We start from the raw sequence: 144,179 nt of genomic DNA on the forward strand, positions 1-144,179 counted from the left end.
AATATGAGTTCAATGTTTCATATGGATACCTTGACCAGTGTTTAAAAGGTGTCTTCAATCCTCATATGTTGAATTTCCCATTTTTGAGGCATTTACGCACTCAAATTTCCCAATTTGCAGAATTTCACGCGTTTAAATTTCCCAAAATGAAAAGGCTAGGCCTCTTCACAATTTTTGGTGAAAAAGCCCTGTATACTAACAGATTTTAAGTTTATTTCTACAATATTTATAGAAAATAAATATTTGGTCTGGTCTTTGGTTTCTTATTTTTAGCTTGTCTTGTTTTTGTTTCCAAATTGTAAACCTTGACCATAACTCAAAAAACTGTTCAAGATATTTAACTGAAACTTGATACACATGTTGCCAAGTACATGTACATTTAACGCATGTACTGCTAGGCCATACCTCTGGCTACCTCTGAGTTATACCAATTTTTGAATGATCACTCCATGGCACTTTTGTTATACATTATGCTACCTTTAAAATTGTTTAAACTATTTTTTCTTTCTTGTATGACTAGTGAACACTATAGCAGTGGCTAAGCCAGAGAAGGCCAAGATGATTGAAGGCATGTTGATACAGATGGCTCGGAGCGGACAGATACAGGGAAAGGTTAGTTGGCTCGACGTCTTACAAATGGCCGGGGATTATGTGCTATATTTAAATTTAGATGTACACTTTTATATACTCTTCAAGGAAATAAAAGATCTATCTATGTCATGATTGGCTTCAAAACATGTACATACATGCAAATGGACAAGTGGAACTAAAGTGTGAGAATGGAGTAACCAATCTACCAAGGTTTTATATATATTGTTCTTTACTGGTATTGCCCTCCAACAGTAGGACTGGCGACAAGTTGTTCTTTACTGGTATTGCCCTCCAACAGTAGGACTGGCGACAAGTTGTTCTTTACTGGTATTGCCCTCCAACAGTAGGACTGGCGACAAGTTGTTCTTTACTGGTATTGCCCTCCAACAGTAGGACTGGCGACAAGTTGTTCTTTACTGGTATTGCCCTCCAACAGTAGGACTGGCGACAAGTTGTTCTTTACTGGTATTGCCCTCCAACAGTAGGACTGGCGACAAGTTGTTCTTTACTGGTATCGCCCTCCAACAGTAGGACTGGCGACAAGTTGTTCTTTACTGGTATCGCCCTCCAACAGTAGGACTGGCGACAAGTTGTTCTTTACTGGTATCGCCCTCCAACAGTAGGACTGGCGTCAAGTTGTTCTTTACTGGTATCGCCCTCCAACAGTAGGACTGGCAACAAGTTGTTCTTTACTGGTATCGCCCTCCAACAGTAGGACTGGCGACAAGTTGTTCTTTACTGGTATCGCTCTCCAACAGTAGGACTGGCGACAAGTTGTTCTTTACTGGTATTGCCCTCCAACAGTAGGACTGGCGACAAGTTGTTCTTTACTGGTATCGCCCTCCAACAGTAGGACTGGCGACAAGTTGTTCTTTACTGGTATCGCCCTCCAACAGTAGGACTGGCGACAAGTTGTTCTTTACTGGTATTGCCCTCCAACAGTAGGACTAGCGACAAGTTGTTCTTTACTGGTATCGCCCTCCAACAGTAGGACTGGCGACAAGTTGTTCTTTACTGGTATTGCCCTCCAACAGTAGGACTAGCGACAAGTTGTTCTTTACTGGTATCGCCCTCCAACAGTAGGACTGGCGACAAGTTGTTCTTTACTGGTATCGCCCTCCAACAGTAGGACTGGCGACAAGTTGTTCTTTACTGGTATCGCTCTCCAACAGTAGGACTGGCGACAAGTTGTTCTTTACTGGTATCGCCCTCCAACAGTAGGACTGGCGACAAGTTGTTCTTTACTGGTATCGCCCTCCAACAGTAGGACTGGCGACAAGTTGTTCTTTACTGGTATCGCCCTCCAACAGTAGGACTGGCGACAAGTTGTTCTTTACTGGTATCGCCCTCCAACAGTAGGACTGGCGACAAGTTGTTCTTTACTGGTATCGCCCTCCAACAGTAGGACTGGCGACAAGTTGTTCTTTACTTGTATCGCCCTCCAACAGTAGGACTGGCGACAAGTTGTTCTTTACTGGTATCGCCCTCCAACAGTAGGACTGGCGACAAGTTGTTCTTTACTGGTATTGCCCTCCAACAGTAGGACTGGCGACAAGTTGTTCTTTACTGGTATCGCCCTCCAACAGTAGGACTGGCGACAAGTTGTTCTTTACTGGTATCGCCCTCCAACAGTAGGACTGGCGACAAGTTGTTCTTTACTTGTATCGCCCTCCAACAGTAGGACTGGCGACAAGTTGTTCTTTACTGGTATCGCTCTCCAACAGTAGGACTGGCGACAAGTTGTTCTTTACTGGTATCGCCCTCCAACAGTAGGACTGGCGACAAGTTGTTCTTTACTGGTATCGCCCTCCAACAGTAGGACTGGCGACAAGTTGTTCTTTACTGGTATCGCCCTCCAACAGTAGGACTGGCGACAAGTTGTTCTTTACTGGTATCGCCCTCCAACAGTAGGACTGGCGACAAGTTGTTCTTTACTGGTATCGCCCTCCAACAGTAGGACTGGCGACAAGTTGTTCTTTACTGGTATCGCCCTCCAACAGTAGGACTGGCGACAAGTTGTTCTTTACTGGTATCGCCCTCCAACAGTAGGACTGGCGACAAGTTGTTCTTTACTGGTATCGCCCTCCAACAGTAGGACTGGCGACAAGTTGTTCTTTACTGGTATTGCCCTCCAACAGTAGGACTGGCGACAAGTTGTTCTTTACTTGTATCGCCCTCCAACAGTAGGACTGGCGACAAGTTGTTCTTTACTGGTATTGCCCTCCAACAGTAGGACTGGCGACAAGTTGTTCTTTACTGGTATCGCCCTCCAACAGTAGGACTGGCGACAAGTTGTTCTTTACTGGTATTGCCCTCCAACAGTAGGACTGGCGACAAGTTGTTCTTTACTGGTATCGCCCTCCAACAGTAGGACTGGCGACAAGTTGTTCTTTACTGGTATTGCCCTCCAACAGTAGGACTGGCGACAAGTTGTTCTTTACTGGTATCGCCCTCCAACAGTAGGACTGGCGACAAGTTGTTCTTTACTGGTATTGCCCTCCAACAGTAGGACTGGCGACAAGTTGTTCTTTACTGGTATCGCCCTCCAACAGTAGGACTGGCGACAAGTTGTTCTTTACTGGTATTGCCCTCCAACAGTAGGACTGGCGACAAGTTGTTCTTTACTGGTATTGCCCTCCAACAGTAGGACTGGCGACAAGTTGTTCTTTACTGGTATCGCCCTCCAACAGTAGGACTGGCGACAAGTTGTTCTTTACTGGTATCGCCCTCCAACAGTAGGACTGGCGACAAATTTACTTTCTCTAATATATGCATGTTTTAATGAACATTTTTAATATGACAAGGAAATTATTGATTTAAAAGCTCTAATTATGTTATATTCATTTAGACAATTATTGCTTAACTGCTCAAAATACATAAGGCTGTGGATTTTTGTGATGTACTGGGTATGTAAGCGAGGTTTGTAAAAGTTTGTATCGTTATTTTTTACAGATAGATGAAACTCAACTCAAGGGACTTTTAGCACAAGTGAATGAAAGAACAAAAAAGACTACGACTGTGAAGGTGAGAAAACATGGTTATATTGGTATTAAATGTAACCTTTATTAAGAATGAAGTTATTTGAGACACACAAACCTGGGAACTCAAGCCCAACTTATATGTGTACGACCATATCAATAAAGATCTTAATATAAAGTCAATCTTAGTCATAAATTGAAATTTATTTTAGTGTCATATTATAGTTATTTTGCTGCATATTTATGAATTTAAACTACCGGAAGTATTTAAAGTACTAAATGATAACACAAAGTTGAGGAAATAAAGAGACACAAAGTTGAAGAAAACAAAAAGATTTTGTTACAACTTGTGACATTTATACAGGTAAAAGATTATGTAAATTGAAGATATGCAAATAATTTAATGGCACTGACCCCAGGCGACTACTTTGAATTACTCTTGAACATTTGTGATATTTAACAGAAGTATAACAGATTGTTGCACCTTAAGCATCCAAGTATGAGTATGTATGAGTATGTCCAAGTAAGTCTGAGTATGTCGTAGTATGTCTGAGAATGTCCATGTTTGTCCGAGTATGTCCAAGTATGTCTGAATATGTCTGATCACGTCCGAGTATGTCTGAGTATGTCCCAGAATGTCTGATCACGTCCGAGTATGTCCGAGTATGTCCAAGTATCAGTGGTTGAAATAAGCATAAGCCCACAAGCCCTGCACTGGTAAAATACTTTCTGGACATGCTCAATTTCTTCATTTTACATAGCTGGGCCTTTTCAAAAATTTGATGCCAAGTAATAATATAAGAATTTGAGCTTGTTCATATAAAAGTCTAATTTTGATGACTGAAATATGTCCAAGTATGTCTAAGTATATCGAGTATTTCTTCAATTTTCTGTTTTAAAACATCCATATTGTCTTTGTTCTCATTATCACGTGTTCAAAGATTAGGAATAACTTAAAATAAAATGCTTCACATAACATTCTTCATGTTTTTCACCCTACGTCAAATTTCAAAAATCATTCCTTTTATCTAAAACTTGTTAATGAAACGAATGTTTTGGATTTGTTTTATTTTTACAGTTTGACAGAAGAAGAGCGGCATTAGATAGTGATTCCGACTGACACGGCTCACCTCATAGATTTTTACATGGTCACGCTTCTGTATAGGAACATTCTTTTTATTGTGATATATGAGAGTGTAAACTGTAGAATGTTATGTTAGGATATTGGTGTAGGAGAGCCGTATAACAACAATGACGGAGATGAAGAAACATCAACCAAAGAAAGTCCAATAAATATTTTAAGCATCCATTGAATGTGGAGGATATGTTTTAGAAAAAAAACACTGTGAAGTGATGAGAGCAAAGAATATCAGGATTAAGTGTGGGTTTTTATTTGTTTAGAGAATGTTTAGATTAATAATTAGGGTATATATTGCTTACCGTCTTCCAGTTGTCAATCAAACAATCACTTGAACAGTTATAGGATTAAATTTTGTTAATAAGTAATAGCACATGGTTAATCTTAAACTTAGTCTGTCTTTATAACTTGTTCTGCAATCTGTCACTTAGGCTCATCTTTTAAAATGACTTTTGTTGAGGTTATGTTAAAGCATTTGTATCGTATTATTGTCATTGTTCTGCAAAAACGTCAATGTTGACAACAACCTGAAAGCCTGTACAAAAATTCATAGGAGAATGTATATGCATGTTTCTAATGTGTAGCAAGTATCACTCTGGTTTATTTATATACAAGTACATCATAGTTGTTCAGTTATCTCCCTTTATAAGTGAGGAAAATGGACAAACATTTGCAGCCGCTTGAGATTCCCTTAAATCTATTTTTGCCATGCAAAAGTGCTTATAGAAATATTTTATTGAGTAGTACAAGTTATATTTCTGACCACAATGGAATGATTTGGCTTAACACCCAATCGAACATATGTCATTTATTGAAATCCTCCATGGAATGACCTTGGCACTATTGTTTTACGCCACTGCTTTTGAGTGTTCATATCGGTTGTCAAACCTTTTTTTGTATTTCCTATGTTTGCATATATAAAGTTCTAAAATTTCTAAAACATGATTGTGTTGTTGTTTTTTATAAATGTTTCCAAAGAAATGCATATAGTCAAGCTGACTTTAAAGTCAGCATTGCAGCATTGAAAGATGTGTTGTTTATAACATTTGTGTTCCAAGTCCAAAGGTTAAGGTCACACGTAGAGGTCAATGCCAGCCACTACGGATTTCAATGGAATTGTTTGGTGTCAAACACAAATTGTTACCATAAAACTAAAAATAATTGACTGTATATCTTTCAAATTTGATAGAATTAAGTGTGTGTTGTATTTACAGCCAAAATTCGACCCCATTCTCAATGCTTAAACATACCTTTTTCCCTATTTTGACATTTCTATTTTGAACAGAAAGTACTTCTCCTTGAAAATGGACCACCAGATCTGTTTTTTGATGGAAGAGCTGGTGTAACTTAGAGAAAGTCAAGATGTCTTTTAATATAATTCATATTTATTTCTAGACAAAATTGTCCCAATTTCAGTCAAAAGGGCACATTTCCCCCCAATTTAAAAAGCCTTATCCCCTTCCCAGAACTATCGAATAGAGATGTAAACACCAGTGTTGTTAGCTCAAAGGTTATTGCAACACTTTAAGGTCAATACGATTGTATAGTGCCCAGATAGTTAAATTCTGATTAAACACCTTCATAAAACCATTGTTCACTGATTAATGTTCCGCATCTCCGCGTAAACACTTAAAAAAATGTTTTGCCTGTATTGAATTACTTATACGTAATTCCCAGCGAGATCAATATTCACGTAGTTGATTAAAGCTGTTTTGAAGATCGTCTTGGGGCCCCACAAGAAGAGCCATATCATCGGCATATAATAGCAGTATAAGGAAAATTGCGTTTAACGATAATACACTTTCGAATCTAGATTAAAGGTAAAATTCTAGGTCTCAGTCACGTACAGTGAATAAAATATCTAAGAGCATACTTCTCCGTGAGGGAGGCCGGCTTTTAAGTCTATAAAAAATCCACAATACTTCACCTGTCCCCGTACCGACATGGCTTTAGCAATGTTCAGAAACTTTCCATCAATGTCTAATGTTTTCAGTTTGTGCCACAGGGCGTCTCTTTGGATACTGCCAAAGGCCTTCCGCATATCTATGAATGAGCAATATAGTCTCTTACCGTTCTGTAGGTAAGCCCATTTTAACAAAATATGGCATCTACCGACATGTTTTTTTCTGAACACAAATTGTGCATCGGTGATAATATTCTACTTCTCAAAGTAAACAGACAAGCGATGGTGAATAACAGATGTGAAAATCTTGGCGAAGCAACTTATCAAAGTAATACCTCTAATAAATATTGACGTCATTTCGGTCCCACTTTTTTAAATATTGGTACTATAAATTATAATACCTATCATCCATTAATTAGGGAATTACCCCTCTATGTGATATATGATTAAACAAATCCACTATATGACCTATTAAAAGATCGACCGCTTCAATAAAATACTCATTAATAAGTAAATCAGGACCACCAGCTTTCCCACGTTTTAATGTTTTCATTGCACGTCTTACATCGTTCAATGTGACGTCGACGTCTAACGCATCGTGCGAAGATACATATATGTACATTAATAACAATACGATAACTGTTTGATTTATATACATGTTTACCTTTTAACCATAAAAAGACAAAGTCTGAACCCCCAACTCCCGACTGGTTGGTAGTTGAATAATCGACTGGTAATGGTCGAATTACGGACTGGCGAATGTACGAATAATAGTGAATTAAAACAGTGTTTGTCACAAAGATACATATGTGAACATGCATAATATTTACATTTGGCGTGTGATTTTTCCCATTTGTACCCTTCAACCATTCAAAATCTGTATTCCAAGCTCCCGAATATTTGCGAATAACCAATTAAACATGTTCAATTATCCATTTGGTGAATGTAGAAAACAAACATAAATAAATCAGTGTTTCTCACGAAGATACCTCTGTGTACAGCATAAAAATATCTGGCGTGTGATTTCTTAACATGTGTACATTTATCCAAAAACAAGAGAACAACTGAAGCCCAATCTCTCGACTGGCTGGTAATTAGATATTCGCGAATAACCAACTGGAAATAGTCGAATAGCTTAATATCAACATCAAACTCTGATTAATCGAACCCCATCTGACAACTAGCCGGTAGTTGAATATTCGAATCCCCAACTGACAACTAGCCGGTAGTTGAATATTCGAATCCCCAACTGACAACTAGCCGGTAGTTGAATATTCGAATCCCCATCTGACAACTAGCCGGTGGATGAATATTCTATTCCCCATCTGACAACTAGCCGGTAGTTGAATATTCTATTCACCAACTGACAACTAGCCGGTAGATGAATATTCTATTCTGAGTATTCCCCATCTGACAACTAGCCGGTAGTTGAATATTCTGTTCCCTAACTGACAAGTAGCAGGTAGTTGAATATTCTATTCCCTAACTGACAAGTAGCAGGTAGTTGAATATTCGAATACCCAACTGGCAATTAGGTGGTAGTTTAATATTGGAATCCCCAACTGGCAACTGACAGATAGTTGAATATTGGAATCCCCAACTGGCAACTAGCAGGTTTGGAATCACCAATTGATAACTAACAGATAGTTGAATATTGGAATCACCAACTGACAACTAGCAGGTTTGGAATCACCAATTGACAACTAACAGATAGTTGAATATTGGAATCACCAACTGACAACTAGCTGGTAGTTGAATATTAGAATCACCAACTGACAACTAGCAGGTAGTTGAATATTAGAATCACCAACTGACAACTAGCAGGTAGTTGAATATTAGAATCACCAATTGATAACTAACAGATAGTTGAATATTAGAATCACCAACTGACAACTAGCAGGTAGTTGAATATTAGAATCACCAACTGACAAGTAGCAGGTAGTTGAATATTCTATTCCCTAACTGACAAGTAGCAGGTAGTTGAATATTCGAATACCCAACTGGCAATTAGGTGGTAGTTTAATATTGGAATCCCCAACTGGCAACTGACAGATAGTTGAATATTGGAATCCCCAACTGGCAACTAGCAGGTTTGGAATCACCAATTGATAACTAACAGATAGTTGAATATTGGAATCACCAACTGACAACTAGCAGGTTTGGAATCACCAATTGACAACTAACAGATAGTTGAATATTGGAATCACCAACTGACAACTAGCTGGTAGTTGAATATTAGAATCACCAACTGACAACTAGCAGGTAGTTGAATATTAGAATCACCAACTGACAACTAGCAAGTAGTTGAATAATAGAATAACCAATTGATAACTAACAGATAGTTGAATATTAGAATCATCAACTGACAACTAGCAGGTAGTTGAATATTAGAATCACCAACTGAAAACTAATAGATAGTTGAATATTGGAATCACCAATTGATAACTAGTAGATAGTTGAATATTGGAATCCCCAACTGGCAACTAGCAGGTTTGGAATCACCAATTGATAACTAACAGATAGTTGAATATTGGAATCACCAACTGACAACTAGCAGGTTTGGAATCACCAATTGACAACTAACAGATAGTTGAATATTGGAATCACCAACTGACAACTAGCTGGTAGTTGAATATTAGAATCACCAACTGACAACTAGCAGGTAGTTGAATATTAGAATCACCAACGGACAACAAGCAGGTAGTTGAATATTGGAATCACCAATTGATAACAAGCAGGTAGTTGAATATTAGAATCACCAACTGATAACAAGCAGGTAGTTGAATATTGGAATCACCAATTTATAACAAGCAGGTAGTTGAATATTAGAATCACCAACTGACAACAAGCAGGTAGTTGAATATTGGAATCACCAACTGATAACAAGCAGGTAGTTGAATATTGGAATCACCAATTTATAACAAGCAGGTAGTTGAATATTAGAATCACCAACTGACAACAAGCAGGTAGTTGAATATTGGAATCACCAATTGACAACAAGTAGGTAGTTGTATATTAGAATCCCAAACAGGCAACAAGCAGGTAGTTGAATATTAGAATCACCAACTGACAACAAGCAGGTAGTTGAATATTAGAATCACCAACTGATAACTAGCAGGTAGTTGAATATTGGAATCACCAATTGATAACTAGCAGGTAGTTGAATGTTGGAATCACAAACTGACATCTAGTTGGTAGTTGAATATCGGAATCACCAACTGACAACTAGCAGGTTGTTGATTATCCGAATCTCTAACTACTTACTTCCAACTACCTTCCAACTTTACCGTCGTTTGGTGATAATATAAATTAAGCTATTCTCTTAAATATGCTGCACAAATAGACTAAATTGTATTGACGGAGACGGAGCACAGTGCACCATCTTTTGCTGTATGTAAATGATTTAATGATTAAACACATATTCATGCGTATAATGTTGTCAAACTTTGTGGCTGAATGCACTAATGTATTATTGGTAAGATATTAAATAAATAAGCAAAGCTGAACCAAACTTATTGAAATTCAAGCTCGTATTACTGAACTGAGTGATTGAAATTGATGACGTCGGAATGTGTTCGGCACAGAAATTTTAATGTGACACTCGTATTTAAAATCAATACATACATGTACACATGTATAACAAACATTATTTTTGAAAGATAAACCTTTAACTATTTACTAAATAATGCATTTATGAAAAATATTAACTACTGATAGCAAGAATGTAACCGTGCATATAATGGCTGAAACGCACAAATATTAACTGACTGGCGAGGGCCAAAATAGTAACAGTTATCAACTATCGTCTCATAAGGTAGAACTGATGAAATTAAGCACGGTATCTTTCATAAGTACCATTGTTTTCGATATTTAATAATCCTTTTAGGTAAATTACAACAATTGTATTACTAGTTAGTGTGGTACCTATTGTGTGGTACCTATTTTCATATTTTTTTTTCATTTCTGTAAGGTTATCTGGTTAGAAGTCCTCTTAAGTAAATGTTGGGTCCAGCGATACCAGTTAAATATTCGTTTCATGTTAAAGTTTGAGGTTATCATATTCTTTCCTGCTTCTTTGGACGTAAAAAATCAATGTTGTCTCAGCGTGCTGTCCGTTATGTGCAAACATTCTACTTTTCAAGTTATAAAAACGGGCTACATGTTAAAGGTAACTGATGATATTGCAATGGTTGTCTACAGGAGCGTTAAGACATTTATTTGTATGTAGTCAAAATCTTTCTTAAAATAAAGAAAATAACTATATTAATTTCGAAGCTGAATAATGGTATTTTGCACATATTTTTGAATGGTCCGCGTATATGCAGCATGGTTGTTTTATTGAATTAAGGGTTCAAAGTTAGCATTGCATCTATCAGAAGACTATACTCGGACACGAACGCTCACCTCAGTCGAAACAGTGGAGGGGCAGTGGGATGGGGGGGGGGCGGTGGAGACAACTAAATACTTTTAAAGTTGACGATGTTGCTGCTTTGCGTACCAGACTCGCCTTGTGGCTTGGTGGTCAAGGTGACACGTTCAAAATATGCAATTCTTTCTTAATTCCCATTCTGTTTCCGAGTTGAAAGTGTCTGTGCCATGCGGGCCTGTGGCTGGGAAGGGTGTGGTGAGTAAACTAGCACGGCACAACCCATACCTGGTAAGTCAAATCTATATCATAACTGAACAGACCGCCCGCTCCTAGTGAACTAACTACTTAATTGACAACTCAAACAGCGTCACGCTTCCAGCCGGATCGTAACACAGGGAAATGCTTGCGCTTCCTCCCCGACTCAAAAACCTACCTCTTTTACCTTTTTGGGACCGGGCCGGAATTCCCTAAACTGGATGTACTGACCTGTGCAGATTCCCTTACCGTCATTTACCACCCGTTACCACCCCATTACATTCAGGCGGAACGGAATTACCTCTGACACCATTATTGTGAAAGAAAGAGCGTATGCCCGAACGGGTGGGGGGGGGGGGGGGAGAGGGTGTGTGAACCCCGAACCCTCCTTCAACCTGGAGCAATCGAAAAGCTAGCTCAACAGCAAGGCTGTGTAAAGTGCCCTAAACGGCTGACATTACACTCGGGGTTCAATGAAAGCATAACAGGTTTATAAAAATATAATTAAAAGAGCTATAAATAATAAAAAAATAAGAAGAAAATAAAATTGTCGAGTTTGAATGTGGAAGTGTTTACTAGTATATATTGTTTAAGATTAACAAAGTAACGCAAGGAAAGACTACACCGGGCTCCCCGTCACAAATTAGTAGCTTAACAAGAAATAATAAAATAAATATATACATTTATGTAAAAATTAGATATGTAACAATTTCAGATCTTTTGAACAAAATCAGTTGATGACGAAACAACAGTAAGTTTTGTTGTTTAAAACAGGACATGCGACGTCCGTTAGTACTCGTCAGACGACACCTATAGCATTTTGAAGGTATTCCTTCCGTATTAGCACTCTTTCTCCGCCAAAACACCATCTAGCAGCGGGCATTTCTATCTGTCCGACCATTTTTCCAGTTTTGGGGTCCACTATCATAATTTCGCGGAGGATGGTGTTGTCTGGAGTTTTCCCGCCAATCAGCAGCAGATTGCCACCATGTTGGATTGCCTCGAAGTGATGTTGGTTGAAGCCTGCGATACGCCCCTCAAGTTTTCCAAGGGCGTTCTCCTTTTCAGTCATTTGCGAGGGAAGTACAAACGATTTTGGTGACGAAGGGGAGGGCAGAAGCGGTGACACGCGCAGAGATGCAAGCGGTACGTCCGATTTGGATTGCTCGGAGTCGGATGTTTCAAATGAAAATGAACTCTCGGCGAGCTTTTGAATGTTTTTCCGTGACGTAACATTATTATCTAATATGACGATTCTGCCGTCTGGTAAAAGTATGTAGACCGTGTGGTCCACGGTAACACTGCGCGTCAGACGACAAGCAAACGGAAGATCACCAATGATTGTCGAAGTGTATAAACGAGTATCAAAGCATTGCACCTTGTCCGAGTCTTTGTCATTTTCCGTTATGCCGCCAAACAAGAACACATACTCCCCAGACACGGTAGCCGACATTGAGCGAATGCCGAGTAGAAGTTCGCCGGCGATCTTCCACTTCTTGGACCTCAGATCAAACTCCTCAATGTTAGTGAGAGCCGGCGCGGTCCCGTCCCGCCCGCCAAACACGTACATTTTGTTTGTCGTGGCGACCATCGAATGACCGCACCGACCATTGGCCATTGTTTCGCAAACCTTCCATTTATTTTTCTCCGCCTTATACACGACCATACCCTGTAGCTTCAACCAACCGCCGGAAACGTACACGTTGGTTCCATGGGTGAATACGGCGAATTCGTACCCTGGGTCGTACGGCATTGAGGGAAGATAATACCACTGCTCCTTCTGAAAACTGTAGCAGACGACTTCTTTTGTCGTCTGGAATCGCGGGACAGTTTTTAACAGGCCGCCGACAATCACAATGCAGTCATTTCTTTCACTTCTTTTTCTCTGTTGAAATCTATCAGCAGAAAATTGATTTTGTTTTGCTGGACATAAATGGAATTTGAACGCTTCCTGTATGTACTCATTAGCTTTAGAATCTAGCTCTATGTCCTCTTGCAGAAGACCGAATAAATAGTCCGGCGTCACTAAGGGTAACCGTAGAACTTTCAAAATGTCCGCGATACAAGATTGTCGAGAAGGATCGAACTTGAGCCAAGAAACCACGGCGTCACAGACGCTTTCTTCGTTATCAACTGAGAGAGAATCGCTACTAATAAGCGCGGTCATTTCGTCTGCCTCAAGCGTTTGAAAGTCGTCTGATTGGCAAATTTCTAGAAAGTTTTCCACGATGCTGATGTTCGCTATTTCCGCCAGATTCTTGCAATTGTGTGCTCGGGCAATCTTCCAGATGCCGATACAATTGTCACGTGATACCTGCGTCAACAGGAAGTCCTCGCAGCGCTCCTGGAGACACGGAATCTGCAGCATCGACGACGCCTTGAAGATCTGCTCAGCGTTACTCTCGTCGACGATATCAACACCTGAAATACAAGGGAGAGTACTATGAAGCTTTGTAAATGTAACTCAATAAGGGCGTTCGCATCTAGCTATTTTATTATATGTGTTTATACTTTGAAGCGCTGCCTTGAAAGCTACGCATTGATTTTTGAAATGTTTGTATTTGTAATCAGATTTAAAATATCACGCTTTCTTTTTAATTAGTTAATGTTTGTTTAAAAGCATTCTGTATGAGCGCAGGGTAAGCCTTCAACGTTTAGATAATTTTAAACATAATGAGAAACGATCGAATATTTGAAGTTTTAATTCGGCTAGCTTGTTCATTGGACACAACGTTTCTAAATCTTAAACTGATATAGCATATAAATTAGTTTGTGTTTCAATCTGAATCATCGCATTAGCAAAACATGTAGACCCATCTGCAACACTGCAACACAGCGTTTTGCTGTAGGGTACGGTTTAATGGCTATAAAATATCAGCTCAATTGCACTTAATACGATGAACTCCTGTGGGGTAAATACATATATAATGACCAATGATTTTGTGATATTTCGTTGTTTAGTTATCACTCGTCTGCAAATCCATTCTCGCATACCCCATTTACCTCTTTTAAACTTGATTAGTTTCAGGAAGCAACTTTCTTAAAATCGTTATCAATATTGATCGAGATTAGGAGCGGACACTCTGACCTTCGATCTATAATCACTTATGAAAACGATTAGATTTAAAGTCGTGTTGTACATGCACATAAGCGTGGAGGTCAAGTCAATAAGTCAAAGGTGCACCAAAACTTATGAATACAGTATCTGCATGAAGCTAGACCCATACTCGTACAATAACATCATAACCATTACAATAGAGCACAACCCCGCTTCGATGAAAGATTTTAGTTTGTTCATCCTAGCAAAACCATGGACCTATGGTTTATAAGTACGTGGCAAAAGATCAAAAATACTAAAGAGAATCATTTCAATTTATAACTGCAATGCGTATTGGAACTGATTCAGCGGATACACACACTCAAGAATATGCATCTAACCCCATGCATATCTATTTGAAATTCACACATATCTCATAAGACCAGTGGATTTACGCACCTGTGTACATGAAGCGAAGTAGACAGTCGAAGATGTCTGGCTCTATGTCATAAAGGGTGACGATGCCTCCCCGGGTCTCGATCATATCGTGGCTGAACATCGCCTCGAAATACGGGGACATCGCGCTCAACACCACCTGCGAGGAAAGAAATGTCCTTGAGCTTATTAGTATTTAATAATTATTACTCTATTTCGAGTCCGTTTCCCGTGTAGAATTCAGTCCCGATATCATGTTTTTGACCACAAAAGACTGGCTGCTGGTTGGGCTCGAACCAACGATATCACCGTTGACCACACGTTCACCCTTGCCTAGTATAATATAGTATACGAATAATAATTTGAAGCCGTATCGTAAGTTAAAATCATACGACCATAATAGATAAGTGTGTTTTTTCTTCTTCTTAAGACTAATTCTATTCCAGGCATTATCTTTTGACACTTTTTTGTGAACAGCTGTATGAGCCAAAACGATCTGAATAACAGTTTTCTGTGGTTATCTATTCAGCCCCCATTTTGTTAAAATAGTATTTAACGGCACTGCGACCGTCGGACCGGAAATGAGGGGGCACGTGTATGAATATCTGGGCTGTCCAGGTGCGAACAGAAAATACAAAGCGGGCTAAACTAGAACGACTGTTTATAATATTTCAGCTTCGTTCAGTCTTGAATTTCATCGATCACTTATACATCCATTAACACTGTTTATATTGTGAATAATTTCAGAATAATATTTCTGTTATCATATTTATATTGCCATTTTACGACGCCAGTGTACTGTTTCAACTGCAAGTTGTAATATATGTAGTTACCTCTTTAAAGAATGTTTCTGTATATGTTGAATGCCTCACCTTATGACAGGGGAAGACCCTGCCGTCCACGACAATGGTGGTGTCGGCGTGGCTGCCCGACTTCAACATGTCGCTTAGTCCCTCAGTCAGCGTCTCCAGGAAGCGCAGCCGCCCGTCCATCGGCCGAAAACTTCCGGGGAAACAGCGCGGGAGTTAGGCTTGGTCAGGCATCATCCTTCGCACGGATTAAAATAACCTCTGGAACAAATGCAATTCGGTTTGAATACACCATGGTATGAGTTAACAGAGTGCAAACAACATTGACCGTCGTATCGCATAGATCTACAGGCATAGCGTGCCAAAGACACATGATAATACTTTCATTGAAAACCCAGCTCTATTCAGTCCAAAATGAATAGCCTTCAACTGGGTGACATATAAAGGTGGTCTACTACTCTAGTTTGTATAATTACTTGTAATCAATGTCATTTTACCAAATACTTTGAAGTTTACTTTCATTGTATATATCTGAAGTAGAAATCATAATGCATTTACATTTATGCAGGCAAATAAAAGTAAAAAATATGAACTGTATATTGATATATAAAAATATACATATAATCTACAGTATAATACCGACAGCCGTATTAAGAAACTAAAATTACAATATACTATATTCATACTGCTTCTAGGAGTTTAATGGAAGTTCGCATATTAACGTTATTAAGTAACATGTCTTTAATACAAATAAATCATCTTACCTGCTGTGGTAGGAGTCAGCTGGGACAGCTAGTATACATGGCTGTTTACATGGCAGTCATAATAAATTTCCCCTCGAACGATTTCGCAAATCCGCAGAAACCATGTAACAATCCAGTTCTTATCCTTGCATGACTTCCTGTAGTTACTCTATGAAGCTTAAACTACTGTAACAATGTGTTGAAATAAGTACAAGCAGTAGTGTTTACTTAAATGTGCTCTATAAAGATCAAATACAATTTCTGACAGGTGAGGCATGACTTGAAGAGCTGAAATGGGCGATAATTCGTACGAGCATTATCATTTATAACTCCGCTATTTATAACTCCATAATACAATATTTAACTTGTAAGAAATTGATCTTTGATCGAAAATTTTTAGAGGGATGAAACTCAATACTAGTATATACATATTACTCAATAGTATACATATTAAATAAATATGTCGTAAAAACGGCGTCGTAAATGATTAAATAAGACTGATGTTTTATAGTAAAGGGGAAACGACTCGATAATGTAAAAAGATCAATACAATCGATATTCTCTCCCTTGCATTACACACTTCACCTTCCCTATCGACCTTCACCTTATCGCTATACAAACGTTGTAACCTTGTGGGTTTGCTTTAAGAGCAATTTGCAACCTAAAATGCTTTGAAATACACATTTCACTGACAGGAACTTTTCAATAGGGAGCTTTCTACAAGTAAGTGTTTCTTTGTGGTCTCTTAGAACCGTACTGTGTTGTGATTGATTAATGTAAACCGGCATTGTTGTAAAAAGCATGTCACATCTTCAGAACTCGGAGTACATTTTAATTAATAATCATTAAACGTGTTTTCATTTGCTGCAGTAATTGCGATACTTCATGTATTTGACATTTTCTTCCTTTTCGCTTATCAATAACTAAGTGTTGTTGTTTTTTCCAAGCGGTTGATCACCGCGGTTGCATGCAATGTTGGTATGATAATCGAGTGATGCATGATCATGCATAGCCGTTTGTTGTGTATTATTGATATTACTTTTTTGGTTGCTGATTCATTATTCTTGCGCAATGAATATATAAACAAACTACAGATACGTGTTGGTACTTATTCCGATCCGTTTTTATTCGTAACTGTATGTATACAAATGCACTTTTTGGAGGAAATATTATGAGATCAGATCATTCGAGTGGTAAATTAATGCCACCAGGTACCAGGCGATGTTGAATTATATGGAAGGCTAATTGTACCTTCAGACTTTAAATCAAGTATACTGTACATTTCCCTTTGAATTAAGTATATTTATTAATAAATTGATAATTTATTTAAATATATAAGACGTGAAAATGAGTCATAAGTGTTTGTGTGTGTGTGTTTGGTGTTAAAGATTAAGGAAGTTTCATTTTATCTTCAATGATACATTTAACGCGGTAGTTTACTTCATATTTGAAAGCAATATATATCCATTAAAGTTGGCTATCCATGCAGGCACAAAACAGTATAAAAATTATCAACACTTGCGGCAATAAGCAGCCTTTAATCCGCTGGCGCCGAGTGGGCACGGGACTCCCTTGGATGACGACTTAACTTTGAACCAGCGGGGTGGCTGTAAAGATGGCACCCATACATTCTTAATAAAATAATTGCACTCGGGGTCATTGCTGATTTCATTAATCGCGGCTCTCACTCAGAGAGAAAAAACTCTTTCAAATACACCGCCCATCAATTGGTGGGGGTAAATGTTCCTATTTGGCATCGGAATGGTTAGCTGGGGACTAGCGGGGACAAGCCATAATGTCAATGCTGCCATATGGGAATACGTGCAGGCAGTGATTGACTGTAAAGAAAGAGAAAATCACTGATCAGTAGCGGATCCAAGAATCGGGGAGGGGAAGGCTGAAGACGCTAAAATACCCAACCGGTTTCCCCTTTCTCACGTCAAATCCAGTCGCCGATTGTCTTTTATAGATTTTAATCTTCATGCTGATCATAACAGTCACAAGAAGTACGAGGTAACTGCAAAAGAAAGTATGAAAACTAATAAATGTAGCGTATATCATACGGCATTATATACAATATGCATGTATATGTAATGTTACAAACGTCAGTAACGGGAGTAATGACGTTAATCCGAAGTGCAATTGTCATTCTAGTAATCGTAGATATTCATTTTGATCACGTTTTTAAGCATACATTGTACTTTTATTTTTTGTTCACTCCATGGATGTTGTCTTACTTTCCTTCAGATGTCATGATATTTTGAAATGTCACTAATTATTGCATCATGCACAGCTGTGTACGCCTGGATGTGTGAAACTGCATGTCCCCTTAGATATGTTCAATGTTAAACGTGTTGCCTTTGTCAATAACAAGGGCTCGGCTTTCATCGAACAAAACAGTAGCTATAGATGTTTTATTCGCCAATTTGCGACGCGATGCAAGTTTGAACGTTCTTTCTATGATAAATACCAGCTGTCAATCCTTAATCACCACACTAATTCGCTACCTTACCCCTCAGGCGGATCATCCACCATGTTGACCATCGTCCTAGCAACCACTCTCCTTGTGCTCTTCCTGTTCCATCTGTACAAAACCACGTATCGACACAGACTAAAGTATGCAGATATACCAGCCGTCGGTTGGCGATGGCCGGTCGTCGGCAACCTGTTCGACATGTCACGGACGCACTTGGTGCTCACGGACTGGTATGAGAAGTACGGGTCGGTGTTCCGGTTCAGCCTGTACGGGGAGGAGATCGTGGTGCTATCTAGTTACGAGAGCATTTTTGAGGCGCTGGTGACTCGCGGGAGCGACTTTGCGGGGCGGCCACACATGACGCGCACCGATTACCAGGACCGGAACCGGAACTCCATCGTCTGGCAGACGTACACGCCAAAACTCCAGGTAGGATTAGTGAGATGAATCATTTTCAGTAAAAAGTTGATCTAATACTGAAGCGTGTCAACCTTGTTATAATTGGTCAAATTATCTCCCTTGGACCATGACCATCTAGGCAACAAATCTCTAAAATCAAAATGACACAAAATGGTATTTACGGCTGTGTCCGACATGGGCAAAATTAATTATACATGGCTACGACATTAATGTTTCCGTTACCAAGGTAATCAGTTTGAAAAGTACAAAGTTATCTAACATATTTTGTGTTTTTGTCGAAAACTTTTCTGACATGGTCTTAAACATGCACCGACAAGGCGGGTTTTACGTGAAAACTTGATGATGCATCAGAGATGGCCGCGTTTACAATACTGTTCAGGTAGTGTGTCAAATACACCGCCCAACTTTCGAGTGTTCGAATTGTGTCCACCAATTTTTGAGAGTTTATTTCCTTGTGTTAAACAAGTTTAAATGGATTATGCTTTGTCATCTGTGTATGTTATACCTTAATTTTGTGAAAGTCAACTCTTGTCTTGTTTCGAGACGGAACGCGTTTATTTCCTGTTTTATATTTGACCACCCGACCAACTGTTGACATATTATGTGAGAACATTCAACAGATTTTTTAAAAATGGCACCATCTTTAAATCTCTCTATTCAACTGGCGCTAGCATGAAGCATATGGCGCTTACATTAAATACATACAAATGGCACTAACATGAAGTCTATAATAGTATATGAGCGAGTTCCTTAAAATTCACTCATTTATTTATTTTCCAGTTTCTGCGGAAGCAGATCCACGCGTCACTGCGCATGTACGGAAACGGACTGGACCGGCTTGAGGCTCGGTGCGGTACCGAGATCGAGGTGTTGGTTGCCCGGATCGAGGCTGCACCCAACCTGACCTTTGACCCCTGGAGTCTCCTCTATGACTCCGCGTGTAACATCATGCTGGACCTGGTATGTCATTTTTTTCTTGATTCCGTTTTGGCGCGAGTTTGTCGATATACGGAAACCCAAAGTGGTACCATTGAGTCCTTCATTCTTCATTTCTTTAGAAAAAGCCGACGTGCGTTTTTTGTCAAGCCCGCTGTGTAGTAGTCGACATGATGGCTCGGTGTTTGTGTATGTGTATGTCTTCCATCCGCCAAATGATGGCTTGTCCGGGCTATAACTTGGTCATGTATAAGGGGATTTTAGATTAAATACGTTCACCATAATTAGACGGCGTTTCGCTTGCAAGACCGTGTATATTAAATGTCAAGGTCACAATTAGGGGTCATTGGTAAAGATCCCTGTATTTTGGCTTGTCGGGACAGTAACTTCGCAGCGCATCGGAGGATTTTAAAATCTATTAGCACAAATGACAAGACGGCTTATTTGTTAAAGACCCTGTACGTCAACGCTCAAAATCACACTCAATATAGAATGGGACTTCGTTCAAGATAACACTGTGATTAACGACATCGTTGGGAACTTATAAATGTGAAACATTTCATGATGTGCTCACATATTTGAATATTAACAAGTACAAATGAAACAGAGGTCTCAAATCTTGTGTGCAGATCACAAGTGTATCCATTACTTCTAGAGCAGTCACGATTTGAAAGTTAGCAACTAATACGTAAACAAGAGTGTAAACTTTAAATCTGAACAATCGTTTATGAACTTCAAATAATTGGGCACAATTTTTAACGACTTAAAAGCACTGCATATATGGGTCAAATGTCAAGGCCATTCGCGAGGGTAATTGGTTATATTTTAATTGTTTTGACATTACTGGAATCGTTACGTTCAAGGCTTAAGAACAATTTCGATAAAACAACCGTTCTCAAAAATGTTTCACGATCGATATACAGTGGTGGGATAGCCGGCGTCGGTATTTCGGCGACAAAGTTTAAGTATTAACGTGCATGTATTTGGAATGACCTTCTCGTCTGCATTTCATTACGGTTTTTGAAGCTTCTTCTAACGTTTTTCTAACGTTTAAATTCACACGAAAGACGGCACACATTCCGTAAACAATTATAGTGCCGGCCTGTCTGACGTTGACATACAGGGGACCGCAAAACACCAATGACAGACACTATACGACCAAGGATAAAGGGTTAAAGCGTTAAAACTTACCATTAAAGTTAAAATTAAAAATGACACTGTTACTCCAGGCTCTCGGACTACGCCTCCCACACGAAGGCCCGGGGCTGAACAGACTTAAGGAGATTAACGGACTGTTTAACCACTCGTTTGGGCCCGGCTCCAGCAGGATTCTAGACCAGTTCCCGGCGCTCAACTTTCTCAGGGACGAGTTCCGAGCCCTGAAAACCGCGGTCGACCTTAGAAACCAGTTCTGGGCGGATCATCAACACAACTGTGATAGTGCGCATGTAGGTGTTATTGTTTGTATTGTGTTGAACAGAAACAAAAACGTTACAAATAGTTTAAAGACTGTTTAGAATCTTGAAGAATTCCGACATCGAGGTGGCAAAGTATGGAAGGGTGCATGCAAGACTCTGTTATCTATATAAGCAGAAATATATGTCGCGATCTTTGATGAGGGCTTCAGGGATTTTGACAAATTACCATGCCCTAGGGGTGGGGTAACCAAAGTAGCTTGCATTCGATGATCCGCACGCCCCACCTCCTCCAATGGGATTAAAACCGCAGATCTAAATATCTATGTATGTGTTGTTTCAGGAGAGTGCCAAAACCGACAACTGTGTTGTACGCGACCTACAGAGACTGGCACGAGATCCGAACAACTCCGAGTTTGACATCTCCGAGGATACCCTGAAAGAAACATTTACAAACCTTATACTTGCCGGTAATTGCTAATGCTAAAGTATACCATAAATATGGGTTACAATTCTCTTTACTATATACTACTCAAATTTAAGAGACGCGTATCATATTGGAACGAAACATACAGCAATAACTTAGTTAAAAGACGGCAGATATTTCTTTATATGTTTATTATTTTGGAATTTAAATCACGGCCTACTTTTTAGGCACAGACACCACTACCACTGCTGTGACATGTCTACTTCTGGTGCTACTACATAAACCGGAAATCCAACATCGTCTACACGAGGAATTAGATCACGTGGTGGGTGGGGCACGTGCGCCGTCGCTTGGCGACCGTGAACACATGCCGTACACAGAGGCGTGTTTATACGAGACTTTACGGTACATTTCTCACGTGCCATTAGCCGTGCCCCACGCCACCATCTGTGATACGTCTATATGTGGGAAACGAATACCAAAGAATACAACGGTAAGGTTTCGGTGAAGCTGTCCCCAATCGGAACACCAGGGCAGTTTTCAACAATCGGAACAATTCGGCCATTTTCCATCGAAAACATATTCGGGTTTATGCCGGTGCATCAGTAAAAGTAGTTCGTAAAATATATAAAAAAGATAATATAATTATTGTAGTGTTTTAACGTGTTAAATTCAAATTGATTTCCATTGAATTTTTATTGCTTAACTAATTAAGATTCCTGAGAAATAAGTCTTTAGACTAAACTGCTAAATTGTGATTACTACGCGATCTTCTTGCAGCGTAGTTTAATGTAAATACTTTTGACATTGTAAACCGTCTATATACATCCGAGGTAGTATTCGATGGAAAATGGCCTAGGTGTTCCGATTGTTCTGACCCGAGTTCGGCTGATTTTAGCTAATGCTGCTGGGTTTTGTGTACGACTGTTGCATTGCAGCGCATACACTGCCTGCCGTAACCAAACTGCAAAATCGTTAGCCGCATTATTATTAGCTGTACTCGGTATTGGTTCATTTGTTTTAATTGTTTTTTTTTTCCGTTAAGGCACGATGTAGATTGTGCGATAGTGTGTAGTAATGACTTAAGATAAACATCTCAATCACCTACGTTAATTCAATTACCAGTGCCTCTTTGTTTCTAAATTAGTGTAACTTAGCTCTAGTTTATATAACCATTTCAATCCCTGGTCATCACTGGTGAATGAACCCAGGGGGATTTTATTGAAAATTTGCTTTAATATTTGTATTTGATAAAGGCTTGCTGAGATCTGAACGTTAACTATTCAACACTTGTTGTTTGTTCAATATAGTCTGCCCCAGGTGATCTTTAAACAATTTAACATTATGAAGTCCTTGGGTTTTCTGAATTCCCCTGCGCGTTTGAAATGAGCTGTGTTCTCAAAAATTGAAAGTGATGTGAGTTTATGTTAGCGAAGGACAGAGGGCAGATCATTGAATGAATGGCGACATTCCTAGCCTATGACAAGTAAAGAACATACTCCGTGGTGTATCTAAAACACACTTAAGGCTGAACAAAAATGTTGGTGGAATGCCATTTTTATTTCATATGATAAAGTATTTCATGTCCGCTCTTAAGCTCGTATCAAAGCTTTACCAAGAGATACTAAAACTCAAAAATGGCATCCCCACCACCCGTCTGATCATGTGTTTATTGTAATACACATACATATGTTCCATTTTATTTCATGCTCGTGCTTTAACAGTTAATGGTCATACATTTTGACTTGAACAATGACACGACATCGGGAATTATTGAAATGCAATTTTGCTATTTTAAGCAGAGTGGGAAAAATGTGGTAAGCCGCTCCACTTGTTAACCAAACAACCACTTCAAATGCCCTAGCATTAGCTTAGGTCAGGAGGAAGTAATATGCGGTTACCGCCCTTCCCGCTGACAGGCCTTACATTGTACATCATTGTAGTAACAAACCAACAAGGCTGCAATGTACTGTTAGCCGTGTTGGCTTACGATTGAGGGTTTTTTAAATGAGTAATATCTGCCATGCCTTTAGGTCACATTGAAATTAAAGCTCCTATTCACGCAGTACAAAAAGTAAAAGTAATAAAAAGTGTCATTAAAGTCCGTGTTAAGAGAGATGTTATTGAAACATGCTAGAACATGGCATAGTTGAGACTCTTGTTTATTCTTAAAGTTATAAAATTTAAGGAAACCCCCCCCCCCATTTTCTTCACCGTTTGTAAGAAGGGTAATAGGTTTGCAAATTTTGGTTGGAGTTCCAAGACTTGTCCGTACAGTATAACGGTTTGAACCCAGACTATTGTACTTTAGTGGTTTCTTGCCCTTGATTAGTCGATGACCTCTATTTTTCGGAGGTCAATAGGTCAATGTCACGATTAACAGTGTAATGACAGTTTTTTCCGCACTATTACCTGAGAATGATTTGACTCAGGACAATGAAACGTAAGTGGTAGGTTGCCCTTGACCAGTAGATAACCACTTTGTGTTGGTCCATAGGTCAAAGGTCAAGATCCATATTGTCATAAAGATTTTATTTGTACAACTTGGTTTAAACAGTATTTATTTTGTAATATATATATAGTTATACAACAGAACATAAACAATTGAAGGATTGAGTATGAAGCCAAAGGCTTTTATAGAACACCTTTCCCTGTAGAACACCTTTCCCTGTACTTATTGAGAATGGTTGGAACTACGGCCATGAAACTTCTCTGTTTTCCCTTAATAAGAACATGGTGCTTGTCCTAGGGTCAAATATCAAGGTCAGGGTTAACAGTGCTTTAATTGCACAAGTATTTGAGAGGGGTTTGACATTATACCATGGCAGTTCGCTGGTTAATTGTATTTGTAAATATATGACCGCGTTATTTTGTTGTCGGTTGGTCAAAGGGCAAGGTCACAGCCAACGTTATAATAAAGTGTATATGATACATTACGAATGGTTTGACGCTTAAGCACGGTCTGACAAAAGACCATGAAACTTCATGAGTAAGTTGTGATTGACTAGTAGATGACCCTTGTTTGTATGAACGATTGGCGTATTTGGACCTTACTCCAGATATTCTGAAAAATCGGTAAAAACAGAACATATACCCGGGATCATGATTTCTGTATTGCCACCTCCGTTTCTAAGCCCACACCGCACGCTTGCTCCTAACAATATTTAGTTTGTTTTATCTATACAAATAGTTGCTACTCATACATGTATAAATAAGCGTGCATGACCCCCGTTGTCTGCAGGTATACATGAACCTGTGGAGCTTGCACCACGACAAGACAGTGTGGGGGGACCCATGGAACTTCCGACCGGAGCGGTTCTTGACGGACTCTGGTCGCCTTGTGCCCGCACACCATTACTGCCGGAAGAGGTAATTTAAAATGGTTATATTTCTAATACAATTTTTGTATAATAAGTCTCATACTGTGTATCTTTGTATGGCTGTGATGTTGATGTAACATTAATAATGCTTATAAAACTTTTATCTTTATTATGTTATGAAATGTTATTCGGGAAATACTGAATTTAATGTAATGGATATTGACCAGAGGTGCTGAAATTCAAGAAAGCGATTAGGGGAAATTATTTGCAATAAAGACGTATGGCGTGAATGTATGTTTGGTATCCAGTCTGATTTTTTTTACTTCACACTTTACAGACTTTTGGCATTCGGCGCGGGAAGACGGGTTTGTCTGGGAGAGACGCTTGCCAAGAATCGTCTCTACCTGTTCACCACAGCGCTTCTGCAGAGGTACCACTTCCGGTCGGAGGGATCCCCACCGCCGCTAGACCCTAAGTCTTTCACACTAGGAATAGTGCTACACCCGGGGCAGTTTAGAATTCAGGCCATTCCTAGAACCACCGGGGATCACATCACTGAGAATACAAATGACCATATAGACACTGGTGCCAGCATGTCTTTAAATAGATGATAGTGGACTATAATTAGCTTAAAATTTGGTGCATTTAATGAATATAGATGTGATTGTGATGTCTAACAAGAGCTTGAAGCAGCGTGTGATTTTAAACGAGAGCTAGTATCGTAGTACCTAACGTTGTGGTGTTCAGAATTGGGTCTTCAGTGATTCAGCTTGCTGCGCGTTCCAAGTCCTGTACTCCTATTATATTTCCAGGGAACCCATTGAGACCATCTCATCTTGAGTGGGTCGTACAATCGTCTTTTGGAATCCTTTAATTAGCGCGATATATTTTGAAACAAATTGGTTGGCTAGAAAGCTTGCAGTATGTTTTAGTTTGCAATTAATACATGATTTTGATTTCTGAATCTCGCCTTAGTATCCAAATGAATTGCTCGATCTCTCGATATTTCATCTTACGTCCATAGATAAGATGGCTCCACTATACGGATACATGTACATCCACCGCATGCACTGTTTTCTAATTCATCTGTGCACAACTCTACGCCAGGGACTCTCATTGACTTGCTCAGAATCCATAGTTTTAAATGTGGGAGTCCGAAAGATGCATTCACGCAAAAAAAATCACTTCAGATAAATTACTGCATCCTACCATATTTTCTCTAAATTACTGTTGTAAATGTAAGGACCTGTTATGTCTACAGATTTTGTCGACATATTTTCTTTCTGTTTAAAAAGGTATATTCTCGTTTGATGTTAAAGATGTTTCTGGTTTAAATGTCAACATGTATATGACAATGTCAAGTGCTTGTATGTGATGACAGGTCTTAACTTTGTATAAACCGATCTGAGTCAATTAGGAGATAAAATACAATCACGTAAACACTGTAACGATGATCAAGAGTATTGGTTTCGCGTAACTAAAATATTCCAAATTTTCAAAACATTAGGGGGTAGTTTCAAGGAGATCATAGTCGATTTTAATCGTCAATTTAAGTAGTGTCATAGTTTCATAATTTTGCTAAATATAGTTGTGAACACACTGCTGGAGAAATAAAAGTGACGATTACACAGATTAAAGATACTTGATATTAGGACTAAAATCCTTGAATGAAACGACCCCTCCCCCTCAAATCTAATGCTACATGCAAGCTCACTAATTTTGTTTTAATATGTTTTGTGTAATATTTACACTCTTAAGAAGTTTTTAGACATTTTCTCGTGATAATCAGAATTATCTGGAAATAATTTCAGTAAAAAGAAGATTAAGTCAGACATTTGGGTTCATGACATAAGCTACTTAAGCCTGTTACCCTTAAGAACTTCAGGGAAAATGGGGCCTACTGGTGGTCTGCCTCTCCAAGGATTGACACGCGTTGTTTTATTAAAATAGCTTAACTATAATAGCTTGAGATAAATGCCAGACTTTTTCAAGCGACTTTAAGTACAGTCGAACCCCGTTGACTGGAACTCCAGGGACCGGCGAAAATATCTGGAGCCAAGCGGGTATTCTTTCCTTCAGTATAAAGAAATCAGCCCTTAACATCCGGTTCGAGCCAACGAGGAATTCGAACCAAACGAGTTCGAGCAAACGGGGTTCGATTGTCAGCAGATTCTGGTACTTTATGGCATTAACCCAACAAGTGGTCCAGTGCCATTCAACCGTCTTCTGGTTCCATAGGAAGGAACATACTTTTCTTTTTGTATCGTTCACGGACAGTGTAGACAACATCTTACTTTGTATTAAGACATCGTCTGTTTGTGTTTTATAATGTTCCTCTTACTATGAGAAGCATATTTATTGATGTGAATCTCGCAGTGATGTGAAGTCAACATTGTTCATTATCACTATGACATGTACACTTGTTATCGTTGTAAGTATTGATAATAAAGATTACTGTTCAAAATCAATGACAAATCAATGTATCTCGCTTTATTGTCCGTTTCTCTCAGTAGCGAAGCCAAGTTGATATTTAATTTAGAAGATAAGGTTACTTCCCCATAAGGCAAACCATACATATCCTGTGTTCCATGCAGTGTTTTACAGCGTTGATGGTGGACGTGTCTACCAGGAAATGCTTTTTACGTCCGGTTACTGATACAGGACATCATCTAGTTCAGCTTTGTAGAAAAACCCATATCCTTATAGAGTACTTGGAAATGTTTCATCATCAAATATAGCGAGATAACCACAATATCGCCGTCGTTTGGCGCCGCTTGTCACCGTGGTTTTATTAGGGACGCGGTGTATTAATTTATTAGCTGGTCTATTTTATAAAGAAAATAAATCGAGTTATTGCGATAACCTGGTAACTTTTGTGACTTAAACCTTGTGCAAAGACTTGACCTTAAGCCCAAAACTGTTGAAAATATTCACATAAAACTTGGTACTTATTGCCAGAGACAAGATGTAGCAGGGCCCATAACTTCGGCGTTAATAGTGTTCGAGTTATGCCCCTTATTGGCTTACTGAATGACAATAACAACAGCAACGCTTTATGAATAAAAGGAAAGAAGCCGTGGCATCATCACCATTTCTAGTGAGTGTCCCATTCCCCAAGCAAGAAACATCGCACTCAATGTGTAGACACATCGTCGCGACTTTTAAACCAGTTAGTGATGATTCACATTAAACGTTCATACCGGTCATTGATGGCACAAGTGAGGATTTACGATGACATACTCTAGAGTCAAGTCTAAGCGACTATCATCTACACTTGAAATGATGGCAGATATGTGATAGTACATTTACTGAATGTCAAAACATTTGGTCAATAGCTAATTTCAGTCTTTTAAATTCAATGGTATTAACAGAGCAGTGTCCAATCCTTTGCACGTCAAAAAGAGTGCACGGGACACACGTAGTCCACCTAAATGGCCGTCAACGATTCTTATGACGAATTTATAACCTTCCAGTCTCAGGGATGCACAAGAAATGTCAAAGTAATGAAAAAGTATCTCTGAACGCCAATTCTTGTAACTAAGGACACACAGGAAAATCGAAATACTAAAATACATAGTAAAAGTGTATTATCTGCATGTCACGGAGCTGTGACCGAGACAGATGACTGTGTGGTAGCGCACCTCTTTCTTTTAAAAATGACGGCACTGAAGAACCATCCAATGTCATTCATCGCGAAACGCCAATAGTATAGACTTAGTCCGTCACTGAATAAAAACAGTTCTGTAAAAGGTTTTTATATTCGACATCAAAGTGTGTTAACGAATATTCAACTCGTATTGGCTTTTTGAGACGTGAACATCTGTGTCAAGCTTTAATGCATGGCTAATCAACAAGCCGGACTAGTCAAGATACGCGTATTGTTTAACCTATAACCCTTTTTATGTAAGTTACTGACTTATTGGTATTGGTCTATATGTGGCATGCCTCTTCTCAGAGTGGACATTTGTGCCAAGTTATTTCGAAATTACCCAAACACAAGGCCCGGACGAGCTAAAATGCAAGGAATTCTGACCAATGACCTAAGTGTGACCTTGACCTTTGAACAACTGACATGGGTGGTGCATGAGACAAACCAGTTTCCCATGTTCTTCTAAGTTCTTTAAAAATACAATGAATGGCCACGTTTCAGTCTGGCTCAGCAAAAGTGCAAGGGTTTCTTACCTTGATATTTGGCCTTCTTGAATGGGTATCATAGACATAATAGATACACCAGATTTGTACGGTGAAACATTGTATCAGGTTAATTTTAAACACCTAAATGGCCGTCAACGGCAAAGTTAGAGCACAGACACGCCAAACCACTTTAAGATATTGTATGAGATAAACATATTCTTATTTCTGTATGTTGTATTTTACTTAATATCGTTTATATCATATTTCAGTGTGTTAAATTAACTATGAATCGACAATTATTATCAACTGTATAGAATAATTGAACAGTAAATTATTGAAAACAGCTTCTTTTTGTGCACACTTGGACATGGTACGAACCATGACCGGTTGGTTGTAAACTTTTATCCCATAATATATCAACTATTAAATGACCTTCATAAAGGTCGGGGGGCAGACATACTGTTTCAACATTTCTTTCAAAGGATGGCCGGGTTTTACTGACGTCAAGATTGGTATCACATTAACATTTCCATAAATGGGATAGACTGAGTTCCTAGCAAAACGAGATTTCGTATTTCAATCAATTTAAATACTGTGTAAAAATATTCCATATAAATGTATCGTCACTCTTGTAGGCGTAGCGAGTATAAATTTAAGGACAGGACAGAATGACTTGCATTTTCAATATGTCATCGCGCCTATAAATAAATCAAAGTTTTTTTGTATTTCTGCTAAGCGATTTATATAAATACTAAACTACGATACGAATATGAAACTTCTTAAATATTAAACAACCACCGTGACTGTGTTCAATGTTCTCAAGTTCCAAAATCTTTCTAAATAAAGACCGTGGCAACAATGTCTCTATAATAAATGACACCGGAATATCAGAATAGTATTAAAAACGTTAAATTCTGTTAAGGTCCATAATTCATTAGTGAAATATTATTATTCAATTTAGAAATGATGAAATATCCATCTATGTGAAGGATATATTGCTCACACATTGTGTGCTTGTAATTTCTGCACTAATGCCATAAGTTAAGATTGCCCGAGTTAAACATGAATAGCGGGTAGATACACGTATGGTTATAGTGAAGCTAAAGGGATCATTTTACCTTAGCTAAATATGTTACAGAAGACACCTTTAAAAGTGTGCTATGTCAATCTATAAGCTTATGCCTATATAAGGCAACACGAAATTTGATGCAAGACATCGAAGACGCGAATGAATAGGTTTTATACGTGTGTATATTTATATATTTCTATCATAATTCAAATGAGAGTGAAATTCAAAAGTTAAACATCTTATAGTGATTGAAATAAGAATGGATAACCTGAATTGATATATAATATTTTAAACCAAGAAAGCGCTATATATATATATATATCTTGCCAGAAACATGTTATTAAAATTGAAAATATATCAAGTAATCCCCATCACATAAATGGCAACCAATAAGTCATTTTACAGTAAATGTCTGCGGGACAGATTTAGGAGATGTGTGGGAAATATTCCATACACGTTAAAATGATGTGTGGGTGCGTAATCGCCTTCTTTGAGTTTATCCAAAAGGATCATTCTCGCCCTTTAGTGGCCGCATTGTGGCTTAAGGTGCGTAATCGCCTCGAACGAATCGGCTGGTTCAGTGATCTTATAACATTGCGGTAAACCAGACATGTACCGTTAAAATGTCTACAGTAAGGCGCGTGCATATACAGCAGATTTTAAGCGCAGTGCTTTCCCTTGACAAAGGGAAATAAGCATTGCATCCGACCAGCGACCATTTAAGATAAAAAAAAGGCAGCGAATAAATTTGTAGATGATCGTTTAAGCAGTCTGGCTAATATTTCTTTATGAAAAAATGCTAAATATCGGATTTTAACTATTCGCGGACAACAAAACGGTTCTTTTAGAACATAGATTATTGAAAGCTGGAAGAAATGGGTTTTTGAAAAGCATTCAGTTACTTACATTTATCCATAGACCATTTGTAGACTGAAATTTGTAAACATGTATCCCTAATAATTGTTCATTTAAACGGAAATGTCAGTGAAAATGTCAAAAGACTTAAATTAGTAAAAACGTTCCGACCATGCGGATTGTTAAAGTGCATTTTAGTAAGATAAACCCCAGTAGCAGTTGAAAAAAAAAAACGTTTTGTAAACATTGTAAATTTCTTTGCCACTTGAGAGTATAGGTATTAAAATATGAGACGGGTTTATATAAATCAGTGCTTATCAGATACCCGTTCGAGGTGTTCTAGTTAAGTTAGGCACAAATCAAGGAAGTTAGATTTCAATCTCTCACATATACGTGTTTGTATACAATGCAGTATATATTCATTCAATACTAAGTCAGTTGTTTCAATTACACCTAATAGTTTCCTTATAAATGACTTCGTACTTGTATATCTTGTATGAATGTCGTATTGTTCTATGATTGTATGATTTCGTCATACAAATCACTGTATTTGAAAAAAAAATGGAAAACAAATGCAAAGAAATTGTATGAAAATATTAAATGGACATTTTCGGAAATTATTTTAAATCGAAGCAGAATATTTCATTAATTGCCATTTTATCTACTTCCTCGAAATCATGAGGCCGATGTTTCTCTTTTGATTTGGCGTATTTTCATATTTTCTAAAAAAATCACCTTCTAAGGTCGAGAAAAGAAAACAAGTACATGTTCTTTAATTATAAAATCAATCATGAATATTTAACATATTTTTCCCGGGCATTGTTCACTTACTAGTGGGCTATCCACTTTTCGATCGATCAATTGGTGCATTTTAACACTATCGGAATAAAACTCCCTCAAAAACAGTACTTGAAAAAAAATCACAATTGCAATCGACCACCGTTGCTTAGATAAACGTATGGTAATTGGCGCATTGTTCACTTATCTCAAACGGATGTTTGCCGGAACGCACGGAGTTACCCGATAGACCAATAAAATCGAAATCCGGACGAATATCTAGTTTCTTGATGATAATGGTCCTGACCAATAACTTGTGACTCTCGATATTTAACTGGCTTTAATTTAAAAACAACAAGGATATACACAGAATCCGGCTTCATGTAATTGTTATCTTGATGCGATTATCAACAAGGATCAGTCGTTCGCTCCTCGAATTATGTATAGATACCCCGGTACCCGTTTATTTACGTGTAACCAGCTTCACTAGCGGGTACAGGGGGGGGGGGGGGGGGCACTATCGTCACGCACCACCTCTTAAATCCTTCAAGTCCTTTTTATTCCATTAAAGGAGAAAAAGTAATAAAACACGCTTAAAATGCACCCTTTTGAATTAGAAATTGTTAAAATGTTCTTTGGGAAGCACCCTAAACACCCCCACCCCTCTGACAACATTTTAAACCGAATGGAAATCGGATCTGAAGGAAGGGCACATGTCAACAGTTATGCCCCCTAAATTACGCCCCCCTCTTATGTCAACTGCTGGATCCGCCCCTGAGCTTTGCAGGCAGAGGCGCACCTAAAGCACTTTGAACTGTACGTCCGTACACATGGGCTTGGTTTCAACATAACTATGAAGGTCTTTCTTCCTTATGGTCTGGGAATGCGTAATGGGTTGGGAGTGTGAGGTCACCAGGGACCCGTGTCGTACGATTCTTTTAAGAATACAGCTATAAAAGAACCATTTTCAAGCACTCTGAAGGCTAACACGCATTCACGTTACGAAAAACGTTCACCAGTGAAAAGTTATGTCTATACAGTATACACCCCTTAGCTTCCTGATGTCGAGTTTAAAGTATTTGTCATTTCGAGGGAACCTAAATTCATTTGTACAACCGGGCTTGCTGGAGTGTGCCTAGATACATGTACGCCGCCGACAGTGTTATATAGAGAGGGCCATCCTTATGACCCTCTGCACGAGGTCTGTGTTTTTCCTTGTAACCAAAGCCGCCCAAAGTTTTCCTTATTCGCGCAATACAATCTCAATGTATTTTCAAAGTGAGTATTTTGAAGAAAATGCTTGTTTTACGACAAAACCAAGTCGTTACCTTGCTTTCTGATCAGTAAAGAATAAGGATACCCATCAGCATGTTTTCCCTCCTTTATTTCAAATACTGTATACAGCTATACACGTTAACATTATTTATATTAGCGTTATTCATCACGTAAGCTTCCTACGTATATACAAACAAACTCGACGTAATACCAATCTTAAATATTATAAACCTTGTACACGTATTAAAATAGCCAATTAATTGCACTAAATTGAGACGATATTAAGAGAATTGAAAATTGGATAAGCTGAAATATCAGCAGCATTATTTACGTTTTTAATACACATTGTATCTCTATATTATTCTTGACCTCGCCAAGGGCTTTCTTCTGTAAAACGGGTTGAGGCAAGTTCACCTTGATTAATATGCTTATTAATTATAAAAGTCACGGCCGGTTGACAACAAACTACGCACATAAACTACGTCACTTTGCTCGGCCTATATCACAACAGTAAATATGTGGTTAGTCATTAATCACAAATATCTACATCTCGCTCTCAAATGAAAACAGCGTACTTACAAAAACGAAGACATAATGCAATGTATAATAATTACACAAGATACACATTGACATACTCACTGAGTATAAATTTAAACTATACCCATCAAAAAAGTAAATGATTTCACCACTTTTTATTTTAATCAGGTATATATCATCCTTTGGATGAAATGATTGCATCAAAAAGAGTTGTATATACCATATTTCATATGAATTCAAAATCAACGACCCTCCTAAAGTCACACTTGTTTTGTAACTCGGATTGAAAACAAATTGTTTTTTACCTGAAACTGTTTTTTGACTGAAAAACTTCATGTAAAAACCATGCTTTATCTACTAGAAATCTGGCCCCAATTTCTCGAAACTTGTCTAGTTTAAGCCTTGTATAAGTGACTCCCCCCCCCCCCCCAAAAAAAAAACGTTTCAAGTATTTGTCATTTCGAGGGAACCTAAATTCATTTGTACAGATGGGCTTGCTGGAGTGTGCCTAGATACATCAATTAGCAGGAGATGCACAGCAGGGGATTATCATGCCAAACGTTCCTTACACTAGGCCTTTAAGTCCCTTTTAACAGGATTAAGCTAATCTCATTATTTTTGGTTTACAGTAAATTGCGCAATATTAACTTCTTTAATAGTTTTTACACTTTAGATAGAAATAATCTTTATGATAATCACAATACACTATTTTTCATTTATCAAATTCAATTTAAGTATGTATTTTGGCTAACTGAAATAAGCAACTTAAGCCTGTTAAGCTTAAGAAGTTTCGAAAAATTGGGGCCTGTTTTTGGTCAATGCACCGTTATGTAGTAGCAATCACAAATTCAGCATTTATAACCTCTATTCTCTTATATGTATACACTTTTTTAATGCAAGGAATACATGCAAATCTGACAATAACTCTGAATCCCACTACATGTACATTTTAAGGTTCCGATTACACAAATATATGTGAGTTTTGGATTCCCAGTGATGTGACATGGAGTCAATCCGCATCTAAATTGGACTGCATTAAAATTTCATGTTATTGGAGCTATCAGAAAACATGATTATGTTTTGATGGGTTTTCTTAAAAGTTCATTATTGAATCACTATCCTGATGCTGATCCCCGATCATAGAAAAGCAGACAGAAATATCTATTGTAATCAAAGTTGTATTTTTTATTTGAATATTCTAAATAACTTCAATTAAAACAAAGTTAATAAATAAATATTGTTTACAAACAAGGCACACATAACCACAAACAACTGTGAAGGATAAATGAAACAAAATACTGAAATATAACTAACTCATTTTTAGCTCATGTATAATATATAAATTAAAGTTAGAGCAAGAGCGAAACTAGCATTTATAAAAACAATATGAATAAATCCAGAACATAATGGCTATGATATGACCCTAAACCACTGTCTGTGAACCTTTTAGTTCGTTTCCACATGCATGACACTTCATAGCATTAAGCCCATTTTCCAGGGTACACTGCCCACAGACTCTTGAACTCTGACCCACTTCGGGCGGAGAATCTGTGTCCACTATATCACGACTTTTAGAACACATTGCACACACTCTTTCAGACCAATCGTTTATATATGTACATGCTGTACATGACCAAGTGTTTTTGCTCATTTGAGAGGGGTATGTGTTGATCAATTTTGCATTTTGTTGTTTAACTAATTGTCCGGCTGCCGCCCGCCCATACACTGGTTCTGTAACACTTCTTTTTAATAATGGCTGAGGTGACAGGACATTCTGGTTACCGGAGACCAAGGGATAGACAGCGGTTTCTCTCTGAGAAGGGGAAGTTAGTCTGGCTTGGGTTAAAGAATTGTTTGGTGCCGTCTTTGACAACATTTGGATGTTAGATGGCTGCTTTGATCCAGACGATTGTGACAGGTTGTTACTACTTGGAGGCAAGACCGGTGAATGTCCAATATAGTTTGGCTGGTTAACCATCACAGGCGGAGTCATGATCGGTGTTGAGTGGGGTGAGGGCAACTGGTTTGTGTAGTAATTCAGAGGAGCAGAGCTCCTTTTAGCTATGGGTTCAGTGTGGCTCTGTCGTGGTACTTGGCTTATGTGTCCTTGTCGGAGGTGAATTTCTGACTGGGGCTGTACCTGGGGCCGATCTTTTCCCAGAAACGCTTGCATTTCTCGCGGAGTTGGGGCTTGAGTCAAGTATGCGCTAGGGGACTGAGACTGTTGTGTCAAGTCACTTATGTAGTCAGAGTCTCTTGACTGGATAACAGGGGAGGAAAGGTCGCCCAATTGTTGGACTCGGTTATGTATTGCAGCTGGACTGTTGGCATATAAGTGCGGATTCTCAACAGCTTGCAATTTAACATAAGGACTTTTCATTTGACTTGGGTCTTGTTTGTTTGTCAGGATATCTTTTCTTGGACCTTCAAAATACTTATCACCATACCGTCTATGTAAAGAATCAGTCACAAAAGCCCATTCTCTGGAACCTTTAAGCTCTTGATTACTTGTATCTGTCCGTTCTATGGGAGATATTTCTTTGTCCTCCAAACATTGAAGACTAGCTAAAACATGTTCATCTATGTCAACTGGTTTTTCATCATATTCTTTGGTTTCCTCATCCATAAAGGGTATTTTTTCCACATCACATGGATCAGTTACACCGAGAACTTCCATATGCTTCTGAAGTTTATTTCGAAAATCGTCCGTAGTTTTTTTACCAGATGAAGATTTAAAAACACCTCTGTCTGTAACCGAGGCACCTCCCCTTTTGGTGAGACTATTATGTGTTGTTCTATAGCTACTTTGAGAAGTAGCACTGTCTGGACAATTAACGGCAGTTAAATTCTTTTGCGACTTAAATTTTGCTTCAATACTTGTCGCTATGCTATCAACACTTCCTGAATTCTGAAAACGTATTTCCACAACTTCTGAATATTTAATTCCTGTATTTTTCACACGCTTCCATATTTCTTCAATAACACTGCATTCAACAGCGGCCATTAAACATTCAAACGCTATATACTGCAGAATTTCTAGAGGAGGGACAATCTCTAGTTTAAGTAAACCCTCCGAGACTTCACGAAATCCAATGAGCTGAAAAAGTGTCTCAGCATTCTTAAGATGGGACGCTATTTTTGTTCTGAAGAACCCACCATATTTCTGAAAACAGATTACAAGTACAATCAGAGATCATTTCACAAATGTCTGGGCCCATGTACAAACAGTCTTAAGTCCAAGTCATGACTCAGAGAAGCACTTTTACTAAATTACAAAGAGGTATCTTTATTACAATCGTTTCAAAAAGATAAAATAACAAATTGTACAAGTACAATTTTTTTATAGTAATAAAATTCAGCAAATTCCATCATCAATACACCAGCAGAAGGAAAGTCACAATGAAATGCAGTTTGCTACGTGAGTCTTAACTACGACTTAAGACTGTAATCATGGCCCCAGCAGTAATCATGGCCCCAGAGCTCCATTATGATTCAAAAATACACGAAACCAAGGGTTACACAAGGACCTGGTTTGTTTGAGGTCGTCAAACAGATGAAGTATCTACTAAGTAAGTATAACAATTGGACAATGAATGCAAAAATTGCCTTCCTTTGATTTATAACATACATGTACATGGAGGGGACTATAAATGTACAATCTTAGTTTTGCCGTGCATCAATTTTCACAAATCAGTGATTTTTTTTTTAATTATTTTTACTGCCTGTGCCTTGCAAACTGGGGAAAAAGTCAACTTTTAAGTTTGGGAAAAATACAAAATCAAGCAAAAAAAGCTAATATTATGGCAAATATAAAATGTTATTACTTTTTTATTCCTCAAAAAATTCATTGCTTTTTTATTCATTAATGTAATCTGGCTCATGCATTTATCGAATTGGGGAAATAATTATGAACTTTGGAGAAAAAGGGACATTTTTTCGCAAGGGATAACAGCCTTTTAAAAGGCATTAAATTGCAACAAAACAAATCACAATAAGTAATCAGGTTAAAGGTTATTGATAAATGCATTTACCAAAATATATGGGCCTTGATTGTCGCAGCTTTCAAAAATAACTACAATTCCATTGAACAAAATATAATTTCAAACACTAAAATAGTAATAAATGCAGGTTTTAGACACCCAAGTTAACAATCTGTCTCCAACTTTCAATTTTTGTGTAAAACATACCTTCAATTTATGAAATTCCTGTTTCCATGGCATTAAGCACAACAAAAGAATGTAACTCTCCACGTCATAGAAGGCTTCTTGTGATTTTCCTGGAAAGTAATCCACAAATGGACTGTTTAATATGATACGCGGTATTTCCTGATAGTGAAATCTGTCTTCAACCTGACACGAACACAAGAATTGAAGAATCAACACTCGTATTTTATCCCTTCTGCCACATATTTCTGTTTCCACCTCGTAATCACTGCTTCCCAAGTTTTCCTCCTGGTAAGAAAGTAGTTTTTTGTAGGATAAGATAGCTTCCCTTTTTTCGTCACTCATTGTTATTCATAAGGCCAGTCAGAGCTTGATCCTTGAGTTAAGGGGGATCTTGGAAATGATACTTCTGAAACGACAAGATTGGACAATGTGTTAATATCTATTCCTGTAAATAAAAAATGAAAACTTAAAGTGGTCCTTTAACACACTATTATAAACCCCTTATCACACTAGTCCATTTGTGTGTTTCTAACTATTAAAGGCAATTGTTCACAGTTTCAAACAGGAAGTTAAGAAAGAAATAGACCATGATGTTTTGAAAAACAAATATAAGATTATGATAGGTTACTCATTTATTATAGAAATTTTAGAATAAACTAGGAAGTTTTTATTCCAATAAAAGGACAAACTTAACACCAATAAACATACTGATATTCCTATAGTTTAAACATATAAAATGTACCTTGTTGTCCGAGGTTCTATTTAGATCATTTCACATACATTTAATTCCAATACCCAATCATCTTAGGTAAATATTTATTAATGATTTAAACCATCCATGGAATATACAAAGTTAAGATATCCATATACACTCTTAGCCAAAGAAGAGAAGGGAATTCACCTTTTATTTTAAATCTTTATCATAAAAAAGCATTAGCAATCTCTGAGTATACTGACAAATGACATTTAGTCACACTGGTAAAGTCATACAAGAGGTATAACGAATACTATCATGTTAACTGACATGTTAATCTTAATGTAGAAATGGGTTAAAGTTTACTACATAAAGAGGTGTATCTATCAATACATTGTATGTAGGCAGCTAGCTAGTGCACCCCACCCACCCTCCTCCCACTAACAAAATAGATTTAAAAGCCATAGGTAATGAGTACAGCACCTGAGATTGCTCATCTTCACTGACTAGTGCAATCACGCCTTGAATTGTATCATTCAAAACTACATTACATAAATGACATAATAACAATAGTTTATTCTTGAACTTGGCTACCTGTATGAGTAAGTTAAAAGTACAGAATACAATCCTTACACCAACTGTGCACCGAAGGATCCCAATAAATTTCATGAACCAAAAAAAAAGATAAAGTGATTTAAATAACCGTAATTCTAGTATTTGAGAAGTTTTTATTTGTTTTGTAAAATTGTACAATGTTGAAATACCAACTTCATTGACTGATATCATTTCTTGATTTTGATATACTGTCATTTATTTATTTTAATAATATGAAATTGATAGGATTGTATAATAATGATTGGTTCATATAATAAATAAGTACAAAATCTATTTCGCTGATGTAAAATTTGGAACAAGTATGTTTGTTCAAATACATGTACAACATACCACAACTATGTGCTGCACCTTACGCATAGTATTAGTATACATGTATATATCCAAGCATTAATATTGTTGAAGAAACTCCTCCAGAAATAGAAGAAAATAAACTGTCTCATGTGAAAAAAATGCTTGTTTTAATGATAAAACATTATCCAAAGTTTAATTTAGCACTACATGTATATCCAAAAAAATTGAAATGGAACAGAAAATGCCCTCTTTTGCTGAAAAGAGTGAGGAGCAATATTGAGAACTAAATAATTTTAAGTCAAGTTTTACAAAATTCTGCTCAAACCAGTATAGATCTGTTAGTTGGTGTCTGTTTTAGCTCAACGCCCTTTAAAGACAAGTCACTTCTTTGTTTAAGTGTATGAACTTATAAAATCAAATGCATTGTACATTAATCAATCATGATAATGCACTGAAGTTGACCGATGTGTTGGTTTAATGTTGAAAGTGCAGCACTTGATTGACAATATTAATATCCTGTCATATTTTGGTTTATTAAAACGGTATTTTTAGGATGTATATTGAACCTTGTCAATCCTGAACCATTTGACACTTGTTCCACTGATATTACCATTAAGAACACAATAACTTTATCCTCATTTATTTCTCTAAACTTAAAGCACCTTTACTTGTTAAGGATAAGCTTCTTTTCTTATATATTTTTTTTATTTATTTTGTAATTAATGCAGATATGACTTCAAAGCTGATTTCTTACAGATTGGCCATTTTGACAACTTTTTTTTATAATTTTTGTTTTGGAATTCGTCAATTTTGCCTAAATGGCTGGAAATCAATGATATTTAAATGCTGACAAAAGATCAAATCTCAAAATTTTATACTTAAGTTAGAAAAGTTATGTTTTATGGCTAAAAGCATTACTAACGCTTTAAGAAAAATGTTTTTTCAGGCTATTTAAAACAGAGTTCGACACAAACCCACGTCCCACAATATTGTCTATCAAACAGCTGGTCCAGTCTAGTGAAACCCATGTCTAGCTAGCCTGACTGATCGTGTCGATAAATTTTGAGTGCTTTTTTGTAATTGTAGCTCATATATGATGATATGTGAAATGAATGGATAACTGTTTCCATAAAACCGAACACATCAATCTATTTTTTTCATTTATTCCTGTTTATTACGGAAGTTCACAGTTCTTTTATCATTCGCAGTGGATCAATCAAGTGATGTGATTGGCGCTCAGCACTTCCTACATGCATGTCCCCACTGCACAATATACATATAAATATTATAATGTGTCATAAAAAGGTTTAGTCGGATATTACGACACTCATTACTGGTTTTCTAATTGGTCACATGTCGCTTTCAAGCAGACGAAACTAACATGGACCTGCATAAATACAGGTCTTCTTCCGACAAAGAACGAGGGAGTGTAAAGTCAAAAAAAAGAAAGGGCAAAGAAGAATCAAACAAAAGCATGAAAAGCAAAGGCGTAAGAGATGTGGAGACGCTTTTCAGTGACCTGATTATAATGAAGAAAACAACTATTTATTTCACCCCAGATGTGTTTCCGGTCATGTGACCAGTCAGTGCTGGAAAATCTTGTCTTACACGCCCATGTAAAAATATCAATCATGGTCCGGATCAAAAAATCCGACCCCTGGCTTACGCGCGTGCCCTCGGGTCCGATTTTTCTATTTGTAGGAGAAACACATGATCGATACTTATAATGTTCTGCACCACATGCAGAAAATTAAAAAAGTGACTTAATATCTTACTTGGATATATATGCTTTCTGTAAAACATGCATGACATTTAATACCAAACACCTTGAGAAGATAAAAAAAAAAATTCTTTTACATAGATTGTGTTTATTGAAATATTGTTTACCTGGTGGGTGTTTCCATTATAAATCATGATGAGGTTAACAAAATAGTCAAATTTTATGGCTTAACCTTCAAAAAGTATGGTCTAGTTGACATTTGATCTGGTCTAGTAAGTTCTTAGTGGTCCATTGGTCTAGTGATTGAAAATGTAAGATCGAACCTGTTATAATTTGTCATATATATATATATATACTAGTGATGTTGATAAAATTAGTGATGTTTTAGTTCCATACTTTATCATTTGTGATCAGTACCTTATGTGTTTTTACAAGAGTTGGGCAAAATATTAAAGGCCAAATTAGCTGACAAAAGACATTGCAACATCTAAAATTTATCAGATTGAAACTATAAGTAATTCAAACTAAATCACTTTCTAGGTTGAATATTACATAACACCTTAAATAAACATGCACTGAAAAAGGAAAAAAGAATCACGTATAATCAGCCAGAATGGATCATAACTTCACAGACAGTGATAACAGTAGTTAACCGAAGGAGATAAAAATAAATTTCCAGGAATATAATGTTATGAGATAAAAAGTCTCATTTTTAGCTTGAAAAAGGATTTTTTACAAAACAGCAAACTACGGAAATAAAAACATAAAATATTTTTGGAACAATCTTTGGCAATCAAGGCTCAAGTAATATCATTTATCTTCCGAAATATATAAATGGGACCGATGGTCCAATTACTGACCAAAATTTAATTGCAAATGCACTAAATGATCATCATTTCAATTATATTCTAAACCATAAAAATTAATTTTCATTATGCAAGGTGAGGTAAGAAATCTGAATGTTTGTTCAACAATTGGAGACTTATATAGGCACAATAAAGGTAGATGCAAGAACATTTACATTAATTTTAATGCATTGTAATGTTTAACTAAATTTACTTTAATGATAAAAATAAAAAAACATGAATTAGGTATAGATTAAAAAAAAAATCAAAAAAATCAAAGGGCATCGTCTATATGCATTTATTCAATGTGATCATTAAAGTCAAATGCATTATACAAACATGATAATGCATTAAAATTAATAAAAAAAAAATGCATCAACCTATATTTGGCACCTTTAAAGCTTCAGGTGTAGATGAAATCGGCCCTAAAGTATCAAAATTATGTGGTGAAAGTAAATATGCAGGATTTTTTCCAGATATGCTTAAATAAGGATTTGTTTAACCTAGAGAGAGAAAACCTGCATAATTTAAGACCCATCGCGATCCTCCCAACAATACCTAATAAACATAATGCTTCTCAAATAAAATCTTGCGTAAGGCATTCATTCCTATCAAACTGCAATCATAAGACTAACTGAGGATAAGGTAAATGCGTTTGATCATGACAAAGCAGTTGTAGCCTTATTTCTTAAATTAAGACCAGCCTTTGTTCTAGCTGTTCAGCATATGATGGCTCCCATGATGGTTGAAGTCACTTGTGGAGGAGAGATGCAGGTAAGAGAAAGGGAGGGACTTGGGTCAAGCACCCAATATGTCGTATTATTTACAACAGATAATTTTGTTTTATATATGTGCCTAGTGATATTAAAAAAAATCTGTTCTTGACTAAGTAACAGCCCGTCAACCACCCACTTACACTCTTTGAACTCGAGGAAAAAGGGCAATCACTCGAAAAATACCATATATACGATAACGTTTCTTATGCACAGCACTTCTTCTCAACACAATTCAATATGTGTATGAAGTTTGATGTCAATACCTCAAAAACATATGGAGTTATGGAGAAAAGTTGACTTGCCTCGATGTCCAAGGAAGAAAACAGACTGACAGACAAGTTTTTTTTTTTCAAATTAGACTATTAGTCCTCCTCATCAAGTGGTGGGTGTACAAAAATATGGGTGTACAAAAATATGATATAACTAAATGCTATACATAAATGAAAACAAAATAGAAAATATATTCTATTGTTTTTCCTCTTGAAAGTGTTCTAAAGCAGAAAAAAATGAATTTATCCTCTATCTGCTTTCTACGGTCTATGGATTTTTGGCCCTCAACAGCTGAGCAGTTGATTGAAGAAACTCTGAGAAACACCGAAAAAAAACTCAATAAGAATATTGGTTAAAATTGATTTTGTGAAAACTTGAATTAATGTAAATGTTATTATGTATTGTCCACATAGATCTAATTATTGTTAATACATAATAACATTGTACAGAACACGTGTTTTATATCACAGACCTATAAACCATGGATTGGCAACTGCCCGATATCGGTGAATCGATAAGAAATAATTATTTACCCACAATCCTTAGCGAGCGCTCGGCAAATATCAGTAAATTCCAGCGAATCTCCGATTGGTGATTAACGGCGATCTTCGGTTATTTCTGCCAGCTCTGCTGACAATTATTTTTTTAACATCGACATTTCACATGGAATATGTTAGTAGTTTGTTGTTATTGTATTTTCTCTAATTATCGAAGTATAAATCAGGACCTAATATGTACCTTATTAAATTAATATTTAATTAAGATAATTGATGTACAGTACACTCCATGCGGAACTACCACTTTCCGTTTTCCTCGGCGGATTTTGGTCATCGCGGACACGACATCCAATTGATCATAATCCTCTTTCCTCGGCATTTTTACTCGTTCACCCACCGAGGCTAATCAGTGGACCATATAATTACAATCGCCGCGTTACTCGGAGGTAAAAACACGGTGAAACTCGGAGGAAAACCGATAAGAATCTCCCACTGTATCTAGTTTTGTTTAATTTATTTGATAATTTTTGCTACACCCGTAATTGTTTATAATTTTTTTTTATTTCACGTACCTAATTTTCGGACACCCAAAGGACATCAATCATAACTTTCACACTTACCAAGTTTCACAGACAAAGATTATTGATTTTCATCTATTATCCTGGCTAGATTACCTAACCGTATACGTACACCACTGTGACAAGTTAATTAGTAAATACCCATCCTAAACGATGTATTGCATGTAGAAAGAGAAAGTGTGAAATCTTTATTGGAGGATTAAATAAACAACTAGGGCAATCAAGGGATTAAGAAAACAAAGACATGACATTTTTGTAAAACAATCTGCCAATAAACTTTAAAACTTGTACCACACTTATAGACTGTAAGAAGCAATTATACATGTATGTACAGTTATACTTATTGAATCATCAATAAAAGTCAACACATTCAATGATATAGGTAACTAATTAATGTGACGAATTAAAGTTGGAAATGCAATACTTCAGTTACATTCGAAAACACCACTCAGACACATTAATCCTGCATAACAATATACATGCCTCCATGAGATCCTCGTGGGTAAAACTGTGAGTTATGTTACGTCACACAGTGTGACTGTTTGATCTGAGCCGATAGAATGTGTTATTCATTTCAATGCATGTATAAAATGGTGTTTAATGGGATTTTAATTAACTTGATAAAGGATTTGCACTTATATGCGTAATAAATAAGTTTAGAACCATTGATAAAAACGGATAAATTAATAAGTCAGGTAAAATGCAAATTAGGAAAAAAAGACCGAAAAATATTCACAAGTTTTCAACACCTTCATTACTCCAATCTAATTAAGTTCTCAACACCTTAGTATAGTAAGAGAGATGATGACAATAACAAACACAAACGCACGCTATGGTATATCTTTTAATTACATAATGTGAAAAACAACAGTTGTTAGACGATGCTGATGAAAATTGATATGGAAATTTTCGATAATTGTTTTTAAAAAGAAACTTACTGTACTTTGAAAAATTAATTATCTAATTATTCAATACTGTTTTAACAGAAGCAATGTACTGTAGTAGCTATGCACAAAACGCGGAGTTCCGCGATTAGGTCAATAAATCGATACGATCACCGGCGCTACCGGCAATAAAACCCTCCATAGAAAACGATTAACTCGGTGCAACTCGGCGAAATTTATCGAGGAAAAAGGTTGCGTACTCGGCGGAAATCCGCGATAAATTAAAAACGCCGCCGAGTCACCGAGGAAAGTGGTAGTTCCGCGTGGAGTGTACTGTATCGATCATTATTTAGAAATCAAATAGTCATCATTTTAAAGCCAGTTCGTTGTCAAACGGAGATACCTATAATCAACCTCACAGTTATGCCTTGTTTGTAATAGACTTAAGTTTTAATTAATTGCTGTGATTTTAGTCAGATTCCATTTGACTATTATCAACTCAAATGAAAGTACCGCGCATTTGAGTAAATTTTAATAATTGTTTTCCTACCGTGATGTATATATTCGGCCGATGTCAGACGTCTCGAAAATGACCACACAGAAAGATCTTGGAATGAAATTGCACATCACGCGTGAGTTTGAGCTTATCACATTAACACACAAGAGTTGCCAATCCATGGTTTATAGGTCCGTGATTATATATATGTAGTATGTCATAAGAAGTACCGTTAAAATACATTTATGATAAATGTATTTTAACGGTACTTCAACAAAAGCATAATAATGATAATAATAATAATGGAAACTCATAAAGATAAATTTTATTTTTATGAGTTTCCATTATTATTATTATCATTATTATGCTTTTGTTATTTATTATAATTTTAATTAGTATCTGTGATGATTTTAATTAGTATCTGTGATGATTAATATTATTAAGATTATAAAACAGAAACTACAAAAAAGGAAAAACCCTCAAGGTTCCTAATAAATGACAAAGCAGGTTTGGTCTGATTTTAATATCTTAACTGTATACCTGTTACTTGTGTTGACGTTAAACAAATTGTTTAACGGATAGTCTTCACGGTAACCATTTTAAGACGAAATTTTCCAAATTATGACCTAGCCCTTCTTCTTACTTGGGGATTTCCGGAATCAAAAACAAGAAGTTCAGTCATAACGGTAAAATTGAAACGATACTGTCTAGTCGGGAGCGAGATAAATCGGCCTACTACCAAATCGGCCCCTAGGACGTTTCGGGCCTGTTATTTCGTCCCCTTAATTAAATTGACTAGAGACGTTTCGGCCCCTTACAGATTTTTTACAGAGACATTTCGGCCCCTTATTTTTTATTTTGAATATAAAGAATAAACATACAAACTGTCAAATTTTATTTCAAAAGAAGTTGTACATGAGATCTGTAAATTCACAAATAGAGATATATTCATGAAATATATTGATAAGATTGTAAACAAAATCATTAAAATCTAAACCCTTATTTTTAATATTTTTTTTTTTAAAAATATAAGAAAATATTTTGAACAAAAATAAAAACTCAAAGAAAATTTATCTTTGGTCAATATATTCGTTGCCAGGCAAACTGTTGGTGTTGTAGGTGTGAAAAAGACGTGTGAGTGTGAATGAATAAGTGTCTTTCTTATTGTTTTATGTTTTGGACATTTGATAATAATTGTAATGTCTGATTCGAAGTTGTGTATTGAGGTTGATAAGGTTGTTAGGCCTCTGCAACATGCTTTCACCTGCGATGATTGTGAGTAATGGCAGCACCGAGTCTGCGATACAGGGAGGTGTTAGCAAAATTAATGTTTTGTAGACACCCCCAAAATGTATAATACATCTTTCAAGATATGGCTATTTATGTAACAGCGAGTTATCCCATAATTCAAGTTATTCAGAATAAAATGCACACGTTGCTAAATTAAATTAAAGCTGTTGTCATTGACACTGGACTGGCGTTTTTTTACCTGAGTGTAGACGAATAAACTTGTAAACTTGTTAAGTGTCACAAATCCCAACGCCTGACACCTGTGTGGAATGTGACAATTCGCCATTAGAGGAGTCTTTGAAAAATGTTGGTGTAATCTACGACGGGCGATAGGTGATTGACACTTGATACAGTTTTTTCAGTGGACTTTATGTTAAACACATATAATTATACCTCTTGTAAATATTAGCAACATACTAAAGTATATCACATTTGTAATTTGAAGATTATTTCAATATTTGTTTGAAGTATAAAATTTAATTTTTTTAACTCCATTTATTCTTATAAAAAACCTCATGAATAAATGTCTATGCATATATGCATAAAGTTATTTTCTTTTAAATCTATTTTTTATCAATACCTTTTTTATCAATATGCATATATGGCTTTATGTGAATACACATATCTTATTAAAACTTCTATAAAAATAAAACTTTATGGTTTTTCTCTTTTTAAAATAAAATAAAAATAAAAAATACGTGCCGAAACGTCTCCTTAGTCAGGGGCCGAAACGTCTACAGGGTGGGGCCGATTTGGTAAGGGGCCGAAAAGGTTACCGTTTCAACTTGGGGCCGATTTGGTAAGGGGTCGGTTTATCTGGTAGCCGTCTAATCTAGTACCATCGTTACATTTTGATTAAACAAATGGAGAAAAGAGGGTGAAGAAACCAGTCTGGATCTGCCTGTACAGGATTCGAATGTCAAAGACTGCTAAATAATATCCTATACATTCTAAAGAAAAACTATGTATCTCATAAAAAAGTGTTATTGCTTGAACGTAACCACTGTGTACTCAGTAACTGTAGATGACCGTCAAATCATGTGTACATGTTGTGAAAATTTAAACAAGACAAGAAGGTCGAGCATGTTCAGCCTGTTGTTGAAATCACAAAGCATTCAGCTTCAAACCCTATACTGTAATTATGGAAAGTAGCCAATGGTCTGAGATGATATAACAAAGGCAATGCTTTGATTCACTGTCATGTGTTCATTCAAAGAAATAAGGCATGTAACAAGGAATGCGTAGGCACTTTCGGATTAGTGTAATTTGCCCTTTATGGTAACCCATTATTTTTCGTTTGTTTTTATAAAATTCATTTTTTACATGTGTTAATTATTTCCAAGAAAAAAAAAGTTTGATTTGAAGTTCTATTGCAAAATCTGAATTTTAGAGCTCTTTGAAAACAATCCACCCCGAGTCAAATCGTATTTTTGCGAAAACACGAACGTTTATCTTTTACATAATTCAACTCGAAATCACCTTTACTTGTCTGTCTTTATAGAATAAAGCTATCCCATGAGATTAAAATGAAAAGGTATATCACCAAAACACTAGTTTACATTGAATCACAAAGAAAATACTTCAGTCCACGATGACACCCATGCCCTTCCAAAGTATGTTTATCGAACATTTTAAAATTTTCATATTTTAACGTTTGAGACGGGCTTACATGCATAAAGTTCTACTATAAGGAGGCAGAAATGTTTTTAAAAAACATATAATTTCAATCCAGTCATTATATTTGATGGCCCTTCCTTAACTGAAAATGGCAACTGCTTTTGATAGTTGACGACATTAAGTAGTCGCCAGTATGGCGTCTGACATAACTTCTTATAGAATTGCCATAGGGGTATACAACGCAAAACTCTTTATAACTTCCAGTATATGTACATTCCGTATAACTCCATTCAATGACAAGATCGCTAGCTTACGTTTTATGCTAATTTACTTTTTGAAATATGTACGTGTCTCACTGATAGTTTTAAATACCATGTTATCGAACATGGCTACATGTTTAGCTGGTTTGGCAGTTTTAAAAATATGCACAGGATTTATATTAACTGAACAGTCTGTTATTTCTGAAAATAGTTTGAATCTGGCATATTTTAATATTATTATGCCAATCTTATTGGTGTTGTCAGGAGATATAGAATCAAATCCTGGACCCGATTCAGACCAGGCTTCGTGTATTTCAATGTTACATCAAAACATTCGAAGTATTCATTCGAAAGTGGACTATATAAAAAGTCATTTCATCGACTTTGACGTTTTGTTGTATACAAACGAAGTGAACGACGATTTCTATACATTGATGGTCATGAATTTATGTTTAGAAAAGATAAGTCGTCCCAATCCGATGGCTTTTTAATGTAAGTCTCAGCGGAAATATAAAAACAAACATTTTCTTATAGGCACGATTTATCTTAATCCTCATCTAACAGTTGACTTCTGGGATAGATTGAACATTTGCCTATAAAAGGCACACGATCTGTATAATAATATAGTTATTCTTGGCGATATAAACGAAGTCCAAGTAACCAATCAAATCGTATATTTCGAGATATCATGACAATTAATAATTTGCGAAATGTTATAAACTCCCCAACTAGAATAACGCGTTCAGCGCGGACCTTGTTAGACCCAATTGCCGTTTCATAGCACATAAATGTATTAAATTATGATAATGGGTCTTCTGTTACCACTCGGTACTCACTGTCAGACATCAGCCTGATTCGATTCAAGACGTGTCGTTTTCGAGATAAAGAGAGAAAAACCACGCTTTGTTGTTGACATATTGTTAGGCGGGGGCGGTAAAAAAACAATATCAGTTTATCAGAATTTTCAGGGAATTTCGTATTACAAAGTCATACAGATTAAAAATATATTTGATAGAGAATATAACATCAAATTTATTTTCGAGCAGTTGTTTTCGTCTTTCGTAATTTGATCTTCAACATTGGACTCTAACGTATTTCTTGTGTGTTGGTGCATTCTTTAGAATATACATAAATTTAATAAACAGAGGCCAATTGTATAAAACTGGATAACTTATCTGCAGGTAATCTTTTGGTTAGTTTGCACATGCAAGCAATTTCGTTGGTCAACAGTCAATATTTGATAAATATTGACCAATCAATAAACTTTCCGACTAACTTTGAAGAAACCACAGGATTAACCCGTTTTATACAATCTGAAAAATCCTCTATTGTCATTGGCCCATACAAAAATTAAAACACCCAGTATATACTACCTTTTACTACTGACACTAGTTTAACAAAAAGGCTTGGTGGAAAAATAGATTGACTAAAATATACTCAATTAAACTATGTGTGTGCATTCGTCAGAATGGATCTACATAGAATTAAAAATCCTCGATGGTCATTAGCCCACACAAAATACAAACACCAAGTAAATACCAACTTTTACTACGGACACTAGTTTAACAAGGAAGAAAGCTTGGTGGAAAAATAAACTGACTGAAATGTACTCAATGAAACCATTGTTTGAGCATTCGTCAGAATAAATATACGTAGAACTACACACAAAAAATGGAAACACCAAAATAACATTTTGCCTACGACAATTGGTTTGACTTTCAATGTCAAGTAGATATATATGTGTATTTTTTCACTAGACAACACAGACTTCAAAATAGATGAATCAACCATTGTTATGCACATTTTAGTGTTGTTCAGATTCCACGTATTTATAATTGCCTTCAATAATTGATTATTATAGTTGTTTGTTTCGTATTGATAGTCACATTATTAATAGGATGTGTACTGAATATCTCTTATACATTATGTACTGATGTAATGCTTGTGCATTAATGTGATACTGAAAATAGTTTTGTATTTTTTTTTAGTATTCTCGAGCTATTCAAGAAAAATCTTTAATTCCGGACGAAAAGGGCTTCCATACCAGTAGAGCTATTTACTGTATAAATAACAGTCATTCTCATACGACTGAGTGATGATGACATGCGTACCACAGTTATCATTATCAAACCTCTGATGTGAATGAGATCGGTAACCGTATACACAGTCCATATTGTAAACGTTCTGAATGCGGGTGTATTCGTTGCATAGATTTTTCATAAATTTCGCCGTCTCCGTGGCCTAGTGGTTAAGCGCCCACCTACGGAGCGGAAGGTCGTGGGTTTGATCCCTGGCCGCGTCATACCAAAAGACGTTAAAAGTTGGTACAAGTAGCTCCCTTGCCAGGCGCTTGGCATTTAAAGGGTAGTGCTTGGAAAAGTGGTGTACTCAGTACTGGTTTAACACAGGAAAGTTGTACCCCGTGTATCGGTGCTTTACACCAAGAACGTAAAAAACCAAGGGGTCTCTTCGAAAAAAGGCGAGGGTATTGCACCCGGACTTCCTTGTAACCCACCTCTGTCTCTTCAGCGTGCTGTCCCTTCAGCAAAAACAAAGGTCCCCGTTGGAAATAAGTGCTTGCACTTTCCACTCATTTTCAATAAACCCGTGCATTAAAGCAGTGGCATAGACAAGAAAAATCGATTTTTTAAAATACTTTATTTAACATTCTTATCGAAAAGATAAACTCATCAACTTCAATCACGGGTTACCCTTGACCGTAAGGTCTAAAGAATACATATTATGCCAACCCAGGTCCAGTCCGTAACCCCTGCACAGAATGTTATCGTCCAATTGCCTGCAACCATCGTGCTGTAAAATGTGTTGCTTGCTATCAGCGGTGGCACATAAAGTGTCACAAAATCTCACCTTCCGAATTTGTTGAACTATCCACCAGTGAAGGTCCTTGGACATGTCACGAGTGTTCTAATCCATATAAATTTAATGATTCATTCTTTGATGATATTACCTCCAGTGACCTTATTAGTGTTACTTCTAATCAACCAAACTACAATAATACTGAACAACATTATTCTAGTCATACTTCATCTGAAGATTTTATTGATTATTCCAAATTTGATGCTTTTAAACAGAAAGGTCTACATTTTGTACATTTTAATACAAGGTCTTTACTACCAAAATTATCAGAACTGAGACATTTCGCCACTACATGCAGAGTGGGTGTTATTGCAATCACAGACAACGAGGTAGCCATTCAGGGATACAACATTTTACGCAAGGACCGTAACAGGAATGGGGGAGGAGTGTGTTTATATATTAGGGAAGATGTTGCTTTCACATTGAGAACTGACTTACAAGTTGATAATGTAGAAGCTGTATGGGCTGAACTGTTTTTATATAAAACTAAACCTATTTTAGTATCATCTTGTTATAGACCTCCAAACCAGTTAGATTTTACTGAACATTTTGAAAATATTTTATCATGTATACGTGCTGATAGCGAATGGTATATTTTAGGTGATTTTAATATAGGTATGAAAGATAAAAGATCTGCTCTCTACAGGAAATATGAACAATTATTAAATATGTTTAATTTCAAACAGTTAATAACAGTTCCTACTAGAGTGACTGCTTTATCTTCAACTTTGATTGATCATATTTTATGTAGTCACAGTGACAAGATCACTCAGTCTGGTACATTACCAATAAACTTAAGTGATCATTTGCCAATTTTTTGCACAAGAAAAACTACCATGGTTAAGCCTAACAAACACAATTCTATTAATGTAAGGTGTACCAAAAACTACAGTGTTGATGATTTCATTAGTAAATTAAAACTTTGTGATTGGTCTGAAATGTTTAAGATGGAATCTGTACAATCGTCTTGGATTTTTTTGAAAGATACATTTTTATCAGTTTTAAATAACAGTGCTCCTATTAAAGAAGTACGTTTAAAACAAAGAAGTGAGCCTTGGATTGATTCTGATATATATTGGACCTTATAAAGAATATGGATTTTTATAAGTATAAGTTTAGGAAAACAGGCAATACAGATTTTTACAAGCTCTTTTGCTCATTTAGAAATAAAGTTCAAAAGGCTGTTAAGAAAGCCAAATCTGAGTATATATGCAACAAACTAGAAGAAAATAAACACAATCCAAAAAGTCTGTGGTCTCAGTTAAAGGATCTAGGATACAGTAATAGTAGTAAATCGTCACCTAATGTAGTTCTTAACATAGGTGACAAACTGTGTTTTGACGCTAAAACAATAGCAAATCATTTTAATCATTTTTTTTACTCCAGTTATAGTGGAGAAACTGCCTGTTGCATCAAATTTGTTCAATGTTTCATCTAGTGTTTTTCAAAACTTCTATAAGCAGAGAAACCCTGAGTCAAAATCCTTTAAACTACATACTGTTTCAGAGCAATTTGTCCTGAATGAATTATCCAAACTAAATTGTTCAAAAAGCACTGGGCTTGATGATATTCCTGCTAGATTTCTAAAGGATGCAGCTCCTTTTATTAAGATACATATCACATTTTTAATAAATAGTTCTATTGTTAATGAAAGCGTGCCAAATGACTTAAAAAGTGCCAATGTCAAACCGATTTTTAAGAAAAATAGTAGGTCAGAAGTTTCAAATTATAGGCCTGTTAGCATTTTATCAATTGTGTCCAAAATTCTTGAGCGAGCTGTCTACACTCAGCTGGAATCCTTCTTAGTAAAAAATGGTTTGTTGTATGAATATCAAAGCGGGTTCCGTGGTAAGTACTCTACCGACTCCTGCCTAATACACCTTACAGATTATATACGTAGACAATCTTCTACAGATTTATTTACGGGCATGATCATGTTGGATCTGCAAAAAGCTTTCGACACAGTAGATCATGATATTTTATGCCGAAAGCTACAGGTCTTGGGTGTGGAGTCGGTGGAGTGGTTTCGCTCATACCTAACCGACAGAAAACAGTCTGTTCATGTTAACAATACAAAATCAGATTTTGATCAAGTTGTGTGTGGTCTGCCTCAAGGAAGTATATTAGGTCCTCTGCTGTTTTTATGCTACATTAATGACATGAATACAAGCATCAGTTCTAAATGCAAACTTATACTTTATGCAGATGACAGCGCTATCTTATTTTCTCATAAAGGCCCAGATATTATTAGACAAGTTCTTGGTCAAAAATTGCAAAACTGCAGCATGTGGTTAACTGATAACAAATTATCCCTTCATTTAGGAAAGACCGAATGCATTCTTTTTGGCTCCAAACGTAAACTTGGCAAAATAGGGGATTTCAGCATTCAATGTAATGGCCATGAAATCAAGTCTCAAGATTCAGTCAAATATCTTGGGTCAATTTTGGACTCTGATTTATCAGGTACATCTACTGTGAACAATATTGTTAAGAAGGTTAACTCTAGAATCAAATTTTTATATAGACAACGTGAATTTTTAAACAAATCTCTTAGGAAAACTCTTTATAATGCATTAGTTCAATGTCATCTTGACTATGCTTCATCATCTTGGTACTGTGGCCTTACCATGAAGTCTAAAAGTAGACTCCAGGTGGCACAAAATAAAATTGTTCGTTTTATTAATAATTTACATTGTAGAACCTCGCTTTCAGTGGCAAGTTTTGCTGATCTTGGTTTTTTAAATGTCGAACAAAGATGTAGACAACTTAGGCTGAATCATGTACACAAAATATTTTATGACAAGTGTCCAAGTTATATGAAGGATAATTTTGCCAAATGTAACGAAGTTCACTCATATGGCAGTAGATCCAACTTAAAATTTTATGTCCCACATAATGGTGGTTTTACAGCAGCTTCTTTTTATTATAATGGTATACGGGATTGGAACATGCTTCCAAATAACATCAAAGACACAGAATCAAAGTATGTTTTTAAGAAATTAGTCAAAACTCACCTCTTAAATGAGATGGAGAAGTTTGAAAAGCCTGTCTTTTTGTATTCATAATTTTTATGTATTAGATAAATATAAGTGCACTTTCTAAGAATACGCACAATTTTTATATAGTTGCTTTGGTAATTTTTCAATATTCCTTAACTATTTGTATAATTGTGTGGTATATTATACAATTATGTGATACTGATAGTAGTTTATTTGTGATGAATGTCATATATTAATTTAATTTATCTGAGTATATGATAGAATATTATATAATACTGTTCAAATAGATAAATATAAGTGCGCTTTCTAAGAATACGCACAATTTTTATATATAGATGCTTTGGTAATTTTTAAATATTCTTTACCTATTTGTATAATTGTGTGGTATATTATATAATTATGTGATACTGATAGTAGTTTATTTGTGATGAATGTCATATATTAGTTTAATTCATATGAGTATATGATATAATATTATATAATACTGTTCACTAAATCATTAAATGCCAACTTTAATACCTTAGACATGGGAATTACGGACACTACGGACCATGGACATTACGGACCAGATTTAGGGACATTACGGACCAGATTTAGGGACATTACGGACCATCTTCGGAATCTTACGGACCATGATTTAAACATATTATTCACTTTTTAGTTTTTAATTTGTTAATAAATACTTGAATATGAGTGCTCAGTATGACATTATATCTTCCATAAAACTGTGAAAAATCCCGTGAAGTTCGAATAGATCAATGTTTCAATATAAAATCTTGTGAAATTCCAAAAGGTGATAAAGACCTATGCATTTATAACAATTATGTGAAAAATAATGAACGAAAATTGAAAGATCGGCAGTTAAATCAGTTAAAAGCAACAGAAGAAATATTTTCCAAAACAGTTTATTTCCCAAAATAAATCGAGCGGAAATATTTTCCAAAACATTCGGATGGCGCGGTGGTTTGCATAAACACCTCTAGAACAGTGGATACAACGAGCGCAAAGCATACTTATAGATCTATTCAGTTTTGTGGCAGAGGATATTGTGAATATGTAAACCTCAACTCTTGCTTTATATTAAATAAAGGATGTGTATTTGTTGCAATTCTTGCAAAGTGATGTTTAAAACTGGCAATTTCTGTTGCCTTAATTAGTGTTTATTAGTTATAATTGTCCCGTAATTATCGGCGGTATATTACAAAAGAAACAAACATTATACTGACAACCTTTAATTGGCTATCATAAAAGTGTGAAAACCCATTGTGACATCACAATTTCACTGAACCTTTCAATTAAAACAAATGAAACGGACAACAAACAAATATGACGATCCAAAGTTTGTTTCAGAAAGCAATCGATCACATATGAAAACATTAACAATCACATTTACAATTATAAGATAAACACATATTTCGTTCATTATTATTCAAATTATTAATGTTTAACATTGGAATTTTATGGGATTTTTCGGTTACATTAAAGATAATTGTCATACTGAGCACTAATATTCAAGTATTTATTAACAAATTTAAGACCAATGAGTGAATAAATAAAAAAAAAATGTTTAAAAACATTATAAATGATGGTCCGTAAGTTTCTGAAGATGGTCCGTAATGTCCCTATTTCTGGTCCGTTGTGTCCCTAAATATGGTCCGTAATGTCTGGTCCGTAATGTCCATGGTCCGTAGTGTCCGTGGCCCAGACATGGACCCCGTTGGAAATAACTTTTGTACTTTTGTACTGCAAATCTTTACGGGTTATCCTGTGCAATGTCATTTATTATGTTAAACTTTATTTGGTAAAACTTTATTTGGTAATAAATTAGATAGCTTTATCATTAACACCAGAAGAAATACTTGTTTTAGTAGATCTAGTAAATATTATGTATTTCATGTTAAACTTTCTGTGATATAACTTATTAGGACTCTAAATATCATGCAAATACAATATGTGATATATCTTATATTGATGTAAAATGTACTGTTATTGACATGATGCACGAATAAAACTACTACTACTACTACTACTACTACTACTACTACTACTACTACTACTACTACTACTACTACTACTACTACTACTACTACTACTACTACTACTACTACTACTATATAACGACAGACGCTTCCGATTTAATCACGTACGTTTTGACTAAGTCTCCACTTCCGGTGTTGCTACGAAACAACTTCCTGTGTTTTGTTATTGTAGTCTTCATTTAATCATTTAAAATTAAGTAGTTCTTTCAAACAAATATGGTAAGTTATTGGCAACTTATTTTACGTTTTATTTTAACAACATGGACGTTACTGATTTCGGGTATATTATTCTCTGAAAAGTCTTTAGTGAAAAAAGTGGCCAATTCAGTATTAAATTAAAAATTTTGGTTGATGACCAAATGTTTTATATCATGTTTGTTACAACTTAATTACCATTACGTTTCTCAGGCTTTAAAAGTTTAAGTGCACTTATTTATAAAGTATAGAGCTTGACAGTTCGCTGCTAGTTTTTAATTGTTTTGATTGTAGTTTAAAATCAACAATTGCCATATTTCTGGAAGGCTTCCCAGATTCTACTCAGAAAACGAGTAGATTTTCCCTTCAACTATGATGATTTCCCCCTCAACTTCGGATTTTTATTGATTGTCATTTTTATTTGCACATTCTTCTTTTCAAAGACGCCATTTAAAGTATCTTTCCTTTATCTATTAGTGAAAATTCCTTCCAATTTATTGGTCCACAGAAGGACCACCGAAAAGTAAACTTCCGAAAAGGACTGTATTAAGTATATATATACTGTAAGAAAGTGTACTGTAAAAGCAATCTAGTCTACTTATTTACCACACAATTATTTTGTTTGTTTTGTTTTTAATTGTTTGTTATGTTTTAAAGTTTCAAAACAAGTCTAATACTTTGGAAAACTGTTTGGTTGGTCTTTACTCCATCTAAATTCAATGACATTGACCCAAGCATCCACTGTTCTGACAAAGAAGAAATGTTTAGAAATTACCGTTTTAAAGCTTTTTATAGATTCCAGAATAGCAGTTCTGTGATGGAACAAAATTAATATTTTTATGCAGGAATAAGTAAAATTGCAGCCTCAATTAAGTTTTGGAATTATATTATCTATCAGATATTGACAAATAGCTATCTTGGCATTTTGAACTTGGGTTATGCCTTAATCATTATTTTGGGGACTGCATAACTGGAATAGCGCCCACTGATCTTTTGACAAGATTGACAGTTGTATGGTCATTAAAAGTTTTAGCCCTGATTGAAGCTTCTGACCCTTGGGATAGTCTCTCATGTCTATAGTGAGTACGGGCAACTCCACCACCTTGTAAATGTTTAATCTAATAAAGCCATTTTTGACAAACATCTCGTGCATTTCTTACACAAAGACATATGTTGAAACAACTTATTTAACTTGCTTCAACAGCCTGCCAAAAAGAAGAAGAGTGGAAAGAAGGGCAAAAAGGGAAAGAAGTCAGGAAAGGCAAAAACCCCAACTGTCATCGATGGAATCTCAACGGAAGAAATGACAAAAGAGCAGGTCAGTGATTTTATCTTATTGAATTATAAATGAACAGAGGTGCATGTATGATATATACAGATATTGTCTGCCAATCCTTTAGCCTTAGAAATGCATATTTGTATTACATGTAAAACAGAAACAAATTATGTCAGGTTATACCAGAATAAACTTAAGCAGTGAAAATTTCCTACTAAAAGTTGATTCTGGTAAACAGACTACAGAACATATTTATAAATTTCTTTCTTTGCTTGATTTGAAATAACTTCCTATTCTTGAATTGATAGTCAAAAACAATCAGTATTAATTACCAGTATATCATAAATGATGTCATCAACCTGATTTATATCATTTTGTACGTAAAGTCTTCTATTTCCAGGTTATAGATTTACCTTTCATAAATTCAACAGTGTTTATCCAATTTTCAAAAAACTGCATCAGAATACTTCTGAGCATAATATCTAGAAACCAGCAAGATAATGGGTCATCTCAGGTCAAAAACTAGGTCACTATGTCAAGTAAAAAGAAAATATGGTTCATAAATTCAACAGCGTTTGACTGATCTTCATGAAACTCGTTTAGAATATTTATCAACATGATCTTAAGGAAAAGTGTATATTGAAAATCTTGGGTAAAAATAGGTCACTTAAATTCAAATAAAAAAAATCTGGCTTTAATGTGGTTCCTGCATGAACCCCTTGTTTATATATATATAACTTTTAATGTGACATCATAAATGAACAGTGTTAAAAATAATTATGCTTTAGAGACGACTTATGTATTTAACGCTGTTAAAAATCAAATTTGTATTCATGATATGCAAAGAATATCACAATTGTGGTCATTCACTATGACATTTATTAAAAATGTATTATTATTGATTTTAGCTGGAGGAGCACATTCTTCGGCTGCGCGAAGAGTTGGACCGCGAGCGTGAGGAGCGGAACTACTTTCAGCTGGAGCGTGACAAGGTGAACACGTTCTGGGAGATCACAAAACGCCAGCTTGAGGAGAAGAAGGCCGAGTTGCGCAACAAGGACAGAGAGATGGAGGATGCGGAAGAGAGGCACCAGATTGAGATCAAGGTAAGAGTGGTTTGTGGAGAAGCATTTAAAGGCATCCAGAGTTCACCTATAAATAAGCTTGTTATTTGTAGTATCATTATAGACATCTCTAAAGACTTACAGCCTTTACCAGACCAAAAAATCATTTCAGTACTTTTTGTTCTTTGTCTGTAGAGAATATGACAATCTTTTTAGCAGACCCACTCTAAATTTACCAGGCTTGGCTTGAGGGTCAGGTGGGTTCCATGAATGTTGTCATTTATGATTAATTATTACAACTCAGGCATTAGCCATAAAAACCTTTATTCCTGATTAACCAATAAGATAGTGGGTTGGTATGATTTCGAAGGGTTTAGTGTCGATAAAAAAAATGCTTGGCAATAATGCTCAAATGGCATATTTCATCAAAATACATTGTATGACAGATATCTACAGTATAAACCAAATGTAATGGTTAAGAATTTTAAGTGACTCATCTTTTAAAAACTATGATTCTGAAATCCCATTTTGAATATTCCAGGTTTACAAACAGAAAGTGAAGCACTTGTTATATGAGCACCAGAACAATGTCTCAGAGTTGAAAGCAGAAGGGTCGGTTTCCCTCAGACTGGCTCAAGATGAACACAGAGGCGACGAATTGGAGTTGAGAAAAGATAAACGGGCACTTAAAGTTTCCCTTAAAGAGCAGGAACTCTCACACGAAGATATCATCAAAAATCTCAAAAGGGTAAGAATTTTTAAAATGAACCGATTAATTTAACAGTTAAGGAAACTATCCAGGAAAAGAAAAAATGTTTTAGTTTAAAAAAAATTATCAATCTTTTATAACAAGTGCAAAATTCAAAATGTATTTAAGAGTTGTGATAACCAATCAAGATATTTATAACTTTATACTAAACTTAAATTTAAGATGATGTCTGATTGCCATTTGTTACTTTCAGAAAAACGATGAGGGCATCACTGAGTTACGAGCGGATTTTGAAAGGCGGGCACGTGAAATCGAGGCCAAATACGAGAAGAAGATGCGTACATTGAGAGATGAGCTGGATCTGCGGAGGAAAACAGAAATACATGAGATTGAGGAGAGAAAGAATGGACAGATCAACTCCCTCATGAAGAACCACGAAAAAGCCTTCAGTGACATTAAGAACTATTACAATGACATAACACTCAACAACTTGGCATTAATCAATACCCTTAAAGTAAGTTAAGTTTACGGGAATTATGGCCCTTTTTGACTGGTATTTTCCTGGAAAAAATTGACTGATGGTTTTGGAATTGATTTAGTATGAACAAAAATTGTTTGATGGGTGGCTTATTCCATGGACCATGTTTACAAACTGTCTTGAGCCTTAATTTTTGAAATGACAAAAATCAAAACTATTTTCATGGTGTTTTTTTTACATAATTTGTATAAATGGAATAGAAAATTTGAAATGGTAATGAATTCAAAAATTTTGATTTTCAGTGCTTTGTAAGAAAGCAAGTCACTTAATATTTTGAGTCTTGAGTCTGAATTCAAAACTTGAGCTTCCTCGTTAACATAGGGCCCATCATTATACCCTCAATCTGCGAATTAACACATACCGGTATATATCATTGCAGGTGTCTGTACCTAATTGTAGGATGTATTTATTTAAATCTTAAGTCTCATTTGATCTTTTTAATGTTAAAACAGAATCTCTCAGCTTGCTGTGAAAATGCTCCCTGGAGCAATGGAGAAGGAATCTGTAGCTAGGAGATAATTATTACATGTACATCATGTAAAGAAATATATATTAAACCATGTCTTCTGTTTTAACCAGAGTATTTAATTTATTTTTATACCTAAAACTTGTGCATGCATGCCTCTACTTACTAGTGTATATTTTGCCTCCACAGGAGCAAGTTGAGGAAATGAAGAAGAAGGATGAGCGGATGGAGAAGCAGATGGCTGAGATCTCGGCAAAGAACAAGATGCTCACCGAGCCACTACAGAAGGCACAAGAGGAGGTGGAGGAGCTCAAGAAGGAACTCTCTAACTACGAGAAGGACAAAGAGACACTCAGGGTGGGTTTGGGTCACATCCATGGTTTTATGAATACTTTGGATTGCCAGGGGAATTTTGTAGGAGGTCTTCTGTTTCATAGACAGTGATGGTCTCATAAAAAGTTTTTAATAGAATCGCATTCATTTTCACTGAAAAAAAATTGTAAAGAAGCTACATATAATGTTTTGAAAATATTGTTTTCCGTTGTAAATCAAATAGTAAAGAAATAATGATTAAAGACATTTTACTATGAAGAGTTAGGCTTCAGATTTTTCTGCACTGCACAATTACCTTTCTGTTGCAGATGACAAAGGCACGTTTGAAGATTGCAGAGGAGGATAACAGGTCACTCAAGTGGGAACATGAGGTGCTCGAACAGAGGTTTGAAAAGGTAAACAAGCAAATAAATGCTACACCTTATGTTAAAATGTGTATTAATCTACTGCATGCATTGGCTTGATAGCATTGTTATATTTTCATAAATTTAACTATGTAAATATTACAGTATTTTAGGTGTTTAATATCAGCAGTCAATTAAATAAATCTTGCATCAGTTGTGCACATGTTGTCTTAAGTCTAGTTTACACATTTGAATGATATTATCAGAAAGTAATGATAATTATTTGAAAAGTGTTGACCAATCAATAAACTTTTTTGCTAACTTTGACCAAACCATAAATTTTACCAGTTTTAAACAATTGGCTGCAAAAGTATAAATTTTATTCAAATTAAATGTATAAAAATATACCCAATGCTATGTATAAGTTTCAACACAATAACTTAAATCCCCAGATCCAGGATGAGCGTGACGAGCTCTACCGCAAGTTTGTGAAGGCCGTACATGAGGTGCAACAGAAGTCCAACTTCAAGAACCTTCTGCTGGAGAAGAAGCTCGGGGCTCTTGCGGACACGCTCGAGAAAAAGGAGGCCCAACTCAACGAGGTCTTATCCGCCTCCAACCTCGACCCCACCGCCCTCACTGTTGTCACACGAAAACTCGAGGTGAGCTTAATTTGGCATGGTGCACTTACTCCTTTTATGTTGTTAACAAAATACTGGTAATCAAAAGTTCAAAGATTAAAAGAAAGCAAAGTTTAGTTGAAACTATTTCTTATGTGTTGATTTCCAAACTTTATGGAATCTTTTTTTTTATAAATATATTCATGATGTTATAATGTGTATAATTCACATATTCTGAAATATTCAGAAACAGATCAATATTGCATACTCTGAATTTAATAATTTGAGGTATCCAGCTATTCATTAAATTATAAAATAATTGTATAAATGTGATACCAATTGTTGTGTTATGTTAATTCAGGATGTGCTGGATTCAAAGAACAGCGCCATCAAAGATCTGCAGTATGAGCTGGCTAGAGTCTGCAAGGTAAGAACGGAATAGTTTATTCTTAATCAATACATGCAATATCAGTAGCATTCCTGATGAATTCAAGATTTTATTGGCAATAATGTTTCTTATGGATCCCTTGGCTGACCACTGTGCTGTTATTATATTATCATATAAATCATAGTAGCTCAGATTGGAATACAGAAAAATCTAATAATCTATAGAAAATTGAAATGTTATATTTCTTGAATAAATCAATGCTTTGAAATCACATTTATCACATTAAAAAAGTAACTTTTATAATTCTGCAGTTTGATGGTATAGTAGAAGTATACACAAGTAATAAACTCCAGTATTAGAATGATACTCATTATTTAGTGAAAATATTTTTTCTCAATGCTTTCAATAAAATCAAAGAAGAGTTAACATCAAAATTTTGAATTTCCAGGCTCATAATGACTTACTGAGAACATACGAGGCCAAGTTGAACCAGTTTGGAATCCCTACAGAGGAGCTGGGCTTCAAGCCACTAGAGAGCACCGTCGGGGGTCAGTCGTTGGGGCAGGGGCCGGCTGGGCTCGTGTCCGCACCCTCATGATCACGCCACGTCTCTTTGTCACCTTTCAACATCTTTCTAGTGGACTGACTAATTTTCATGTTTTAAATTATTTGACATCAGTTCTAAAAAATATTTTTACCAAAAAAATGTTAAAAATTTCATATGGAGTACCTGATAAAAAAAATGTTTCGAACGTTTTTTGTTTTGTTTTTTAATATTTTTTTTGTCTAGATTAAAAGCAAATTTTCAGTGTTGTGACTTTGTTTGGAATATGAAGGAATACCATAACATTTCATTTAAATATATCAGAAACAAAACAACATTTAACCACAAAATTATGTAATGGTAATACTGTTATTGATAAAGTGTATGTTTATTTATTCTAAGAGTTTCTGTGATAAGGTTCTATACAATTTAGCTGTGCTTCTACAGTTGTTATAAATCCATGTACTATTTAAACATGCACTCGCGTGCAAATTCATACGTCTAGTTATTTGAGTATGAAAGTCTAAGAATTGATTGATAATAGAACAAGGACAATTAGTAAAAGTACCAAGTTCAAAAGCTGGTTTTAAGTGCACGTTTTGTTTGGATAAGATTTTAATAAAAGACTTTGAAAAACCAATTTAGTTGTTTTCTCTTGTAAGGTTTTGCTTGTTCGGGGATATGGTGGGTCCTGTCAGCGTATAAAGTGTCGCCTGTGTTGTGTATGAACAAAAATATGTCATTTATAAAAACATTAAAAAGCAGAGGATCAAAAATATGAATGCAGGAGAGTTGAGGCAGATCCTGGAATTAATGTCTAAGTAACAAGGGAAAAGAGTATATACTTCATGAATTTAATTCTTCAAATTAGTCACTTTTAAAGTAATCCTTTTTCTTTCTATGGAATTATAGTATGAAGCAATAATCTATATTTATTCAGTTCGTAGACTTACATTGTTTTACCCACTATTGAATTTAATAATCCGACTTCCATTAAACTAGACCATTGTACTACAGTACATTGAAATAGGTAGATAATCAGGGATAACGTTTAAGTAAAACGGGAATTATTTTCTCTTATAATGTTATAACCGCCAGGTGGAATTTATAAGCACGAATGATTCGTGCGCAAATGAATGTAAATGCATTCAGCTTCGGGGAACCGATACGTCCACACCGATTCAATTGATTGTTAAATTTTACAAAAAATGTGTATGGTTAAAGTATGCTATATTATGTAAGTTCATGATATGAATGATCAAATTTGATTTCACTGATCTAAGAAAAACATCAATATTCCAATGTAATATACATGTGTACAACTCGATATCGCACGTATACACGAATCATGAAGAAGAAGAAGAAAGTTTATTCAAGGAAATATAACACACAATATACATTTGAAATAGGCCAACATGACCCGTGATCAAATTCATGGAATACAATAGCTTACGTATACAAATTCAAATTCAAATAGCGAACAAGTAAACAAGCATAATTGTATCAAATACATAGCAGATGTACCTAGGAGAGTTTGATATACATATCATAAATACATAAATGATCTTAACTATGAAATATTATATCTATATCATAGTATTAACAACAGTGTCTACAAAATACAATAATACAACATGCATATGATATGTATTAAATTTGAAGTTTAATTATTTTACAAAATATACTACTTGACAATGTGCGTTATATTCTTAGAAGTACAAACGTGTCTAACTTAAATGAATATGTCCCATTCCCACCCCCACTAAAAGAGCGAAAACGAAATATTAGGAGGGTTTACAGGGTAAAGCTATGTCGATCTTAGTATTGTTTTGCTTACCAAAATAAAATGCATTGTGATTTCAAAGAAAATGTTATACAGCTGAGAGCACACAGTTTCTACTCATTAGAAATCTATACGTGAACATACGTTTTCCTTATTTCAAATGCATTAAATATATATACAGCTAAATTTTTTAAGATGTTTGCATTTTCAGACTTTAGCAACGAAACTGCCTTAAACATGCTCGGTCTCTCCCTATAATATTTCTTAATGTATTTACATCGTATGTCGTTGTACAAAAGACATTCAAATAACAGGTGGTACTCATCTTCTAACTTATTGCATGCTCTACATAAGCGATCATTTCTAGAAATATTTGTCCATCTTCCAGTCTCAACCGAGAGCCGGTGTGATGATAATCGTAATTTAGTTAATGCTATTTTATATTTATTAATGTTTACATTCTTCAAATATGACTGAAACTCAAAATTTGCAAACACTTTATAGAACGACGCTCTAGTTGAGTTTTCTAGTCTGCTGTACCAATTTTGGATAAAGATATCTTTTACTCGACGCTGAAAAATACTGATAAATGTTTTTGTGTTCCCCACCCCTTGGGCAATCCAGACTTCATGAAAACCATAATTGCACAACATATTTTGAACATTTACTGCCCAATTCATTTTTCTTGGGTTATTTTCAATTTCATTTAACATCGTTTTATACATAACCTTTGAATACTTTCTGTCACAGCAATCTAATATTTTGAACCAGTATTTTAAAATGTACGTCAATCGCATAGAAAACAAATCTATTCTTCCTAATTCACCATATACGAAATCATTTTGTGTCGAAGTTTTAACCCCTAATAAGTTCATACAAAACATTGTATGAATTCTTTCTATATTGTTGGCACTGGAAAATCCCCAGACCTCACAACCATAAAATAAGATGGGCTTAACTAATTTATCAAATAGATCTAACACATGTTCAGTTGATATGTTGGCAAAACTCTGAAGATACCTTTTTAGTTTAAAAATAGCCTTATTTGCCTGACCTGATAGTGTTTTATAACATTCCATAAAAGAGCCCCCAGATGTGAAAACAATACCTAAATAACAATATCTTGATACAACATCTATTTCTGAGTCACCATAATGGAATTTCAAATTTTGAGGTAGTCTACCGCCTTTCCTAAATACAACAACTTTAGTCTTATCCTTATTTACAGATAGCTTCCATCTGTTACAGTAGTCATGTAAAATGTTTAAATTACGTTGCATTTCCTCACTTGTTTTGGCAAATATTACAATATCATCTGCATACATCAATAGAAATAACTTGATTGTATCAATATCTTTTCCTTTGGCTCCATTCAAAAATAATTCATCTTCTAAGTCATTTAGGTACATAGAAAAAATAAACGGGCTTAAACATTCCCCTTGACGAACACCAAGAAAACTTTCAAACAATTCACCAGTTTCTCCAAAAAGCTTCACTTTTGTTTTGACACTACTATATATACCTTTTATAACCTTAAAAAGTTTTCCTCGAAGACCTAACTTATATAATTTATACCATATGTTAGGTCGAACAAGATAATCGAATGCTTTAGAGTAATCAACAAATAAACAATACAATTGTTCATTCGCATTAAGGACATGATTTATCAAGCTATGTAAAACAAAAATATTGTCAGTAGTTCCCATTTCTGAACGAAACCCGGCTTGTGATTCAACGTATATGTAATTTCTTTCATGTAAATTGGTGTTTTCCATACACCATCGTTTAGAAGCTTATGGGCGGTGAGGCCTGACATCTAGTGGTATAAGACAAATCCTGTAAATCAGGTTGACAAAGTATTTGAGTTATTGCCCTCTGTTTAGTTAAACAAATTTTGGTCCGAAGCATAACTCATAGATCTTTGAGGTATTGACTTCAAACTTCATATACATATAATGCATATATACACATATTTTTGATTGAGAGAAGTGAACATAAAGATGAAATATAGAATGAAAACACCTGTAATTAACCTACATGTCAATTTGGCGTACTACCCAACACATGTATATAAGCAGCGTTTTACTTCCCATATCTCAGGTGAGCGATTCAGGGCCATCATGACCCTCTTGTAACATAATTTCTCTTCGTACGAAGCCTTATATTGGGGGTATCAGTTACATTAAAGAAAGATAATATCAAATATACGATTTGAACAACTAGTTCCAGTTGTGCACCTTTGTCTATGAGCTGTTTGAGTATGGCGTTGGAGATTTTAAATAACTGTCCGCCATCTGACCGACTGTCGACCAACAGATATAAGAGAAAAGGGGAAAACTTTTTCAGCGTAAGATGGCATTAAAATAAATCTCTTGGAAATCGTGAAAGGAAATGCAGCTATTGGTATATATACTCACAGGTTGCAAAAACAAACATTTGCGTATGGTGGCTACAGCCTATTCATCTTGAATATCGCGTTTTCACGGCGAAAATGCTTAGCAGGGTTTGGGTCGGGTACGGTGCGTGTGTGTGCATGGGTGTTTGTTTGTACACTGTTCTCGTGAAATTCCAGCAAGGACTGGATATTTTTTCTGGTTATCCGGGACAAAGGTTGAAGACAATTTTGCTATGAGATAAGTTATGGGTGTCTGCCCGCACCTATATGACTGCCTTATAGTTTGACCCCGTCATTCCCGATGCCATAGAAAATATACAACAACAGGGTGCCGGCTGGTATATATACGCCAAAAAATCAGTTTTGAAGTCAATATATGTCATAGCCGCGATAAATTGACATGAATGGCCCCACAGCGCCGACATATTGTAAAAAAGGGGAAATGCTGCCTTCTTTAGCGCCACCCCGCCGGTGTTGGTCGAGGTTCCATCAACATTGCACAGATCATGTGATTTGTATAATGTCTTCGTTCAAAGATTTGCGCGCCATCTTCGCGACGTGCACGCGCCAGCCGATCTAAAAAGGTTGAAAATAGTATTTGGGGCCTTCTTATCTATATGCACTAGCGGATTCCGAGATGGGGCGTTCTCGGCGCACAGGAAAAGGGAATAAAAAAAACGCTCAAAAAGCCCGGACTACAAATTGTTATTCTGTAAAGCGACATGCTGCTGCCATTTACATTTCGAATCTGAGGTAAAGTGCGCATGTCAAAAGGTTGCACTCCTAAGTTACGCTCTTTCTCGCGTCAAACCCAGCATTAATTAATATAATAATTATATGTATACACCAAATGTCTATACTGTACATTATATATTCACCAATCGTGAAACCACGGCCATCTCCGGCAAGCTTCGAGATACTGGCCGAGCTATTCCGATACGCTTGGTGAAGTATTTTGAAATAGACTATACACTTTCACAAATAGATATTGCGTCACAGTCGTTATGATTTGTAACCTTTAATAGAATTTCCAGAGTCTATTTTTGTCCGCGCACATGGGCTGTCTCTGCGCATGTCATAATTTTATTTCCTAAAATTTCATTGGTTGATACAACCGGGTTCACGACTTCCTGAGCTGACCGAGTTTTTCATTCAACAATGAAACTTTAGCGGACAATGATCGAATTGTGAAATTTCATGTGAGGTTTTGGTTTAAAAGAAGAAATGGAGTGTTTTATATCGCTGCCGAATTCAACAGTGTTTGATATAGTGGTAAATTCCAAAGGAAAGGGCCAGCAATGCATGGATACGGTAATATTTACTGTTTTATTACACTTTACCGATCGATTGTACATGCACATGATGATGACGTCAGCTGTTGGCAACATGAATAAAACTGCAAAAGCTCCAAAAGGGATAAAGATATCAATTGCATTTTATTTGCAATTGATTATTTATGTCATTATTAAAAGCTGAACATATCAGATTTTGATAAAAATTAGCAATTAATTGACTTTTCAATTGGTGTTTCGCACCAGTAACCTTAGGCTTGGTCATCGTTATACTTTCTGACACGTCCAGTTTCAGGACATGTGCAATCTTTGTTCTCTGCTTTCATGTACACGGTCACCATCCATCAATTAAGTTCCCTGTAACTCACCACGGTCAGTGTTTCTTTTTGACTGAAAATGGGCGCCGAAGTTCATGTTTTTTAATGCATTCCTCATCTCTTAAAATACTTCAAACCGGCACCACAGTGCCTCTGCTTTGTTTTCCTTGTTCATAATTATAAGGACCCTGGCCTCATTCACAAAAAGGTGGAAAAACACTGACAGTATCCCTTCAAATTAATTTCAGGAATTCTATCATCAATCATATTGAGCACATTACAGAAAATTGCACTAGGAAATTCTTTTTATATATATGATATATATGCTATCGGGTGGACACCAAAAGTTAATATTTCACTTCTGTTAAGCAACTCATGAAATAAAGTTTGGGTGTTAACTCAGTGAAATATATGATGATCTTACACTGAAACAAACAATTATCCTCTTAATATCAATTACCACTCTTTGATGTGTTGCATCAACTCCAATGTAGATTATTAAATTTGTATGCCTTTCGATGGTTTATAGAGATCTATCAGTGATATAAAAATGACATTGCCTTTTTTCAAACATTTCTCTTTGAATTTGTTCACTGTTTTGAAATCTTAACCTGTTTTCACATCCTAAATCATACTTGGTCGTGTGAAGGGCTTGGACACAAATTCAGTGACATCAGTTCAGATATAACATTGTGTTAGCATTTATAATGGTGAGCTTTTCCTTTTTAAGTACAATTAACTGTTTGTTTCAATGTAAAGATAGCAATAATTTAAACCTTGTGAACACCAAAAGTAACACAGCAAAATATATTGCGATCTTACACTGAAACAAACAATAACCATTGGACTGAGTAAATGGTTGTTTGGGGGGCAGCAGGTTTTTATTATCTTAAAGGAATGAGAAAATTGTTGTTTGCAGGCATCAGGGTCCTATCGTTTATTATGAGTGTGAGTACTACTATATAACACTTGTGTCCTTTTTCAGATATGTAAGCACCTAGGTATTGTGGAACAGGACTACTTTGGTCTGCAGTATCGCAGCAGTAAAGGAGAGAACCTTTGGTTGAACCTAAGAAACAAGCTTGACCGTCAATTATTGGGGCCGGCACCATATCGGCTCCAGTTTCGAGTAAAATTCTACATTCAACCACACAACCTTCAGCAACCTGGCACAAAGTAAGTTATAGCAGATAAAACATGTTTGTGATAACTATATTTATTCAAAGGGTAACAAGGGGTAGTCATAAATGGGTTTTCCTCAAGGACAGAGAGTTTTACATTAGATAAATTAGATTTAGCATAAGATAAAGCAGTGATTTGGCATTGCAAAATCTCTCAGTGTATCATAATTAATTTTGAGTGATTGATTGTAACCAACATAGTATTCATCTTTGATCAACATGACATGTTATCAAACATGTTACCAAAATCGGAATATAATCAATCTTAAACAATAAGTCATTAACCAACTCAACACTAAACTCTAAATTAACTGATTTATATACATTTGTAAATGTACTTAACAGAATTAAACTTGTGTGTTTCAGGCAGCTGTTTTATGACCAAGTAAAGCTTGACTTTGAGCATCAAAAACTTGTCCCTGAGTCAGAGGACCAAGCCAAGCAGCTGGTAGCGCTGATTTCCCAGGCTGACCATGGGATGTTTGAACGACGGACACACCAATTGAACATGTACAAGTGTGTGCTGGGCCTTGTAGCGAGAGACTTTGACCCAGCCCATGATTTTATCCACAGTATACTGGACACCCACATACAGCTGGGGGACCTCAGCAAGGAATCAGCTCAGTACCAGGTGTTACAGCTCGCAGCTGGGCTGCAGAATTATGGAATGGAGTTTCACGAATCATCCTCAGATTCCGATGTTACCCAGGTTGGGATTGGGCCTGTTGGGGTGGTGCTTTTCAACAGCAATATGGATGTTGTAGAAAGGTATATATATTTTTAAATAGAGTAACTAAGTTATATGATAATCCATTTAAAGTGTATTCACTATTGGACCAGCTGAAGTTTAGTGACCACTATTATGTTTGTTTATCAACCCTTTTTTATAAAGATGCTAAATATTAACCTCATTCCCAGAAAAATCTTGTCTTTATTTTCCCAATTACAGAACAAAAAGATGTCATTTTATATACCCAATAATAAATTGTCACTTTTTTGCCCATATGTTATTTTTTTCCAATTTTATTTTTAAAAAAAAGAGAGAAAGATTGAACAATTAAAATGTTGTGTATGGGATAGTTTAATCTACTGGCCCCCATTCCTCCAAACTTCTTAAGCTTAACAGGCTTAAGTGCGTAATTTCAATTAGCCAAAATACATACTTGATTTTTTTTTATAAATGAAATATGGTTTATTGTGATTATCATAATGATAATTACTATCTAAAGTAGAACTTTTAAAGAAGTTAATATTACGCAATTTACTAAAAACCAAAAATAGTGAGCTAAGCTTAATCCTGTTATAAGGGACTTAAAAAGTTTCGAGAAATCGGGGCCAGATGTTCACTGGTATTTTACAGTTTTAACACAAACTCAATTGTCATGTTCTTTGTTGTTACATTTTTAAGATCAAAGGTAACACATGTTTGATGAAGCAGAACACTGAGTTTTGAATGATATATACATGCTCTACCTCAGCTATGTGATTCACATAGATGAAAGTTGAACATCATGCACTCTATTTCAGACAATGTATTGTTATTCTTCCTATAAAAACTGATATTATGCACACATTTCTGAAATAAAACACAACATTTTAGGAGTTATAGATACTTGTATAAATTGACTAGGCATGGAAATACTCAAATTGATCCAAAACAGATATTTTTTACTACATTTTGCAAGGGTCCTTTTAAAAAAAACTTGCATGCATGCAATGTTTGTATGTTTTAAACAGGTTCAAGTTTTTACTAACTGTATTTCACATAATACCAGAAATTCTTCACTGATTTTTAAAAATAACATTTGCTTACAAAATGCCTTTAAGCTTTTAGTTGATGACAAATTTACTTTTGCCTTAGAAGTAAAAGAAGTTAGATCATCTCATATTTTTAAACAGTTCTCAAAATGGTAGTAAATGAATATAACATACACTGTTACAGCTGATACATATATTTAGTCATAGAAAAGGACCATCTAGGCAAGATAATGAGTGGCCTAGACCGTATTTATATATCATACTTTTACCAGTTTTTAATAAGGATTTGATCAATATCTACTGGCAACACTAGTACATCAAGATCAATTATTGATTACCATTTTCAGGTTGACGTACCCTACAATCCATAAGGCTGAACACAATGGCAAGGTGAACACGCTGAAGCTGTTGAACGACAATGGGACATCACGGGACCTGGAGTTCAGACACACGTCTCAGAACACAGCTAACTCCATGTACAGATGCATCACGGAGATGCACTCATTCTTTTGGTGCGATACAGTACACACAGAGGTCTCCACCCAGTTCTGTCGTGATCTCAAAGGAACGCTGGCCTCAATATTCTATGAAAAGACTAAACTTGGTAAGTTAATGAGATACTAAGTCTAACAAGGCCTAATTAGGGAAGTTAATGTGATTATAATGTCATTTGTGTTGCTGATTGTAAAGCAAGATCTCATATTGCATAGGAGGTGTGGTGCACTTGTTTTTAATTACATTTGAGGTAGATGACTGAAACAGATACAAGTATTGAATTGAAATTTTGCTATTATTTTTTTATATCACTCAAAATATTTAATCATTCAAACAGGGACAAAAGCATGTGTTTCTGCACCCAGAATTATAAATGATTGTCTCAATCTAATTATGGTAAACCATTTATTGGATTGTAAAACTTAAAAAACACACACTGAGAAGTACTTTTACCCAGTTGTTTTATGTTGACCTCTCCTCACAGGGCTGGACTATGTGTTTGACATACAGCGAACATCTCGCGAGGCCCTGGATCACACCCGTAGGGCACTGTACCAGGCGAGCCTCACCCAGGAAGAACAGGAGGAGGCCCAGATTGAGGATGTGGACAACTCTGATTGTGATATACACACACCGGGCGCTGAAGAGAGGTGCCATGTGAGTAAACTCAGTTACACTTATGATAGGACCCTGGAGCTAGCCCAGTGATCCATCTTCAAATCTGCTTAAGTGTATACCTTAAAGACAATGTACCCAGAGGATGGCATTTATTATAGGAATAATAATTATTTGTCTTTAAAAATAAACGTAGAACACAGGATGTTTGGGAAATGATTCACTGCTAGCCTATTTTAATCAATGTCTTAATTCTACGAAAGCCTGTAATAAAAAAGTGTAGATGAATGATGATATCACTCTATTGGTGTGTCATTGAAAAAGAAATATAACTTCCTTAATTGCTCATTCAAATATTGTGCTTCTGCGCAGTATGAAAAACTCGGGTTTCCAAATTAAATGTTTACTTATATCAGGTGATTCTGATTGTTATCTATTACTCATTTAGGTTACTTAAATTACAAAGGCTCTTCTTTCACTGCCAGGTTTGTTTGCTAGAACGATCAGATTACATACTGAAAAGTGATCTTAACTTAATACAGTACCGACTTGAACTGGTTACCAAAATTTACATTGTTAAAATACGGAAAAATGATAAACTTGTCAACATCTTCCATTTGCATTTTCCACATCCTACATTCTGTAAACAGTAAGCTAACTTAGCCATTCAATTTCATTTTTTCATTTCCAGTTCAACTGCCATATTTTGTGTTCCAATCCAACTGACTGTAATCTTGTCTCCTTTCAGAATACACTTTCTTAAGTTATATTGGCTCCATTCCCAATGCTTAAACTGAGACTCTCCCCCCCCCCCCCCCCCCCCCCCAAAAAAAAAAAAAAATTAAATAATAATAATAAAAATGATAATAAATTTCCCAATTTCTTGGTTATTTATTCACCAAACCACGCCATCACCAATGGAAGATTTTGTGTATTCTTATCACATTTATTTCTCTTTTCTTTCTATTTTTCAAACATTCTTCTACCTTTAAAGCAAAATTAGAATTCCCAATTTTAGTTAAAGTGAACAGAAAGGCCCTGGCGCCATTGCAAAAATGTTGGAAATTACACTGAAGGGTGATGAGAAAACGTTAAAACATTCATATAAACATTTTTTAAACCATCTCTGGCCAGTATTGCCACCTATAATATTTGCAGTGACAACAAATAACCTAACACTACTGGTCTGGTTCTTAATGTACAAAAATTGACTTGCAAGTTCATGACTTGAAAACAGGTCAATTGAAAGAAAGCCAAGATTATGAGTAATAAAACTTGTACATATTTAAGTGTATTGAATATTCTTTGAATAGAGTAAGTAATATGCCTTGTTTCATTGTATGTAATGTCTTTATTAGAAACAATGCTTTGATCATGCATTTTAACCACAAGAAAACAAACCACTTATATGAAATATTAACCTTACAACTACTGTAATAAAGGCCTTTGCTGTTAAATACATTTTAAGTGCAAAGAAAATCAGATTTGAAACACAGCAATATTTCACATCCTTTATGTAGTTACGTCTCAAGCAGATAAAAATCTTTCCAATTGAAAAACAATTTCCAGAATCCTTTAAAGTATGTTAATGTTATATCTTTTTTTAAATCTAATCAAGCATCCAACAGTCCAGCATAAGTGTACCGGATACACATTGTACTTCAATATCTAGCTTATGAATTCTTCATCAATAAAACATTTAACCAATTAAAATGTTACAAATGCCTCAAACTCTTACAAATTATTTACATGTATACAATCTACGTCAATCATTTGGCAATGGTGTAAAAAGAAACCACAAGTTCACAGGAGTACCTAAACTAAGCATTTAGAACAGGATTTTGAGTCCAGAGAAAGTGCTTCTCATTGCCTTGAATAAACTTGATTCAGTTATATTAAAGCTGACAAGAAGTGATACTGTACAGGTGCTTATATTTGCCATAATATGTTGGTAGCCATTCTGAAAACACACCTATTCATTATAATAAGTAGCCATGTTGCCAGTTGTGGAATGACTACAAACTTAATGTTCAAGCCAATATAAGTAAAGGTTATAGTTCATTGTATTACAAATTAAATAAATTTATTCCATGGGAACGACAGCAAAGAAAAAGTTTGTTTAATTTGTAATACATGAACAATGACCACCTTATTATTATTTATCGTTGAATCTCTAGTCAGGAGATCATTTAGTATGAGTATTTATCCTTTCCATCATGTACGCCAATAACCAAAATAAGAGTGCACAAAATATATTGCTGCAACTATTCTTTCTGAAGCAATAAACTACTTGTGTAAACACTAATTTGGGTTTCATCTTGTTTAAGATATGTTTTGTCAGCTTTGTATGACTCATTGACTGTATCATGTTGTATGATGTCAGCAAGCACAAAGGTCAAGAGCAGTGTTCACAGTTTCTTAAGTACAGTTGTACTTTGTTCTCAGGTCAAGTGTTACTGAATTAATCATTTAATACTTCAGTTGTGCAGACAAATAAAAAAAATAAAAAAATGCATTTTTGTGTGTTGATCAAATTTGAAAATGTGTTATTACATTAATAGTAAGAATAATTGAACAAATATCTCTTGAAAAACAACATGCAAGCAGCCGCCTTTGTTAAGTCAGCTGTTTCCAAGCCATAAGTAGGTCAGGAAGAAATGTGTATTGATTTCCCTGCCTGGAAACAGCCAGGCAAACATCTGTTTTTAAACGTTATCTCCAGCAAGTTTAAGGCCGTTTGGTTTTGGTGTGTGCTTTAAAACCCATTTTCTCTTAAATATTATATACATGTAGGCTTCATATTAAAATTCTTTGATCAAGATTTTTAATTAATTGCCCTGCGAAGCTTAAGTGTTCAATGTGCCTTTGGTAAATAGATTCTGAAAACAGCCATTTTCTAGTGTATATTTAGATGGACATTTATTAACTGATAGAACATAGAATTTGAGGTCAATTTCCTTTTATTGTCATTTTCGTAGGTTAATGACCACAACAGAGTCCAAAGCTGCTTACAATCATTACAATGTACAATGTAGTTTAATTAGTACAAGGGGTTAAAAAAGTGTTTCAGCTTAAGAAATATCATGTTTTTTGTTTTTTCTTTGAAAAGTTTAAAATATTTTTTATGGAATTATGAATTCATAGACATAGTTTTTGTTAACATATAAATCTCAGTAAACAGTTTGCCATATATAAAAATAAATATAAGAAAAAACTACCTATCTACATGATTGTACCCATTCTAGTTTTGGAACATGAAACGTGAAACCAAACCTATTATTTTTTGTGACTAATAACGGGCTACATTTACATAGACAATCAGGGTAATTATTGTTCATTCATAACTTGGCTACATTTAAGCTGACTTCAGATCTACTTGAATATCACAAAAGTGCATCATTATTGTAATTTATTGTGGGTTTCATGCAGTGAAGTGAACAGTCTGTGAAGCATTTGTAGGTTAATTATTTTTCACTTTGACCAGCATATGCAAAACTCCATTAAAGAAGCCTTAAACTTGACCGGTCAGTCCATGTAACATTGGTCAATAAACTAACTATGGCTTGACTTTCGTGTGCTGAGGCAATGACCTCTTGGTCAAATATTAACCAGAATTTGAGAAACATGTATCTGGGGACTTCTCTTTTATTGAATAATTTTCTTCAACTGTGTAAGTCCAGTAAGAGAGGTTATTTTCAGAAGTTGGATTTAATAGTTTTGACTTGTAGGATAGTGACAACAACAATAATAATAGGGATACTGTATAAGGGTTGTTTTATTAAGTGCAGGGTGCTACAGAAAAGGGGCAGGGTAATAAATGAAACATGGGCACTTTGTATTGAGCTAAGAAGAACTTCACATTATAAATTAATCATAACATAGTTGTAAATCAAAACAAAAGAATTGTTTGATTGTCTTATAAGCAATAGTTAAATCTGAAGGCGGAAGGGTGCACAAATTTCACTCATTGAGGGTGGAAGGGTGCACAAATTTCACTCATTGAGGGCGGAAGGGTGCACAAATTTCACTCATTGAGGGCGGAAGGGTGCACAAATTTCACTCATTGAGGGCGGAAGGGTGCACAAATTTCACTCATTGAGGGCGGAAGGGTGCACAAATTTCACTCATTGAGGGCGGAAGGGTGCACAAATTTCACTCATTGAGGGTGGAAGGGTGCTATCAAACAAGGAAATGTTGCAGCACCCTTCAATAACTCTTTGGCTAAAACCCTACACTATCAAGATCAAAAAGCAAACATCGAGGAAATATTAAGTGCCCCATTTTTTTGCTTACACGTATGATGATTCATTTTATTGTAATGTTATATATTCAGGTTCTTGAGGAGACAATTGTGCGAATAAGTGAGACATACACGTGCTGCGTGTGTCGTGACAATGAGCTGTCTGCTGTCCTTGTACCCTGCGGACACCCAACGTGTTACGACTGTGCTAAACAGCTTACTGACTGCCCTATGTGTAGAAGGAAGATCGACAGTGTGCAGAGACTGTTTCTGCCTGCGATTCAATGTGAGGGGGCAATGTGCGCAAGCAGTGTGTCCCTGAAAACAGCAAAAAGTCCCCTTCACTCCCATAGACTGTGTCAGAAACGGAAACGGGATCAGTCAGTGGACTCCACCTCTAGGCCGAAGACATGACACCGGGTCATGTGCCTCTGGTAGGGGGAGTGTCGGAGATGGGACAGGGTGAGGGCCATTGCAATGCATAAACTGATGGATGCCATGAATGTGTAATATATGGACTGAAAAATGGGATGCTTTGGTGAAAGCAAAAAAAAACCATGTTTTTTCTTAACCGTTTCATTTTCATGTTTACAAATGAGATGATTTTAGATTGAGTTGTAACTGTTGTTTTGTGTTTATATGGTTACAAGCAATATTTCCATTTATTTATTGTACAAAAAACAACACAATTTCATCATGTCTTTATTCATATTGCCCTTCTTTTAGATGAAAGCAATTTCTTACAGTTGCCTTCATATTCCAATGAACGCAACATGTTCGCAATAGAATGGTAGTATGGAATTGATGCTAGTGAATGGTCAAAATGTATGTGACATCAATAAAACGAGAGCCATTATTGGCAAAAGACATTTTCAAATAGCTGAAATTAATTTATGCTCTGTTCAATTGTCTTTGAAGTGTTATTTTTCAACGTTTTAGTTGAAATACCTCACTTTTGTTTTTAATTTATTGAGTGTAAATATAAACATTGCATATTTCAGAGTTTCAGTTCATCTACAGTGTATGAAAACATTTTCTCAGTGCATGGATGATGGTTACAAACCATACCTTGCCCAAATATTTTCATACATGAATGACGTTCATACCCTCATTAGTCTTATTTTGTGTTCCAGTATGCGGTCATTTCACTGACCGTATGTATGTAACATTGAACTTGGCATACTTGGACACGAAAATAACTATTTATTTTTATGTGCACATATTTTGATTTCTGAAGTTATATTTTTGTATACATGAACACTAACATGTCTGTATATATATATGTATACATGGTGAGTGCAATAGTTTTGTGGTACATGTAAGTTTAGTTTAGTGTTGTATTATCATTAATAATATGCCAATTTCTTGCCACTGTGACGGTCATATAGGATTTTAACTCGACAATATTTATCCAGATAAAAATATGTGGTAGGGTACCCTCTTTTGGTAGCACCCTATATTGAAACCTTAACTGACTTAGCACAATTTCTCACATTTTCTATCCAATTCATAATATTTAGTTCTTGACCAGTTTCACATTTAACATAAAGTAAGATCTACCTGTCTTTGGCATAAACTGCCATAAAAAATATCACAATTTCATTTATCACAGTGTTCCAGAGCACTTTAATGCAGGGTAAGGTTTATGCATTAGATATCTTATTAAACAGGGCCATGTCCCTTTCCTACAATATTCTACTCTTTAAGCTATATTTATAACAAACAAATACAATCATGTATGTAGACTGATCAGAGATCTGTTAAATTTCCTACATGATGAATATTTGCAAATGAGGGTATACATGTACATTGTAACTGTCTTAAATCCATTGACTGTCACGGGCAGGGTGAACGGGTGGTGTTAGGGGTCTCAGGAAGATTGATGTAGCTGGTGATAAATGGGGTGGGGGAGGGAGGGGGGCGGTTGGGCTTGGCTTGGGGTAAGGAAAGATAAATGAGCAGGGTTTTTTTAAAACGGCAGTAGTGGGTTTGGTGAATCGAAAAATGATATTTGTGATATTTGGTGCTGATGTATTGTGACATGTCCATTGTTTTTTTTTATGTTGTTTTTTTACCATTTTCATTCTTACATTCATTATCATAAAATAAGAAAAATAAAAACAAATGTAAATAGTGTTCATTGGGTCAAAATAATGGCTTGTTCATGCTGTAAATATCTCATTTTCATTTTGTTTTGGATTTGTTGTTTTGCATTTTTATTGTTCAACAGTCATATACTTATGTTAATTAATGATTATCAATCAAACTGTTTGTGAATCACAGTTTTCAACTGTCAAAAGACAGGCAGATTTTACTAGACTGAAAAACTTCTGATATGCAATTTTAAGATTTTTCTCTTGTCTGCATAAAGATATACAAATGATGTCATTTAACCTGACATTGTTGAATAATGTGGCATCAGTTTGAAATGAAGTCATCATTATTATTAGCTGAGAATATGATACATGTATATTAAAAATAACCATTTAAGTCAAGTGTTTAAATCCTATACATGTTGTTTTATAAGGTTCATCAAGTAGGTATAAGTGCATTTTGTTGAAAATGGCTGCCATAATCATTATTATTGGATGATGTAGATTGGTGCAATAGGGAGAGAAATGGTTCCATTTTAAAATAGATTGTCAGTCATTGTCCTCACATTTTGTGCATGTGTAATACAACTAATATCCTATTCTTAGAATACAATCATTTGTTTTCATCCATTTCCATAATATGTACTACTTTGTCTATATGTTGGCCAAGGTTTTCTTAGGTTATGTACATGGATGAGATCAGCCCATGCCCCATTTTCTCACAACTTTTCAGCTTAACATGGTTAATCGATTTTGATAAATGAAAAAGGATCTATTATGATAATAATTCAAAATAATTCCAATTTAAATTCATTTTTTTTTAAAGAAGTAAATTAAACATTGCATACAAAAAGTAAAAATAGTGAGCTCAGCTTTATCCTGTTATAAGGGACTTCCGAAGATAAATTAGAGCTATATTTTCAAATCCGAACATTTTTTTGAGTACCGTATAAGGGATTCTGGTCCAAAGCATTTTTTTGGACTAAAAGAACCCGGTTTAATTTGTTCTCAAGGCCTTTTAAAACATCAAAAGATGTATATTTTGCTTGAAATCTGATATGGTTAGTATGAACATGATCAAGTTTACGTTAGTGACTGAATCTTGAGGCAAAGATTTTTTTTCAAAATGCCAAATGATTTAGATCTAAGAATTCCAGCTGTACACACATTCCTGTCAGTTGTGTATGATCGTGAAGCACTCTCACAGGGTATTTTCTTTTTAGAGTGATTCAGTTTTTGAAGTATTGATGATTGTTCAAATTTCACAAGGTATTTATGTTTACAAGTTTTCGAGATTCATTAAAACCTTGGGATATACACACTGTTTCCAAAACCAGAAAATGTGAAAAAATACCTTGTGAAATGATAGCAATGTACAGTATTTGTTATATGTTGCCTTTTTGCAATATTGTGCAATATGCTCTCTCAGACTATGTACAGATCACATTGCCAGCAATAAGCATAAACAACCCTTAACTTCGCTTCTCGTATCAAACGTTTTTGAAGGAGATGTGTCTAACATACGTGGTTATTTTCAGTAAGAATATTTGTAGTATAATTTTGACAAAATCTTTCACTACACATCAAACAGTTTCAAATGACGCCAGAATGATATTGGGTCACCTGACATCCCAAGTTTATATACTTGTACAAATAATTTATAGGTCCTAATTTATAGGTCCGGGATATAAGTATTTGTTTTCTTCAATTCACTGAAGCTTTATAGCTACTCATAAGAGTTCAATGAATCTGTTGTGTATTGCATTGAACTTGCAGAACTTCAATAATTATTTTTGTATAGGCCTTGAGCCTTCATGTAGTTATATTTTATTTTTTAATACTGAAATGTATGCCAAGTGCTGGTCCACTTGTACAGTCATACTGTATATAGGCGTTACTGATCTGCTATCATTCAACAGGTGTATTTGTTATATACGCATTCTCAGATGGTAGATCTAACAATCGATCGAAGGGATCAATATCCTGGTCAAGAATTTTGTTAGGTGTATTGATATTTAAAACAATTTGAAAGCAAAATTTGTTTATTGGTGGCAATTGTCTCACTGTTTCTCTCATTTATACATGTTTGTTATCATGCGAATCTGAAGAGATATATTTTGTGAATAAAAGTGAAATAAAAAAGAAACAAACACATTGGGGTTGTTGTATATCAATTTTATTGCACTGCTTTAATGATAAGAATTGCACAATTTGGATAAAAGCTGCATGAGGTTTAAGGTTGACATGTGAAAAAATGCACTTTGATTTCCCTGTTTAATCTGAAATAGAGTATTTATTCTTAAAGAAATGAAACCGACAACATGAAATAATGTACTTTTGGTGTAAATATAAGTAATGAATTGCGGGATTGATGTCGATAATGACATCAACCCCGCAATTCATTCCTTAAATATGAACTTGAAGTTTAATCTATACGAATGACTTTGCTAATGTAAATATTTACACATAATACAGCAACATTATGTACTTAAAAAGCTAAACAAGAACTTGACATTGCATGTCATTCTGAGATAAAGCGCAATGCTGTTATAATAACTTATCTCTGCTGTAGAGTGCACTAATATTCAATGTACGTTAACACAATCAGCACGTTCAGTATGTCTTTAAAAGTTATGCGAACATTTTGTAAAGTTGTAAAACCGAAAACACATCTAAGCAATCAATGAAACAATATGAAAGACAATGGTTGACGTATTCATAAACACATCTGGCTTCGAAGCACAAAGTGGCTTAGCACCATAAATTGAAACAATGCGAATAGGAACACAAGGCTAGTCATGTCAACAACTCTTCTATTCAGTTGTGATTCCGAAACTATGTATACTCTCAATCACGTTTAATGGGTATGTTGAGCCTATCTACCCACTCACCCTCGGGTATGACCCATGGAACGAGCAACAATGTTCAGTTCCCTACTCGTTTGGAGTATAAATATGATGGCGTCTAATGTCATCTACATTCATGGAAAGTGACGTCATAAGAGCACATGGAGAGTGACTTCGGCCGCCGTTCGGAGTGTAGCGTCATCCGAGTTTTTTTGGTATGACGCTATCCACGGTAGCCCGGCACCAGGGACACACGGACATCTTGTTGCCACATTCGAAGCAGATCACGTGACCACACGGCTTCAAAGACGCAGACGGCAGTCGCTCATAACATATATCGCAAAAATTTGCATCTTCGTTGTCCTAAATAATATAATATAAGCTTTAACATCCATTTCCGGCCAAAAACTTCACCGTATATTTACTCAGTTTAATCATTATGAATATTTCACAACTTAAAATACCTGTTCAGAAGTAGTAGCAGCAGTCGCGGAGGTAGCCATTAAGTCCAGAACACCGTGCTTATACAGATGACGTCGTGTCTCGTCATAAGCCTCGAGCATCGAATATGTGACGTCACAAACGTATTGCTGGCCTAAAAGAAATGTTACTCTTAATTGACAGTGGAAAAATCTTATATCATAGTATCATACAATAGCAAGCACCAGTCAGCTTACTGAATGCATGTATATGCGCACAAACAACAGCGGCTTTCCTGAACATGACACACAGGTCTATTAATTTGAAACGGTACAGTTAAGTTTACTCTTAAGCAAACAACAATACCACAGATATTACCCAAGCCTACTAAAAATATTCCAATGATATTGAATCATACAAACCGAGGGTAGAGTCCTGTTTGAAGACAGAGAACACGGTTCCTACCAAAGACCGCGAACACAGGTTCAGCACGTCGGCCGATATTTCTCGGCCGTTGAAAAACGACCTCATCTCCGTCACTGCTCGATAAAGTCTGTCCGCTGTCGTAACTGACGTCATCTGAACAGGTACGGCTGTTGAAGTGCCGTCGTCATTTAGGAAAGTGATGGTAGTTTTGCCTTCGTCAGTCTCAATTCTTTTCAAAGCCTCGTAGCTGAAACTGATTCGAAATGTACTGCACATTATTATTTTAGAAAAATTGCGAATTTCAAAAATCATTACCTACAGGAAAAACGCGAAACGTTTGAATTGGTAAATTCTTTGACAGTCGAACATCAGGAAGGCACCATTATACAATCTTAGTATCAGTATGTACTGATAAGCTTAAGTGACCGCGCCACAAAGCATACGTATGTCATTTAACACATCACATGTTCTTACCTACGTAATCTTGCTGCCCCGGAGCAATGTAACGTCACCCCCATCGGACCGACTCCGACCTTTCTGACGTTGCTGTCACTGGCAACGTGCAACTCGACGCCGTAATCTCGCAGCTCCGAGACCAGCGTTAACGCTCGTTGAATGGCGGCTTCGCAACTGACTTCCTCCGCTTCTAGATATCGGTAGAACATTTCTATGTCTTCCTTTATTTTGTCATTAAGCATTGGTTTTCTAATCAGATCCTCCCATATTTTCACGAATGTGCATTTGTCTGCCTGTTTGAAATCCGCGCGCGCCACAATTGCTACAAGACGCTTTCTTTGTTCCAGTGTGTCACATCGAAGTTTTCCGGTACGCAGTTCGTCTTTTATTTGTAAGAAGAAAAGCCCCCTGAAACAATGGAATTAGAAAAAGTAGATGACGTGGGTGAAGAATACATTGATCGTACCTTGGCTGTCTAATACGAGCGCTGTAAGTAGATAGAAATGCTCGTCCGTTCAATAAAAGTCGATCAAGGGCCGTAACCCAACATTCATAAATACAAGAGTAGTTTGTCTTGTTATACATAAGCGTATTATCGCTGGTATTGTTAAAACTGGTTTTGAGTTATAACTAAGGATTTAGCCAATCGGAACTCCTCGGCCATTTTCCATCGAAAACAACCACGAATGCAATCAGAACATCTCGGCATTTGTCCCAACAGTATTTTGTCTATAGTCGTCGAAGCTTGCCGGAGATGGCCCAGTTGTTACGATTTGTGTAACCTAAGAACTTTACTCTTTGGAATATAAATTATTTATGCAATAAAACATTTCACTGGGAATCATTTTGAACTTAGTTATACAAATTACATGTAAAACACTACAAATAATTAATATTATTGTTATCAATTTAACGAACTACTTCTACTGATATACCAGCATACACTGATCCGAGGTTATTTTCGATAAAAAATGACAGAGTAGTTCCGATTGGGTTTTAGCACGACGGTGCTGCGGCACGGACGGCACTACGGCCTATGGAAGTATCTCAATTTCCTTTCTTCGAAGGACAGATGAATTAAAGTCAACATAAATTGGATAAGAAAATGTTGATTGAATTACTGTCCAATCTCAACTATATTTCTTACCTTGTTAAAGGTACAAGCAGGTTTTCGGGGCGAATCCAGTACTTCACCCGGAGTTCCAGTCGGTAGCTGCCGTCCTGGGAGCAGGGAACCTGTCCGGCAAACTTGTTCCGCAGATTCAGCCAGCAATACTGACCGGAACTGGTTCTGTAACGGAGTCCGAAATACAGGATCTCTGGCAGCCACAAGGATTCCGTCACCTAGCATATGTAATTATTGATTTGCATTATTAAATACAGTCGAACCCCGTTGGCTCGAACTCACGAACTTGGCTCGAATTCCTAGTTGGCTCGAACTAGATGTAAAGGACCGATTTCTTTATACTGAAGGTAAACAATCCCGCTTGAGTCGAATTTTCCGAGGCTCGAGGTATTTTTGCCGGCCCCTGGGAGTTCGAGCCTAAGGGGTTTGACTGTGCATGAACATGTATAACCAAAGGAAGACCAAACGTACTGCTATTCTTACTACCGTACCAAACATCGTACTCTTGCAATATAATTATCTATAAAACTTATAACACACGTATATCAGACAACAAACTCGTTAATACCATGTCCATGCACGACTGACCAGTGCCCAATGGGTCAATGAGGACTGCCAGCATCGTTCCATCAGTATTATTAATCGCCACAATACAAGAGAAGTTTGTTTTCTTTAAATTTCCCATATTGTAGATACAAGATACACTTGTACAGCCTAAATCCCCAGTCCCACCGACCTCCCGGACTGTCCTGTCTCGTCCCGGACTAAAATTTGGCCGATCCGTGTTGGATCCTCGTTGGGTCCTTGACTTAACCGTCGTCCCAATTTCACCCAGGACCACCGCAGACCAAGATATCTCTTGATCCGGGTGTGCCGTGTTGATCCGGGTTGGGTCCGGCTTTGGTGTGACTGTAGCTTACATTTGTCGGGGGGGGGGGGGGGGGGGGGGGGGTCAGCAACGAACATTTGTCTTGCAGATAAATAGGCTGATGCAATATGGTGTAATTATGTTTACAAGTACCGCAATGATTAAATCGCGCACAAACTGTTCGCCAATACAAAGACAGTCACATGTGAAACTGATACCTTCCGAGTGTGAAGTATCAATCTTGCTTTTACGCGGATCCCTAACGCAGAGCGAAATCATTTGATATATCACCCCGGCCTATATTAGGTCCGATTCAACTCAGTGTCGAGCGAATGGCAATAATTAAGGTCGACACATGCACGTAGAACTCGAGGAAAGACGTCGACGTTAAAGCTAGATTTTCAATATTCAACTTTTCTGGGTCTTTTGGGAAGGTAACAGTTTAGTCATAACAATGTATCTTTTTATAGTTTCATACGTTAAACGGTTTAAATCTCAATAATTATGTTCATTATTTTTTATGTCAAGTCGTCAGTGGTCTCAAACTGTTGATACAAAGACATTTCGATATGCGATGCTGCTTACCCTAAATTTACACATAAAAATATTAAAAAAAGCTTTCGGAATTTCAAGTACATGGGGAGTCATTGTAAGAACATTTGTGAATGGACTGAACTTGTACTTTTTAAAACTTTTGATTGAAATCTTTCCGTGTATTTGACACTCTTCTTCAAAATCAATACATATACATGCGTTACAAACATTAATTTTAAGTGATACACCTTTGACTTCTTACTAAATAATACATTTATTGAAAATATTAATTACTGATAACAAGATCGTAACCGTGTATTTAATAGCTGAAAACTCAAAAATATTAAATGATTGGTGAATGCGTAAAGATTTACTGTAATTTACTATAATCTCATAGGGTAGAAATACCATGTTCTTTGCACGTTTCTTTCAAATTAAACTTGGTATCTTTCATAAGAACCATTGTTTTTGACATTTATTCATCCGTTTTGGTATATCAAAACAATTGTGGTTAATCTTATTTGGGAGTAAGAGTGCATCTATAATATTAATGCTATACTGCGCATTTATTTTGTAACGACATACATGTACATGCAATCTGAACAAAGGTCTGACGAAAACTTTCGATGATTAGTGAGAAGGGAATGGGGGAGGGGACTAATGAAATACTAGATTACAAAACACGTTATTGTGGCCACATTTTATTTTGAGGATTTCACAAATTGACTGACAGTACGTTGACGTACATATTGCTACTAGTACTGACTACTTTCGGATTCCTACTACCATCAATATCATTTTTGCAATAACAAGAAGAGCATTTGTTAATACCTTGTCCCTGCACGCCAGACCAGACTTCAAGGGGTCGATGTTGACCGCTAACGTCGTAACGCCAGGAATCGTCACCAAACACGAGACCCGTTTTTCTTGATATCCTATTTTCATCTCTTTTTTTTTTATTTACGTCTTAAACTATTCCACGCACGTAAGAAACTTTTATGATTTCTAAGTCCACCATATGTCCGCTCCTCAATACTGTCACGAACGATCTGAAGATGTCTCCGACCTCCATCATTCAAATACTAAGACGGACGCCAGTATTACAAGGGTATTGCGTAATCAATATAAATTTAGAAACAGCTGATGAGGTTTTCATTTTCTAAAAATAATACCGGTTTGCCATGTACAAGTAGGTAGTAACAATACCATATGACACACAAATACTTCTGTATTATTTCAGCAAATCAGAAACTTGCCTTATTTATGACCATGAGTAACGACTGTCCTCGATTTGCATTTGACGAGTACATAAAAAATATATATTGAGTTGGAAAGTCAGATTGTTTTCCTTAAAGAGGAGTCACGAGGGTGATACCAATTTATAACTGCTTTAATTATGTTTAGAATACAAGCTACATTTAAAAGCCAATATATTTGCAAAATGGCTTTCAATAAAACACTAGGTTCAATTATTAAGAATTTCAACTTCCGCGAGTGTTTAAAGGTCCGCCGACTACCACTCATCCGATACGCGCTCCCCCGCGCGCGATTTTGCGTTGACAATGTGTCAGCCAATAAGATTGTATTCTAAGTCAGTTATATGACCTGAATTAAAATTTTAATGGCTAACACAGCCCATTCTTAATCATTAAGATTTTAATTAATGTCAGCTAACTATTACTTATCAGGATTTAACAGACTCGCAACACAATGGAGACGGATACAGAAAATAACACGCCGTTCTCTTTTTTTTATAAATTGGTATCCATGTGCATTTAATGAGTAGGATTCTTTGTTACAGGCCCCAGGCATTACCACAGACGGACCTAGGTACGTGGCATTACCAAGTAGACGAATTTCATCCAGCACGTAAAATCCCTTCTTGGCCTCTCAATTATGAAGACGCAAAATGTTTCTGAACAAATATGGAAACAGCCTCACTATATACGTTTTAAATTCGGTAATGATGACCCATTTACACTGTTGACAAACAACTGCCAGTCAGTCGATACATGGCCTGGTTTACAAAATCGCAAATGTGTGTCAAGCTCATATCTCTTTAAATAGAACGCTAAACATGCATTTACTCCAACATGAACGCGGCACACTCACAACCTTGAACGACTTAAAAGGAGCGCTACGTTTCTGTTAGTGTCTGTGACAGATTATTACAGAGATACTGCTTTGAAGCACAACGGACCTCTCATGTATGTCAATGTGTTTAATAATTAAGGCAATCTCGTACGTCTTCTAAATTTTAGTAAATTCGGTGATTCAAAACTATTACAAATATTAAAACAACAAAGGGGATATTTATATGTATCACTCAAATTATATACTAAATCCCCACATTCCTACCTACCTACCTGCCCACCTTGTATTTTAACAGTGAAATCGGAAAACCATTTTCGCAGGCGTATTATTACCCTACTACAGTTTAACTACTAGTAGTTAATTACTTTACCGACACTGGCCGGGTAGACTTGAGATGGATGATCAGGGTTTTAGTACCCCACCCCCACCCCTTCCAGCTGACCGATAAATGAACTGGACAAAAGTGGCAACAAGTATGAACTCAAGAGTGCTTCAGGGTTTTTGATTTCTAAGCCTACCATATGACTGCTTTTCAATGTTGTTACCAACGCTCAAAAGATGCCCGTCTAACATCTTTGGAATAAATACGGACTGTACGAGTCATACATTACAAGCATATTGCGTAATTAAACAACTATAATATAACATGTTTCCCTTATACCGTTTTTTTCCAAATTCAATTATTAGGTCAAGACAGGAGAAAATCTTTCAGCAATCGGTATGCCCAATCAGGCGCCAATTAAGCCTGCTGTTCTTTGATGTATGTCTAGGGTATTGACGGAAGCTTCTTATAGCCCTGCATTTACATACATGTGTATCATCTTATGATCTATTTGATTCTTTTCACTATTAAAATACTTCCTTAATGCTTTCTTTAAGATCTTTAACTAATGAATTTAATGCATTATAAGAACTATACTTAAATATATGATGCGACATATATGTAGCTGTCAGAAAAGACAAATAAGCCAGATACTATCCACATAGAAACAGCCACAGTCGGTTGATGTAAGTGTTTACAAAGTCAGTCGATTTATGACCAACTTTAGTGTCTAATGTATTGACCTACTGGTTCAGATTTTATCAAAACTAAATTAGGTATTTACAGCAATATGAGCGTTTAAATTGAAGTGATGAATTAAGGTTGTAAGTATGTACTTACAAAATTAAATTGTTTGATGTGACAGTCGCATTACCATTTATTTTGAGCAAGTACATACAATCTTCAACTTTTTATTGGTCTACATTATAGTGTGAAAACTATCCACTAACACTGTTTGTATCCACCGTTTTAAATAATAACTATCAAAAACGGCTGACTGCTGATTTACTGAAATATATGTACTGGCACATTTTAAGTATCCTGCCTTCTCATTGGACAAAATAGTATGTTAACCACTAACAACTGTATGAGTATGCTACTTTTGATTTCCCCCCATTCCGGTCAGTGTATTTGACTGATTATTAGGGAATTGGGATATTTAAGCATAACAGAACTCTCATATCCATAGACATGTTTATGACCAACAAATTCACAATTTCACTTCTTTTATTAAAATTGATGTTTCAAATTGTTACAAATATTCAAATAACAAGAGGGTTATACACTCAGTTAATACACTAGATATCAACAGAACATTCATTCTAACATATATGTAAGACTGAGTAGATTGTAGATGGACAAACACCCCCACCCCTTCCCACAAAAAAAAATAAATATATAAATAATTTCACCGTCAAAAAATATAAACTAGTTAGATATATTTTTTTCTATGTTTCATCAGGGACCTACTACCAGGTTTCTTAGACTTCTGACAAAGTTTAAAACTATTTGGCTTCTCGTCTGAAAAGGAAAACACCTAACTTTGTCAAACCTAAGTTAAATTAAGATGTTAAAGACAAACATCCACACCAAATTTCATGAAGATTGAATTCAGTTTTCACAATGACACTTATTCTGACCAGATTTCAAGCAGGTTTAGAAGAAACTGTGTATGCTAGCTTGTTCACTACTTAAAACATGACCAAGCACCCCACGCCCTGTGGTACAATACTCAAATGCCTTTAAAGGTTTTTCGACTCAAGAGGGCAGTATTATTTGTTATGCAGACTCTGGGTGTCAAAATGGTTAAATATAATTTGCTAGGCAGGATCCAGGTAAGTACTCAGAAGTATTAGGTATTCAAGGGGATGGGGGTAAGCTTACACACCCAACCGTTGACAAAGGAACAACTACTGATCACAGACTGTTAAACCTCTCTATAGACAACATATGACTTATGATAAAAAGTTCTCCTTGGACTATGAAAAACTTCTCCTTATTTTCACAATCAAGCTTGTCCTCATCAGTTAAGTAAATCATATGATTCAATATGTTCATGTTCATCAAATGTGAGAGAAGGGAGATAATCTATCACAATACAAAGTTGAAACATAACATATATCATTAATGATTATTCACCATTTTTGGAATTTCACACTATCATTCACACAATCATAAATAAACCTCATAATTTCTTTGGCACATTTGCAATGATGGGTTTTGGTCTGTTTTTGAACAGCAGTTTTTTCCTGATAATGGCGGTGATGGTGTAGCTGGCGTGTGCAGTGTCTGCCTGTCTGTCTTTGACCAGTATCCCATATGGCTTCTCCAGACTGACCAGCTTCCCATACAGAATGTGGTGACCAATGATCAGCACCGGAACATCCTGCAACATAAGAAAACTTCTTGAACTTGACTTATGGAAAAAGCAAACACTAAAGCCTTGCCTGGTACTCAAAATAGGTACGCTTTGACTGGTACAATTTTATTACCCAGTACCTGACCAATACAGCAATACAAACCAAAGTTTGTAGCTTTTTAGGTGTGTTTAAGCCTGCATGTCGCCTGCTGCTTGTTGCAGTGACTGACAAGCTTATTTCTTTCCTATATTGGAATCATGGGAATCAAAGATGATGTTTCCCCAGCTTTGTGACTTAGCTCACATGAAGAGAGAAAGCATTTTGTCTTCTGATTTGACAAACTATTTTCATATGATAAACTATCAGAAAATCCAAACTTTACTTTTTTGTTTCAGACTACTCTTGCTACTTTGCCAGTACTTTAAAGAAGGTATCTTAACTATCCTATGTCCTGTTTATTTTCCAGTGTGAAATATATACATGGGTACCAACAGGTAAACGATTATCGGATACCCTGGTCCATGCCCTATTCAATGCATACATAAAACACCAATATGCCATTATTCCATACAGTGAACAACAATGCATTTACTGCAGTTAAAATGTACAAACTAAGTTTACCTTGTGAGTGAAGTGGAGATCCCCAATAAATCTGCCACTGAAGGGTACCGGATGTCTGGTCTCCAGCGTACCCTGTAGCTCAATCATTGCCCACTCCTGGGGCTTCCCAGCATCACCGGGCCTGAAATACACCATGGAACACCTGAACTGTGATATTAGTAAGGCTGGTCTCCAGGGCACCCTGTAGCTCCTATCATGGCCAACTCCTGGTGCTTCCCGGCATCACAGGGCCTGAAATACAATGAATCAGTGGTATTAGTAAGGCTGGTCTCCAGGGTACCCTGTAGCTCCTACCATGGCCAACTCCTGGTGCTTCCCGGCATCACAGGGCCTGAAATACAATCAGTGGTATAAGTAAGGCTGGTCTCCAGGGTACCCTGTAGCTCCTATCATGGCCAACTCCTGGTGCTTCCCAGCATCACCGGGCCTGAAATACAATCAGTGGTATTAGTAAGGCTGGTCTCCAGGGTACCCTGTAGCTCCTATCATGGCCAACTCCTGGTGCTTTCCGGCATCACAGGGCCTGAAATACAATCAGTGGTTTAAGTAAGGCTGGTCTCCAGGGTACCCTGTAGTTCCTATCATGGCCAACTCCTGGAAATTCCCAGCAACACCGGGCCAGACAATACACCAAGGAGAATCAAAACAGTGATATAAGTAACTTAGTAAGACTGGTCTCCAGCATAACATGTAGCTTCTATCATGGCCCACTCTTGGGGATACCCGGCATCAGCAGGCCTGAAACACCTGAACATTGATGAGAGTAAAGCTGGTCACCAGCATACACTGTAGCTCCTTTCATGGCCAACTCTTGGTGCTTCCCGGCATCAATGGGCCTTAAATACAATCAGTGATATTAGTAAGGCTTGTCTCCAGGGTACCCTGTAGTTCCTATCATGGCCAACTCTTGGTGCTTCCCGGCATCAATGGGCCTGAAATACAATCAGTGGTATTAGTAAGGCTGGTCTCCAGGGTACCCTGTTGTTCCTATCATGACCAACTCTTGGTGCTTCCCGGCATCAATGGGCCTGAAATACAATCAGTGATATTAGTAAGGCTTGTCTCCAGGGTACCCTGTAGCTCCTATCATGGGCTACTCCTGGGGATTCCCAGCAACACCGGCCTTAATAACACCATGGAACAATGGTACGTTTTAGACAGACTGTCCTTCAATAATCGTTTTTTTAAATGGCCTGACCAACTAACCAAAATACACAGACTCTTAATTTCTTATTTGAAATAAACATCCATACTCCTTGACATTCACTCAATAGTGAATTCCCTTCAGCAATTCCAAATGCTGCTTTTGGTCCCAATTTTCATGATATCTGAAGCTATTCAAAGATCTATTGATTTCAGACACTCTATTGACTCTTTGGCTACAGTTATTTTCAGGAAAACCCTTTAAATTTAAAATCCAAATCAAATATTAGGAATGAAAACATGGACAGGTGCTAGTCAGTGCATTTCTTTTATGAATTTTACATGGTAAAATAGAATAAAATAGAATATAAGCATAAATTGTACTGAATATTTTGTAGCATTTACAGTTGAGAGTTGTACAAAAATGTCCTAAATACGAGGCTTTTCTCACTCAATGTTTGAACTTTCGTTATTATGAAACTCAAGCAGTTGTTGTTGATTTTACTATTAAAACAAGGATGAAAAATTGATTGTTTGTGACCATGGGATATTTCTTTATATTCTAAAGTAGAGCTGATTACAGTATAGAAACTAAGGCTGAAGGTAGTTCATTTGCAGCAGCTTTCAAGATAAAAGATGGGATCTGATAAGGACCCTGCAGCTTCAGAGTTTTAAGCTTCATTATAAGTGGACCACTTTCGAACTAGCAACTATTTCAGGCCATTGACAATGGAAGAATATATTTTACATTGGTTTGAAACAGTTGACTTGTAGTGTTTAGGGTAGTCCATATAAACAGCCGCTTCAGAGTCTTTAACAATTTTTTATTTGGCGACTCTACGCATTCATATCCCACTTGTTATTTTCCTAGCCAAGAATGACAGATCCCAGCGCCAAGTATATTGAGCGGAAAGATAACGGGCCCTTACTAGATGGTTTCAAAATGGTGATGCTTTATTGACAAGTTGATCTAAATTAAACGAATTATTTGTGTTTCATTAAACACAAGTGTAATAAATAAAAGGTATTGGCTTAAATTATTAAAGTGTAACTTTTGTTTTTTTACAATGAAGTGTTAAGTATTGTGGAGTAACAGTTGAAGAATATATTTTACATTGGCATGGATCAGTCGACTTGTGGCGTTTAGTGCACCAGTCAATTGTAACCACGGCCCCCCCAGGTCCGGGGAATAGTCGGGACTTTGACTTTCGGTCCAGCCAACCCCGGGTAAAATCCCCGCCCTGCGGGAACGAACTGATGGTTAAACCCCGGCCAAATGCCCCCGCACCCCAGAGACTCTATATAAGGCCCAATCTCCGCTAAATTTGGCGCTATGACGAAACCACCGCAGTCACCCGGCCCTGAGGGGTGCATAGGGAACAAAATGAATATCCAAATGTTAAAAAAGTTAAACACGCTTTATTGTGGCTACGTTTAGGGAACAAAATGAATATCCAAATGTTGGGTGTGCCCCCCCCTCCCCCAAACCATATATGCATAATGTAGATGACTAAATGAAAAACACATTTAATATCATCCACGAAACATTGATAAAAAGCATGTTATAAGTTTTTATTTTATAATCTTAGAATAGTCGTTCTAAAATGCCGTCCAAGATTTTTTTTTAAACACAGCCTGGACGGCATTTTAGAATGACTAATTCTTAGAATTAAAATCGAGTTTAATACAATGTACATTCAATATGTGATTAGGCCAGAAATAGCCATACTTGGAAATCAAAGATCTGGTATTTTGTTTTATTTTGAAAAGAGCTTAAATTAAAACTTACAATTTGATAGGTATTTGAACCATTGATATGACAATACTACTTAAATGGAATTTTTTGTTTACAAATTTTCGCGCTATTTCCTATGAAGAGTATTTAATAAACGTATTGAAGCAAAAGAAAACTGACGGAAAGAAAAACGTTCAACACAGTCAACGTTTTTACCAAACTCCACGCAGCGCTGTCCGTTTGGTGATCAGAATACTTTATCAACGTGCAAATCTGAGAATTTTTGGATTTTGACATTTATTTTATGAAACAACAACCCCCCCCCACTGCCCCCCCAATAAAACGGTAATGAGAACAAATATTAATAAATTCTCAATTTCTGATGCTACCACTTAGATGTTCATGCAAAAAAATCCTATTCGATTAAGATGGAAACCCCTGTATGCCTGCATATACCTGGATTTTGCAGCATATATGCAGGATGTTCCATTCAGTGGTTTTGTGCTAAGGGTTTAAGGGCTGACTTGGTTCTCCATGCAATTTCTATCAGTTATCTTCTAACAGATGATTCATCAAATTTAATGACCATTACACCAAGCATTGCAGGGGAGCAATGATTTCGGTCATTTTTCGGAAAGAAGCTTTCTATGTTGCAAGATTCTTAGGTTTAACGCTTCATCTCATTTTGTTTATTTCGACACTTAACAAACCTAAACTAAAAAAATCAATAATTTAGTTTATTATTAAGTATCGATATAATTTTTTAACTATAAAAAAGTATGATGATTAATAAACTAAGCAAAGTGATAAATATTTTATATTGTTTATAAATTATCTCCTCGACAACAGTATTTAACTATTTAAACCACAAACTTGAGTTATGTTTAAAGATTGAAAACATCAAGTACAAAATGTACTAACTTATAATATTTCTTAACTCCGCAACATCCAAATATTTTGATATAGCGCCTTTAGCTTACGAGATCGTATCGTTTAATTTAACAACTTGATTACGGCATTGTTGTATAAGAGGCAGGGTGTATTTTGACCCAAATAGAATCACGACACCCAGTCATCATTATTAACAAAAAAGAGGCCTACGGGTCCAACTTATCGACTACCGGCTCATAATATTATGACTCCTGTACATGAGGTAAAATGATACCGAGGAGTCGTATCATTATCATCATCACCGTCATCATTATCGGTGGTGATGGTGGTTGTGGTGGTGGTGGCGGTGGTGTTGTGGCGGTGGTGTTGTGACGGTGGTGTTGACAGTGGCAGAAGTAGCAGTATCAACAGCAATAGGTGCAGCATTACCAGCTGTATTACTATGACTTGAGAGCACACGTATTAAATGATCGATCAAACATGTTGACATAAAACATATATTTATTTAAACAACAATATCACAAAGTCGGTTTTGTTCGGTGGGGTTATATTTACTGTAACGATAGTGGGGAGTTAATGTGTAGCTGAAATTGACTCGCGTGTAGAAATGAAAAGTGAAAAAATTGGCTGGTATTTCTTGGCATGCATACGTAGTTTGAACACATATTTATGGAACGCCGGCACTGTCTTTCGTAGTCCAAAAACTTTATCATTGTGTTTGTACTTATATTATGACAGTTTTTATTATATTATGCGGATACATCTTTATATCATGTAGACATTTTATTACGTTATGTGCATACTTTATTTTATTATGTACATACTTTATTATATTATGTGCAAATATCATTATATTATGTCCATACTTTATTATATTATATGCATAATATAAGTACAAAACCAAAACATATAAAGATAAACTGACATAACATAACTATGGTTGTACACCATGTAAAGCACTTGGTACATAATGTAATAAGAAACAAACACAATACTAAGGTTTTTGGACTACGAAAGACAGTGCCGGCGTTCCATACATATTTCGTAATTGGTTACTGCTACTATATGTTTATGTGTATTTAAAACAGTATCTCAATTTAATGAATATATACATATATACTTATGACTATAGATGGCAGCACTGAAAAGAATTAATTTGCATAAACAAATATCAATATACCAGTATAAACTATGCAAAACTAAATAGTTTAATAACAGAACTTCAGATTAATTCTACGAGAGAAAAATAATTCTGCAAGAAGAATTAAATTAATATTTTTGAATTCATACCATTAGGAATGACTGTGCCAAGAATGTGCATCCATTTACTCTCCTTTAATAATCATGTCCAATTGTTCTCGATTTTATCAATTGGCATAAAAGGAGCATTAAAATGTTCAGACAGATTTGTATAAGAATCTGAAAAAATGCTTTATATCAAACTTATGACTATTCATTCTCTGGCTTCATTTTTGTTGTAATTGACCAACATATTGCTTTTTACATTTTTGGCAAATGATAACATATATAACACCTGTAGAAAAAACATGACAGTTCATGATTTAACTTAAATTCTTTGCAAAAATATGTACCTGAAAATTTTCAAAAATAGTACGACAATGTGAACATCTGGATCTATTACAATTAGTAACGTCATCATCCCGTCAGTGACAACATTTGTAAGTTTAGAATTCACAAGTATATCTTGAATATTTTTAGGCCGCTTATAAAACTGACATTCAAAGCGCATACAGCATGCGTCTATCTAACAAACTGGCGTATTATGATATAAAAAAACACTACTTTTCTATGGATAAAATGGAGATTATATTCGCATATATAAAACCAATTGTTGCGTTTATAAATATGACATTCGGGTACATTTACTTTGCATTAATGTGCACATATTTCGGCCATTTTCGACTAATGTTTATTGATATTTATATATCTATTTGAAAGTTGCTGCCCTCGGCCTAGCCACGTTTTAATTAAAAACAAAATTCATAATGACATACACTAAAACCCGACTCCCATATTCACGTTTTTAATCCCGTAGAGAGATAAATCGTGATAAATGATCTCAATGATAATTTTGTATGAATGCTCTATGCAGTTGGAATAAGCATATATGGCGAGTGTAAAGGAACACCATTAGCATCGATGTTTTATGCCTCACATTTGTACTATTATCTGTTGCCATCCTCTTTCGCGAAAATAAATCTTTTCAAATCATAAAAACAGCCAGTCCAATCAATGGCAATACAAATCATGATTTACTGTATCGGGGGACCGTATCCAAAACAGTTTCAAGTCAGGCTTAACCTATTATCTCAGGCTATACTCTATGTCAATCGTGAGCTGTAAAGAGTTACTTATTAGTGGATTTGTCGGGGGGGGGGGGGGGCAACCAAAATAGTTTCAGAGCACAGGCTACACTCAACTGCAGTCATAAGCCAGGGCAACCGTGGCCAAAATAGTTACAGAGCCATGCTTTATGTTGTCTCCAAGCTATACTAAGGTGTAAATATTTAGTCTTTAGTGAATTTGTTGGGGTCAACCAAAATAACTTTACATAGCCACCAGGCAATACTAAGGTGTAAACATTTAGTCTTTAGTGGATTTGTTGGGGTCAACCAAAATAACTTTACATAACCACCAGGCAATACTAAGGTGTAAATATTTAGTCTTTAGTGAATTTGTTGGGGTCAACCAAAATAACTTTATATAGCCACCAGGCAATACTAAGGTGTAAATATTTAGTCTTTAGTGAATTTGTTGGGGTCAACCAAAATAACTTTATATAGCCACCAGGCAATACTAAGGTGTAAATATTTAGTCTTTAGTGAATTTGTTGGGGTCAACCAAAATAACTTTATATAGCCACCAGGCAATACTAAGGTGTAAATATTTAGTCTTTAGTGAATTTGTTGGGGTCAACCAAAATAACTTTACATAGCCACCAGGCAATACTAAGGTGTAAACATTTAGTCTTTAGTGGATTTGTTGGGGGCAACCAAAATAACTTTACATAGCCACCAGGCAATACTAAGGTGTAAACATTTAGTCTTTAGTGGATTTGTTGGGGGCAACCAAAATAACTTTACATAACCACCAGGCAATACTAAGGTGTAAACAGTTAGCATTTAGTGGATTTGTTGGGGCAACCAAAATAACTTTACATAACCACCAGGCAATACTAAGGTGTAAACAGTTAGCATTTAGTGGATTTGTTGGGGCAACCAAAACACCTTTACATAGCCACAAGGCAATACTCAGGTGTAAACAGTTAGTTTTGAGTGGATTTGTTGGGAGCAACCAAAGTAGCTTTACATAGCCACCAGGCTATACTAAGGTGTAAACAGTTAGCATTTAGTGGATCTATCTACATTTTGTGATGCAATATTATGATCATATAAGATCTTATATCGGTTCTTTAATCAGGATTCAGTAAAATGTGTCATTTCTGTCAGCTTTTATTGTACAATAGTTATATTCAAACAATCATAGGTATAGAAGAAGCATTTGTTGGTTTAATATTTTATTCAACACCTGCAATAAGAAACGCCAAAACCTGTTTGCAAAATCTGTCCACTATTAACTGCATTGATCGTTTTAAATAAGAGGTTTGACAAATATTTAACCAAACCGTTAATTCCGGGTATTTAGGCTGTTCCGTGTACAGAATTGTTTTTATGGATTCTATTCTATAAGCTTAGCTATAAGCTAATGTTTACCCGAATGTATTCGTCAATGGGATCGCCGGACGGAGACAGATTTAACAATTTAGAACATACCTGACAAAAACGACCGCGATTTAGTCGGCATCAACTGCAGGATCATGCGTCATAATAAATTAGTTCAGTGGTTTGCGCATGCAGACTGGTTAAAGACATTCGAGCCATCAACAAGTACGTTTTTTATGTGTGTTTTTTTTTGCATTTACCAACAATTCCGATTCCAGGCTACACACTAACCATTATTAATTAAATCTATGTATACAAACTGATAACAACTGGTCAAAATCCTATGTTTATTCTTTTTATTTGTTTAATTAAAATAGTCACAAAACCACATAACTGGTAAAGTATTAATTGTTCCAATATCATCATTTGGCTGTAACATACATATACAATGAGTTTGTCATTGGTTTATATTCTTTGTTCGTTAAACGCGTTGCTAAAATGCATGTTTAAAAATAAGCACGTGGCCGCCGTAAACACTGTTTTCATAAGTAATGCCAAGTCTCTTTGATTTCCTGCTTCCCGCACTCCACGTTATTAGGAACGAGGTTCACCATGGGAGAGTTGGCCGCTAACTATTTCCACGTGAGGGTTGCCCATGGTTGTTTGTCTACGTTGACATGATGTTATACTGAGCGCCCTTTACGACTGTCGATAGCTGCATCGTTCTTGTTCACGGACCGCGTTTGTGCTTGGCGACGGCGGACGATGCGCGACTGCTACCCGGGGAGACGAGCGCCATGTTTGATTCCACTTCCTCCCAGTTGTTAGGGCTAGGTGTTTTAGCGTCCCTGTTCTTCTTCTTGCGTGCGATCTTCGCTCGGCTATCTTTTTCTTTCATGAGGAAGTTTCGTGCCAGGATACGGCGAAGTGCTGCGGATACCTTGCCAATTTCTGTTCGGTCAAAGTCAACATCTACCTGAAGGCTTTGTCTTAGTTTCTTCCTGTGCATGTTCTGTGCCTCAGTCATCTCGCCAAAGTCCAACGTGTTGCTTTTGTCCTTGTCCAACTTACGAATCAACTTCAACAACACTTGTCTTTTGACTGGAACGCCCAATTTTAACAGTCCATCACAAAATTCAATGAGTTCAATAGAGTTACTCCTGTCCTTATCCAACGACTGGAAGAAATCAATCAGTCTGAGGTTCTGTAGACGCATGCACTCCATCAGGACGGTGAGGGGGTTGCAGGTAAGCAAGAAACCCTCGTCGTCGTCCTCGGCAGTCTTTTTCAAGTTGCGAGTTGTGTCCCAGACGTTTCCGAACACTACTTCGATACCACGCTCCTTTTTTGCACGTGCGTTGATGTCCAAAAATGTGTCATACACATCCTGTTTTCCCAGATCTATGTAGTTTAAGGCAGTGTCCTTATAACTTAGTATTTTTTTCAATATAGCCTCTGCACCTGTACATGTAATGGAGTTGTTAGCTAACCTGAGCTTCTCCAGTGTTGAATTGTTGTCTAACCCGTTCAGTATTTCCGCGATGCACTTTTCATTCAGTCTGTTACAAGCGAGGTCCAGGTCTTGTAACGTCTCATTTTTCGTTAAGGCGGCAGCAATAGACCTAGCACCATCATAATGTAAGCCATTCCATGCCAGGTTGACGCTTCTGAGGGAAATGTTTCTCTCCAGGGCCAGGCCGATGGCTTCTGCACCCTGTAACCGGATGTGGTTCCAGGACAGGTCAAGTGTTCGGAGTGTGCTGCTGTCCTCCAACCCTATAGCAATGGCCTTCACACCAATGTCCATAAGAGCGTTTTTCGACAGTATTAGTTCTCTCAGTGACTTAGAGTCATTCAAAAGTTTTTCAAATATTACACCGTCACTTTCCACGAATCCGTTCCCAGATAAATCAAGAGATACTATCATCTTGTTGGCGGCAACAGCTTTACAAATATTTTTCGCCCCTTCCGTTTTGAGGCCGTTGTCCACGATCCGTATGTGCGTGATGAAGGCGGAGTCGCGGAGCACCTCCCCAAGTGTGTGGATGGACATGCCCTCCAGGCCGTTCCGTTCAAGCTCAACACGATGGACGTATCTGTTGTCGTACAGCGCCAGGCAGAGTGCCATCAGATCATGTTCTTGAATCTTAACAAATTTACACGAAAATGTTTCACTCAGCAGCGCTGCCTTAATAGAATTCATGCACAATAAATTGTATTTTTTGCACGCAGCTTCATAAATTTGCACAACATTATCAACTTGTGTTTCACCGGAAGAAAAATCATCAAAAAAGTAGTCATTCTCGTCTTCGTCAAAATCAAATTCTTCGTCTAAATCAAAAGTAGAAGACTTCCTAAATGACAAATCACTGTAGCTTTCACTGAGACTTGTGCTCTTCACGCTGTCGGTCACCTCCATAATGATTTCCGGTGCTGTGTCAGCCAACGGGCGGGAAGCCCTCTTCACGAGGCGGTGAGTGTCTCGGCGCGGCTCCATATTGAGGCGGTACTGCTGGGCCAACACATCCGCCTGTTTCGCCAGGGGGGTCCGCAGCGCGCACATATTCTTATCCTATGCGTCTGTAATACAGTGACGAAGGCAGTGCATATTCTTATTTCATACATTAATATATATATGACAAAAACCATTAAAGAACATACGAAAATGTACATGATAATTCCGTCTCTTACTCGTGTCAAAAACAAACTAAAAACTATATCTACCTATCTTAACGTATTTCTGGACTGTTATATGTGCTTCTCTATGTGAATATGGCAAAATGGTGATCTCAACCTTTCAAGTCAATCTGATAAATAAATAATAATTTTCTTTTGGTGTCTAAATGGATTAACAATAATTAAAATTCCTGATTTTACCACACAATACATAAGGTTAAAATTGTTAGAGCAGATTTAAGTATGGAACACTTAAACTTGGATTATTGTCATAGTGTTTTTATGGTTTCTACGGACTGATGATCCCTTTTTGTCTATCGTATTTATAAAGAATGTTTTCACACGATTCTTAGCTTAAGAATTCAGTAATCTTAGATCATTACAAATTAAAGTGGTATTTTATTTACAATTATTTACTTCATTGTATCCGTTGCTTTGGCGGTTTGTTTTCATTTATTATTATATTTGATTGTATTAAGTCTGAATTATAACTTATTATATCATTTTAATACTGCCCGTAGCTATGGTCGTCGGTAAGAGAGAAATTTAATACAACTAAATGTTATGACTAGTAAATATAATATTATTAGCATACCGTAGATAAACCGTTTTGGTAAACTATTGAAATAAAATACGTGTGATAATCTGAATGAAGCTGTACAACACACAATGTGAAACATAGAATTGCTGAAACACAGTTTAGTCTTAAAAAATAATAAACGAACAGTTAAAGTAAAAATGACCTAAAAGAACAAGACCAAGACCAAAAGTCAGGTAGCTAATTGTTCAATTACTGTGCCATGTTTCCAAAACTTCCTGAATGACGAATGTCGGTCACCTCCAGGATGATATATATATATATATATATATATATATATATATATATATATATATAAGGATGTGAAAGCTATTTATATAAATATTCATATATAAACACTCTGTTAATTGTTCGGTTTTCTGTGCCTGAATATTATTATTTTTATTATTTATATTACACAACCTGTACTAAGAACCCTTTGCTAAAAAGAAACAGCACTGCGGTTTGCATAATTATATAATAAATTAATTTTTTAATATATGTAAGACTGCTTGAGAAATGTTAACATTAAGGTGACTTAAAGGCCCGATGTGTTATCATCATTTATATTGAGAATATCATGTGTGTAATGCAAATGTCACTATAAGAAACCAGTTACTTACTTGCTTACTTACTTGCTTGCTTGCTTACCTGCCTGCCCGTGCCTGCCCCTGCATGCCCCTGCCTGCCTGCCTGCCTGCCTGCCTGCCAGCCTGTCTGCCTGCCTGCCTGCCTGCCTGCCTGCCTGCCCGTGCCTGCCCCTGCCTGCCTGCCAGCCTGCCTGCCTGCCTGCCTGCCTGCCTGCCTGCCTGCCTGCCTGCCTGCCTGCCTGCCTGCCCGTGCCTGCCCCTGCCTGCCTGCCAGCCTGCCTCAAGCATAGTATAGGGCTACTCCACACTTAAATTGTACAAAAGCAGATCCATGTCTTTGTGGCAAAATCATTTTACAATACTGTTCTGTGCAATTCTCATATTTAAACTGACACTAAGTTCTTAATTTGTTTCAGCCAGTTGTTCGTGCAGCATTTGGTCTTGAAGCTGTATCTTTCCAATCAGTTCGTAAAAAAGCACTATTAAAGCTGCACTCTCACAGATTGACCACTTGACAACTTTTTTCATTTTTTGTCGCAGAATCAGCTGATTTAGGCATCAGTGTTTTTCAAATCAGTCACATAGGATAACACACAAAATAAATCTTCTAATTGTTTGGAAAACTGCCGAAAATTAGAAAAACAATTTGATGGGATACACTAGTCCAACTTCTGTTGAAAGGTATTCTAAAACATAATATTTTGGAGACCGGATGTGACCGGGTAATACTATTGCCCGATTTTCTTGTCGTTCATTTTCTTTTGGTTAAATTTGAATAATGGCTTCTTGTGTTTGGAGGAGGCTTGTAAATGTACAAGGTTTCCGAGTTATTGCGCAGAATTTAACGAAACAGACAGCAAGAGCGTCAGTTTATCGAAAATTTCACGTGTCGACAATCGCTCAACGTAAGTATCTATGGAAGACATATATTGCAAACAGAAGTATTAGCTAGATTCGTACTCGGCATGTTCACCCCAGAGCATTGCTCATCTGACCTTTGTCGGTGCCGCGATTACCTTTTCAATTCCCAATTACGGGTCAAGCCTGTTTATATTTTGCACATGTTATCCCATGAAAATAGACATTTATAGCCGAGAAGCAGTTTTCGATATTAAGCAGTTTCTTACAAATTGCATTTCAGTGTAGTTTCTTAAGATCTTCATAAAATGATAATTAAGATACTGCTTTTCAATTATTTTGTTACTGGGCAACCAACTGCTGAAATTCATATTGAGACAGACAAGTTAAAAATTATCATTATAGTTTTATGTTGCATGTTTATTTTAGTCCAAATAATTGTACGTTGACGGATTTTTTTTTTTAGATTTTTGATATGGCAAATCCTTCACGTACAAATTGTTTAGTATCAAAAGTGGGTAGTTGTTCCGATCAGGATTCCGGGTTAAAGCATATAGCGTCTATAAAATATCATAAAAACAAGAAATATTACCAGATAATGTTGTTTTATATTAGTTCCGTACACAAAAAATAAATATCCAACTTCTAATTATGAGTTTGACGGCTTTTCTTCATTTCATTCTGTCAAACCATAACGATATATACATGAAGGGCACCTGCAAGGCTTTAGGGCACAGTTTTAAATCGCTCGGAACATTTCGGCCATGGCCGAGTTGTTACGATTGTATAACGAGGTCTATCTCGAAGCTTTGTCGGAGGAGGCCGAGTTATTACGATTGTATCGAGTTGTTCCCCTTCACATAATTGTTGTCTGTGTCAGTCAACTTTCGTTTTATTGGAAAGGTAAACAACTTGTTTTAATGCATTAAATGCTTGTTTAGTGCAAAATAACATTTCACTTACATGGTAAAATATGAATATAAGTCTTTATGATCAATTTCAACCATAAAATACTTCACTTAAAACAATTTCAATATTTTTAAAACACCCCCGTTTTTTGCACATTCCCGTTTAGACGTTAGGGATTGGAAGAATCCCGTATAACACGTCTATTATTTTAGACTAATGTTTATTTTTGCTTTTTAAACTATTTTGCAATTGGAGGGTTGTCACGCGCAGTGAATTGCCCATGCGTGTGAACCTACAACCTGTTATTTGCATATCTAGTAATAACTGATACAAATTATGATCAGTTCGTACATATTTGCAAACAATATTGTCTTGCTATTTTGACATCCACATACATTATTTGACTTAAAATAAATATTGAATGCACTTTGTCCGTCTGTCTGTCGGTCCATCTGTCCGTATGGCTGTAACATTTCGTATCCGCGCTATAACTTACTTGTGCATTGATGGATTGACCCGGGTCCATACCTCAAAGGCCAAGGTCACACGAGACATTTAAAGGTCAGAGTACACATGCTAGTGTCCGGGCTATAACTTACTTATGCATGGATGGATTACCATATTACTTGGTACAAATGTTGTACTCATTGAGACGATGTGCAGTGACCTTGACCCGTGTCCATACCTCAAAGGTCACACGAGGCATTTAAAGGTCAGAGTACACATACTTGTGTCTGTGCTATTACTTACTTATGCATGGATGGATTACCTTATTACTTTGTACAAATGTTGTCCTCATTGAGACAATTTGCAGTGACCTTGACCTGGGTCCATACCTCAAAGGTCACACGAGACACTTAAAAGGTCAGAGTACAAATGCTCGTGTCTGTGGTATTACTTACTTATGCATTGATGGATTACCATATTACTTTATTGAAAATACTTCTCCCTATTATATACACTATGTTTGATGTCGCACATGTGAAAATATATCAACAATAGCAGCTTGAGGTGCGGTTTACATCAGTGCGGTGTAATATCTAAAGTGAATGTTTTTTATACACATATTGTTCCATAAACACCTATAAAACTCTGAAACTGTATCTCAACCAGAATCTGTAGTAAAATAAGAATGGTTCTCTTTTGGTTTATTTAGACAAAAATCTTTCTTTTGCATTCATTGATATTATTATCATTGATCCATATTTTAGCTTAATTATCATTATGGTACACTTATTTAAATCAATTACATTGACTAGAATGTCTTTCATTAGTGTCATGTCTTTCCCCTTAAAATATAAATTCCCTTTGATAACATTCAATATTTCATTGCCGAGATGCATCAATACGCCATCATCTTTTCGTGAGGAGAAGTAAGTCACACTGGTCAACTAAATTACACTTTATATTATTCTATACAGTGACTTCCCATGAAGAGGTTTATTAAACGACATCCTGTATTCTGTTCTTTTTTATCAAGCTTGCCTCGAGAAGATGTCTTATAACTGGAGGCATTTTAAGCATGAAAATCAGAAAAACTGACACAAAAATACTCCCAGTGACTGTAAGTCAGCAGGTACATCTAGTCAACTCACTAGCATACAAAACATGACCTAGTCTGAACCTTCTAAACCAGATTATTATCATATGTTTTCAATGATGTTCCCATTGTCGATCGCGCATAGTGACCCTAAAATTTCACAACCACAGCATGTGTGCTGTTAGCAAAAAAAACAACTGGAAGTTCTGATAGAGAAAGTGAGTCTTAATACATTTAATTGCCCCACTGAAGAGAAAAAATAAAAGTAGTGACGAGGGTTGTACTTGCTCGCCACCAAACAAACAATCCAAAAGCCACACTTATGATGGGCGTTTATTCTTAGAATCTAGGCAACAGTGTTCATTTCAGTGGGTTTATTTTTCTCCTTTTTCAAAAGGGATACATGTGCTAGATTTTGAATTATTTGATAATTGATTAAACTTGAAAGTTGTGTGTGGTGAAAGGACTATATTTTGGTATTACAAAATAAATATTCCATGTCTGCCAGTATGACAGTACATAAAGTCAACATTTGGGTTAACCACAGGTTAACAGTATTTCCCTATTGTTGACAATATGTACTGTCACACTGGAAGCCATGATATATTTATATTTTATCAGCCTCATACTAGCTTGTATTGACTACTGGTATTCTTGACTTGTTTGGAGGAAATATTATATTTGCAAATTTTTGGACCATCAGGTGTCTTAGTCCCTTTAAATAGTGGCAACAATTAAGTGTTTATTATACCCCCACAAACAAAGTTTGAGGGGGTATATAGGAGTGAGCTTGTCGGTCGGTCGGTCTGTCGGTTTTCATGGTTTCCGGACGATAACTCATGAAAGTCTAGACAGATTTGAAAATTTTTTGGTACACAGGTGTAACATCAGAAGATACAGGTCAAGTTCGATATTGGGGCTGGTGGGGCCAAAGTCAAGGTCACTGTCACTAAAAATAGAAAAACGGTTTCCAGACGATAAATCATGAAAGGCTTGACAGATTTGAACAATTTTTGGTACACAGGTATAACATCAGAAGATACAGGTCAAGTTCGATATTGGGGCTGGTGGGGCCAAGGTCACTGTTACTAAAAATAGAAAAACGGTTTCCGGACGATAACTCATGAAAGGCTAGACAGATTTGAACAATTTTTGGTACACAGGTGTAACATCAGAAGATACAGTTTGGTACACAGGTGTAACATCAGAAGATATAGGTCAAGTTCGATATTGGGGCTGGTGGGGCCAAGGTCACTGTTACTAAAAATAGAAAAACGGTTTCCGGACGATAACTCATGAAAGGCTGGACAGATTTGAACAATTTTTGGTACACAGGTGTAACATCAGAAGATACAGGTCAAGTTTGATATTGGGGCTGGTGGGGCGAAAGTCAAGGTCACTGTTACTAAAAATAGAAAAACGGTTTCCGGGCGATAACTCATGAAAGGCTAGACAGATTTGAACAATTTTTGGTACACAGGTGTAACATCAGAAGATGCAGGTCAAGTTCGATATTGGGGCTGGTGGGGCCAAGGTCAAGGTCACTGTTACTAAAAATAGAAAAACGGTTTCCGGATGATAACTCATGAAAGGCTAGTTTTTCTTGTCAGCAGGTGTAACTTCTAAATTACTCAACAGATTTAAATAAAACAATACATGCATGATAAAATAAGATTCAGTGTGCAGTAACCTTGGAGTTATGGCCTCTTTTCAAAGGAATGGTTTGCCATTCCTGTGTCCAGGCGGCATTTGGGGGTATTCGTCACTCCTGTGACAGCTCTAGTTGGGTTGGTTTCTTATATATACTCAGTATTATGTATAAGCTAATTTAATATTTCATGCAAGAATGCATCATTAAATGAACACCATCTTAAAGTTACAGCTCTGTTGATCTAGCTTGCAATCAGCCATTGTCTATCTGGTACACATGTTTAGAAAAAACATTATTTTCCTTTTCAGAAAAGTATTTTTCTGAGAAGCATGAATGGGTGTCACTTGAAGGAGACGCCAACATAGGTACAGTTGGAATCACAGACTATGCACAGGTATTTAAACATTTGAGCACTGTCCCATATATATTTTGTTTATATGCAGCGTTTATGACCTGATGTTTTTTATTACCGTGTTTGTTTTTTGAAGTCAGGGTATTGTAATAACTTTTGTAATCTCTGCGTCATTTTAAATCTTTTTACCTTGGCCATAGCACTCAGAACATCTCGGCCATTTTTCATTGAAAACATTCCTAAATGTATAAGTATGGTTTAAAATATCAGAAATCTTTACATTTACATGTACTACGCTTTAAGTAATAATTGAAATGACACTGCCTGTCGGCTGGTTGATACATGACTGACCATTCAGCAAGATTAGGCGTGGCTTATCAGTTGCCTGTTGCTATCTGCCATGACCTCCAACATAATGCATTTATCAACAGAAAAGTAATTACGCTGTTTTCTATATATTTAACACAAAATATGTTTCTTATAAAATATAAAGTAGTTCTTAGAGATAGTGAAGACAATACGGAAATCGGAAATACTGATATTTCCCTTAATGCTGCTCAAATTATGTATTTTTTAAATAACAAAGTTACCTTTCAGTAGACTGTTTCAACCATCCAAATGTGTTCATACAATTGTATATAATATACATATACTTTCTGATAGTCTTAAAACAAGAAAAATCATTATCAGTATTAGTGTATAATATTGAAGGTATCTTGCAATTTATTTTATTTTGAAATATGTCTCCTTCTTGTGCATTATGCACCAGTCAATTGTAACCACGGCCCCCCAAGGTCCGGGGGTATACCGGGGATAGCCAGGAAAATGGGCCGTGTTTTTACTTTCCAGGTGGCCCCGCAGTGCCGGGTGACTGCGGAGGTATTAACTTCGCGCAAAATTAGCGGAGAATGATCCTTAGCTCGAGTCCCTGAGGTGCTGGGGCATTTGGCGGGGATTTTACTATCATTTCGTCGCCACAGGGTGGGGATTTAACCTTGGCTTGGCTGGACCAAAAGTAAAGTCCCCGCTATTCCCTGGACCTTGCGGGGCCGTGGTTACAATTGACTATTGCATAAAGTTTTAAATCCAAAGCATATACATTTGCTTTTAAGTTTGTTAGGACATATCGTTTGTGAAAAAGACAACTCATTTGATTTGAGTGACATTTTTAATTATATAAGATTTTAGATAAAATATCTAATATATAAATAAAAGTCACAAAAAGTATTATATATAGATATATATAGATAAACAAAATCAACTCCGTAAAAGAAGCAAATCATTGTATAAACCTATGCATTTATAATGACTATGATCATTTCCAACTTCATTGTTGCAGTTTTGCATTTCATTTAATATGGATATTAATTCATTGATAGAAACATTAAGGTAGTTATATCAATAATAATTCATTAAACTTGTATAAAAAAGGTGACTCAATGGAGAAAGGAAGAAAATCGGCAAAACACCTTTATGTTTTGACATTTGATCCAAACCAACATCATATTTTGTTGACTTTCTAAGCTGCACTCTCACAGATTGAACGTATTGACAACTTTTTTTTTGTCTTGGAACGAGCCAATTTATTGGAAAATGCATGGAAACAAGTGATATAAGACTGCTGACAAAAATTCAGAACACAGATTTTCATATTTCTGTTCAAAAATTGATGTTATATGCATAAAACATTAATTTTCGAACAGAAATATGAAAATTTGCTATCTGACCTTTTGTCAGCAGTCATATATCACTGGTGTTTGCAGATATTTACACAAAAATTGGCTCATTCCAAAGCAAAAAAGTTGTCAAAACTCAATCTGTGAGAGTGCAGCTTTAAGGGAAATTAATACATGTTTTGTTTCCCTAAATTGGAGCTTTCAAAATAGACAGGGCTTTACTACTAGTACTGTAACAAAATTATGATGTAATTTAGCATTCAATTAATAAAAATTAACTAATTTAATGTTATACTTGCTTTTATTGCTAAGTTTGCTTATGTGATTGTCATGTATAGGTATCGTCTGCTTCTGCTTACTTGTCGGAGGGCCCTTACTAAGGGATCAATGTGACGCCTACAGCCTTATCACTTTGAGCGTTGTGTCAATTTCAATTTAGCAGTTAAATTAATGGCTTTACTCTTGAGAATCTTAGTTTGAGCAACCCAGGTTCAATATTTAGGAACAATCTCAAGGCTGAGTCTAGACTCACACTCAGAAAAGCACTTTTATTTAATTCCAATTAATAAACTTTTTTCCATATGGTTAACCAAAATAAGAATTCAGCAAATTTCATAGTAGAAGAAAAGTTTACAATGAATTGAAGATTTGCAGTTTGGCCACTTAAGTCTGAACTTAGTCCTGAGACGGTTTGTAATCATGGCCCCTGGTCATTGCAAGTCTAGTTACCGTAAACACAAATACAGCAATGCTTCCTTCAATTTATGATAAGCCTGAATCGTAACAACATGAACTAAACAGCGATAATGAAATTAATGAAATATAAAAAGAATATGAAATATTACCTTTAAAACTGTTACCCTTTATCATGAAAGTTGATATATAAATGTAGAGTTTTAGCCGGGTCTTGAAAAGGACAGGGTGCTGCAGAAAAGGAACAAGGTGCGAAGAGAGTAAAGGGTACAATTGTATCAGGCTGTGAAGAATTTCAACATAACAAATATCATAGAAAATGTTCTTATTATACATCGGACAAACAAAGTTTGAAGGGGGTATATTGGAGTCACCCTGTTGTCGGTCAGTCGGTTGGTCGGTCCGTTGCAATTTACCTTGTCTGGAGCATAACTTAAAAACTACTGGATGGAATCGGATTAAACTTCATACAATTGTAGAGCATAATGAGAGGAAGTGCAGTGTACAAAACCATAACTCTATTCTTGCTAATTACTGAGTTATTGCCCTTTGTTTCTTTTTTCTGTCCGGAGTATAACTTAAAAAGTACTGGATGGAATTCATTGGAACTTCATACAATGGCAAGGCACAATGAGTGGAAGTGCAGTGTTCAAGAACCATAACTCTACTTTAGCTAATTACTGATTTATTGCCCTTTATTTGTTTTTTTTGCTGTCAAATGTTTTTACAGACATTAACTTGCAAACTACTAGATGGAATTTATTGAAAATTCATACAATGGTGAAGCACAATGAGAGGAAGTGCAGTGCACAAGAACCATAACTCTATTTTAGCTAATTACAGAGTTATGGCCTTTAATTCTTTTTCCTTATCCCAAGCATAACTTGAAAACTATTGGATGGAATTTAATAAAACCTCATACAGTGATAGATCATAATGAGAGGAAGATCATAATGAGAGGAAGTGCAGTGTACAGGAACCGCAATTCTATTTCAACTAATTACAGAGTTACTGCCCTTCGTTACTTTTTCTTGTCCTGAGCATAACTTGAAAACTATTGGATGGAATTTAATAAAACTTCATACAGTGATAGATCATAATGAGAGGAAGTGCAGTGTACAGGAGTTACAGAGTTACTGCCCTTTGTTACTTTTTCTTGTCCGGAGCATAACTTAAAAACTATTGGATGGAATTTAATAAAACTTCATACAGTGATAGATCATAATGAGAGGAAGTGCAGTGTACAAGAACCGCAATTCTATTTCAGCCAATAACAGAGTTATTGCCCTTCGTTATTTTTTTCCTGCAATTTACCTTGTCCGGAGCTTAACTTAAAAACTACTGGATGGAATTGGATCAAACTTCATACAATGGTAGAGCATAATGAAAGGAAGTGTAGTGTACAATAACCATAACTCTATTCTTGCTTATTACTGAGTTATTGCCCTTTGTTACTTTTTTGTCCAGACAAACTACTAGATGGAATTTATTGAAACTTCATTCAATGGTAAAGCACAATGAGAGGAAGTGCAGTGCACAAGAACCATAACTCTATTTTAGCTTAATTACAGAGTTATGGCCTTTAATACTTTTTTCTTGTCCCGAGCATAACTTGAAAACTATTGGATGGATTTTAATAAAGCTTCATACAGTGATAGATCATAATGAGAGGAAGTGCAGTGTACAGGAACCGCAATTCTATTTCAACTAATTACAGAGTTACTGCCCTTCGTTACTTTTTCTTGTCCTGAGCATAACTTGAAAACTATTGGATGGAATTTAATAAAACTTCATACAGTGATAGATCATAATGAGAGGAAGTGCAGTGTACAGGAACCGCAATTCTATTTCAGCCAATTACAGAGTTATTGCCCTTTGTTACTTTTTTCTTGTCCGGAGCATAACTTGAAAACTACCGGATAGAATGTAATAAAACTTTATACAATGGTACAGCACAATGAAAATGAGTTCAGTGTACATGAATCATTACACTATTTTAGCAAATTACAATGATGATAGTCCATAAAACAAAGTTGTCATTTATAGGTTGGCTTTCCAAATAGTTGACTGCAATTTCATATCAGGGCGGTGTTCGGGGGTATTAATCACCTTCAGTGCTAGCTCTAGTTTTATCTGAGTTCAATAAATGTTAAATTTCTACTGCCAAATATTACAAGATGATTAAAGTTTGTGTAAATATGTAATCATATTTGAAGTTTTAATCAAAGCGGAAGAAATAGTTGATTACCTATAGAGGAAGGAGGTTGCCAATGCTTATCTCCATGACAGCAGAAGGGTGCTTCCCAAATAAATCAGAGTGCAGCACCCTTCCATAACTTTTGAGCTAAACTATTCATGTTCATGTGTAAATTTGATGTTCATGCCTTTCGTACGGAGAAGGATGAGTCATGTGTATCCTGTCTGGATCGAAAATGCGACCCTATGGCACTCTGCATAGCTAGTAACTCAGCAAGCATTGAGCCATAGACAGTGTGTCTATACCAGATGATAAATTACATCATATTAGCTACGTCGGAAGGCAACATTTTGCTTATAATGAAGACTTTAATCAAAGATAACTTTTCTTATACTTCGCTATTTTAAATGAAACAAAGGGCAGTCTATGCCGCTAAATAACCCTGCCTTCGTTTTATTACCGAAGTTTGATTAGGTGATTAGTTTCAACAAACCTGTTTCCAAAATATTGTTTTGACGATGCTCTGAGTGTCATTGTGAAAAGGTTTGTCGAGATGTTGCAAGAAAAAAACCTTCAATCAAACTCTGGTAAACGAATGAAGGTGGAGCTCTGTAAGCAGCATTGACTGCGCTATGTTATATTAAAAATGGTGGTGAAATAGTGAAGTTACCTTTGTTTAAAGACTTCATTCGAAGCAAAATATTGCCTACTGACATAGCATTTATGACGAAATTCATCACGTGGTAATCACACACTGATATAACAAATGATAAGTATTATTATGATAAGTTTCCCATTTCAGGACAAGCTCGGGGAGATAGTGTTTGTGCAGTTACCGGAAATAGGCCAGACTCTGGAGGCTGATGGTAAGAGGTGTTCAACAGTTGACATGTTCACACTTGTAGAAAAATTGACTTTTTAGAACAAAGTTCTATTTATTTTTTTCAAAGCTTAAAAAGAAGGCCCCAGTTTTCTAAAAACATTTTCAGTAATAAAGCAGTTAAAGTATCTTTTCACATTTAGATTAATAACTTGTTTAAAACAAAAGTAGTTTATCATGAGTATCTTTAAAACTATTTCCCGTATACACAAAACTTGTTTAAAGGAGAACATTATAAAAAATATCAGATTCCATGGAGGTTGATCGCATATAATGTTAACTGGAGGAAGTTTATGTCAACCAAGGCGTTTTGACATTAACATTCAGAGGGTTGACGTTGTATGCTATCGCACTCCAATGGCATCTGATATTTATTTTATTATACCGAACAAATATTGTTTACAATGGTTACATCTGCAATTGCTATTTTGATTTGACAAAATTCAAAAAGATTACATCAACTATTAAGTGATTAAAAACTTTTTAGCATTATTATAATATCATAGTTTATTTGAATTTCTATTTTAAGATTTTCAACTATATTCTAGCACTCAACTATTACCAGTACTTGTTTAAATGTCTGTTCACTCGATCTATTGGATATTCCAAGTGTCTTTCTTTAGACCCATGTGGGGGTTACATTCATTCATAGCAGGCGGTGAAAAGCGTCACGTCAAGGGCTAACAGTACATATTGACTAATGTCGTATATGTATATATATGTGAGTTTTACATGGACAATTCATGTCAGATACCAAAATAGCAAACTGGTTAGCTTGATTTTGTTCTGAAGGACTTACTATTGTTTGTGAAAATGGGGTGTTACAGATTTTTCAAAATTATACTAAACTTGATAACAATCTTTTAATATGAAGGAAGCCTATTTTATCTTTGAATTTCAACTCGGTTCTTTTTATTCATTGATAAAAAACTTAAATAAATGTCAATTTTTTTCAATATATTTGTATCTAAATTGCATCGCACAGTTGTTTTATAAATATGCATAATAACATAATTCATATTGGAATCTTTGCTTGACATTTTACCTCCGATCACCTACTATCTGTATAATTCAGGTGAGGCGGGGGCTCTTGAGAGTGTGAAGGCAGCCAGTGATCTCTACAGCCCCATCTCTGGCACAGTCACGGAAATCAACGAGACTGCCAGGGACGAACCAAAGATAGTCAATGAAAGCCCTCATGAAGATGGTGAGTGATGTCATGGGTGAAGTGCAAATGTATATTCAATCGCTACCTTATATGCTGAGGAATTTAGTACATGAGTGAATGGTTTTATTTCTTCAACTGAAAATATATCATTAAATGCTAAAAAGACGTAAATAATTACGTGCAGTTTTGAAATGAAATATCTGATTAAATCTAATTAAAGCCTTTACATTTTGTTCAATGCCTGGTAGATACCTTAGTTCTTACCCAGGGATCTGGTTATGACCAGGTAGAGAAGAAAACATGTATCGGGAAAGTGTTGTTCCATAAAATGTTTCATTTTCCGCTTTAATATTGACACATTGTTCTAAATAGTCAACCTATACATGTTTGCAAGTATTCATATTTCATTTTACTTATTTCTTCTGTCATCAATACATGTATGTATGAATATAATTTATTTACAAGTTGCTGTAGTTTAGTTTCACGGTTAAATGGCATGAGAACAATAAACAGAAATGTATATCAATGTATTCCCTGCTTGAATAACTTGACAATACCGTAGTTATGTTTATGCAATGTCATTTTAATGGCTTGTGAAGTCAGCTGTGATCTCATAGTTATGAATTCAGCTTGTTTCCACATCTCGAGTATAAACCAGTACTGCATATTTTGAAAAGCCAAAGGAGATATGCATCTTGAGGGATTTTACAAACAACATTAAAGTAAAAGACATTATTCATAAAACATCTTTAGTCAAGTCTTATCTTTAATCAATTTCCTAGAGTTTTTGTAGTCAAATTGAAAGAAATGTACATGTACAAACGACTGACATTATGGTGTGAATATATCATTAAATGAATGAAAATGAAGTATTTGAGAGAGTATAGAGTTATTAAATGATATGACTGGTGAAGGTACTTAAATTAGGAAAAAAACTTAAGTTTGGAAATGACTTAAGATGTTTTTAAGCATACCAGCCCGGGTTTGTACACCACTTCCCCAAATCACCTTCAACTGATACAGGTAACTTATCAATGAACAAGTGTTTGATGATAAATCAATGTGTTTGAATAACTAGCTTCTCTGTTTCAGGATGGCTGTTCAAGATGACAGTTGGTGACGCCAAGGATCTTGAGGAGCTGATGGATGAGGGGACTTACACAGAGTTCCTTAAGACGTGTGACTGAGGCCCTACCAGGGGTCCAGCATCAGGAAGCAAACTTGCCTCACATGTTTTGTTTTAATTATTGTGGTTTCTGGTTGTTTGTTAGTATGAGTTTTGTGCAAAACACAACTTGGAGAAATTATAATATTTTCGTATGAATAGAAAATACTTGTGTTTTGCACCAAACTCAGAACACGAAAGACATAGAGGCACTGCAAGCTCCTGTATACTTGAAAATGAGGATTTGTGTGGGTGAATGTATGTAATTTGATTTCACTAGGATCATGTTATTAAGTAATAAAGGAATTAGAGAAGAATAATATGACTGTATAAGGATGCTTAATTTGTGACTGCATGTTCTTGGCATTTATTTAAGAAATCTCAACTGTCCAGACTTTATGGCTTTTTTTATCTTGCAATTTTCTGTATTTTAATTATCATGATTACTGGTTTGTAATTTTTGCTTTTCAAAGATGTAATAATTGGCCTCTGACTTATGACATTTTTGTGCATTCCTCAGGTAATTCCTTTATTTCATGGATGAAAGCAGAGGTACGATCACGGACCTATGGTTTATAGGCCGTGGTACAATGTTACACTTAAAAAGCAGCCAGAACCTTTCTTTTGTCATGACTCCTCAAAGTGTATTATACATGTTTAAGATGTTGTATGATATTATTAGCAGAAAACAGCTGATTAACATGCATAGTATGTAATAGTGTTTATGATTCGAATGTTGATCCTTTATACATGAAGACGTTTTGATTGATTTTGTTATCCTGACCCAAGTTCGCGATTTGGAGAGTTTCAAGGCAATATTCAAATGCGATGTAATTTTAAACATTAATATGTACAATATGTGAAGTATATTTTTCCTGAAATCTACATCTTTATTGTTAGCACTAAGCGACACTTCATTTATAGAGTCTTCCTTGTGGAATCTTGTGTGCTTGTGTCCTGTAGTTCAGGGTATGATGTAGGTTTTATCTATGCAGTTTAGACTACCAAAGACACTCGAACCTTTATAACTTGGCTATCTTAGATGTTTTTTTAGATAATACTAGATGTATTAATCAACATATTGATGATTGATATCTTGTGTATATTCGGGGTTATTCATTCCTTTGTCTCCCAGTATCTGATAATGCTGAGTATTATTATTGGTGAATCTATTCCACATATAACATAGTTTTCTATACTTGCATAAGAAACAATAATAAATGCGTGTTTTTAAAATACTGTATAAAATAGTTTTCCTTCAATGCATCTGTTAGTCTTGTAACAATACCAAGGTAAATGAAAGCGCTGTGAGGGCGAGCATTTATACACATGAAAGGTGCGACACGGTGAACTATGACAGGCTATATAAGCGGCATAGCTCTTCAATTTCGGTGTTCACTTGACTTGTGTTCATATTTTTCCCATGTAATACCCGTAATACAGAATTGAACCCATCTGTGGCGGATCCGTGGTCTAGTGGTTAGTGTTATCAACAAAAGGGGTCAACGGTTCAATTTACCGCTTCGTCATTAGAACTACTCTCCTTCTGCCGGAAGTGACGTATAACGGGATTCAAAATGACAGTTGGTGACGCCAAGGATCTAGAGGCCCTGGTGGATGAGGGGACATACCCGTGTTACAATGCAATGATATACGCTGAGGAATATCAATGGACCTAGATAGCTCTAACCAGGGTTATATTCTGTATGCGCACTATAGCCCACAGCATATCGTGGCTAAAACACTCCATGGGCCCGACGCCCTTAATGGTTTCTAAAGCCTTGCCGTCCTCTGGTAAGGTATACATTATATCTCAATAGAATCCCATACCGGCCAACTCGCTGCCAAGAGTCTGGGTGTACAATACACCACTACAATCGTTAAGGATGGCCTTTATCTCAAGTCAAATATTTTTCTATTAACTTCATTATATTCATCAAAATAGGTGGAAAGTATCTCATAAAGGCCCGTAAAATGGCTTCCTAAATGCCTAATATCAATATCATTTGAAGGCCCCCCCCCCCCTCTGGGTGCCGTCTCAATTAAGTTAATGAGGCTTAAGGTAAACTTCTAGGCGTAACCTCGTTTTGGGCGTGAAGTGCGTTTCAATCACAATAATCGAAAGGACTTCACGTTTTTTTCTTCAGAGCACTTTTAAATATCAACGTAATGCTTGCAACTAAGACATCTTATTAAAACTGGGTCCTGGACCCCAATAGGGGCTCTGTGCCATTACACCGTCGAGGACATCCCAGTTCAATTTTCAGGATTGAGGAGTTTGCCCTGATGCCACCATGATCCCCCATAACCTAGTTAGGGGGGAAGAGATGTCAAGTAAGTTAACACTACTGGATAAATTTCCAAACAGTTTGTGCGCTCCTTAAAAATTGAAATTCAAGTTGATCCATTGCAAAATGCAACATATTTAATGCTTCAATGAAATTAGGTACAAATAAATAACTATAGTGATTGTAATCAAACACGAAGACTCACGACGGGTGGACAACGCGTACATGTATGTCAATACGACAAAGTAAAAACGAGGGAAATATACATCTGTTTCTGCTTAAACAATAAGAGCAATCTTCAAAACATACCAGCCCTCTACCATGGTTTTGGATATACTGAATGGACGGCCATGATTTCAAATAATAAAGCGCATTTCTTAGTTGTGTCGGTCCAATGTTCGCTTGGTACAACCTAGTCAAACAATCTGATGGCCAGTTTTGTGTTTTCGACACCGCGGTCCATTTCTTAAAAAATACGGGATAGATTACCTTGACACATAATTGTTCCATCCCGCGACAAGGTCAAGAGCTCAAGTTCCATCCCCATCGGTTCAAGGTCAACGTATCAGATATTTAACCATGTCATACAAATACCGTCACTTTCAATTTGTGTTCGTTTTCCTTGCAAACCGTATTTATTTTAATTATTTCAGTCCAGTTATAAAAATACATTACCCACAAGAGTACGATGCATGTGGTAATAAAGAGACCTGATTATTATTGTTATTTGTATCGAGTAATTTAGTTAACAGGAATCTTCGAAAAGATGTTGAGGGTATGAATAATTTATGAATGTGGTGGTTTTTCCACCAAGCACTTAGACCAGTCTGTTCCACGCCCTGGAACATTGCTAATTAAAAACACTATAGTGACTTGTCCTTTGTCTTTGACACGGTATGGTGTAAAACTTGACGGTTACGTTTATTCATCATGGCTATTTTCTATTTCAAACTTTCCAACAGGATAACGTTATTTAAAGGTAAGATTATCACGTTTTGTCTTCAGAACCGTTAAAAGAACTAAACTGGTAAACCTTTGTACCGGTGGTACTTATCTGGTTAAATTTTGTACCGGCGGTACCAAACTAGTTTACTTTTGTACCGGAGATGCACTTATATATATGCCAATTGTTGGTGTAACCTTTGTTGATGCTAATTTTCCACTTGCAGGTCTACTTCTTGGAGCGAGTACCGTTACCCTCGTGTTTCTCGTGCAGATGACCTTCACCTTCCGCCCAAACATCTCTAACATGGCCACCGGCCAGTGGTCTCTGTCTCCACGGCACTATCTGTGCGCGGACACCCGTGGTCGCCTAGGCAATCAGATGTTCCAGTACGCCTCCGTATTCGGTGTCAGTAGACGCACTAACATGTCCATGCGAATTAAACGCTCCGATCTCGTGGCCAAGTACTTTCACGTGTCTGCTGCGGATGTCTTTGATTTTGATGACTCTTGCAAACAAGCTGGACTTAGGATCGAGTCAAAGTGTTGTTCATTTGATCCAAAAATGCTACGTTTTAAAACAAACAAAAATTGGAAGTTATCTAGCTATTTACAGTCATGGAAATACTTTGAACATGTTGAAGAGGAGCTGAAAATGGAGTTTAGATTTAAAAAAACAATCGCTGTTTTTGCGGAGCGTGTTTTTGAGGAAGCAGTGAAGGGGACGAAGTATTACGGCAAAGGCGGAGCATTTGTCGGCATCCATATTCGCCGAGGAGATATGGCAACGTTTGCTGTAAATGTGAACGGGACAAAAGTGCTCATGTACAATGTAGCTCCGATGCATTATATTCTTAATGCCATGCGTTACTTTGTCAGCCATTTTCACAAAGTGGCATTTGTCATATGTTCGGATGAGATGAGTTGGGTGAAAAATAATTTCACCAGGTACAAGTATTTATTAAACCTAGTTTTTATCCATAACAGAAAAAGCATCGTTGACTTGGCAATTTTGTCTAAGGCAAACCACACCATAGTGACATCTGGCACATTTGGCTGGTGGGCTGCATGGCTAGCAGGGGGGACAACTGTGTATTACAAACATTTCGTACCCGAGTCAAGTCCCCTTAGATCTCAGTTTAGCAGTGACTTCTCGGACTATTATCCGCCCGGCTGGATTGGTATGGAGTAGAACATGATATGCACCAAAGAATAACAGCCACGTAAATACAGACTGTCCACATATATGCATACCCCCCGCACGCTACCTTAACTTGCATTGTAAATCAAATAAAACAGTTTGTGTTCTGCATTGTGTGTTCGAACTAATTAATTTTGTAATCAAAGAGTATGTAAACTATTAAAATTCTGTTATGAAGAGAACTAGTGACGAATTCCATTACTTGTTTGAGTGTGACATCATTTCGACGAAGACAGAAAAACATCATTATAGCCATGATAATTCTTACAAATTTGATATTATGAATTGTAAAAAATAAAATAGACTTGTTCGTCTCGAAATATAATCAAAACTATATTTTTAGTGTTGTTTTAAACTTTAAATGCATTTATTTTGAGACTTTATAAAGCTAAGATGTCTGTCGTTGAATGACTGCATCATACCTTTTAAAGGGACTCACTCGTGTTTTGTAAAATGCATTTTTTACGGATTTTTTTTTCAAATACGAAAGAATGTGTGTCAACATTTTGAATGTTTAAACTAAGTTACTGACAGCTGGAACCCTTCAACAAATGTTGATAAAATCATATATGCTCAAATATTGTCTTAAAAGTCCACGATTTACCAAACCGTTACTAACGCAACAACAAAAGGTTGTAGTGGGATTGATTGGTTGATTGGAATTACACGTGATACTTTCAGTGTATTTTATCAATGTCAACATATCCAAAAAGGTATATATTAATATGAGTCACCGGATGCCATCGACTTTTTTTACTGTACCAGCATGAGTTAGCTCCCGACAAAAACAGATTTTCTTTTTATACTTTAAATTCGGCAATTTCGGTAGCAAAGCATACACTTTTTATGACAAGTGTTTTCAGATGCATTACCGGGAACACTTACTTTTGGTGCCAAAACATAAGCGATTCGCATTCGTTTAGACCGTCTAAGACGTGTCCAGTCTTTGATAAACTAGAAAATTATTTTATCAGTTTATATGTTGGTTTTACTTAATTCCAAGTTCATTGTTTTCGAGTTGATGCACTAGTTTTGTAATTATCGGCAAATGTTTGGATAAATGATGTTTAATGTGCATATACACTAGTTTAAACACCCAGTGAGCTCGTGTTCCAGTAAGATCGTGTTCCAGTGATTCAAACGTTTATTGATACAGCTAATTTGATACCTGTGTGGTATTTGGATATGCGCGCAGTGATTTAGATTATGTTAATAGTCAAGTCGGCCTTTAAATAGTTCTAAGGAGAGTGAAGCATTATTTCTTGAAAGGTGCGTGAAAACTGTTTTATGGTGACATTTGAAGCGAGAAATAAAAATATTTGGACAATTGAATGAAATATGCATGGACTGAAATGACAGCTGATTTGTCATTGGATGCATATGAGGCAGGTCATCTACTGGTCATACCTAATCTTCATGTCAAGTTTGATGACCATAGGTCCGGGAATTGTTGAGTTATCACTCGGACAAGCTTTGGTCTTCCAACAGACCGACCGACATGTGCAAAGCAATTATATAACCCCTCTGCTTCGAAGGGGGGCATAATTTCTAGCATGGTTCAATTATTGGATCTACTTATCTGAGGTGGGAGAAAAGAATTTCTAGCATGGTTGAATTATTGGATCTACTTATCTGAGGTGGGAGAAAAGAATTTCTAGCATGGTTAAATTATTGGATCTACTTATCTGAGGTGGGAGAAAAGAATTTCTAGCATGGTTAAATTATTGGATCTACTTATCTGAGGTGGGAGAAAAGAATTTCTAGCATGGTTAAATTATTGGATCTACTTATCTGGGGTGGGAGAAGCTTGTCTCTCGTTCAGTGTCGTTTGGGCCATTACCTTTATATTTCAATGTGACGACTATTGGGTTTGGGCTTGTCCCTGTGGTTTTCATTGCATTATTGCAAAGCTAGCTTTGTTTGTAAATCAATTTTATCAAAGTGTAAATAACAGTCATTCTCAAAAACACTTGTTATATATTAGTATGTACACTTTTTGATAGTTCTGATAACCAAAGCTACAAGTTATATTTGATCTCATTTGTAGTCATGCGCCTTATTGTATGCCTAATTTTGATCAGCAATTTCTATTTAATATTTCATTAATGTATCTATAAACCTTTTGTATTGATCTGGTGCATGCAGTTTTATTTGCCTGAAAAGTATGAGTACAAAATCATAAGTAGTTCTTTATTTTATTTTGCAGTTAAAAGCCCGTGTCAACTAGGTCTATCAAGTCTAGAATAAAATTGTTGATCGCTTACTTTCCATAATACCTTGCACACGGTGAGCGACTCTTCGTGTTCCAAGGCAACATAGTCATTTCTAGAACGTTCCTCCGCTAACGTTTCTGCATTTAGAACATACATTTGCAGTAGTCTAGAACAGATAAGCACCCGGAGACACCTGTATTCCATATTGATGAGTGGAAACTCTTGCACATATCCTCCATAAACCTTATGTGCAACATCCAGAATATCTCTTTGTTTAAAACATGACGTCATCAAGTCCGCCATGACGATCACAATGTCTGATACCGAGAAGCTTGAACAAGCGTCTCCAAAATCTATGATTCCTGATATGACGTAATTTCCGGTAATATCCTGACGTACTATTATGTTGCAGTTGTTGATATCACCATGTATAATACCTGCAATGATCGAATGGAAATAAAACTGAAACTCCTTTTATTTGTAAGTAGTAACGACGAAAGTAGTAATTAGTTACCTTATTAGGTAAAGATGTTTATAAATGTACATGTATGACCCCCCCCCAATAGCAGATAAGAAGTCACTTCGCATCAAAGGTCCTTGGATAGTTTTAGATTATGATAAACATCCATTCCAAGTTTGAGGAAAGTGTTCATAGTACTTGAACAGTTACAAACGTTGTTTTACGAGTTGATGAGTTATATTTTCAGAAAAACACATATATGCGTCCTACTGACAGCAGTGATTAAGTTAAATGGAACATATAAAGTTAAGAATATGGGCAGTGCAGATTATACAGGCCTACAGAGAGTTGCTTAAAGGTCAAATGAAGTGGTAATTGATATGATTATAATGCGGTCAGTTTCGTGCAACATTCAAGCAAAACATTTAAGTTATTAATCATTGTATACTCTTCAGGTCATGACCAACTTGCCCGACAGGTCTGAGGACCATAGGTTCAATCGTTCTCTTGATATTTATCGGAAAAAAATTGTGTTTAGGGTCAATGTGACGTTGACATTTGACCAGCTTACCTGAGAATCAATAGGCAGGTCATGAATATCATACCCTGAGGACATAATGCCCAAACATACTCTTGTTATCAACCGGACAAGCTTTTTTGTTCAAAGTAACTGCGACCGTGACCTTTGGCATGCCAATCAGTTATCAATCAGACAATGATTGGTCTACGGATCGAGCGACCAATTGACCGACCGACATGTGGAAAGCAATATATCCCCGCTCATTCAAGTGGACATACTTATGTATCCCATAAAAATTCACAACCTAGCTCTGTTGGCAAGGTAAAAAACAACGATAAACGATCAATGCCGTATTCACAACAAAATGCTCTTAAAATTACCTCTCCGAAATTGTTTCATCAGCGGCACAACTATATCACTAAATGACTTTATGATATTTTCTCCAAGGCGTCGATCGTCGCCAATGAGATGGCGCTCCACCAGCGACGAGAGTTCCGGTAGCCGCGACATCTCCCATAGCGTATCCATATGGTCGCATTTAAAAGAGAGGGTCTAAAGCGGATATGAAGGAATGTAAAATCAAATCAATAACTGCACTTGTAGTTTAAAAGACGTGTATAAATTCAATAAAAGAACAGTGAATGTTTCTTTCAATTAAATATATTGCATGGAAGTACGCTTTTATCATGTACATGTATGGATATATATAGCTAAGAAACCATCGGTTGTGACCTGGAGCGCCCTGCTGACTCGGCCCGCCAGTCTTCCTGCCTCCAACAGTAGATCGCCCGGGTTCCCTGCCGCCAACATGGTCACGCCCGGGATGTACGTCAGTAAATACGCTGGATACTTGACTGTCCCTCCGCCTTTTTAAGCATTAATTTTAGCAAATGTTGTTGAATACCTTAAACTGTTTGATTAAAACATACATCGATGAGCTAAAATTGATAAAACAAAACAAACTTAAAATACGATGTTCTGATGATCTTCAAAAAATAATGGTGGTCCGCAAATCAGTGTCATTACGGTTCTAAAACTCTTATAACCATTGCAAATGTACTTATTATAGTAATAAATTAATACTCCAATGTACTAGACCTATCCCATGCCAGTCAATGAAGCAGCAGTCGCGATGTTGTGTTGTTTTGAGAGGCCGGCAGGTCGGGATGCCCGCTCTATGAAGGTGATCCATCACCACGAACTGCAGGTCTGAAAGAGAGTGACTGCCATGACTGACACTATCAAATCTAAATTTTGGCAAACTATGTTAAATTGATTAACTTGAGTACAGCCATCACTGGTATATGATTTAAGGAACTGATATTCTTACCTAAGTTATGTTCGTCTGTCTTTGTGCATATCTTTAAAATGAACTCTTCGGGGTGTCCGAATGTAAGATGTTTGTCCGAATCAATGTCACTTAACACTACTAAGAAATTTAGATCTTCATATCCGTCGAGTTGCACATATTTAACAAGGATTTTATTGTAATTCTTTCTCAAACATATATCTAGAGCTTCTTTTTTGAAATCTTCCGCCATTTTAAGACAGCCCTAGTGTTGCAAGTTATAAGAACACGTTAATAAAGTACCCGGATGTAAAAGGATGCAGTCAACAATCACGGCACGAATACTGCCGCTTACCAATATAATCTAGGCATCAGGATGGTGCAATCTGCAGCTGGGCGTTTTCGATATATCTTTTAAAAGGCCTTTCATGGCAACGGAAATAGAAAATGCAGAATCCTGAAGCTTACATGAGTAATATTACAGAAAAACAAATCGTTGTGATTTCATAAAGGGACACGGCCATGTTTTTGTAAAATGCGATTTTTTGTATGCCGAAATAAAGTGTGGCAAACCATTATTAGTGTATAAACTAAGATACAAAAAACTGTAACCCTTCAGTAAATGTTGATATTAGCTTTTATATCGTCGTTCAACAAACAATTTTTATTACTTTTAATAACGCTAATTGTCACTTAATTATGACTTTGTTGTTGCGTGATTGGTTAATTGACATGCTCACGTCATGCTATCAATGTATTGTTAAAATGTAAAATATCCATCAATTTTGTTAACGTCCTGGTGGCAAAGGCGTCCGTTTTCTAATGTTTTCTTCACATTGCCGGCGTGGGTTCGCACCCAACTAAAACCAGAGTATTTTTTATATTATTATTTTGTATTTTTCTGAAATTTCGATATCATAGAGTCAAATAATGATAAAATAATTGTTTCAGATACATTGCAGGGGAAAACTTATCTTTGGTCAAAAACCATGAGCAAATGCCTTTAATATATGTATCTACATGTTGATGTGTATAAGTTTACATATATATTCTTCTGCTTTATCAAGATTTAAAACGATGTTTATTACTTCTTGAATCACATGTCACTATTAAAGCTATCATTTTGAGGCGATTAAATATAGTTCTAATTTTATTTTTGAACACACTCATGGTAAGTACAAACTGCCGTTTGAAATTAATTCATCCTATGTTGGATATGAAAATAACAAAGACATATAGGAAAAGGGAAATAAAAATATATTTTTTTGTCTGCTGCATCATTCAAACTCGAGGACTTAAGATCTCTAGACCTGACCCTAATAGCACAGCATTTAGGCTATTTTACAATCTCAATTGCAACTCATTTTATCTCATATCATCAAAATTGATTAAAAATATAAAACGTTTTACTCTTTTTTCTCGTAGGATATGTTCATAAAAACTGGTCAATATTCAAGCATTGCCATTGCTATTTCGGTGCGGGTGAACCCACCTCTGAGATATTGTGTCGTACCACCCACAGTGGCTTGATGACAAAAGGTCATTAAAGTCACAATAAATAATTTCAACTATCCAAAATTTTATTGATAATATACATGTTCAAGTATGTATAAAATATAATTTTGGCTAGTTGAATTTATTTATTGTGACTTTAATGAGCCTTTTTCATGAAGCCACTGTGGTACCACGTAATAGATACGGCATGTCAGGTATGGCATGTAAGGTCGGAGCGAGCGAATCGAGCTAGCCCTTCTTTCTGAATCATTTATGTTCTATTTTTTATTCAGTCGGCTAGTTATTGATGGTCGCTACATTATTTAATTTGCTGTAAATGTAAGAAATGTAATAATAAGATGACATGATGTAACATCTTAATGATTAAAAAAGGGCGGATTGTGTCTTTGCCTTCGTATCTTTGTCTCTTTGGTTCCCTTCGTTGTCAAATAAATAAGATAAAACTAAACAAGAAGATAAATAAACATTTTGACGGAATATGTGTTTTAATCTCATTCGCTCCTTTGTCTCTGTACTATTGAATTTGCCTCGTGTCTTCGCGTATTTGCCGTCGTCCCGTCGATCCGTCGCATTCGAACTTTTGTACTTCCGTGTCTTCCCCGTCGTCTTGTCGCGTTTTCGCTCTAATGCGTCAAGGCGAAGACACGATGGCCCTAACGGAACACCGTAACATATTCAACCTTCATAACATAACATACATAACATAAGGTTTATTTTCGATGTAAGCATATACAGCTTCTAATTGTATACAAATATTACTACAAGCATGCATGAACATGGAATGTATAACAATAATACGATCATAGCATACAAAATGGTAAACCGCAATGATCGCGGCAGTGCGTAAATACATAGCTATACAATATATATCACACAGGAATGTTGATAAAAGAATATCTCACTTTATATTTACACTTATTTTTGGTAAAATTTGGCTTAGATAGTGTAACTAAAATGCTAAAAAGCTTGTTTTATCGACTTGACATACATTTAACCACAATCAAACATCATTTAACCAATCAAAAACGTTGCTTTGGGAGCTCAGATGCAATCCGAATATTTCATATATCGGAAAAATGCGATTGAAACAATATGCGTTCATCTTAGGAAGTGCACTAAAGTGTTAATATATTGTTAGATAATAAAACTCGCATGAAAATCGTTGCTGCCACTTATACACGTTATAATTAACCGATAATGTAATTTAACCAACACTGTTCATCATTTTCGGAAACGACGTCAAAACCATATACACGCAGTTGCAGACGCTCTTGTTCGCCTCCTCAAAATCGTTAAAAAATATATATCAGTACTAAACTCCACTTACTCAGCGGGGAAATATGGGTTTCCTTTAAGTTTGTAAAGTATACGCATTAAACAGCATTTGCATGTATACATCTGAAAACAAATAAATCTCAGAGATGGGCTTTTGTCTCCAATGAATTACATTATCCCCTACTCATGTTGTTTATGTCCTTTTAAATTCTATTTATTTCGCGATGTCTCACAGCAGTACATCAGTTGGCATCGCTGTAAAGCTGAAGGCGAGTTTGCGTGAAAAATAACCAGCAGATTTGCTTTCATCTGTGCACTAATGTCCTTGGTAATCGATAAGTTGGTTTCAATGGAAATGTTTGTTTCTATGGCAACTAGACAGGTATCACACGACAGTCTCATTACCATCTGGTGACCGGCTTGCGGTTATTAGCAATAAATAACGCACATATTTGGTTTCAAAATGGCGGATATACATTTCTAGGGATTTGGGATGATAATCTTCTAATACCTTTGAAGGAATTGTTATTAAATTCCGTCACATCTTTGTGGATACAATATGTAAAATAGTGTATACAGGTAAGTCCTTTCTGCAATTTCGTTTTGTATCAAGTTACATTTATTACACTATAAAGTCACATTTTAAAGAACATTTCGAGAGATAAAATGATCGCGTTTTTAAGGTAACATTAAAATATAAGTTTAAAATCTTTTCGTTTTCACCTCATGGCAATTACGAGCGAGTCTTGTTCATTTTAGTACAAGCCATGTCGTCGGACGGAAGTTTCTGTAGTAAAACGGGACCCAAAGCCCCGCTTATTCAGGTAAATGGACATACTTTATCATAATACATGTACCATGCTCGTGTTGAAAGACAAATCTATACTTATATAGATGTACAGCCAGTGGCAGATGGTCATGTTTCGACCCGGGTGAGAAAAAACAGCAGTGGCGACATTTATAAGCAGTGATTGAACGAAGTAATAAATGAATAAATGGTTAATTGCTTGTTTGGATGTTTCAAACCTGAGAACCTGGCTGGATAGATGGATGGCTGGATGGATGGATTGGCATATTGGTTGGCTGTTTGTCTGGCTGGCTGGATTACTGGATGGATGGCTGATTGCCTAGCTGGCTGGATGGATGGCTGGCTGGCTGGATATCTGGCTGATTGACTGGCTAGCTGATTGGCTGGCTGGTTCGATCGATGGCTAGCTGGCTGACTGATTTGCTGGTGGACAGGTGGCTGATTGGCTGGTTGGATGGCTGGCTGGCTGGCTGGCTGGCCGGCCGGCTGACCGGCTGGATGGATTAATGGCTGTCTGTCTAGCTGGCTGTCTGGCTGTCTGGCTGTCTGGCTGTCTGGCTGGCTGGCTGGCTGGCTGGCTGGGTATGATTGACTGTCTAGCCAATTGCTGGATGGCTGGTTGGATTGCTTTCTGATTCACTGTATGTCTCGCTGGCTGGCTAAATTAGATGGATGGACAGACCACGGACGAACGAATGTACGAACGAATGAATGAAAATAAACGAAAATGCATGAATGCATTTATGGAGAACGAACGAACACATGCATGGTTAATGCAAAATGAAATGACGAACTAACGATTAAACGACCGAACGAGCAATGAATGTAATGGTTGACTTAGTTATTTAATGCGTAGATGAACGGTTGAGCAAATGAAATTATTTGAGTAATCAATGCGATACTTTGTATATGTAGTATTTTATTCTGTCCAACATTGGTTCAATACCAGAATAAATCTAACTCGGTTGTCGTTAAACTTTATAACATCTGGCTGCATGAACGCTTACACAGTGTTTCGATCAGTGCTATGCAGATTTGTTGAATTAATTACTCAACTACATTCCTGCGGCCAGGTGACGCAGATCGTGCACCCAGATGACGACCATCACAACGCACCACCGAGTCCGCGCCGCCTGTCCGTGCCTACCATCGGTATCGACAACCCGGTGTTTGGCCCGTGGGACGGAGAGGACGATTTGATCTCCATCGGGCAAGGGGAATTGAACGACCTCCACACGCCCCTTCCACAGACGCCATTTAAGTATCGGTATGTTGGGTAATGGCTTGGAAATGCAGTTTAGGTTTAAATATTATAAAAAAGAACAATTGGTTAGCATTACCTAAATCATTATGATGATTACTTTACATACATTGTGTTCCGCCAGAAATTTAGAGCATTGAAAAATAAATTGTATATCACGAAAATATATTTTGCTATTTGAAGTTTGCTGAGCAATCAATAATCGACATTCAAATGTAGGCAAAAGCAACATTTTTGACATTCGACTTTTATGCTCTAAGCAACATTAGCGACCGTTGGCGACATTTTCGTTATGTATGACTTTAAAGCTGCACTCTCACAGATTGAACGTTTTGACAACTTTTTTTATATTTTGTCTTGGAACGAGCCATTTTTTTGCGGAAATCAGTGATACAAGACTGCTGACAAAAAATAGATTGCAGATTTTTATATTAAAGTTCAAAAATTGATGTTTTGTGCATTTTTCTAAACCGTTAGTAACGGTTTAAGCAATAAAACATTAATTTTCGAACGGAAATATGAAAATCTGCGATCTGATCTTTTGTCAACAATCTTATATGATTGGTTTGCAGATATTTAGCAAAAATTTGCTCGTGACATAAGTGACATACAAGATTATACTAGTATTTGCATTCAAAATATTAACGACATTAGCGATATTCCTTAAATTCCTGTTGAAAAACAATGTTTTTACCATCACGTTTTGTTGATAAATCACTAATCGTGTTCGAGTTTATCGTGTTCGAGTTTATCGTGTTCGAGTTAATCGTGTTCGAGTTAATCGTGTTCGAGTTAATCGTGTTCTCTCTCCCCAGAGGCGAACATTCGGGTGTGTTTGTGTTTGAACCCGACTGTCAGAGCACGTATTCCCGGCGCGGTAGCTACTCCTTGGAAAGAACCACCCCAGGGCTATTGTCCGCTAACTTCCCCCGCCGCTTCAGCTTTGGGACAGCCAGCACGGACAAGTCTAGCCTAACTGTTCCCAGTAACAGGAGTAAGTCTTACATAACATTAAAGTTAGTATAGTATTAAGATGCTCCTATTCACCAATTCGTCTTTCTCATATCCCCATGCACAAAAACACCCCTACATCCGACCCACAACTTGTTCCTTTTTATTAAGTGAAATAATTTAAAGGGACTCTCTCATGTTTTTTGGGCCATAACATAGCTTACCTGGTAATGCACCTGAACACACTTATTTTATCATTATTTTAATCTATGATATCGAAATTGCAGAAAAAAATACAGTTATAGTATAAAAAGTTTTTTGGTTTTAGTGTGGTGCGAAACATGCCGGTAAAGGCACGAAAAAAAATAATAGAAAACAGATGATAATAATAACATCACGTACTAATGTCAATCAACAAATCACCTAACAACGACTCAACTCAACTATAATACTTTATTGTAAATAAAGGCCTCCGGCCCAGAATACAACATAACATTGTAAATACTGTGAAATCATTAATGTTCGTGGGGCATTAATGTTCGTGGTTTTCGTGGGTTGGGTGATCCACGAATTCAAGATCCCACGAAATATAAACCCTTTATTCACTTTTCAATTGCCTTGTTACGTACATACTCTAGTATATTTTTTACAGAGGTCGCAGTATACAGTGTTAAAACCTGTCTCACTGTATAACTTATGATCATTATTCTGTTAATATATTATAACTGCCTTTAACAAATAATGAACCAAATCAATTAAATGTGTTTTATGCAGCAAATGACAGTTATAAGCACGTGGTTAAACGTGTGCTGTTAATGAAAATCTCCAAGTTTACAAGATATGCATGATGAGTTTCCATACTCGATTTTTTTATTTAATGAAATAATTAATCGATTACTAGTACATTGAAGGTTACTAAGCACCGAACGTGACAATATACGCACCTTTTCGGTGTTTTCACAGTTTGCAAAATTCTTAATTGGCATTCAATGGCTTCCCATATCTGTATTTATGATCAGGGTACATCTTCTTTTATTACTTTATTCCCAATTAAATCGATAAGTGGCATGGGTATATGCACTAATTGGCATGTCGTACCACATTAGCAAGTGTCATAAACCGAGTGACGTAGAAGACGGAAATCACGGGCCAGCGCGTGGATATTATGCAGACGATCTAGGACAATCGCATCTTCGATTATTTTTTTCAAAAATGAAAATCCACGAATTTAAGTACCCACGAAATTGGTTTTTTTTCGGCAAACCACGAAAATTCATGCCCACGAACATTAATGATTTCACAGTAGTATATAATTGTGCCCCCTTGCTATCACGATTATCTATCGGTTTTCAATAGCAATCATTATTTTTGAAACATAGTATGCTACTTGCTTTAAAGTAGTTAATAAATGTTGACTGACATGTCTGACCATTGAACCAATTAAAAAGGTAATTTGTTCTTATTTCCCCGTATTGAGGACACTCAAAAAAAGGCATGATCCACATTTTCAATGATCTGTACGTTCAGACGTGTGAGACAATAAAAACAGATGCAATCATTACGCTGAACATTATAATGTCTGCCTAATTCTATATTAAGTTTATGGTTAGAGCATCTAAATCGCGCTAGTGATCGCCTTATCTGAAATGGTATGTCAATGAATAAGTACTTTTCAGGATTCAATAGCGATTTAAAGCATTTATAAGTATCGCAGCGCGATGAGCTATCGATATCGTTATGCCAACTTTGCGCCATACAGTCTGTAACGCGCTGTTTGAATGAATATAAAAATGGTCATGTTCCCGACATCTTGTGTAACCTAAACATACCCAAACCCAAACCTAAACAGCAAATCTTTAATACAAGTTGCCCATGTACGTCTTCCAATGTCGTCTAAGGATTTCAACATTAAATAACAGTTTACTGGAAATTATGGTTTGGCATTTGCAGCAATGTACACCAATATTTGATACATTTATAATAATATATAGTGCAAAGTGGAAGACGTCCGCATTTACCCAATACCATGCTATTATTTATACTAGAATTATCACCCAAAAAGTATCTGCAAAACTCTACATGTGATCGTTCAATTATTTCACTGTGTTCATAGCCCCATATTTCAGACCCGAAGGTGAGTATTGGGGTGACCATGCTATCAAACAATTTAAAAATATCGGAATTGGTAAAATATCCAAATGGTTTTTGGTATTGTCTGATAGAGAGGCTAGCCTTACGAGCCTGTGATGCCAATTTTGTTTTAGCTGCGGTCCATGATAATTTTGGTGTAAATAATAAGCCCATGTATTTATAAATTGACACAGTATTGACTTCTTCACCGTTTAAAAACCATTTCTCGTAATTGCGCAATGGCCCCCCATTCCTAAAGACAATAATTTCTGTCTTTTTTAGGTTTACTTGCATGCCGGTATCATGGCAAAAACTTGAAATTGCATTGAGTTGTAATTGAAGGTTATTTGCTGTATGCGCACAGTTCGCTATATCGTCAGCATACAAGAGACAGTAAATATCTGGAATATTATTTGAAATGAAAATGCCATTCCTGAATTTTTCTTTTATATATGCAACTAAATCATTAATATAAAGAGAAACTATTATCGGAGAACTCAAATCACCTTGTCTTGTGCCTATATTACATAAAAATCCTTGAGTAATAGTATTTCTGTCAATTTTAACATGTGCACGTAGTTTCGAGTACATGGATGTCAGTACTACTAATAATTTCCCATTCATACCTTTCCCTGCCAAACTAGAGAACAACTTAAAGTGTACTAATAAATCAAACGCCTTTTTAAAATCAACGTAAAGAACATAGAAACGACCACGTGGCCGTGTAATATACTTTTGAACCATACTTTGTAGGCAAAATAAGTTATCCACGACCGAATACCCCGACCTAAATCCCGCCTGTGATTCCTCAATAATATTCTGAGTATCCGCCCAAGCATATATGCGGTCGTTTATTATACTTGAGAATACTTTATACATAACATTTATTAATGATATGCCCCTATAATTGTTTGGGTCTTGCTTGCAACCTGATTTAAAGATCGGAACAATAATACTTTCACTCCAAGAATCTGGAAATTCACCTCTGTCTAGAATGCGATTGAATAAGATATTGAAAATCGGTGTTATACTAGGGATAGTGTTTTTATAGAATTCTGCCCCTATTCAATCTTTACCGTGTGATTTGCCTATTTTTAGTTTCTTCAAACTTTTCTCTATGTTTTAACACTCCTAATGATTTGCGACACTTTAATTTGTCATACCAAAAAAAATGCATTTTACAAAAAAACATGAGAGATTCCCTTTAAATATATTTATTATGAAACAGATGACTTGAAACAACAACAACAACAACAACAACAACAACAACAACAAACCCTCTTATATATTGAACATTGATTCTGAAAAAGAAAGACGTGGCCGATACGTTTTGCAAGGGAGACCATTTGTACCAATTTGTGAGATGTACATATTGCTCGAGTTATGTGTGCACACTTCAAAGAAATTTTCTAAATTTTTCTACTTTCTAAATCAATCGTTTTATCAGGGTGAGGGTGGCCTATTGTATTTGAATCTGCATCACAACCGATAGGTCGTAGGTGTGAATGCCCTCTTGCTCTCAATGTGGACAATCAGGCCCCAAATCACAAAAGAAAACACTTACGTCAAATCTCAACTCATTTTACCAAAATCCTGATATCAAAAGTTACTAAAATCGTATTTGTTTTACTTCTTTTAAAAGCGCATTATTTCAAAGAAAATGTTGATTTAAACTTTTTGTAAAGATTCCAAAGAAAACATATTCAACAGCATAAAATAAAGTACAACTCAACGTTCTTTTAATTACTCAAGTTTATTGTTTGCTTCAGGCCACTATTCCTGGAAACATCTTCAGCTTAACAGACTAAAGTACCCTGTTAAATTTAGCCAATTTAATTACTTAAGTCCCAGAATGTTTTAGTGATGTTAACTCTTTTGTATGTTTATCCAAGTGACTTCTCTTAACTTTTTTGATATTTTTATTCCACAACGATGATAAAAAATGCATTTATCACAAGTACAAAATGCAATAAAATCGAAATTATAATCCATCAGATCTAAACATTGATAAAGTTTCATTCGAAAATGCTTGCATCACATTCATTATAGAAACAGAAGCTTTATTTTCCTCATGTGAAATTCCATTTGAAATTTTTCAGTATTTGTCTAATTATTTGTCCAGCCTAAAATCTCAAACAGAGTCCGGCAACATGCAAACGCTCCCGCCCATTTGTCTACCTCGTTAGCAAATAATGAGTCAGTGGTCGAGTTAATTTAAGGATTCCCTTGATAGTTCCCACCCATTTCTGTTGAATAAAGCATAGTTTGAAGCGCGGGGTTTATTATCTGCGACGTTATCATAGTTATGTACGCACTTTTTTTCTCTCTAATTTATCAGTACTAGGAGGTACTTGGACTTTAAATTTGGCTTTACAAAATAAATAATAAAAAAAAAAAAATCATGCTTGTCTCACTCTCAACCATTATATCCGTAAACAAATATTGAAACTCTCGGAAATGAAGATACTTCTCACATTGTGTCACAATAAAAAAGTGTGGTGTGCTTGATACTGTTATGAGGTACTTAAGTTTACAATAATTATTGTCAGTCGGACCAAATAAAAAAGCCTTTAAATTTTATAGAAGCAGTTTGTAATATAAAGCTTGTCCGAATGCGAACCGAGCAACATTCAATATATATGCACCAGTCAATTGTAACCACGGCCACTCAGGTCCCAGGGGATTTTACCAGCAGATTGTCCCCGCAGGGCGGAGACTGTGCCCGGGCTTGGCTGCACCGAAAGTCAAAGTCCCCGCTATTCTCCGGACCTGGGGGGGGGGGGGGGGGGCGTGGTTACAAATGACTGGTGCACTACAACAATCGTGAATGCACGATTTTCACAACGTTCACGATACACGAGATAATTTGACATTTGCTTCATTCAAAAAATCCCACCAATGGCGACATTCACAACATAAGTACAGAAATATATCTACGGTCATGGACAACGAGTTAGCAAAAACATTTTCTTGTCAATGAGAGGAATATTGGATTTCCAAGGTGACAGCCAACGGTGTTATCGACACTTGTTGTTAAACCAATATAATTGAATGGTATGCGAATATTATTATATAAAAAGAGACCTGCCACCAATCTGTTATTCTGACGTCACACAGAATATGTAACAGGAAGTATTTTGATTTTCCTGAGAACAATATATGATCCATATTATTAATCAATTGACCCGTTCTTGCCGATGTTGGCTTTAATCGGGTTCAGTTATGGTAACTACAAAGCGTTTATCGATTTCCATCAGCACAAGGCAGGCAGAATTTCCACTAGTTTTATCTTTCTGCTGTCCCTAGATGCATACCGCAGTTTTCTCGTTACTGTTCAGCTAAAAAAGCTTCTTAATGGATTTAAAGGCGCATACTTGTCCCAGTTTGTTCTTTCTATTACTTTTATATGAACATATATAGAAACATATTATGAGACAAGCTTTGGCCTTTACACGGCTGCGAAACAGTGGCTCCAGCTCTTTTTGGAGCTGTGTATAAAAAAGGGCCAATGACACTTCCGAGCTAGAGCAAAAGAACGGATATCATCGTAAAACGTAAGTATGACTCGTTATTTCATCTAATATCACAATTATGAGGGCTTTATTTTGTCGGGAATAAAAATGACCGCCTGTTTACCGGAATAAGCATGTTTATACTCTTTTTCTGGGTTGAGCTCAGCCTCCACGCTTTGGCTCCAGCTCCCTGGCTTTTGGCTCCAGCTCAACCCAGAATAAGAGTATAAACATGCTTCTTGAGTGAAATTCAGCTGAAAATTTGTGAAAATGTTCTACTTCCGTTTGTAAACATGCATGTGTTTGATGGGAGAATCGGTTTTATAACTCCATAAACAATATGTTTACAAAATAACCGAAATGCGTGTGAAGATTAAAAATATTAATATGGCACTGCATTCCCCGATTTCTCACAAAAGCCCTCATAATTGTGATATTAGATGAAATAACGAGTCATACTTACGTTTTACGATGATATCCGTTCTTTTGCTCTAGCTCGGAAGTGTCATTGGCTCTTTTTTATACACAGCTCCAAAAAGAGCTGGAGCCACTGTTTCGCACCCATGCTTTAAAGTAATTTAGAACTTTTTAAGCTTTTCCACAGCTTTGGTAGATATCTAATATAGTTCAGAAATAGATATAATCGACCACCAAGTTACGATTAAAGATTGTTAGTAGTGTATGCACTTACACCCATAGATGGTTTGATGCGACACGATCGCGTAACCATTTTTTGTGTAAGTACATACTAACATTATTTTTCAGTTATTTTGTGGTCTAAATTATTCATTGTAAACTACACACTTACTGGGCCAGCCACTTTTTATATATACCGTTTCACCTGATTAAAATCAATGACAGCTTACTACAACTGATTTATTAAAAAAAGATGTATTGGGAACTTGAGAAATACTGCCTTCTTATTGGACAAATTGTCATAAAGATCATTAATTTTGAAGTTGGAAGCTGGTATAATATAGAACTGAATGCGAGAAACGCGAACTATATAATAATAACAACTGTATTGGTGATAAATTTACTTGAAGGTAGTTTGCTGAATATAGAATAAAATATTGAAAGAAAATTACATCAGTTTCCAAATGTTTTGAAATTCAAAGAAATATTACAAATTAAACCTGATGATAACAATACCGAATTCATATAAGTATGTCAATTCCTGAAGTATGTTGTTGATAAATGAGAAGTTTGAAAAATGTAACGTAGTGTAGTTCTCCATTAGAGCGCATCTGTTTGACTGTTTGAACATTATGTTTCAGTAAGATATCGACTTTAATGATCTCATCTAACACTTACTAATGTTAAGAAAATTTAAATAAAATGCATACTCGTTAATTTTCATGTTTTGTGCGTGATGCGTGCAATGCCTCGACATATATATATGATATATGTTCTCATACTGTTGCCATGTATGTGTGATAAATACACTTACTGCTTTGCCACTTCAGCATCTTTTAGACATTAACAGCGTTCCACGCATTGCGCTCAGTAGCCAAGATAATAAACCACTTTAACTTTCTTGTTCTTTTAATTTAACTGATCTATACAACTACAGAGCACATGTGCTCGGAAATGTGACGCCCTTTGACATTAAGTTATGCCAGCTCCATGTTCAATAGGCTCTGAAATGTGACACCCTATGACATTAAGTAATGTCAGCTCATGGTTCAATCAGTTGAGAATAACTGGATTTTCTTAAATACTATGTCACGTTCCAGACAGAACGATCAGTCGAAGCTCAGACAAGAATGATAATATATCTAATGTTGTATCCAAAGAAACTGTATAATGATGAGGCAATGGTTGATAAAAAGAACTCCTGGATTATTGATTTTGGCTGTTCAACCTAGGACGTGTTCTGTGGGAATTGGTTTAAGATAAGCCTGGTGGTAAAGTGTAAAAGCGAACTTGGAACAGGAAGGGTCTCTATAGGAACTATAGCTATCGTTATCATACATAACAACTTGGATTAACAGGTTAACTCTTAAGGATGTATATGAACTATATAACGTATTTGAGAAACACAAAGAGGTCGAATGTGTATAAATGCATTCAGTTTTAGCTAACGCGCAAAAACAAGTGTACGGATGCTTATATCGCCTTGAGTGTGTTATGAGGGTTAGTCTCAAACCAACACCTGTGGATACTATTTATTTGGATTTATATACGAGAGAAAACGATACACGTCAAGAGGACGTCAGGGACTTCTGTTGTAATTGTTTGGTCAAATATTGCGGCGTCTGTAAGAGGATATAAGTCGCCGGGGGGTAATGTAATGTCAGATCGAACAGAGCGGCAAACCGGCCGTGATTGATGGGCATCTACAGACACTCTTGATGTGGTCGGTGCTGACAAAGGCGTGTAAAAACACTTGATACGCATTGACAAAAGAAGCTCCTAACACCATTGTGTAATGCTCCGAGATTGCTTTAACAAATCAGCAGACGACTCCGTTTTTTGGGGCGATTAAAGTAATGTACGCGTAATCCTCGCAAATGTAAAACGAATTTTAAATAAGTTTGAGAACAGCAACTATTTATATTGCGATACAATATACCTCTCCCCGGGTCATAGATTGATTGTGGGCAAGCCAAGGACCCGCGCATGGGACCTTAAATGATTTGGACAACCCTGATGAAAGCCTTCTGGCGCAATGAGCCGAAACGCCGGGAGTACCGTTCTGTCAGTCTTGCGCCACCATGGCAACTGGACGACAGCAGCGATGATGACGATTACGATGACGTCATACAGTTAGAGATTCTCAACCATGACGCCACACGACCGCTTCTTGAAATCCGAGAAACAGATGTAGATCATGGTAAACTCACGATAAGTCAATAACACAATAAAATAGCATGGTAGTAGATGTAGTATAATAATTCAAATCGAGGTTTCACTACAAGTTTACTGGTTTTGCCATACTCGAGGCAAACGTTTATGTTTGGGAAAGCAGTTAAAAGTGGAGAAATAGATAAAAGGCGATATGTAACTCCTTTTTTTACATAAATTAAATAACAATTCTCCAAAATCAAAAGTTGGTTACAGTTCTTATTTTTTACTTTTTTTTAATTATGAACGGTGGGAACAAGCGGTTACAGGAAAAAAACAACAACAACATAGTGGTCAGCTAAGCACCCCCCTTTTCGTAAAACAGATTCCCGACCCTGGGGCAGGGAGTAATATGATCAGAGATAATTCAATGCTTACAAATTCATGCCACTTTAAGATTGCTTAGGGTTGAAGGTTTTTTAATATTTACCGATTATCAATTCCATAACTGGTAACGTTTCCCAATATCATCAGCAGAGTTTCAGAGTTTATTGGCAAGTCGGCATGTTTGGCTTTGGCCTATTTCAAACCACATGTACCTACTTATGGCCAAGACATAAAAGTATGATAATGATATAGCAATTATGTAATGACATACCATATATTTGTACAAAAGCAATATCCTATTACTATATACGAAAATATAACCAATAGAAGCAGCTAAACTTCAAGCTTTTCTTGTCTTAATTTTATAGCGCTATATAATTATAATATTATTATTCTTTATAGATAAGTTTTGTGAAAATAGATCTTATAGATAGAAATATAATCACCATGACCACTGGGTTTGCTAACATGTTTTCATTTGTTTTCTTAGTTCATTTGATGTAAAAATGTGATGATGGGTTCCACGGTCCCGAAGTAATACATATATACCGAACGTGTTTAAAGCTGCACTCTCACAGATATTCCAATTTAACAACTTTTTTTTGTCTTGGAATGAGTAAAAGTTTGCGTTAATATCTGTAAACCAATGATAGAAGATCGCTGACAAAAGATCAGATCGCAGTCTTTCATATTTCCGTTCGAAAATTAATGTTTTATGGCTTAAACCGTTACTAACGGTTCAAGAAAAATGCATAAACATCATTTTTTGAACTTAAATATAAAAATCTGCGATCTAATTTTTTGTCAGCAGTCTTATATAACTAGTTTCCATGGATGTTCGCAAAAATTGGCTCGTTCTAAAACAAAAATTAAAAAAGTTGTCAAAACGTTCAATCTGTGAGAGTGCAGCTGTAAGGTCTAGATATCAGGCTCATTCATACCGTGACACATGCAGTAGACTTTTTTTATAGAAATGCTTTCTACGGCTGGTCATTTACATCGATCGCAAAGTCCGGTAAAGAACAGCATCGTAGTAAACGTAACTACATCACAATCACATTGGAATCGACTTTTCATCATTCATGTCAAGATAAAAACTCCAGCTACGTTATGGAGCGTTGTTTTTCATGATCAGATACAATTATTGTACGTTTTCGGTGACTGCTATTAGCTCCAGGTATCTGCTGAATTCAATCATGAGTTATATATCGGCTTCTGATACAAATATGGTGACCATATTTAGGAATCCGTACGAATATTTTCAACGATAAATCTGCGTTAAATCATGAATGTTTATGTTATTATCAAACAGCCTCAAACGAAAACGAGTTGAATTACACGTGCATTGTCCCACTAGAAAATCAAAGCACTGAAGGCACTGGCGTATCCACTGCAAGTGAGCATGCATATGCATGTTATATGGTCAGTTCATTTCAGTTTTTATTACCTGATGTGGTGTTGTCCATTTGAGCGAGCACATGCATGTAGGCCAATTGCTAGGGGGTACATTTGACATGCTCCCCTTGAACATGATTTATTCTAGAACGCACGAGCAAGCATTTTTCGACATATTAAAGACTAAACGAAACATATTTTTGGAAAATAATGTGCTGAGTCTACACTGACACAGAGCTAGAACACATATTTAATGTATAACAAAGTGTGATTAGCGAATGACACATATTAAACCTTGTTTCCGGTATCGCCATCGCGTGTTTTTCTGTATACCATTCGTGTAATATAGCATTGCTGTATTTCTTTTGTTGAGACAATCTATCACTCCACCTGTTTGTAGACACATTAATTGCCAAGTATAATTTACTTTTTGCAACATTCTAGCAAGTCATACGTTTATTTTTTTCACTTTGTATTTATGATGAAGATTTATAACAAGCTTTTAGATAAAATATAATGTTGTATCAGTGAAATAGCAACAGTTAAAATATCAATTTAATTGTTTCATTGCAAACTTAGGTGTGAAAATATTAACTTTAAGGACTACTTTTAAAATAAAGTGTAGTAATTCTTTTTTATCAAAATTAAACCCGTCACATTTGAACCAGTAAATTTTACCAAACAGAAAATTAAATATTAATAAAAGGTTGCATATGTTTAAATAAAATATTTTTGAAGTAAAAATATCTAAGCGTTTATTTGAAAAATGGTAATCCTGTTTTTTTTTAACTTGAAGCTGAATGTTCAAACTTTTACTTTCATAGAAAACAAATTACAGACGAAAACAACTGCTTGAACATAAATTCGATGTTGTATCATCTATCATATATATTTTTTATTCTTCCCGGAAAATACACATAAAAAGTAACGGATTTTTAATGCTCTTTTCAATTTCAAGGTACTTTCGGGCATTAACTATTATTACTTGGAACGTAGATGCATCATAAAAAATAATTGGTGAATGCTCATAAAACGTTTGCACATAAACACGAATAAATAATAGACTATAAAAAGAACTCTTGGAGAACTATTGCTCTAATCAATTAAAATACCAATAAAACTCCGAATATAAAAGAGAAAGAAAGAATACTTAAGTATATATTCCATCTAAATCTTGAGAGGAAAACGTCGTATTTCGTCTTTATTTTTTAAATGTAAAAGTATAGTGTTGTCGTTGTTATTATTTCTGGATATCGTCTTAGAATGTATTCTACTTTAAAACATAATTAAAACGATCAGAGGTATTTGTGATTTTACATCTCTAAAGTGCACGTGACGCGGGAAATGGCATAGCTTTGTGGAATCAATGCTATAGGAAAAAGGTATGTGATAAAAAGAATCTGACACTCGTCATCATATAATACACAATTTTATTCAACTCGTCTAGAAAATATGTAAGTAATCCCGACAAATGGTCGCTCACTTACATATTTCCCGAACTCGTTAAAATATATTTTATGACGATCGTGACAGATCATATATTTAAAGTACATCTTTATCATAAATCACGCAAACATCGCAAAGACATCGCCATTGAATAGTTTTGATATATTACTACCTACCTTAATAACTTTTGTTTTGACGTCAACAATAAACAGCGTTGACAATGTGCGTGCTATGTAGCGACGTTTATGTATTTAGCGCCCTAAATCGTCAAACTTAAGTTTGTATGATATTATATAAATATCATTTGGCAGCATGTGTGATATTGACATTGTCAACCCGAGAGCAGGATGTCATCCGAGGCGTTAGCCGAGCCATATGATATTCATTTTATTATACCTATTAAAGTTAAGAACAATTTTTTTAAATATTTTAATTAATTAAATTAGACATGTTCAACAAGGTCAACAAAATATCACATAATAAAATAATTATATCTAGAACAAAATTTAAACCGTTAATTTCCTGTCGTCAGATGGTTTGTGTACACATTTAATAGTGACGTCACTACAGTATGTTTATAAGGGAGGCAATCACGTCTTGATTTAGCTAAAATAGTGAAGCAGTTATTTGCTCTTATATGACAGTGCGGTCACATGACCTAACAGCGAATTTTCGCTTGGTCACGTGTCAAAAAGGTTGAAAATGTTTCTGATAGTCAAAATGTCTCTTTTTCGGGTAATGGGATTTTACCATTGTAAACAAAATTGAGGTAAAATAAAAATAGAATATTACATTCGTAATCACTTTACACAAACAATTTAAAAGTCGTCCATTAAAATTGATAACAACTATCCAAGGCAATTTAAGAAAACGCGTTAAAAAGGTCCATGTTGAATTACCTCCATATATACATTTAAGGAAAGAAAAAGTCAGCCTGACAAATCATACCTGATAATTGAGTGACAAATATCGTATGTAGCAACTATTTACTGTACATAAGTAGACACGATAATAGTTTTTACTTTTAAAGTACAGCAAGGCAAAGTCTGTGTTCACGTACGTATTTGCCAGAGAGTGCTCGAAAACAGTGAGTGCAATCTAAAATGCCTCCACCCTCTCGGAAATGTAGATCTGTAATACACTGGTTACGTGCTACATTGTACTAAGATACTTATTTCGTTGAATACAACGACTATTTTAACATCTTTGTAGGATTTTTTGGCAATTGGAACAAATATAAAGCCCGATTTTGGCATAATTACTTAAACCGTTGCTCTATGCAATCTATGTGGCTGACAGAAAGTTATTACTGTTATGACTTTTTTAACAGCTCATATTTGTTCATTTTTTTATAGATAAAATAGTTTGCGGACCGAAAGGAAGATCTTTAAAACCCGATTTTGAAAATAAATAAAAATCAGATTTTCAAGCAGGGAGCTTAGAAAAGAAAGTCCTGCAGATGTTTTCCTGTGCTTCTTGTACACATATGGCTTTTAGCTACCATATACTGACTAACTTTTTACAGTTTCTGCTTTTTATTAATGACCCTATTTGAAAATGAAATGCAAACCAATGAGCTTATTTTTTTAACCACATTAACACTTTGGATGGAGTAATAAAAATTATTATTGATAAAAACCATGGATCGGTATATTTACTCGATTAGACGGAGTGGCTGTTGACTAAAATATCGCGCACGGACTAGAATCTCTGACGGTGATGTTGAGCTTTTTTTCCCCTCACCTTCCGGTCAAACCCATTCGAGTTACACATGTTGCTAGCAATTATACATGTATGGCGATCTTCATTTTGTCGATTTGTCCTTAGGTATATGAAAACCTTGGTCTGTAAATGTGACACTGATTATCATGTTCCTTCGTTGGT

The 144,179-nt window shown here is 36.1% G+C and overlaps 13 protein-coding genes across 17 annotated transcripts in view; 7 read left to right on the plus strand and 6 right to left on the minus strand.

The window, feature by feature from the left end:
* The window catches only part of LOC128243223 (programmed cell death protein 5-like), a 12,211-nt gene extending 6,562 nt beyond the window's left edge, over positions 1-5,649 (plus strand). The window contains exons 3-5 of the mRNA XM_052960832.1: positions 521-612; positions 3,544-3,615; positions 4,648-5,649. Coding sequence (XP_052816792.1) covers positions 521-612; positions 3,544-3,615; positions 4,648-4,689 — 206 coding nt within the window. The 3' untranslated portion in view covers positions 4,690-5,649. The remainder of the gene's footprint in view (positions 1-520; positions 613-3,543; positions 3,616-4,647) is intronic.
* A 6,138-nt stretch (positions 5,650-11,787) lies between these two features.
* LOC128243323 (kelch-like protein 24) lies at positions 11,788-16,532 on the minus strand. Its single transcript, XM_052961027.1, has 4 exons — positions 16,280-16,532; positions 15,579-15,776; positions 14,731-14,866; positions 11,788-13,655 (listed from the first exon to the last, which is right to left on the minus strand). Exons 2-4 carry the CDS (start codon positions 15,696-15,698, stop codon positions 12,034-12,036), a joined length of 1,878 nt encoding a protein of 625 aa, XP_052816987.1. The 5' UTR covers positions 15,699-15,776; positions 16,280-16,532; the 3' UTR covers positions 11,788-12,033.
* Positions 16,533-16,833: 301 nt separating this feature from the next.
* LOC128243324 (cytochrome P450 1A1-like) lies at positions 16,834-27,720 on the plus strand. Its single transcript, XM_052961029.1, has 8 exons — positions 16,834-16,981; positions 18,778-19,163; positions 19,935-20,114; positions 21,320-21,538; positions 21,849-21,975; positions 22,160-22,425; positions 25,174-25,301; positions 25,590-27,720. Exons 2-8 carry the CDS (start codon positions 18,792-18,794, stop codon positions 25,861-25,863), a joined length of 1,566 nt encoding a protein of 521 aa, XP_052816989.1. The 5' UTR covers positions 16,834-16,981; positions 18,778-18,791; the 3' UTR covers positions 25,864-27,720.
* Positions 27,721-33,453: 5,733 nt separating this feature from the next.
* Positions 33,454-46,420, minus strand: LOC128243190 (uncharacterized). 3 transcript variants are annotated; one of them, XM_052960791.1, is made up of 3 exons: positions 46,272-46,420; positions 38,087-38,471; positions 33,454-37,062 (listed from the first exon to the last, which is right to left on the minus strand). In XM_052960791.1, the coding sequence occupies exons 2-3, from the start codon at positions 38,405-38,407 to the stop codon at positions 35,323-35,325; spliced, it is 2,061 nt and encodes a 686-aa protein (XP_052816751.1). In that variant the 5' UTR covers positions 38,408-38,471; positions 46,272-46,420; the 3' UTR covers positions 33,454-35,322. The 3 variants fall into 3 exon arrangements, with proteins under 3 accessions (XP_052816751.1, XP_052816754.1, XP_052816753.1); XM_052960794.1 differs by lacking the exon at positions 46,272-46,420 and adding an exon at positions 45,786-45,901; XM_052960793.1 differs by lacking the exon at positions 46,272-46,420 and adding an exon at positions 38,808-39,139.
* A 10,524-nt stretch (positions 46,421-56,944) lies between these two features.
* Positions 56,945-63,930, plus strand: LOC128242419 (dynein regulatory complex subunit 4-like). Its single transcript, XM_052959561.1, has 10 exons — positions 56,945-57,032; positions 58,213-58,326; positions 59,193-59,390; positions 59,890-60,096; positions 60,311-60,571; positions 61,251-61,418; positions 61,703-61,789; positions 62,191-62,400; positions 62,720-62,785; positions 63,195-63,930. Exons 1-10 carry the CDS (start codon positions 57,030-57,032, stop codon positions 63,342-63,344), a joined length of 1,464 nt encoding a protein of 487 aa, XP_052815521.1. The 5' UTR covers positions 56,945-57,029; the 3' UTR covers positions 63,345-63,930.
* A 4,662-nt stretch (positions 63,931-68,592) lies between these two features.
* On the plus strand, positions 68,593-81,613 carry LOC128242742 (E3 ubiquitin-protein ligase MYLIP-like). The gene is made up of 6 exons (XM_052960013.1): positions 68,593-68,779; positions 70,063-70,253; positions 70,625-71,026; positions 72,364-72,620; positions 72,996-73,168; positions 77,460-81,613. Exons 1-6 carry the CDS (start codon positions 68,693-68,695, stop codon positions 77,778-77,780), a joined length of 1,431 nt encoding a protein of 476 aa, XP_052815973.1. The 5' UTR covers positions 68,593-68,692; the 3' UTR covers positions 77,781-81,613.
* A 6-nt stretch (positions 81,614-81,619) lies between these two features.
* LOC128242743 (E3 ubiquitin-protein ligase MYLIP-like) lies at positions 81,620-87,220 on the minus strand. Its single transcript, XM_052960014.1, has 6 exons — positions 86,967-87,220; positions 84,755-84,951; positions 83,626-84,015; positions 83,148-83,404; positions 82,770-82,900; positions 81,620-82,668 (listed from the first exon to the last, which is right to left on the minus strand). Exons 1-6 carry the CDS (start codon positions 87,078-87,080, stop codon positions 82,504-82,506), a joined length of 1,254 nt encoding a protein of 417 aa, XP_052815974.1. The 5' UTR covers positions 87,081-87,220; the 3' UTR covers positions 81,620-82,503.
* A 2,553-nt stretch (positions 87,221-89,773) lies between these two features.
* On the minus strand, positions 89,774-94,557 carry LOC128244687 (chromosome transmission fidelity protein 8 homolog). Of its 2 annotated transcripts, none has more exons than XM_052962721.1 (3): positions 94,465-94,557; positions 91,533-91,653; positions 89,774-90,937 (listed from the first exon to the last, which is right to left on the minus strand). In XM_052962721.1, exons 1-3 carry the CDS (start codon positions 94,485-94,487, stop codon positions 90,737-90,739), a joined length of 345 nt encoding a protein of 114 aa, XP_052818681.1. In that variant the 5' UTR covers positions 94,488-94,557; the 3' UTR covers positions 89,774-90,736. The 2 variants fall into 2 exon arrangements, with proteins under 2 accessions (XP_052818681.1, XP_052818682.1); XM_052962722.1 differs by having other exon boundaries at positions 91,533-91,763; positions 94,465-94,526.
* Positions 94,558-99,714: 5,157 nt separating this feature from the next.
* On the minus strand, positions 99,715-101,547 carry LOC128244493 (leucine-rich repeat-containing protein 45-like). Its single transcript, XM_052962494.1, has one exon. It carries the CDS (start codon positions 101,545-101,547, stop codon positions 99,715-99,717), a length of 1,833 nt encoding a protein of 610 aa, XP_052818454.1.
* Positions 101,548-103,591: 2,044 nt separating this feature from the next.
* Positions 103,592-117,178, plus strand: LOC128242337 (glycine cleavage system H protein-like). Its single transcript, XM_052959447.1, has 5 exons — positions 103,592-103,732; positions 108,094-108,179; positions 113,506-113,569; positions 114,659-114,790; positions 115,844-117,178. Exons 1-5 carry the CDS (start codon positions 103,606-103,608, stop codon positions 115,936-115,938), a joined length of 504 nt encoding a protein of 167 aa, XP_052815407.1. The 5' UTR covers positions 103,592-103,605; the 3' UTR covers positions 115,939-117,178.
* Positions 117,179-117,493: 315 nt separating this feature from the next.
* Positions 117,494-120,338, plus strand: LOC128244494 (galactoside 2-alpha-L-fucosyltransferase Sec1-like). The gene is made up of 2 exons (XM_052962495.1): positions 117,494-117,551; positions 119,374-120,338. The coding sequence occupies exons 1-2, from the start codon at positions 117,494-117,496 to the stop codon at positions 120,336-120,338; spliced, it is 1,023 nt and encodes a 340-aa protein (XP_052818455.1).
* Positions 120,339-122,543: 2,205 nt separating this feature from the next.
* LOC128244804 (hydroxylysine kinase-like) lies at positions 122,544-125,122 on the minus strand. The gene is made up of 5 exons (XM_052962885.1): positions 124,871-125,122; positions 124,639-124,749; positions 124,273-124,406; positions 123,921-124,092; positions 122,544-122,997 (listed from the first exon to the last, which is right to left on the minus strand). Exons 1-5 carry the CDS (start codon positions 125,079-125,081, stop codon positions 122,567-122,569), a joined length of 1,059 nt encoding a protein of 352 aa, XP_052818845.1. The 5' UTR covers positions 125,082-125,122; the 3' UTR covers positions 122,544-122,566.
* Positions 125,123-128,061: 2,939 nt separating this feature from the next.
* LOC128242490 (cyclic nucleotide-gated cation channel beta-3-like) overlaps positions 128,062-144,179 on the plus strand; it is a 53,735-nt gene continuing 37,617 nt past the window's right edge. The window contains exons 1-4 of one of the 2 annotated variants that reach the window (XM_052959648.1): positions 128,062-128,197; positions 128,378-128,442; positions 129,500-129,693; positions 130,503-130,681. In XM_052959648.1, the coding sequence (XP_052815608.1) occupies positions 128,386-128,442; positions 129,500-129,693; positions 130,503-130,681 (430 nt within the window). In that variant the 5' untranslated portion in view covers positions 128,062-128,197; positions 128,378-128,385. Of the gene's footprint in view, positions 128,198-128,377; positions 128,443-129,499; positions 129,694-130,502; positions 130,682-138,183; positions 139,117-144,179 lie in introns of those variants that run through there. The other variant, XM_052959649.1, reaches the window with a different exon arrangement.

The sequence above is a fragment of the Mya arenaria genome, chromosome 8 (assembly GCF_026914265.1).
Source record: "Mya arenaria isolate MELC-2E11 chromosome 8, ASM2691426v1".
NCBI classification, from domain to species: domain Eukaryota; kingdom Metazoa; phylum Mollusca; class Bivalvia; order Myida; family Myidae; genus Mya; species Mya arenaria.

What these genes read in the sequence shown, in the direction of transcription:
- LOC128243190 (XM_052960791.1), bottom strand. Translation starts at nt 38,407, where the DNA reads ATGAGTGACGAAAAAAGGGAAGCTATCTTATCCTACAAAAAACTACTT. An exon ending in AGGAATTTCATAAATTGAAG is followed by an intron (nt 37,063 to 38,086) that starts GTATGTTTTACA and finishes ATCTGTTTTCAG; the next exon opens with AAATATGGTGGGTTCTTCAG.
- LOC128242419 (XM_052959561.1), top strand. An exon ending in AGGACAAAGAGACACTCAGG is followed by an intron (nt 61,419 to 61,702) that starts GTGGGTTTGGGT and finishes TTTCTGTTGCAG; the next exon opens with ATGACAAAGGCACGTTTGAA. An exon ending in TCGAACAGAGGTTTGAAAAG is followed by an intron (nt 61,790 to 62,190) that starts GTAAACAAGCAA and finishes TTAAATCCCCAG; the next exon opens with ATCCAGGATGAGCGTGACGA.
- LOC128244493 (XM_052962494.1), bottom strand. Translation starts at nt 101,547, where the DNA reads ATGTGCGCGCTGCGGACCCCCCTGGCGAAACAGGCGGATGTGTTGGCC.
- LOC128242742 (XM_052960013.1), top strand. Translation starts at nt 68,693, where the DNA reads ATGGAGTGTTTTATATCGCTGCCGAATTCAACAGTGTTTGATATAGTG. An exon ending in GCCAGCAATGCATGGATACG is followed by an intron (nt 68,780 to 70,062) that starts GTAATATTTACT and finishes GTCCTTTTTCAG; the next exon opens with ATATGTAAGCACCTAGGTAT. An exon ending in GCGCTGAAGAGAGGTGCCAT is followed by an intron (nt 73,169 to 77,459) that starts GTGAGTAAACTC and finishes TTATATATTCAG; the next exon opens with GTTCTTGAGGAGACAATTGT.
- LOC128244687 (XM_052962721.1), bottom strand. Translation starts at nt 94,487, where the DNA reads ATGGTTCAAATACCTATCAAATT. An exon ending in GTTCAAATACCTATCAAATT is followed by an intron (nt 91,654 to 94,464) that starts GTAAGTTTTAAT and finishes GGTGTATTTCAG; the next exon opens with GCCCGGTGATGCTGGGAAGC. An exon ending in ATCTCCACTTCACTCACAAG is followed by an intron (nt 90,938 to 91,532) that starts GTAAACTTAGTT and finishes CTTATGTTGCAG; the next exon opens with GATGTTCCGGTGCTGATCAT.
- LOC128244804 (XM_052962885.1), bottom strand. Translation starts at nt 125,081, where the DNA reads ATGGCGGAAGATTTCAAAAAAGAAGCTCTAGATATATGTTTGAGAAAG. An exon ending in GACAGACGAACATAACTTAG is followed by an intron (nt 124,750 to 124,870) that starts GTAAGAATATCA and finishes ACTCTCTTTCAG; the next exon opens with ACCTGCAGTTCGTGGTGATG. An exon ending in GAGTCAGCAGGGCGCTCCAG is followed by an intron (nt 124,093 to 124,272) that starts GTCACAACCGAT and finishes TATCCGCTTTAG; the next exon opens with ACCCTCTCTTTTAAATGCGA.
- LOC128242743 (XM_052960014.1), bottom strand. Translation starts at nt 87,080, where the DNA reads ATGAAAATAGGATATCAAGAAAAACGGGTCTCGTGTTTGGTGACGATT. An exon ending in GTCTGGCGTGCAGGGACAAG is followed by an intron (nt 84,952 to 86,966) that starts GTATTAACAAAT and finishes TACATATGCTAG; the next exon opens with GTGACGGAATCCTTGTGGCT. An exon ending in CAAACAGGACTCTACCCTCG is followed by an intron (nt 82,901 to 83,147) that starts GTTTGTATGATT and finishes CATTTCTTTTAG; the next exon opens with GCCAGCAATACGTTTGTGAC.
- LOC128244494 (XM_052962495.1), top strand. Translation starts at nt 117,494, where the DNA reads ATGACAGTTGGTGACGCCAAGGATCTAGAGGCCCTGGTGGATGAGGGG. An exon ending in GGATGAGGGGACATACCCGT is followed by an intron (nt 117,552 to 119,373) that starts GTTACAATGCAA and finishes TTCCACTTGCAG; the next exon opens with GTCTACTTCTTGGAGCGAGT.
- LOC128242337 (XM_052959447.1), top strand. Translation starts at nt 103,606, where the DNA reads ATGGCTTCTTGTGTTTGGAGGAGGCTTGTAAATGTACAAGGTTTCCGA. An exon ending in CGTGTCGACAATCGCTCAAC is followed by an intron (nt 103,733 to 108,093) that starts GTAAGTATCTAT and finishes TTTCCTTTTCAG; the next exon opens with AAAAGTATTTTTCTGAGAAG. An exon ending in TGAAAGCCCTCATGAAGATG is followed by an intron (nt 114,791 to 115,843) that starts GTGAGTGATGTC and finishes TCTCTGTTTCAG; the next exon opens with GATGGCTGTTCAAGATGACA.
- LOC128243324 (XM_052961029.1), top strand. Translation starts at nt 18,792, where the DNA reads ATGTTGACCATCGTCCTAGCAACCACTCTCCTTGTGCTCTTCCTGTTC. An exon ending in GTAACATCATGCTGGACCTG is followed by an intron (nt 20,115 to 21,319) that starts GTATGTCATTTT and finishes CTGTTACTCCAG; the next exon opens with GCTCTCGGACTACGCCTCCC. An exon ending in ACAACTGTGATAGTGCGCAT is followed by an intron (nt 21,539 to 21,848) that starts GTAGGTGTTATT and finishes GTGTTGTTTCAG; the next exon opens with GAGAGTGCCAAAACCGACAA.
- LOC128243323 (XM_052961027.1), bottom strand. Translation starts at nt 15,698, where the DNA reads ATGGACGGGCGGCTGCGCTTCCTGGAGACGCTGACTGAGGGACTAAGC. An exon ending in GGGTCTTCCCCTGTCATAAG is followed by an intron (nt 14,867 to 15,578) that starts GTGAGGCATTCA and finishes CTTTCCTCGCAG; the next exon opens with GTGGTGTTGAGCGCGATGTC. An exon ending in ACTTCGCTTCATGTACACAG is followed by an intron (nt 13,656 to 14,730) that starts GTGCGTAAATCC and finishes CTTGTATTTCAG; the next exon opens with GTGTTGATATCGTCGACGAG.